Source organism: Wolffia australiana, chromosome 6 (genome assembly GCF_029677425.1).
Source record: "Wolffia australiana isolate 7733 chromosome 6, ASM2967742v1".
Classification (NCBI taxonomy): Eukaryota; Viridiplantae; Streptophyta; class Magnoliopsida; order Alismatales; family Araceae; genus Wolffia; species Wolffia australiana.
The window spans coordinates 12,532,501-12,647,500 of NC_135840.1; the positions used below are offsets into that span (position 1 = coordinate 12,532,501).

Below are 115,000 nucleotides of genomic sequence, written 5' to 3' on the forward strand. Positions count from 1 at the left end.
GACTGTCCAACGAGATGGAATTCTACATATGCCATGTTAGTGGCTGCTGTCGAGAAGAAGGATGTTGTAGATATCATAGCATTGAATGTGTTACAAAAACAAGTCTTATGCGACGAGGAATGGGCAATGGTCAAAGAGTTTGAGGCTATATTGCAACCCCTTCAGGTGGCTGTTACAGTAGCATGCCGTTCAAAAGCACCCATAACGAATGAAGCAATTGTCATTATCAAAGCAATGATGAGACACCTCAATGCTGTAATGTTAGGAATTAGAGAGGGAAATATTTTACGAGTGAACAGTGTTATGTCCACGGAGCAACGGACATTAGTGTACAAGGCTTGCGAGGTGATGAAAGGTAAGATGAGTAGGTATGCATCAGTCCTCACTCGCCACACAGCCTTCACTATTGCTGCCCTTGTTGATCCGTCCATGAAGTTACGTTTAATAGACCGCGACCAACGGGATGAAACAGTTATGTACGTGCAACACTTACTGGAGTCCCCCAATATCACCGACGATAGCAATGCCATTCGTTCAGATTCCTCAGCCTGCTTTTGACCAGAATGGACGTCTACAGCATTCCTTACTGAAGCATTGGACGAGTTGTTACCGAGTTGTCAGCAGACACCAGCCATTACCCCAGGACACGAGCTAGATGTGTACATGAGCTCGCCTCCTCTCAAGGGGACTGAACCAATGCATTGGTGGAAACTAATAGGTGAACATTCATACCCAAGGCTGGCAACGATTACAAAGGAATTCCTATCGGTCTGCGCAACGAGTGCTCCATCGGAAAGATTCTTCTGTACTAGTCTTGTAGTCATCAACTACAAACGTTCAAGGTTGACGGCCGAGAGTGTTGAATTATTGATGACACTAAAGTGCTGGTGGCGAGCGGAAGAGGGTGAAGACACCAACGTAAAGCAAGCAGATGAAGACAGCGACGAAGATCCCATGGTATGCTTCACTGCTTGTTATTTTATTATATCCTTTTAGTTGAGTTAACTCTTTTTAAGTGGCTAATCTCATGTAATATGAATCATTTTAGTTTTTTTATCATTGGACTGCCTTTTATGATGAATTATGGCTTCTCCTATAGTGTTGAACCATTCATGATCTGAAATGAGACAAAGACATTTTGAAGGGCAGGTGCATGATTCTCCAATCTATTTGGTAACTGCCTCTTCATTTTCATATTTATGTCATTAGTCTCCTTTCATTCGCGCAAAACGCAGAGGCCATGGCCGTGATAGAAATTACATTATGTCTTTATGATGCTGTATTACAGATCAGAACCGCAGCGGAGCGAGGAGGTGCCATTTCTGAAGGGATAGAATGCTTTGAATGTCGTCTTCTCTCAAGCCTCTGATGAAAAAGACAGTCCTGATTTTAGGCCTTCACTTAACTGTGGATGATTTTGGAATTTCAACAAAAGATGTTTGAAAGCCATTTTGCTAGAAGTTTGACAGCCGCTGTTGTGAATTAAACTGTTAATTTTACTTTTCCCTTTGCCTTAGAATTGAAGCAGGAGAAGAGAAAGAAGAAGGAGAAGGAGAAAAAGAAGGAGAGGAAGAAGAAAAGAAGAAGAAGCAGAAGGATAAACAGAAGGATAAGGAGAAGGAGAAGGAGAAGGAGAATAAGAAGAAGAAGAAGCAGAAGAAGAATAATAAAGAGAAGAAGAAGCAAGAGAAGAAGGAGAAGAAGGAGAAGAAGACGAAGCAGGAGAAGAAGAAGAAGGAGAAGAAGAAGCAGGAGAAGAAGAAGCAAGAGAAGAAGAAAAAGGAGAAGAAGAAGAAGAAGAAGAAGAAGAAGAAGAAGAAGAAGAAGAAAAAGAAGCAGCAGCAGAAGAAGAAGAAGAAGAAGAAGGAGGAGGAGGAGCAGGAGAAGGAGAAGGAGGAGAAGAAGAAGAAGAAGAAGAAGAAGAAGAAGAAGAAGAAGAAGAAGAAGAAGAAGAAGAAGAAGAAGAAGAAGAAGAAGAAGAAGAAGAAGAAGAAGAAGAAGAAGAAGAAGAAGAAGAAGAAGAAGAAGAAGAAGAAGAAGAAGAAGAAGAAGAAGAAGAAGAAGAAGAAGAAGAAGAAGAAGAAGAAGAAGAAGAAGGAGAAGAAGAAGGAGAAGGAGAAGGAGAAGGAGAAGGAGAAGGAGAAGGAGAAGGAGAAGGAGAAGGAGAAGGAGAAGAAGAAGAAGAAGAAGAAGAAGAAGAAGGAGAATAAGGAGAAGGAGGAGGAGGAGGAGGAGAAGAAGCAGAAGGAGAAGGAGAAGGAGAAGGAGAAGGTGAAGGAGAAAAACAAGAAGAAGAAGAAGAAGAAGAAGAAGAAGAAGAAGAAGAATGAGAAGGAGAAGAAGAATGAGAAGGAGAAGAAGAAAGAGAATGAGAAGGAGAAGGAGAAGGAGAAGGAGAAGAAGAAGAAGAAGAAGAAGGAGAAGAAGAAGAAGAAGAAGGAGAAAAAAAAGAAGAAGAAGAAACATAAGTAGAAAATGAAGGAGAAGGAGAAGAAGAAGGAGAAGGAGTTTAAGCTATTTTTCCCACAAAAATGATGATTTCAATTCTAGGGATTAACATAGTTGTTTCAGCAATTATATTATGAGTTAAACATAGTATGTTTACCACTTATATTAAGAATTAAATATATAATAATATTATTTTCCGCGTCGGCTTTAGAAAAAAATTAAAAAACCAATTAAGTGTGTGTTTTGGTGTATTGTGCGGTGCGTTTTCCCCACAAAAGCGCACCGCACACTGCACATGCCAATTTGTGCATTCAAAAATTCGCAAACACAGTGCGAATTTTCGCACCGCATTGCACGACCATGTCTACCTGATTGACAGTTTGGTATAATACCATTCAGGAATTCATACGGATCAATTCAGTGAACTCTTTCCACTGAAGAGCACCCACTATCTATCCTTAGTGTCTCCACCCTAAAGGCTACGGGAACAGCCATACTCATCATATGAGTGAGACTAGATAGTGTTATTCTATCCGGATACTTCGAAGTCCTTCTCGCGTATCCTTTGAATAGGAATGTTTAGAACACATGCTTAAAGGCTAGTGATCTCCGTATTACGATATCTTCATATTCACTAAGTCTGATCATGTATTCATGGGCTTCATTATAAGCATCACACGTGCACTATAATGAATATGTTCTATTAATGAATGTGGAACGAGATGTGAAATGTGTGATTGGCTTGCCGGCCACATATATTTCCATCATACAGTACTCTAAAGGGATTCCATATTTCTCCAATGATAGTATCATGTTACTTGTTAGCAACTAAGCATGTGTTAACTAGGCACAATAATGTATAAAGCTGGAGTGACAATTGATAACACGCATTTAACTCAGTTAATATGACCATATTTACTTGTTTATTTACATTGAATTTGATTATATGTGTGTTGTAAGCCTTAAAAGATTAAATTTTTGTTATAATGATATTTTTAATTACATAATTTCATATGTATTTTTAATTAATTTTATGATGTCAAATTCTGAAAGAACAAAATTTTTAACATTTTTTGAATTAATTTCTATTTTTTAGAATTATTTAATGGCCTTTGACTTTTTGAAATCAGAGGAGAGATAAAAGAGGGCTGAGCATGATCAAAATTCAAATCGCAATATTTGATGATCCAGGAGAAGTTTCAGGCTAAAATTTTTTTAGTTGAGCTTCCTTTTTTCCATCCATACAGTTGGATCTATAAATAGAGCCTTGGATTTTGGTAAAAACTATCCTTGAACTTGAAGAGGTTTATTGAAAGAGAGTGAGGGTTTTGAAGGTCCATTAAGGTGTTCTTGGTGTTCTGAGTGATTGGGGAAGATCAATAGAGAAGTGGAGAGCTGATATGCATCAGAAAATGCCTTGATCTTGGAAAAATATAGGGATCTAAGTTTAGTCCCTTTTCTTATATTGGTGTCTCTCCTTCACATCCCGTTACTTAAATCTACATCCTTATTTTCATCATCATCTCATTTTCACAACTATCTTCCATCATCTCACCCAACCACAGCCATATCCAATCTCAATCTCGAGCTCCTCACCTTCATCTCATATAAAGACCTTGAATCAGCTAGTCCATCATCCTCTTCTCCACCTAACAACCACCAATACATTCTTCTATCACCTCCATTAGTTAAATCATTATAATTTTTTCTTCCACCAATCAATTTCACTATCATCCATCAACATACATTCACCACTTCATCATCATATCTTCTCAATCATCTTCTAAATTTATTATCACTTCATATCTTCATCTATCTCCCACTCCCATTTATATTTTATTTATCAACATCCCCCTACCTCTTTATCATATTATTATTCATACCATCCTTACAATACAATTACTATCACCCTCTCGCTACCTTGGATTCATCACATCAGAATCCCCTATTTTATACATATCTCCAATCATCCCGCTTGGAATCATCATTTAAAGAGTACTTAAACCCTAATATGTGTTCCCTATGGAGATGACCCTTGCTCATCACTAACTAGTGACATTATTTTATGAGTAAAGGTTTATAATTATTATTGATTAAATAAAATATTAAAGACATATTAACACCCTAAAATTGAGTTTATCAGCTAGCCAACAGGGTAACCTCTTGCCAAATCGTGTACCAAATACTAATCATGCCATGGCTAATTTGCAAGTGGATCACCGTGAATTTTTTTAACTAGTGGTGTCACCATCTTTAGTCACCATTTAGAGCCTTTAATATCAAATTCATGTCAAGTTCACAAACCATATTTGGCCAATATAACGAGCCAATACAGTGACTCATGGTCTAAACATGTCACATTAGCTTCTTATGAAGCATTTCTTGGATGTATTCAAGACATTTGATCCCTAGATTCCCCTCATTTTTTGGTCTATATACTTTATGCCAAGCGATCCAATGGTGGCAATACGCCCCCCTCTAGTTGTCTAGACAACATGAAGTTCACACAAATGTGCTTTATAGATTGTAGAACTATGAGGGATAGAGTGCATTGCTAAAGTGTGTAGTGTGATGCTCATGAGGATGTGACATTTTTTAGTTTCCTGCACCCCTAAGGAACAGAAAAAATGAAGCTTCCACCCTTTGAAATTCTTTCTCAACTGGCCAGATAGGGCATCAAAATAATGTTGTATTGGCCAGATAGGGCATCAAGAAATATGGATATCCAAGTTATTCAAAGGCTAGGCAACCTTGTGAGTACCATGTGTATTATTGTACAAGATCCAAGCAGTTTAAAATAATAAATGGACCTACAAAGACCTTCTACTACCCTTTCCCTCCAATATCATTAAGAACACTCACAAGTACCTTAATGTATTGTTTAGATCTATTAAGGAAGAGGACTGAATCCTCTCCAAGTAGCAAGTGTGTGCTAATCGAACAACCTCTTTTCTGAAAATATTGTTGGGTGAGGTCCTAAGGGGGCAACCGTGAGAGTGATCTACTAAATACCTCTTCCACCAAATGAAAAAAGATTGATGAGGCATGATCTTAGTGTAGTAGATCTTACATGGTAGCAAAGAATTGATTACATTTCTATTCATCAATAGAAAATGATACCCTATTACAAGATTTGCCAAGGTTGATGAATATTATTGTGAAACCAAAGCATCTCAACACTTTGGGAAGGACATTCCAGCCAAGTCTTTAAAGACCTTCTCCATATCAAGTGGATGATGAAGTTTAATTGAGGTATATGGTAGAATATTGATTATGCTATATAATCAACTAGCATAACTTTTTCATGTATCTGGAACCCTTAAAAAAACTATATTGTTTAATAATAATAAAAAATTTACAAAAGCTTTAATCAAATTTTTTGTATTCTTCTTGAATACTGGATAACCCTGATTTTTGAGACCCTATTTCGTATCCCAAAAAGTAGATTTCCAGCTTATTTTAAAGGGTTTTCATATAAACATTGTTCGTTGATAATGTGCCATAGATGCATTCAGTTTTCATCATTATTAACTGATTTTAATGAATAATTGTTTCTAATATAATGCACGTTATGATAAATTTATTACGTTCACACATTCATCATGACATTTTCTGTGTTTACGCATCTTTCATCTGTTAGAGTAAAATTTGTACATAAATCACACACAACTATTTCCAAGGTCAAGAGATTTAAAATTATCTATATACTTAATTTTTTCATGATAAAAATAAATAAAGAGAAAATGAGAAGGAAATGAAGAAGTTGGTTTCACTTTCAAAGTTGAAAATAGTTTGATAGAATATGCATTATAACTATTTTTTTATTTTTTACAATACAACAAATATTATTTAATTATAAATTAAATGAATAAAATTTCATGTTAAAAGGATTTAGAAATGAGGAGATATAAATAAGTAAATGTTACAGATTTTTTAGAAATTTATGAAAATTTTCTGATTTTTTTCTCAATTTAATTTTGATTTGATAAGGTTTGAAAAAATCTCACCATATGCATGAAAATATTAACGCATGGTAGAGTGCCCGCGTGGCAGGCCCATGTAGTGTGAGATAATGGCAATCATGAGTGATGGGAAGCATTGTGGCCTTGGTGGTGGTTTGAGACCTGGGGATCAGTGATGACATGTCATCATGAAGATATTGTTTAAGGATATATTCAGTGAACATTATATCATGCAACTTCTTTGAAATTAATTCCAAGTGCAACTAACTGTTTTTCCCTTTCCCATGGGGACTCATGACACTACTCTGGGTGTTGAAAAGACGAAGTCTGGAGTTTTTAGATCAGGTGCAATTGATCCATGAGATTGGCTACAAGTGGGACATGTGGCAGCATGTCACAGCGAGCCACAGTTTGGTTTTTCAAGGCGAACGATGGATCAACACATTCCATGATCTGGCAACTTCTGCCCAGATCTGATGGCACATGTAAGCACCATGTTTTCTCTCCATATCTATCCTCTCCTCTATTTTAAGTTAATGCTTTGGCTAAACACTGGTCATTGCGCCCCACTAAAGGGGTCATCAAACTGCCAGAATTGCTGAAATTGTCATTTAAACCCTACTTGAGAAAAGGAAATTAATGCTTCTCCAGATGTTTTTTCATTAAATCTGAATGCATTGGACACATTCCAAAATTTACAAAATCTGAGAGATTAAGCATGGTAATAATGAAAGAATAATAACAAAAATAAGATCTTGAAATTATATAAAATTAAAATATATAGTTTTAGCTACTTTTTTAAATAATTAAAAAATGAAGAGTTACTGCATTAGGAAGACATTGGAATAGTTATACCGAGGATAATGAGATTCTAGGCTATCTTATGATGACTAAAGCTAATATGCCACCAATATAGCCAAAATATTCTTGTTACTTATAGGTAATCGTTCATTTTCCCTTTTAAAAATATTAGTAAAAATAATTTTTTCCCATAATGATGATAAAAATTATTATAATACAATTTCCATTTTTTCTAAATTCTAGGTATTACTATATTAAATTGTGTATGATTCATATGCAGTACAGATCATAATCATCATTTTATTTTTAACAAAAAGAGCCCCTTTAACCTCCATGGACATATAACTGATTCTCCTTGTATTGTATAAAATTTAAAATAATCCAACATTAAAATAGGCATCATATTTTTGAGAATGTGGTAATTTTATGAATTCCTAGAAAGGAAGAAAGAATCACGTGAAAATTCAATTAAAAACACTTTAAGGGGCATCCTAAAGTTCCAATCCATTATGTTAAAACATAACTACATTGTTAAAAATATCGTTAGCTTTCTGGCTTAGGTTGCTCATATAAATCAAGAAGATTAAACATACAATTTTTAAGTGTTTTCCCTAACTCTGTCTTCAAAATATTAAAATTAATATAAGAGCTAATTTCTAGAAAACAGTATCCTCCTTTTGCATCACATTAATTACCCCTGGTGATTTCATTTTATCATTATAATATAAAAATGTATCATTCCCCATATAAAAATTGATAACATGCTAAAACTTTGATCAAAATTACATGTTTTATCATATTACACCATTCTGACAAACAATTCCGCTCCCCCACATTAGATTTCATTTTAATTCATTTTCATTTAAGAAAGAAAATTATTGATAATGGACATTAAATAAACTCTGTAATATGGTGCATTTTTTTCATAAAAATTGGGATTTGTCTCCGGTAACTCTACACTAAATTGTAAAATAAAGCTAATTGTATAATGTTTATATAACTTTATATTTTACTACATGTGGGAAAAAATATAGATTAAAATAATATTTTTAGATTATTTTGAGTTTATATCAAGAAAAAGTTGGCAGGGATGCTTGCTCTTTATAGCAATATCATCTTATTATTTTCAGAATGGATGATGCTCTATCGATCATGAAAATATCCCATACAAAAAAATAGATATATCATACATATCAAAGGATCTTTATAATTGTAGACCAAAAAATATACATCAGTAAGCATAAAAGAAACCTAACAGCAGCCATGACTAAACAAAAACTTAAATCCGCCTCAAGTCTGAAATAAACTTATTACATTATCAAATATTTCCGAAATATATTAAAGCTACATAAAATGGAATATCTTCAAATTTTTTCTTTATACTATCAAATAAATTTTATGTTTTTTACCTTATAATATTGGTGTGAGAGGAGGTATTATCTTTTAACTTGTAAAGCAATTCTCTCAACCATTAAATCATTATCTGATATTTTAAAATATTTTGTCTTCCAAAATACACCAAAAAATAAAAAAATTATTCCTATCAGTACACTATATTGTAAAATATTTTTAAAAAATTATCGCTTATAGTATATAACCTGAATGTCAAGAATTAGTTATCATGATATACCTTGGATAGTAAAACTCGTAATTTTCCAGTTTTTTTTATTTTGATGGGTGGTAAAAATATACAGAAAGTTGAATGATTTTAAAACGGATTAAATTAAATTTTGCATAATTCAGTTTCTAGATACCGATGTCGTGAAATTTAAATTCATAATCTAGATCATATATTTGCGGCTAATATGAAAATGAAGCAAAAAAGGAAAATGATGAAATTGTGAAAATGATGAATACATAGATAGAATAAAATATGATGGATAATTTGGAAAGCATAAGTGTCGGAATTTTAGAACAAAAAAAAGGATAGGGAAACTCAACAGTCTCCCAGGGATGAAGCAATGCTAAAGATACAATTATCCACCCTGAAAACATATATATGGTATCCAGAGGGAGACAGATAAATAATAATGAAACATAAGATGAAGGGCTAAATAAAAATGATGAAATAAATGACATTTAACTAACATATACAGATAAAGAATATAAAAATAAACAAATATAAATTTAAAAAAGGAATATACACAGATAGAATGCAGAAACAAATCACAACAAATAAATAATATTTAATGAATCCGATAAAATTAACTAAAAGTAAAATAGTATTATGCAATTGAATGACTCCAAATCAGATGTTGAATTATTTAATATGGTTAGGTGATGAGAACAGAAAGATACAGAATAAAAAAAAAATCAAATCATAAAACAAATTTAATAAAAAATATATTAAGAACAATGCAAAGATGAGATGAACAGAAAAAAATGGAACAAAAAAACCAGTCACAACATGTATGTAGCCAGATTATTCCAGAGTTTCGAATAGTACGATATGAAGGAAAAATATGATAAGTATCAGGCCGCAGTTTTGACAAGAAAAAAATTAATATATTGTGTATTATTATAAAATCTCAAAACTAAGGTTCCAAATTATCTCAAAAAAAAACATACTAGTTAATTTTATTATCTAAATTAAGATGTCCATTTAAATTTTGAACCTGAATCTGAAATTAAATTAATCAACTTTACTTTCTTTTAAATTTTCGAAAAATAATAAATCTTCTATTTTTCATAAAATTAATTAATTATACAAAATATGTATTTATTTAATTACTTTTATTTTAAAGATGTAACTGTCATATATTTATTTAATTAATCGAAAATGTATTTAATTAATTATTTCTCATATAAATATTTATTTAATTAAATATATGTGTTTTAACATGGTTTTTGATCATTCGTGCTTATCTTTTATCATCATAGGAGGTCCCTCTTATCAAATATTTGTTAAATTTTGGATTACAGAAAAATATGTTTCCTTTATCAATATTTGATTCAGCATGATTCATTATTATTTATAGATATGTTGTCAACCTGATCACCTTTCATTAAGCTTATTAGTTTTCATCTCCAGTTTATGACTCTCAAGTTAATATCTCTCATGTATCTCTATGACCCTCTCTTTTGGAGGCGACTTCAAGATATTTTAATAGATCTTAAAACTAAAATTTTGATATTATTATCTGATTGTGGACATACTCAAATATTATCAGTTATATAACAATACAATTTTTATTTCAATAATCCCCGGAGTATTTATCCCTCACACTAAACTCAGGTAAATATCGAAAAATGTCTTTGACCTAGTATGACCATAGTTTGTGATCTAGCCTAAATAAAACAATGTATCGATCATGGTATAAAATTTAAGTAGCATGCTATCAGATATGATAAATTTTTACTCATCGCATTATATTATAAAATCATACAGACTTTAACAAGACAAATATTTGATTCTGATATCTTTTGCATCCCATTAATATGAAACTCCTTCTCATCTTACTTAATATTCACGTAAATGTATGAATTTTATCTCTTATAAACTAGGGGTATTTCTTAATTTTGTTAAACAATGTTTATGTTAATTGCATAAAAAAAATTTTACACAGACACGATGGCTGTTCATCTTGTACAAGGAAATTATAATCAGTATTTATCATCATATTATGTATTCGTGAATGTCTGACACTTCCCAAAACATATATAAAAAATTTCTAAAAAATAATTTTGATATAAGGATACAATACATTACATGGTTCATCTATTCACTCTTTTACACAACACAATATGTCTATGGCCATAATAAATATGTTTTTAATTATTCTAAGATGACATATGATCATGTTTATGGTTAGAAATTATTATCATAGGATAACATACATAACCAGATATTTCTGATAATGATTCAATTAAATTATTTAACAATAAGTTTTAAAAAATAAGATCGTTGGAGGATATAAGAGTAAATAAAAGGTTAATACTTGTAGTGTTTTATGTTAATGGTAGATTAGAGTGATAGATTAATATCAGAAGATATATTTAATTTAAGTATTTTAAAATATTTTTAATAAGTTAAAATCATAAAAAAATTGTGTAAAACACCTGATATTGAGAAGGTGTTTGTCAAAATGCCTCAAAAAGGCCGAACTACGAAACAAGATAGAAAACTTATTCATATTTAGACACGATAAACATATAGAAATCTACCTTATGGAGTTTAGAATCTCACCTGAATCTTCCTGATTGATGTGGGCAGAGAATAGGGGCACCGATTGCCACCCTTGAGTGTTAGTGAGCTCTTCTTCTCACCTTCCTTTGTGCTGACATGAATCAAGGCTCCTATAGAACTCCTAAGGTGCCTTCATGGGTGTTTGAAGCCATCGGGGAGGTGTTACACCTCTTCTCAAGATGTCAGATTGCCTTTGCATCCCCACCTGGCTGAAAACCACCATCCAGCCAAAGGAGGAGGATGACCAGGTGTGGAAATGAACAGAACTACACCTGAAAGTTAGATCTTGTATTACATATGGATAATGGCTGTGACTAAATCATTGTCGTGGAACCCTGTTATCTTCTGGTGTACCCTTGCCACATCATCATTTGCGCCAACGACTATGTCATCTATTTTTCCCATTCTAATTTGCATACATTGGGCCCCACCTTCTCCATCAGCTGTCGTGTCTGATCAGAGGCCTATAAAAATATAGAAAGTGAGTTTAATGAGGGAGATTTCATCTAACTTAAAACTGACCCAATATAACACTGGCTTCTGACTGGCGTCTGAAGCCGGGTCATATTTTCTTTCTAATCACAGCCCAGCGGACACAATCCTTTCTAATCTCCTTGGCATGGCTTGTGCAATCCTAGAACTTTAAAAACCACAGTTAATCTCATATTTAAAAACTCTAGAAACTGAAGTTCCATTTAAAACTTGAGAAGAAATAAGAATTGAACAAAATAAACCATTTCCCCACTCGAGTGCGGGGGTCTTTGACTCTAGCCTGCATGTGGGCCTACTATTGAACCCATGTGTGTTCAGCCTTGCGCTCGGCTCTGAGTGGCGCGTCCAACTTGTGCAATGGCGCTCACCATCTACGGGCATGCTTGAGCACTCTGAGCTCATCTTCCAACAACTTCCTTGAGTATTGTTGCGCTTCAACGGCTCTGCTGCTATCACTCTTTAGAAACCTTTATTTATTTTTCTTCTTCTTCTTCCACAGGTCTCTTTTTATTTCTTTCATTAAATTTGACTTCAGATCTGCAGAATATGCTAACATACTAGAGAGCGTAATTGAACTCATTAAATTTAATAATATTTTAAACATACTTTCAATAATAAATAATAGGCCAATAAATTATGTAAAAATTACATTAAAAACGTTTTTTCATCAAACGCTACATTGAATGGATTAAATCAGAATACGTATAAAATGAAAATACCATCAGTAAAATGATCCAAAAATGGACTTGAGATGTGTATGTTTTCATGAGCCATTTTGGGTTCATCATGGGTAAGTACGAGTAAATTGTGATAAAAATAGCATTTGAATAATTTTTAGGTGATTTTATAATTTTTATATTTTAAAATATTTTCTATGTAGAAAAATTATTAAACTGAAGGAAAATTAGTCAAAACTATTTAAAACATATACAGTAAATATTAATTTTATTTTTATCAGGTTATAATAATTTATTATGACTTTAAAGACTTTTTTGGGACTTTTAAGTATAATACGGCAAGATACCTTCGACCGCTCCTCCAACGCAAAATTTGCAGATTGTGATGGGTGGAAGAATGGGGCAGCGACATGTAATGGAATAAAAACATTTTTACTTTTGTTACATGAGGATTGTATAGTTAATTTTGATGAGTTAAAACATGTTTCATCTATGACATCCATTAGAATATTTATCTAGAGAAGAATAAGAAACAAATCAAATGATACAAACCTTGTCACTTCCCTCAAAAGCCAACTGGAGTTTTTTCTCCAAGAATCCTGATCAAACTTGAACTCTCTCTCCCACACTTTTCCAACAAGAATGGATCGAACAAATCTGATGAAATAAGCTGCCATCAACAACTTAGGAGCAGAAATCCAAGAAAGAGAGAGGAGAAGAGTTCGAATAGAAGTGCCCCAACGTTTGCAGCCACTAGATTTGATTCTAGAGGTTCAGAGCACTCAGATTAATTTATTTCAAGTCTGGATCCACGTCCCTTAATATATTTTAAAATAAAATATTAAATTAAAATTATGGGTTGGCTCCACAGTTATTATGTTTAGTTGACACAGTTCTTAAAAAGAGCTTAGATTGGCTTGAAGAATGTACTTCTTGTGTATCGGGCCTCTTTTATGATATAGGGCATGTCTTGGGTTTCTCTTTTCCTCCCGTTGGCATCCAAAATTCACCTAGTGCTGTATTTCATATACAACTCCCAGAAGATAAGAGAAATCCACTTAATTCTAAGTAGTGAAGTGAGGTTAGTCTCAAAAATCAATAAAATAATTAAAAACTGCAAGTGCAAGTGCAAGTGAAAAATCAATTTTTTTTTTCATTTTATCCAGAGATGGTGACAAATGCTAGTGTAAACCTAAAAATTAGTGTTTTTAAAGTGAAGTATAAAATCATATTTCTATTGATTTGATGTGGTGTCTTCAATAGTATATAACGTCATATTCCTACATTATATGTTTAATATTGTATCCAAAAATAACAAATGATTCATTCATTTATGGTAGCACAAAAATCTGATTAATGAAAATAAAAAAGGAATTCCATGTCAAAATGACAAAGAAATATGCACAAAATCACATATAATTATTTATTCTTCAATGTTGACTTGTGCTCTAGATTCATTAAATGAAATATGAATTATTAATTTATTTTGTATACTATTATGCTTATTTATTGGTTCACATGAGTCATGGTATGAAGTTATTTTTGGATTGTAGGGCTATGGTGTTGGATCATGAAACAAATTTCAGTGCAGCGGAACCTAATATCAATTCATAATTGATCTCTAAAAGATATGACCTGTGAAATTCCTTGTGAGGAACTTTTTTCCAACCTTGACTTGTTTCCTAGTATAGCTTCTTGTCCTTCAATCGCCCGCCTCTCGAAGTTTCCACATGACTAGTAGGTTATTCGATCTCCTCTCCTTCTTCACCACTACTTGAATATCTTGAAGCACGTAGATCTAGTTGGCATGGGAACCTAAAATGGGTGCCCCTTATTTACACTTAGTAAGAATTTGTCATAAAAATATGTAAAATAAAGTATATCTTCCAATGTCCTTCTGGTCTTATGCGTGCACCCTCTAGGTCCATATATCATTATAGTTAGAAACTTTAAATTTCCAATAATATTTATTGACCAACCTCATTGATTAATTATACCAACATACAGATTAATTAATCAAGTATTGATTTAACCAATTGATAGGTTAAGTTTCCAGCCCGTAGGGTGTGAAGCTACTACACCTTGTGCTCTAGAAGATATAGAGTAGTCTTTGAACTCTTTTATCGAACCTTGTCGGTCATTGGTTACTGTACATGAATCATTTGTCTGCATGAGACTCCTGTAAAACTTAGAGTAGGATTAATCTTCAAACAAAAATATGTCATTCGGTTAATATTGATGCATAAGGGGGATCACTGAAGAATGCCTTCTCCAATATCCTGGCCAGGGATTTATTTGTACCTTCTTCCTATAGACAATCTCCTCCTGTAACAAGGGCGTACAAAACCCATCTTAACAACTCAATCACCTTTGTGTACTTCTTATAACATCCAAGCTAAGACATATTTGGATCCCATGATAAGAGACTCACAAGCCGTAGACAAAACATAGTTGTCAATCCATGAGATGTCCTTGGTGTCTCAGGTCAATGGATCACTTATAATACCATGACATGAATCAACCTGAGTGATGTTTAGGTATAATATCATTCAAGGATTCATACGGATCAATTCAGTGAATTCTTTCTCCAAAGAGCACCTACCATCTGTCGTACCTAACATGCAAGTATGATGAGATAGTGAAATGTCCATCTCAATTGTCTATGGAATAGTAATATTTAGAACATGTGTATAAGGACTAGTGATCAATCTTTTATGATATAATCATAATTCACTAAGTCATCAATGTATTATGATTCCATTTTATTCATAATGCATGTTTAGACTTTAAATTCTTTTTTTGACAGGTCAAAAATTGTGGTACCAATGAAGCGTCATGACACTAATAACACATAATTTATGGGTTTAATAAGGGGAAAGTTACACTTGTTTATGCATCAAGATGAATATAAATTTGTGTTATCAACCTTTAAATGATTAAACCTATTTTAAAATTGATATTCAGATTTTTGTGTATTTAATCATATTTTAAATAATTTTCCCAAAATCTTATCCTCAAAGAAATTGATTTTCTTACTTTGAATATATTTTTTATGAATTTTTGGACTAATATTCAGAAAGATATGAATTTTATAAGTCAAAGTCTATTTATTATATTTTTATGACTTAGTATTTATTTTATAATTATTTATAATCTATTTTTTAACTTTAATACCCTCCTGCCACATGTTGCCATTAGATTCATCAAGTGTTGAGCAATCACGAGTTCTCACAATGATTACATGTGCTAGTCATTGCGCAAAATATAATTATGGCATCGTGAATCACAATGCCATAATCCGCCATCTGATGCACTTTTTTGGAAGAGGCGACGTGGACAAAACAAAGAGATAATTTAAATGGAAATAAATGAAAATTTTAAACTGAGAAAAGTAAATAATAAAAAAGACTAAATTCAAAAGTTGCGACAGTAGACGTGGGGCGCATGTGTACCACAACAAACGATTAATAAGGGAAGAGAATGCTGACGCAGCACGCGGAAACATGTGTCATGTCAAGCAATAAATAATGATATTACTTTTTTAATGCAAATGACATGCGTCAACGTGTCATTCAAGGAGAAAGGGAATATTGTGATGTGACGTGTGGCGACGCCACATGACAATATTCAAAATGAGATTTAAATTTGGTTTTTGTCTTTTTCTTTTGCAGATACACATGGCAATTTTGAAGCACACAATCGCAGAGACGTGGCGATCACACAATTATTAAAGTATCTGATGATGGGATTATTTAAATGAAAATGGAAAAAGAGGAAGTGTCACCGTCGATGATGAGGAGAGAGAAAAATGGACATCTAGGATTTCTCCAAATTCAAAGAGCGATATATGATGATCTAGAGGTCTGATTGAGCTGAAATTTTAAGAGATGATTCGTCTTCCCCTCCTCTTTCCATATAAACTACCTGATATATAAATAGAGGAGTGGATGACAATCAATATCATCCTTAAAATTGATTGCTTGTCATGTGGGCTGATTAAAAGATAGTGAGTTTTTGAGATCCATGATTATTGGTGTCCTGTGTGTTTTGGAAGAAGCAACAGAGAAGAGGGGGAGCTTACATGCGCTCATAAATCATTATGATCATGGTGGAATTTAATCATCTTTACCTTACATTTTGCTTTCTCGATATTGTAGGTAACTTAGTTATTTTCCACTATCACATCTCGCCATCACACCACCTCCATATGTTCTCCAAATCACGTCTTACCACCTCCACATCATCATCTTATCGTAAACTTACTCATCAAGTATCAGATTTAACTCGTCTCTACCCTATTCACACCATGTCTTGCATCATTGTTATTTCATTCTTGCATTTCCTCGACTCTTCTCAAACCCAAATTATCGTTATTTATTAACTAATCTTCTCAACTTAATATCGCAATCTCACGTCACATTCTCTCATCCGTGATTTCATATTTGGTATGTATCTCTTCTAATCTAAATAATCACCATATTAAGATTATCAAATCTTTAATCAGTGTTGTATGTGGAGACGACCCATACTCATCATTAGCGAAGATTACTAAGTGAATAACCTCAAGAATACTAAAGACAAATTAAAACCCTAAAAATTTGAGATGGTCAGAGACACATGGCACGTGTCCATGTGGCACTCACCTGTACAAATGGCATTGTCATATCCATCAATTTTGGTTTGTTTTTAAAAATTGCATTAATTTGACACGTGTGGATGTGCCAGAACATTACACGCACCTTTATTTATTGTTACGATTTTTAAAATTTTATTGTTATTTTTTTTGTCTTTTTCCTACAGTGACACGTGGTGTGATGAGATCCTTTGATCAAGGATGATGGAGGTGAATCTGAACCAATGGTTGCATCTAATGCCAAATTAAAGACAAAATCCTAAAACTGATGTTGGGCAATGACGAGGATGACGAGAGAGAAATAAATGATTTAAATCAAAACCCAGGAATCATCCATCTTCAAGGCTGGATATCCCTATGATCCAGAAGAGCGATCGAGCTAAAATTTTGAGGGCAGCTTCTTTTTTCTCTCCTCTCTCCATCCTTACTATTGAATCTATAAATATTTGTAAAAAAAATCTTTGAACTCACTTCCTCCTAGATATGTATATTTAAATAGAGTGAAGTTTTGAAATTCCATCAAGAATTTTCTTGGTGTCTTGAGTACTTGGAGAAGGTCAACAGAGAAGAGGAGAGGCTTATCTGTATCAAGAAATTGCCCTGATCTTCTGCCAAACGTAGGAAACTAAGGTTAGTCTCTTTCCTTATGTTAGTTTTTCTCCATCACAAATCCTAATGCCATATTAGATCAATACCATAATTCTCATCACCATCCACCATCATTCATCACCATCGATCATCTATGTCACACATCATCTACATTGTCACGATCCCATCATGTGTTCTCTCCTCCATTTAAAGCATCAAACCTAAAGCACTACCTTCGTCCATCTACCTTCTCACTCATCTCCTACACTCACCATATTCCCCTAACTCTTATTCCTATCTTACTCCCTCATTTCCACTCATCTTATTCTCGTCATCCCACCTATGTCTCTCCTTGCATATTGTAATATCCTAGTTAAATACTTGTTGTATTCCATTTCATCCCACTGTTTCCACTGCGTCACTACCTCTTAACATATACATATCATTTCTCATCCTACACGAAGCACAATCTAGAGATAGTTGAATCCCTAAGATTTATTACTTGTGGAGACGAAATGTACAATCTACTAGCTAGGATTGGTTTATAAATTTGTGAGTATTTTTTTATAAATTTTATTGATTAAATTCAAATCAACGACTACATAATTTTAACCCTGAATTTAATTGTATCATAGATCCACCATTCTTACGATTGCACGAATATATCTAGAGTCCAGAAAATGAAAGGTTTGAAAATAATCTTCCAACAAACAATGTGAGAGTGAAATCAGTTTCGCATTAGGTGGTTTGGTCATCTCTTAGTTTATAGTTTTATCCAATTCGATTTCTATGATATGTAGTCATATTTTTTTATTTTGAGATAGTCAATCAAGCCTACAGAACCCTACAGTAACAAATTGTTTGAATACAAATAAAAGGATAAGTATTGAGAACAGTAATATAACTCCACTTTGTGTAAAAGTGGGGCTATATATATGATCTTCTCATGACAAATAATGTTAATTGTGGGATGCCCAATGCATTAATATTTTTTGTTCGAATACCAAGTAGAAGAGGGAAGATATACTATTATGTTTACAATTTAATCTAAAAACCTGGAAATGTTTGTAAAATAGGAATATAAATTTAATAAGTTTCCCAAGAGTGACTGGTATGGTTGTGATTCACCCATCTCAAATATTATGAAACTTCCAATAATTATATCATTATTTCTTGAAGAAACTATATCAATTTATAGTTACAAAATTAATAATAATTTATATTTTGAATATAATTCAATTTGTTTAGTTATTATATGATAATTACAAATACAATTTCTGTAATGAGTATTTACAAGAGAATAATTTAATGAGATAATTGCATCAGAAGTGAAAATAATTGTGGGAGCATAAGAAATTCCAACACTCTTAACTGTAGCAGAATAATGATTTTTTTCAAGGGGCTTCAAACGTTTTACCAACAATAGGACATAGTGCATATCGCAAGACCCCTTAGTAAGAAATAAGAAATACTAAAGAATAAATAATTTACTGAATAATAATCCGCAAAAAATTATTTAATTCATCAAAATTATCATGTAATGATACTATCCATATCGAATAAAAGTATGTTCATTCAAACCAAAAATATATCTAAGCAATTCTCAAGTTCTAAAAATATAAAGGACAGTTTCCATAACCCCATTAAACTCCACAATGACATTAAAATCTTTGATCATATTTGAATAAATCACTTATTAATGGGAATGTGCTCCCTGATCTGCCAACTTTGGCCACTTTAAGACTAACTGTCAAATTAATGGTTTACAAATAGGGCTAGAGGTTAGAGGATAACTTGTTAAGAACAAACTTGGGCCTTAAGAATAACATGTAAGTATGTTTTGGAAGTACTCATATTTGGTTTTAATCCACACACTAACTTTGCACAATTTTAATTTTGTAAATTTGAGTTTTCTCAGACGGTAAGGAGCAATAGAAGTCTCAGGCAGCCAATATTTCATGTGGTGGGATTCTTTTACCTTCTACTTTTGGGTACATCAAAGCATTTAACCAAAATTACGTAACTTATTTCATTTCATTATATAATTTTAGTCTAACCCATTGAGAAAATCATTGATAATAAAATGTGAATTGGCTGACCTAAAAGCAAAGGTCAAGAAAGAACATCCCAAGACATGGATTAAATAATTAAGAGACACTCCCATTGAACTGTCAATTATTTTCATTTCATTTTTTCGGAAGGGAAATATGAAAATATCAATGAATTAACTGCAAGTTATTTTCTTTCATGTACAACTAGAGAGACTAGTAAAATATATAGTTGAATTGGTATTAAATTGTGTCCTATACAATTTGTAGCACTATGATTGGATGAAGGTCCAAAATGCTCAAATGGTATCTTATGAGTCAGTATAGCACTTATTTTAGACATTAATTCTAAGATATAAATTAATGGAATGCATGTACATCATGTACAAATGCTTTACTTCACTAATCTGAACACGATGACCTATCGCGTCTTCTTTTATTTATTGCTTTTAGAGAATCTCCTTTCAAATCAGATAGTTTAAGGAATGTATGAAACAATCTGGTATCAGTTTCACTGTTACAGATGATCTGATTGGTCATCATGTTCATGTTGAGAATGTAGAATACTTAAATCTAGCAGTCTCTTTAACAAAAATTCGAAAGCTACAATTACAGTCTCATATAATTAAAGAAACCTCTCAAGAGCTAAATATCTACCACTGTCTCAAAGCAAAATTCCAGAAAAAATTAATTGCAGGATCATAAGAAGAAATAAATGGTGAGGAAAAGAAAGAAGCACCTTAATCTTGCTGTCATCAAAGAAATCTCCTTTGGCTTGAAAAACTATAACTGCAAGCTCATAGTAAGAAATAAATGAAGAGGAAGATAAAGAATCACCTTAATCGCGACGTCTTCGAAGAAATAATATTTGCCCATATGTCTATGCTTTACACATGCAGGGCGTAAGAGGGTTCTCCCATAAGTCATAATTTGGGAAGGTTTCTTCGGGGAGTCCGGTCCGGGTCTGGTGGGTAATGACGACGTCCTCCATGAAGTTCGCCCAACCCATATAGGGATCCCCAAAGGACTTGGCCATGAGCCCCTTATCCGGCTTAATGGACTTCTGCCTGTGGCCCATATACCGACGGGCCCCGATAATCAGCTTGGCAAAATTGCCGCCGTGGGTCATCACGAAGACGTCAGATTTTAAACACACGAGGAAGTCCAGCGCAGCCAGGCTCGTCACGTGTTTCCTGAAATGGTCCAGTTCTTCCTTTGTTGCTAGCTCCTCCTTTGTAACCTAAAATTAGAAATTTGGACAGTATTAACCCAATCACTTGATGAGTTTAATTTTAGAGGCTATTATCAATGGAAAATATAAGGACGTTATAGAAATTTTATTAATTTATAAGCAACATGTGTATAACACAGGTGATGACCAGTTAAGAGAACTCGGAATGAAAAACAAAGTCATCATTTGAAGAACATGTTTGCCAAAAGATAAAATACTTTTTACCAGTAATTGAGGAAAAAATTGGTGGAAGAAGAATATTTAAGAAAATCCCCATTGCCTGATAATAGTTCGACTGTGCTAGAAAATAGTTGAACACTGAAGCTCATGTAGCGGAACTATATATCCCCCAAGCGACGTATAGTTTAACTAATTTATAAGATCACATGTTTCCAAGAGAAGATAACAGAGAGCAGCCCAATGAAAGAATTGAACCATCCGTAGAACATCTTTGCCAGAAATTGAGAAAAAAATCAGCGGGAAAATACTATTATTAAGAATCAGGAAAAAAAGTTGTTCCCATATAGTTTGAGAGTGACAGAAAAATGTTAGAAACTGAACCACATATAAACAAACTATTTAGTCTTGGAATGGCGTGTATAATTTTCACCAATTTATTAGACCCATATACATAATACACATCACATGCTGACTAAAAGATGAAAACAGAGAGTCAAGAGCAGCTCTTGGGAAGAAAAATTATGATTTGTGGAACATGTTTCCCAAAAGATAAATATGCGTCCCACTAATTCAGAATAACTTCAATGTCAAAATGAATATCACAAAAAAAGGTGACAAATAAGTGACTTTGTAACTTTCTGCTCCTAATGTTGCGCCTCAATCTCACTTTTTTTCAAAGACACCCAATGTTCTTATCAACACCATTATGAGAGAGCTTTAGGTTCTAAGTTATCAGAATCAAATTTATGGTCTACAATCTTTGAAAGCAGCGTCCTGGAGGCACAAGAATATGAGTGTTTAGGAGCAGCCTGTGATAGTTTTTGATTTATTTTTGAGTCGTGAAATGTAAACTAGTCAACAGAAATTCCTCTTGTTTCGTTTGTTATTTTGGGAATTTGATTTCCGTATGTAACCCAAAAGAAAAGGGGCCCATTTCGCAATGTAAATGGCCAATACAAAATAATATTAACAAATTTTACGGAGAGGAATCTACTTACTAGATTTGGGAACATGTTTCTGAGAGGGGCCATCCGGTTCTGTCCACCATATACTTGGCCCGAAGCTACGTATATTTGAGTCTCTTTTGTATACCCCATAGACCTCAAAACAACGGCAACTTCACTGGGTTCAAGCGGGCACCGACCAGCTTTCCTCTTTTCCAAAGCCTGACGCCAGAGATGAGACCCATCCTACAAATTTTACGGGCTGTTAAAAAAATCGAATTTCACCGGTTAATAAATTTTAAATTTGGTATTTATACCTTGTAGCGTCTAGGCCATTCGTTCTTCCGATAAGCAGCCATCATCGTCTTTTCTTCCCTTGTTCCAACAAAGTCACAGAATGATAACCCCACCATGCCTTTCTCAAATCGCAAGTGTAGTGCCCTGCGGATGAAATTAAATGTAAAGCAATAAAATTATAAGATTGAAATCAAATCAAAATTTTTAGTAGATTTACATGTATGGGTTGGGGATCCCAGTGCGGTTCCTCATCCGGGCTGCAAGGAGGTCGGCCATGGCTTCTATGTCGGGGAGAAATTTTAAGGCATGATAGTTGACTCTGCACCTGAGCCTGTTTATTTCTGGGGGTACGTTCTCGTACCTGAACATTTAAATCAGTAGAGGAGTTTTATATGCAATTCATTGGAAGCATTTGGTGAGCAAACAAATGCTGTTTTGAGAAAAAAAAAATAGACGGAAGTTTGAAAAAAAAATTGAGGAAATGTTAACAGAAATTCTTACCCTAGCCGGTCAACAAAAGGCTTCAAGGACATGATTTTCTTTTCCTTAAGCCGTGATAGCACGTTGTCAATGTAAAACTGCGCAGAAGCAAGCTTTGGAATGTTCTTGACAATGTCCCTGGTGATCCAGTAGTGGACTTCTTATGAGAATAAGAATCAAAGAAAAATATGCATATCAATTGGGTCATGCGGTTCTAAATGTGTTTGAAACGCAGAGGATTTGTATTTTTTATTTCTTTTGGGCTTCTGTGAAACTATGTTAGAGTTAATTTTCCTATTTAAAGGAATGGAAGACATTAGCTTTCAGTTTCTTCCGTGTAAACTGACTAACTCGATGACCAGAGAAGTCAGGAACAAGGGGAAATTTGATACCTTACAGGGGCATCATTTGGGATTTCCCGCACAATACGCACGTCATTCTTCAGATAATTGATAAAATGGTCGACATCGAATATATCTTCAAAATTCCTGCATAAGGAAGCCTGACATGTGAGAAAAAGAGAGCCACCAAGCAATGATTGATTTGGCGAGCACTTAGATGAATAAAATATCTTGATGACATGATGTCTTTAAAAGTATCATGGAACTTGAAGCACAGCCATATAACTTTAAATATGATTGAAACTAAATTAATAATACAACCAGACTAGATACTCTCAAGTATCATTGTGCATTATGCTGAAAATAGTTCTAAACAAAAGTAAATGCAAAGAGTCCAGCAGAGGAAAAAGTGCATTTATTTTCAAGCCGAAGCAATATGAGCGACAATAGACCTAAAACCTAGTTTTTCCTTCCGTCAGGGATACGATTAGAAGATTGGAGACTGCTTATACCTCCAAATTTTCCCATTGAACAATGAAGGCGATGTTTATTAGACATGGTCTCCCAATGAAACACCATAACATTTGTAAAGAATGCAGAGAATTCTGCCTTTGGGAACAGATAGGACAAATGAGGCCTTTTTGAGACAAATGAGAAATATGCAGAAGAAGTTTATTGAGATTTTTGATACAGAGAAAAGGGGAAAAAACTCACATATAAACAGGTTGGGAAAGACTTTCCTTTATAGGCTAAGTCCTTTCTCAAGATAGCCGTTGGGGGCAACGGTCATATAGCCGTTGCCCCAACGGCTATTTTAAGGGGCAAAAAGGTCATTCTTTGGGGAGCGATAGAAAAAGAAAGAAAAAGAAGGAAAAGAGAAAGGAAAAAGGAAGAGAAAGTAGGAGAGAGATAGGTGGGCCATTTATAACTCATGGCCCACCTTTTACATGTGTGTCAAAATAGAAAAGGATGAAATTACATGTTTAACACTCCCCCTCAAGTTGGGCATAGATGTTAATCATGCCCAACTTGGACGCCAAATCTTGAAACTGTCTTCCTGGTAGCCCTTTGGTCAGAATGTCAGCCACCTGTTGCGGTGATGGTATGTATTCTGGACTGATGAGTCCAGAATTAATCTTCTCTTTGATGTAGTGTCTGTCAATTCTTGCATGCTTGCATGCGATCATGATGCACGGGTTCTTGGCCATAGCAGTAGCTGATTGACTGTCAGAATATAAGATGATTGGCTTTGGAGGAATGAGTTTTAAATCAGTTAGAATATCGTTAAGCCACATTCCTTCGCAAACACCTTTCTTTAAAGCCCTGAGTTCTGCTTCAGCACTCGATATTGAGACTTCCCGCTGCTTCTTGCTACGCCAGGTGATTAAATTTCTTCCCAAAAAACTGCAGTAACCAGATGTAGATCGACTATCATCCAGAGAGCTTGCATAATCTGAATCGGTGAAGATTTTAACCGTAGGGTCTCCCCCTGCCTGAAATAGAAGACCCTTCCCAATTGTCCCTTTCAAATAGGAGAGAATACGGTCAGCTGCTGTCTGATGAGACTGTCGTGGATCTGACATATACTGACTTAAAGAGTTCACAGCAAAGGATATATCTGGTCTTGTGTGGTTTAGATAGAGTAATCTGCCAATCAATCTCTGAAATGATGTCTTATCGATGGGGTCGTCCTTGTCGCTCTGCTTGGCTTGAAGTTTGACATTTGTATCCACTGGAGTGCTTACTAGCTTACAATCCAATTTACCTGTATCCTTGAGTAGATCCAGGACGTACTTGTGTTGAGATAGGACAATGCCGATCCTGGAATAAGCTACTTCAATACCAAGAAAATAAGTGATTTGACCTAAAGATTTAATATCAAAGTTGCTGGTCAGATGACGTTTTAGATTTCCAATTTCCTTGATATCGTTGCCAGTAACGATAATATCATCAACATAGACGATTAAAATAGCCAGTTTGGAGTCTTGGCCATGTTTGAAGAATAGGGTATGATCACCCTCACTTTGTGAGTATCCAACTGATATGAGAGTAGATGAAAATTTCTCAAACCATGCTCTTGGGGATTGCTTTAATCCATACAGAGATTTCTTTAAGCGACACACATATGATGAGTTTTCATGCAATAGATAACCGGGGGGAGGAGCCATATATACCTCTTCTTGCAGTTCTCCATGTAGGAATGCATTTTTAACATCAAATTGCAAAAGATCCCACTGATGCATGGCTGCAAGTGCAATTACTAATCTTACTGTATTCAGCTTGGCGACTGGAGCGAATGTCTCATGATAGTCTATTCCATAAGACTGGGTATATCCTCTGGCCACCAGTCGAGCTTTATACCTTGCAATAGAGCCATCTGAATTATATTTAATCGTATATACCCATCTGCTACCAACCAATTTCTTTCCTTCTGGGAGTGGGCCCATATCCCATGTACCATTCTTCCTTAATGCCAACATTTCGTCATCCATAGCAGTTTTCCATTCGGCTTGAGACATAGCTTCTTGAACATTTCTTGGAATGACAGTGGTCAGTAGTACCTGAACAATCTTTCTGTAACCTGAGGACAGACGATCATAAGACACATAATTGCATATGGGATATAATTTCTTACTGCGGCATTCCGAGTACCCTTGCTGATGGCAATAGACCAACCTTGATTAGCTGGTGCGAAAGGTCTTCATGAGTATCTTCCTCGTTCTCCATCTGAGTAAACTCTTGTTCTCCATCTAACTCTGGATTGTCCTCAGCCGTTTCCGCTCGATCCATAGCTGGAGAGGAATTTTCAGATGGATTAAATCCCAGATTTTCCGTATCTAAATCTGTTCCTGTTTCATTTACTTCCAAATAACAGTCAGATCGATGTCCCTCATTGTAGAACATGCTGTATTCATCAAACTTCACGTCTGCGGTAACAAATGTTTTCTTAGTAAGAGGATGGTAACACACATAACCTTTCTGAGTAGATGAATACCCCACAAAAATGCACTTGAAAGCTCTGGAGTCCAATTTTCCTGCAAAGTGGGAATAAACATATGCTACACACCCAAATACTTTAGCAACCAAATTTGTATGAAGAGATAATTCTGGGTGACTTGAGGCTAATAGATCAATCGGTGACAGTAATGACAGGGTTCTAGATGGCGTTCGGTTGATAAGATGTACAGCAGTAGCCACAGCATCACTCCAATAAGTCTTGGGGCAGTTTCCTTGAAATAATAGAGATCTGGCTGAAGACATAATGTGCCCAATCTTTCTTTCAGCAAGTCCATTTTGCTGAGGAGTGTTCACACATGAGGATTCATTGATAATTCCATGATCATTCATGTATTGATTAACTTCAGAACTGAAATACTCCCTTGCATTATCAGATCAAGTATTCTAACCCTTTTCCCAAACTGGTTATTGATCAACTCGATGAATCGGATGATCACGGTTGGGACTTCTGATTTGTGTTTAAGCAGGTAGATCCAGGAATATCTTGAGTAATCATCCACAAAGATTATAAACCATCGGTGCTGCGATCTTCCTGTAGTAGAACAAGGACCCCAAACGCGTCACTATGAACCATATCGAATGGAAATTTCTTCCTATGATCAGTTCTTGAAAAATGAGATCTTCTATGCTTGGCAAATTGACAAGACTCACAAACCAATCTTTGGATATCAATGTTTTTAAACAAATCAGGGTACACTTGTTTCAGAAGATGAAAGGAAGGGTGTCCAAGTCTCCTGTGCAGTAAGAAAATACTGTTTCTTGACTGAGTGTTGAGAACCATCTTCAGAGTCCTCTGTCCTTCTAGTCCGTCCGCTAGCAGGAGTCCCCCTTGCCTTCTAGCAGATAAAGTCTTCTGGCCGGTTTCCTTTTCACACAAAAAACAGTTAGATGAGTCAAATATAAATCTCCAACCTGTGTCGTCCACTAGTCGTTGTAGTGACAACAAGTTGGCTTTAAGTCCTGGTACATGAAGAGCACTTTGTAGTAATACATCTTTAATCTTTATTTTCCCAATTCCTGCCACTTTTAGAATCCCACCATTGGCAGTAAAGACAACATGATTATCATCTATTACTTTATATTCCTCAAAGCATGATTTATCAGGTGACATGTGATCTGTGGCTCCAGAATCTACTATCCATCCATGAGATTGAAGATTTTCATATGTAGTAAATGCAATACTTTTATATTCACCTGATTGGGCGAGAGACGTGGAGCTGAATTTCTTGAATACTTTCTCGACTTCTTCAGCTATGAGCTTTTGAATATCTCCTTCTTCTTTCTTTGGTGCTTCTCCCACTTGACTGCTGGAGGATGCAACATAGGCTTTATTCTTTGCTCCTGGGTTCCATAACCCTTTCTTTTTGAGGTCTTCCTTCCATGCCAGCTTCCGGCACTCCTTAATATGATGTCCTGGCTTGGTGCAGTAGGCGCAGACTACGGGTTCTGTGCCGGTTGCTTCCTTAGACACGTGCTTAGACGATTTTTCTCTTGACTCTTCTTTTTTAGCGGCATGTGCTACTGAGACAGAGGGCTCAGTCGATAATTGTTGCTTTTGGCCTTCTGGCGGCTTGATCTTCTTTCTACAATCGGCACTTGTTGCCTTCGAGATCGCTTCTTCCAATGTAGGGAATTTCTCCCGATGGATTAGCTGGGATCGGAGACTTTCATATTCAGAATTTAAGCCCATGAGGAAGGTAAGTGTTCTTACTTTAATCTCCCTTTGCCAGTACTCGAGATTCTGAATTGAGACTGGCCATAGCTGATCAATTTCCCTCCATATTGCCTTGAGTTGGGACGCATGAAGCTACTGATAATTCCTTCTGCCGGATGAACTTTACTTGAAGAAGGAGGTCATACACCCTCCAATCGTTTTGCATTTCTGCACAGGATTTACGGATTTCCCTCCATATATCTGCAACAACATCCATTAGATAATACTGATTTCTTTGTTCTACCTCCATATTTCTCACCATCCAGTTGGTGATGTATGCTTCTTCTGCGCGCCAAAGCTTCAATCTGAGCCTATCGGTAGGTGGTGAATCATCAGTAAGATGGTCACCCATGAAGGCGGCGACCAGTGACCTTTCGGTCAATTTCATCCAACTATATCCGTTTGTACCATCATACTTAAGATCCAGATCTGGTATGACCAGTCTGTTCTTAGTATAATCATATATATGAAGCACTTCGTCTGCAGAGGATTCTTCTTCCGAGCTGTATGCAGAAGCTTTGGCCTGCTTGGAAACTTTCCTGGAAGCAGCCTTTTTTCCCATATGATGATAGAACTTGCTTGCAGACTTGCAGACTTGCAGACTATGGAGCTCCTTTCGTCAGGGAAGGTTGAATGAATCAACCTTGCTCTGATACCATGTGAAGAATGCAGAGAATTCTGCCTTTGGGAACAGATAGGACAAATGAGGCCTTTTTGAGACAAATGAGAAATATGCAGAAGAAGTTTATTGAGATTTTTGATACAGAGAAAAGGGGAAAAAACTCACATATAAACAGGTTGGGAAAGACTTTCCTTTATAGGCTAAGTCCTTTCTCAAGATAGCCGTTGGGGGCAACGGTCATATAGCCGTTGCCCCAACGGCTATTTTAAGGGGCAAAAAGGTCATTCTTTGGGGAGCGATAGAAAAAGAAAGAAAAAGAAGGAAAAGAGAAAGGAAAAAGGAAGAGAAAGTAGGAGAGAGATAGGTGGGCCATTTATAACTCATGGCCCACCTTTTTACATGTGTGTCAAAATAGAAAAGGATGAAATTAGATGTTTAACAACATTTCATTTGAAAATATTATTTCATGGGAAATCAAAAAAGAGTAATGTCAACATACAATCGGCATATGTATTTTTAGCACCATAATTAGAATAACTCTGTTTTTGACGGCATACATTTTTTTTAAAGAAGTTGGGGGCATAGATGAGTTGAAAGGTCTTTGTAGAAACTAACTTCCCCTTTCACATAAACAGGAAAGAGGGGGAGAGAGAGGGATAGCAAGAAAAGTTGAAACAAACAGAGAGAAAGAGAGAGGGGAGGGAGGGGGGTAGGGAGAGGAGGGGAGAGAGAGATAGTGGGGAGGGTGGTAGAGAGACGCGGGGTGTGGTGGTTGGAGGGAGGAGGGAGGAGGGAGTGGGTGGAGGGGAAGAGGTTAGTTGGGAGAGGAGGGAGAGAGAGAGACAGGGAGAGGGAGAGGGAGAGAAGGAGAAAGGGAGAAACGGAGAGAGGAAGAGAGGGAGAGACAGAAAGAGCGAAAGAAATAGACTGGGCCGTGGCCCATGGACAAGAGATATCTGAAACAGCCACCCTCAAGCAAGAGCATTGAAATTATATGCTCAAAGCTTGAAGCTACAATAATATGGCAAAGTTTCAATAAGAATAATTAAAGACATAGGTTGGAAGCTGACAACTTTTTTTTTTTTTGAACAATGGAAGCTGACAACTTCTATAGCCTCATAACCGGCAATTGGCATGTTCAGAATGAGTACGGACTAAATGCAGTGTAAGTTGGATAGTTCGAGAGTCATGTAGCCAGTGGCCCTGGAATCGAAACTAAACCTGACATAAGTTGAGTAAAATCAGATCAGTAAATGGGATTCCAGCTGGTATAAGAGATGAGAATCTAGAGACAAGGAATTGAATGGAGGAACTGGGTAGAAGACATCATGGCAGTGTTGAGTAGTTGGAGAACCCTCTCCATCACTTCATCTCGCAATGTGGGGGAAATCTGCTATGGTAAGCAGGGGCCTGGGAGAAGTGATTGTTGTAGCTGGAGCTTGGAACAAGTGTCATGTTGCTGTGGGCCGTAAGAGGTTTGGCCTATATAACGCATGTATGCTGGTACAGGGGGCTTTCTCTGAGGATTCTGTGGATGACTATGGAGATTCTTCTGATATCACGCGTCGAATTTTGGGTATCAATTTAAAGTAAAATTTGATCAACAAGCAAAGTTTCCATCTCCAATCCCTGATTATCAATCTACTTTCTACCTTTTGATTGATCTCCTGCTTTTCCAGAAGGCCTAGAATACTGATGGGCAAGCACCTCCCTAGCTCCTACTGACTGCAGAAACCCCACGCTCCTGATTCTCAGTCCACCAGAAGAGTAACTGAGTTTCCCATTCCACCCTTGTATGTACTGCCTTTTCAAACGATTTATTCATGAAGGCCTGTCATTGGCCTTTTTATTAAGCCATCACATGTTGCCCCCCATCTGACGACACTTCATAAATTCTCAACCCTGTCAATCCCCGAGCAAAATGATACGATCCTCAATCTAAACTCGTATCAGAGGGGAGTAGAGGATGAGGCAAGGTATAAGGTCCTTGGGTAGAGAGGAGAAACGGGAAAAGATCCAAGGGGAGGTCGAACTGATGAGGCAGGGATTGACCGGAGATGAGCCACCTGATGAGGCAGGAATTGACCGGAGAAGATCACGAGAGACGGGGATCATAGTGGGAGAGAGGGACCATAGACATGGAGAGGAGAGACAGGGCACCGTACTTCATTCTTCTTGACTGTCCTCGTAAAGAGGGCATCTCTATTTTAAGGAAATACACAATGACCAAATAACTGAAATGCCTTATGCACTAACACGAGAAGACTACCCCTATATAGTTGGATCCTATCACGCAACAAATGGTGGGGGAGTTAGCCGAGAAAGTGGATCTGCAGCTGGAGCCGCAACAAGGGGGGAAGCCATCAGAGCAATTATGAAGTGTGTCTCTTGGAACGTGTGCGGTCTTCGAGATGAAAGGAAATGTGGAGTGGTGGGAAGATATTTGCGCCAATGGGGGGCCACAGTAGTTTGCTTACAAGACACGATGTTGGAGAAGTGTGGCGCAAAAGAGTGGAATTTGGTGGGGCGCGGTTTCTTGGAGGGATGTGTGGCAGTCAATGCAGTCGGGAGGTCAGGAGGTTTATTTGTTGCTGGGAACACAACGGTTTTTGCTAAGGGTCTTGGACAGGACAGTAAATGGTGGCAGTAAAACTGAAAAGGAGGAGTGATAATCTCCAGTGTGTTGTGGCATTGGTCTACGGCCCAGTTATTGCAGTTCGGCGAATTTCTGGTCATTGATTTCGGGAGCTTACGCACACATGGCGAAGCACTAGGGGACCTTCCACCCTCTCCCGCTTGGACAGATTTTTGTGTTCAGTGGAAATGCTAGATGAATACCCATTGGCTGATGTGCGAGCACTTCCTAGACCGCTGTCAGATCACATCCCAATTATTTGGCAAGATAATGTCCTCCGAAACAGATCTAAATATTTCAAATTGGATAGATCCTGGCTAAGAGAGAAGGGCTTCAAGGAAGAAGTGATATCGTGGTGGACGTCACAAGCCAATCGCGGTGCGGCCACGGTGAGGTTGGCTACTAAACTGACAGGACTAAGACAACATCTTATGGGGCTCAAGAAGAAAATTCGAGAAGGGAGACACCACAGAAGGGATGGAGTACTATTAAGAGTCCGACAGCTAGATGACATAGAGGACGCACGGTGCCTAGTGGAAGCTGAAGTCAATGAAAGAAAGGCCTGTAGAGAGGTGGTGGAAGAGGAAGACAAGAAGATAGAGCTTGATTGGAGGCAGCGTTCATGGCAGCTTTGGCTGAAGGAGGGGGACGCCAACACTCGCTTCTTTCATTTGATGACGAATGGAAGACGTCGGTCGAACCAAATACTGAGGGTGCAGGTGGGGGACCATGAATACGCTGGAACACGAGTCGTGGGAGGAGCATTAGCATATCACTTCAGAGTGGTAACTAGACGGGGGCCTCAAAACCTGAGGTGGAGTGGAACAAATACATCCCAGGTGACACAAGAGCGAAAGATTGAGATAGTGAAACCATTCATTGAAGAAGAAGTGCGGGAAGCGATCCAAGGGCTAAATGGCGAGGGTGCACCGGGCCAATCCGACTAGGAAATTTTGGCTTGGAAAGACTCAATCCACCGGGCCAATCCGACGAGGAAATTTTGGCTTGGTAAGACTCCATTTTGGCGGGGTCTACCTCAAGCCATATCGTGTATCTGTGGGTTTTTTGACGCCAAAATGGGAGATGGTGCTGATTTTCGATTTTGGACTGATAACTGGTCCAATAAAGGCATCTTGAAACTAGAATTCCCAAGACTTTTTGCACTAACGCAGAGCCCTCACGCTACCACTAGTGAGTGTTGGGACAGAGCTTGGAACCCAATCATGACAGGGGCATTATCGGAGCCACGCTTGCGGTGCTATGGGCGATATGGCTGCACCGTAATAAAATGGTATTCAAGGGAAAGAAGGCTTCCATGTGGAATGTCCTTCAGGACGTTAAGGCGCTAATATTTTTTTGGTTTGGAGAGAGGTGAATGGCAGACCATTGTGGTCAGTTTGTATATGGTTTGTACACAACTTCATTTCTTAATAGCATCAGGTTGACCACTGCTCCGGGTTGTCCTCCTTATTTTCTTCCAAAAAAAAAAGGTGGATCTTGTCAAGGATCCTATCACAAAACAGCATGAACAAATAAATGTTTTTGGTCGGAGATTGAAATGAAAAGGAAGAAAGAGAAGAATGCCGCCAAAAAATGAAGGGTAAATTTGACTATTAAAACATTACTTCAAATTTGTTCGAGTTATTTGTTTCAGTAAACAGGAGAAGAGCAGAAATATGATGGATAACAAAATTATTTATATACACAAGATTTAATTAGCACAGTGCTCACGTTTCATCTTTCCATATTTGGTCCTGCTTCAATTGTGGCACGATAAGCGTTGCATTCAATATTTTAGCCACGGCCACAGCATTACATATCTGCATGAAAATAAATATAGAAAATAAAATTAAAACACAAAGGCCCAGAAAGAAATAATAGAAGGTATAACATCTAAAATACTACTAATATCAAAAGAGATAGGACAATGTGTTACTTAATAAGATCTGCAGCTACTTCGTATGTTTTACTGAAAATCTAAATTGATATGTAGTGATTAGACAAAATAATAGATAACCGGAAGCAAAGGGAAGATAAGAAAGGGAAGTTAAATGCCTACAAAGCTGGCCCAGCCCAACTCCATTACCCTATTTCAACCAGCATGTAAAACTGATACAGGTATCTATACCCGATCTGAAAAGACTGAAGCGACAGTTGTGAGCTTGCTCAAAGAAATTTCAAGAACTTCAAAACGTGAATTTGTTTTAGGAATCCTCGTAACCGGATCAAGTCTCTACGAAGACAAAAAGGACATATGAGAGAGAACGAGGAGGGAGGATGAAGAACAGAGAATTGAGAACGGAGGGAGCTAATGAAGCTTCCCTCCCCTTCCCGTCATGGTGCACAGTCGCATTTAGCCAGCAGAGCACAGCTTTTCCTCTCGATCAGGAACTGACCAAATTCAAAAGTTATGTTTGATCCCTGACCTCATTATTTGTAAAAATTTTGGCACATGCCAGCTTCCACATGCGTCTTTCTTTCTTTAGATTTCTTTCTAGCTTTTTCCTTATTTGATATGTTCTATTAAAGAAATTATAAGACACCTGACCTCCCAACCATGAGCAATAGTAGTGAATTAGGTGACAATTTGAGAGGCTAATGCAGGGAGGAAGACAATAGACAGTCGAAAGCCAATGGATTGAGTTGGATTGACTCTTTCCGCCCTCGATTCAAGAGTATCTCTCTGACTCTAGCCAGAAGCCGCAGCTCAAATTCTTGCAAACAACTTCTTGATCCTTGACGAGCCAACCCTAGTCTTATTTATTATGTCCCGCTACTGCCAAACCAAGTTTGAATTCTCATGTGCCTTACTTGTAATTCTTGAGAGAGATGAGGAAATGATGAGAAGAAGAGGAGAGGAACACCAGAAAATAGGGCACAAAAGGTTGGAATCTCCCATTACTAATCCTTTGCCCTTTTATACAAATATGCAATGAGGAGAGAGAGAAAAGCAGTCCCTCCGATGGTCATATTTTTTGAAAAATATGACCGTTGGGACCTATTACATCCAGCTGCCCCTTTTTGCAACTGGATGTCCAACGACTAGTTTTCCAGCCGTTGGAGTCTGGGCCTGATGTAAATCAGGCCCAGTATATATTAGGTCCTTAGTGGACCTAATATATGGCCCTAATGGGCCCCTCACTATTGGGCCCTTAATGGGCCCTTAGTGGGCTCTTAATGGGCCCTTAACGGGCCCTTATTTAGATTGATTTTAGTTAGGTTTTTTATTCATTTTCCTAGGGTTATTCTATTACATGTACATGGCCTTTGGCCCATAAGTCAGTCCAATCTGCCCTAAATGGGCCGTGATGATCTAACATTACTTATGCTGCACTTGTGGAATGGCGCGTCTCTTGTTCCCATGATAAGTCCGTGAAGGGAACTAATCAGTTGATCATGCAACCAGATATAATTTAATGCATTATTAGTTTTTTTTTATTAAGGCATTGAAGTACAACTCGGTATCATCTCATTTTGTTTGCAGGTGTTTCTCAGAACCTCCTCACTCCGCCATCCACCTAGTTTTAATAAGTCAAGGTCAAAATGGTGAGCATACAAATGTCACTATGACTGACTCATTTCGGAGTCTTCATGATTAGTAGTTCCTAAGTCTTCGTCAGAGCACCAACCTAAAAATTTAATCATCTAACTGGTCACAATAAATAAAATCATGTCTAATGAGCTTCAAGCTAGACAACTACCGGTTACCTCATAGAAGTTATTACATCAATCAGTACTACTAAAAAAGTGAAGGCATTATCATCTGAGGTAATGCAGCATTAACATTGAACATGTGCCCTCTATCAGATACATGAACATTATCCCTGGAAAGCTATTAAACATTAAAAACTGATACATGTCACCCAATATTTCTAGTCCATCACAAAATAAACCAGAGAAGAAATACTGATGGTTTTTTAGTTAATTTTCAAATATCGGGATTGGAAATCCCCAAATAGTATTTTTTTAAGTTCGATAAAGATATTTACAATTGTTAATAGCATTGATTATGTCTCTATTTCTTTCATAGTGTGTTACAGATGCCTTTCAGACTCGAAAGTACTTAGTATGCCATTCGTTTTCCCATTTATTGACTGGATCCTCTTTGCAACAATCGATCAAATTCAAAATTTCACAAACATATCGAGGATTTTGAACATAATTCACGGCATTTTTTACCATATTTCTCAAATACAGTAAACAGTCGATTTCATGAAAAGACTGAGAACAAATAAAAGTCAATGTAAAATTGATGTTGAATGCCAAGGAAAGCTCAAAATTATTTCGAGAAAAACTTACAGAAATCCGTTGCTGATTAAGACCACCTTCTGCCTGAATGAACAAATAGCCAGTTGTTTCATTCTCACTAGGAACTCCTGTCACAAAAGAATGAAACACATTTTGGAGGCGAACTAAAATATTGATAAGATGGAAAGCACCAACCGGAATATGAAAGGTATCCAACCAAGAATAAAGATGAATGCAGAAACTACCACGAACTTTGAACATATAAATTATAGTTGTATTGCTGGTTATGAACTCCCGACACATTGTATGATAAACTACAAACTCTAGCCAAACCCTGGGTATGTAAGAACATTCATTGTTCCCAGAAACCCATAGAGATCAGTAAGATTTCTCTTTTTCAGAAGCTTTCCCATATGGAATACAATCTTACGAGTACTTGTTTTTCATTCGGGTGTCACCATTGACAATTTTATTGAGTCAAAGCTCAAGACATCACCAAGCTAATGATGAAATCGACCCATGGGCACTCTTTTCAGATGATCAGTGAGAATGGATGATGAGGAACTGGAGCATATATTGTGCTACCACTTCTCATGGGTATGCATAGAGAGGACGGATGAACTCATGGTTAATCATTATGCCAAAATTTGAGAGGTCGAGAAAGTAGGGCAAATGAACTGCAACTGATATCCCAGAATCTCTAAGACTTTACCATCCTCCTTGCTGAATATTGTTTGAAATTCTTCTATGTTTGAGCAAAGAATATAAGAACACACCTGAAACCTCATCTTGACGTATCTCTGCACATGCCTTCCACGAAGTTGTCGCAGAATAGGGATTCTCCCATAAAGATGGAGCCTCTTTTACCTACAAGAAAATTAAACAACGACAACTATATTCCTTATAAAAAAAAAGGAAGAAAAAATATCGCACCCAACGACCAATTCTAGAGGTCCTATGTACAAAAGAAAGCGAAAGGAAAGAACTTACTCTGGGGCACTGGAGAGAGATTCCAACCTTGGTGCAGAGATAGGGTACATTCTATAGAAAAAAAAAGACACATGAGAAGTCTAGGCAGAGATTCCAGCCTTGATATTTTTAGTAATCTTCGAAACAATATAAGTTTTAGTCTAGGCATCATCGCCGATACTTTTCTTCTAAAACAAAACCGGAAGATTCTGCAAACAAATGTTCTAAATGAGCAAATAATAAAAATCAACGTCTTCTTTTCACATGTAAAATGCCAGGACCCGTGTCAAATAGAAAATGGAGGGAAGATCCTGAGCGTCAACAGCCTACAGATCTGAAGTTCCGAAGTGATCGAGTACTCGCTGTAATAAATTGTAGGAAAAGATGAGATAGTGGACTGCAGAGAGAATTGAGATTGTGGAGAAGAGACAGAGAAATTGGGGAAAAATGAACTGATCTTTATTACTGAACAGATGCCCCTTTTATACAAATTTTCACAGAGAGAGAGAGAGGTTAATGCTTTTGTCCAACGGTCAAAAACTGACCGTTGGAAAAAGCTGCAGAAGAGATCCCTTTTTCAAAAAGGACTTCCAACAGCTATACTTATAGCTGTTGAAGGCTGGGCCTGATATAAATCAGGCCCAGCATATATTAGGTCCTTAATGGACCTAATATATTCCCTAAATGGGCCCCTCACTATTGGGCCCTTAATGGGTCCTTAGTGGGCCGTTAATGGGCCCTTATTGGGCCTTTATTTAAATCCATTTTAGGTTAGTTTTTCCATTAGACCCCTAGGATTAGTCTATTACACGTACATGGCCTCAGGCCCATAAGTTAGTAAAATTAGCCCTAACTGGGCCGTGATGATCTAACACTCGCAGATCTCTCCTCTTCAGCAGCATATCATTTGTTATCACCTTTCGCCATCATTATTTAGATTTTTCGTTTTTCAACGCTGAATCACCTAATTTCAGATATGAGAAACCAGATACAACTTCAGGAATTGAAACTAAAATGCGTTAATTCAGATAATCGAAGGAAGAATATGAAGAAAGACAGAGAAATAGAAATTAATAAGAGCTTTGGGAACTGATTCACAGAAGGCCAGTCGCTCATAACGTGTTTATATACAAATGACAACCGTTCATCCGCCCAAAACTATCACGTAATTTGGAATCGGAACCAAGGACGAGCTAAGGAATCGTCAAGGGGAAAAATTCGGATCCCGAAATCGCTCAATTATCGGGGAACGGATAACACCCACAGTTTCGCACAATTTCCAGAGTTCATGTTCAAGGGCAGAGATCTAACCATGCGGCTCCACAGTCGAGGAAGGAATAAGACGCCGACAACAACAGCGAGGCAGAGGAAGGCGGAGAACAACCTACAGGCGCCGGTAAATCCAAGCCAAAAACCCTCAAATCCCGCAATTAAACGGGAAAAAAACCAAAATTTGACATGCTTACCACTCTCTAAACCTAACATTCGGCAATCCTCCGCCCATTTTGGCAAAAGGGGAATGATGATCGCGCCTGTCGCCGTCGTCGTCGTCTGTTCTTCCTGCCGCCATTGCCGATCCCTCCTCGTCGTCGCCGCCGTTCCCCCGCCGCGTCGGCGGAGAGGAGACCCTCGCGCCGCCCCCGCCCGTGTGCCGGAGCTCCACCATGCCACCACCGCCAGCGATCAGCTCAAGTTCTTCAGCATTTCCTCTCTGCTCAGCGTATTTATAGAGGAAGAAGAAGAAGAATTACTCACTGAATTTGTGGCTTCTTCTCTTCAGGCCCTTGAATGTTATTAATTTGTGATTCTACTCTTATATAGGAAGAACTCAGTATAGTTCCGGATCATCCCGGACGTGGACGATCGATGGAACTGGACGAATTTCGTCCCATCCAACATCCGGATTCAGTGTAGGGACGACGGACGGTACAAATTTTGGTCCAACGGTACAAAAAACCGTCCCGTCCCTCGTCCCGGACGAAAAAAAACCATTTGATATTTTGATATATTTAATCTATTAACTTAGTTTTTTCTAGGTTTTTAGGGAAATATGGAGGAGAGTGAATCCAAATGTACATATGTACAATTATTTCTGAGTGGCGTCAGTTTGCAGGCGCAAAAAAATACAGGGACATTGATGCAAATTGTCATAGCGAGGCCACGTGGCTACATCTCAACCGTCGAATGTAATTCCGGCAGTTTTTCGTCCACATTCGTCCGTCCATCGTCCAAGACCTCCAGACAGACGGTTTTTTCGTCCCACGGGATGAAAACCTTCCCATCCGGTGTTCCACGGGATGAATTTTCATCCCGAATTTCGTCCATACACTTGGATGGGACGATTTTTTCGTCCCAAAACGAAATAACCATCCCGTCAGCCTCCCTGAACTATAATGATACTTGCTGGTTTCTTCTCTTCATGCCCTTGAATGTTAGTAATTTGTGGTTCTACTCTTATACAGTAAGAACATACTTGCTGGTTTCTTCTCTTCAGGCCCTTGAATGTTATTAATTTGTGGTTCTACTCTTATACAGTAAGAACATACTTGCTGGTTTCTTCTCTTCAGGCCCTTGAATGTTATTAATTTGTGATTCTACTCTCATAGAGCAAGAACATCTCAGGCCCTTGAATGTTATTAATTTGTGATTCATACTTGCTGGTTTCTCCTCTTCATGCCCTTGAATGTTAGTAATTTGTGATTCTACTCTTATACAGTAAGAACATACTTGCTGGTTTCTTCTCTTCAGGCCCTTGAATGTTATTAATTTGTGATTCTACTCTCATAGAGCAAGAACATACTTGCTGGTTTCTTCTCTTCAGGCCCTTGAATGTTATTAATTTGTGATTCTACTCTTATACAGTAAGAACATACTTGCTGGTTTCTTCTCTTCAGGCCCTTGAATGTTATTAATTTGTGATTCTACTCTCATAGAGCAAGAACATACTTGCTGGTTTCTTCTCTTCAGGCCCTTGAATAATATTAATTTGTGGCTCTACTCTTATATAGGAAGAACATACTTGTCGGTTTCTTCTCTTCAGGCCCTTGAATGTAATTAACTTGTGGTTTTACTCTTATACATGAAGAAATAATCATTTGTCTCTTCTCTTGAGACCCTTGAATGTTATTAGTTAGTGGTTCTACTCTTACACAGGAAGAACAAGAGAAGCACTCTCCGGTTTCTTTTCTTCAGGCCCTTGAATGTTATTAATTTGTGATTCTACTCTTATACAGGAAGAACAAGAAGAAATACTCACTGGTTTCTTCCATTCGGCACATTTGATGTTATTTATTTGTGTTATTTTGTCTGGTTCTGTTATTTTAGACAAAGAACACATAGAAATACTCACTGGTTTCTTCTCTTAATAACCTTAAATGTTATTAATTTTGTGTTCCACTTTTTCAGAGGAAGAGCAAGAAGAATTACTCATTGGTTTCTTCCCTTAAGACCATTCAATGTTATTAATTTGTGGTACTACTCTTATATAATAAGAATGAGAAGAAATACTCACTGATTTCTTCTCTTGAGACCCTTTATTGTTATTAATTTATGGTCCTACTCTAATATAGGAAGAACATGAAAAAACATGTACTGGATTCTTCTCTTAAGAACCTTGAACGTTATTGATTTGTGGTTCTACTATTATAGAGGAAGAACAATAAGAAATACTCACTGGTTTTGTCTCTTGAATGTTATTCATTCATGCTTCAACTCTTATACATGAAGAGCAAGAACAAGTACTCACTGGTTTCTTCTCTAAACATCGTTAAATGTTGTAAATGTGTGCTTCTTTTTTTTAAAGAAATTATTAACTTGTGCGTCTATTCTTATTAGGGAAGAACAAGAAGAAATACTGACTGGTTTCTTTTCTTGAGACCCTTAAACATTGTTAATTTTTGCTTCTACTCTTGCAAAGGAAGAAAACAAATAAATAATTTATGGTTTCTTCTCTTAAGACCTGTAAGTGTTATCAATTTGTGGGTCAACTCTTATAGATGAATAGCACGAAGAAATATTCACTTTTTTATCATATTAAGACTGTTCAATGTAATTGACTTGTGCTTCTACTTTCATTGAGGAAGAAAAAGACAAAACCTAACTGGTTTCTTCTCTCAAGACCCTTGAATATTATCAGTTTATGCTTATTTTTTTAGGAAAATATAATTTGTGCTTCTACTCATATATAGAGAGGAAGAACAAGAACATCAGTTTGTCTTCTTAAGTCCTTTAAATGCTATTGATTTCCGCTTACTCTTTTTAAAGAAATTATGAATTTGTGATCCTATCATAATGGAGAAAGAATGATAAGAAATACTCGCCAGATTCTTCTACTAAAACCCTTAAATGGTATTAATTTTTTCTTCTAGTCATACTTTCGTTGGATACAATATCTGTTGAGAAGATAGAATTAATCGTACTATTATCTTTAAAGTCTAAGATTATCTTCCTAGAATGATTTTATCTTAATTCTGAATTATTTATGCAAAAAAAAATCACTCATATCATTATGAATGATTTAATTGAGTATATTATTTCTCTTGGGAAACAATATACTCAATTAAATATATTTATGGGGTGAAATCACAAAAAGAGTCAAAGAGAGAGGGAAATGGTGGGTAAATAATAATACCTAAATTGTCATCGTTTCACATACTCTTCTTCAAGTAGTCTTGTTTTCTTTTTTAGTAAAAGATTCTGTTTTTTTTAGAGAAACCAAATTTTCAACTCCACTTCTTCCTTGGCAATTAACATCCGCAAATATTTTCCCCAACTTAGAGCTTGATAATCTCAATTTTAAGGCGTTAACTCGTCGTTGGTGATTGTGATTATTAAATAAAAATATTTCTAACCATAATTGAAAATACTTAGTTAGTGACGAGTACAGACCATCTCCACAGGGAACAATGATTAAGGAATTACTTTCTTATACTAGTGATGATCAACGAGAGGATTGATGAAAATAAGATTCGAGTACGTGAGCTAGTGATATCAATTGAAAATACGTAAATTCTAGGTTAATTTCAATTAAAGAGAAGAGTAAGTGATTGTGATGGAGATGATGATGATGAACGACGGCATAAATGAAGATACTGAATGAATTTGTAGTGGTACAATGGCGAGGACGAAAAGAGTAGATAATGGGAACGTACGTAAGTGAAATGATAAATGAAAAGTTCACAAAAAAACTATAATTATGATAACGATGATGTCGGGAGAGTAACGCGAAGACGCTTACCTTAGATCCTTACGTTCCGCCAGGAGCACAGCGATTTACGAGTGTCAGTAAGCTCTCCCTCTTATCCAATGCTTCTTCCCACACACTCAGGACACCAAGAACACTCTTGATGGATCCCAAAACTCAATATCTTTCAATCAACCCACACAAGTAGGAAGCAAGTTCAAGATGAATTTCACATTGATCCAGGCCTCTATTTATAGATCAGAGTATGGATAGAAATAGGACAGGAAGAAGAAGCAACACTGAAAATTTCAGCTCAATTGGACTTGTAGATCAAAAATTATGGCCATTTGAAGTTGGAGCAATCCTAGCCCTTGATTTTTTCTCTCATCGTCAACATCCTCGTTTTCCACGCCTAGTAAGAAGTCAAAATGCCTCATCTTCTGCGCTTTTTGGTCTTCAACGCACGTTTGTCTTTTCCGTGCACATGCTCCTAGGAGGAAGAAAAGGACAAAGAAAGAGGGAAAAGTTTTTTTTTAAGTTACTTTTTGAGGCTGATGTGGCAACGCATCAGTGTGCGCGCCATGTCATCCTCTCTCTCTCCTTTCTTCTTCTTATTTTTTATTTATTTTTTTTAATCATGTGGACGCAATCGCGCCACGTCACCCCTAATCTAAGAAAATCTTTTAATAATGCAGCAATCATCGCTTCGCGAATCGCAAAGCGATGATTGCCTCGTTAATGATTGGCTGCCGCCAATCATTAACTCAACTAATGATTGGCTGATGCCAATCATCATAAAACAACCTGATTCTTTGCGGTTCGACAAATCGAACAACGACACGTGGCAACGCAAAATAAAAGAAAAAAACTAAAAGAAAATGTTTAAAAATTCATATAAAATAAAATAAGAGTCCAAAAAGTACATATAAATATATATATCGACTCAGAAAAATCATACATTTCCAATTTTAATATCCAAAGAATTCATTTTCTGGCAAAAAATCATATTCTTTTAGAATCTATTGTTAGAAAATTCCCGAAAAATGTAGAAAATTCAGAAATTCATTCTAAAAATATATTTAATCATTTTAAGCTTGATAACATGCAAATATGAGTAAATTAGTGCCCATAAACATGTAAATATGATCATATAAGGTACTAAAAATTCATGTTATCAGAGCTCAAATTGAATAAGCCTCAAAGAGAGAGATTTTGGGTGAGAGTCACAACCTCATATATTGAAAATTGTAAGTCATCATAACCACTTGAGAAATCATTTAAAAGGCATTTGGATGCTTCACCTTTTCATCCATGCTACAATGTAATAGATGAAAGTTTGAACCCCACTATAGAAAGGGGCAGAGAATGAGAAATATTTAGAGAGAGGGAGATGGAAAGAGATTGATGAAAGATTTTGAGAAAGAGATAGGGAGAGGGAGAGACAAAGGGGCAAGGGATTTTGAGAGAGATATGAAGAGAATGAGCGATTTAGAGAAGATAATGGAAACTGCCAAAGAAACAACACAGGTAGAATACAAGTTCCAGTAGCCTCTTCCTTGTTAGACCCCCTATACAGTTTTTTTGTGTTCCTCTGCCTTCACATTAGTGTTCCACCTGCATTGGCACTGGAATGTAGAGAATGCCCAAGAACTAATGGAACTTGTCCATCTTGACCACCATTGTCGACATGTATGCAAATTTCATCTCCATGTGCACCTTTTGAAGGCAGTCTCACCAAAATTCAAAAATTAACCAATCATGTGATCCATCACATCAGTGTCTTTGAATTTTACCACTCCAACATCCGTTGTGTCAACTTCCCTACCTAGTAATGTCTTGAACCTCAAAATATAATATTATCTATTTGAATTAATGAGTATGTCATCAACTTATTACATGAAAATAATTTCAAGCTTCCTTAGAAGAGTAACTGCAAGCTGTTCATGCATCTAACCTCTAGATATACCCACACTATATCTTGAATGATGGATCTCTTCTTGAATCTATTCAACTCTTCATGAAGATCTTGCTGTTATTATTATCATTTATTCACTTTAGAGGGATATATTTTGTGATAGGGAGAGAAGAAAGGAGGTGCCCAATCTTAGCTTGCATGGCACATGAAACTAGGCGCCCCTACTATTCATACTCTTTTGGTCATTTTCATTAAAGTCCTTATGACTTTGAGTATATCTACCAATGTCTATAAATACTATGCAAGTATAATACAATATATCGACTCCATCAGAGAGCCTTAACTATTATCAGTTATTGTATATGTATAATACTTAATTCACACAAGTCAAGGACACTCCCAAATGCATTCATTATGGCTAAATATAAAACCCTGATCAATCATTCTATTTAATATTAATGCGTCATAGAAAGCACTAGAAAACCCTTCTTCAATGTATCTTTTTTTAAAGACAATTTTCTCTTCTATTGAGGGAGGATGATCCCATCTTGATCACCTGGTAATCTTTCTAGACATCTTGGTATATCCAAAATAAGACTAATTCAAATGTCGTGATTAAGAATTCACAACTCGTACTAAAAAATATAGCCATTGATGCACGAAATGTCTTTGGCATCTCAAGTCTTTGGACAATATCATTTTGTGAATAAAAATGATTTCAAGTTAGATAAAATATTAATCAGCGATTATACAAAAAAAAATCAGCTTCTTTTTATAAAGAGCACCCACTGTCTGACCTTAGTGTCTCTACACCAATGGCCACATTATTAACCCTACTTATCATATAAGTAGGATTAGATAGTGATATTTTGGTGTCCATCTCAAGTATTATTTCATTAGAATATTTAAAGACTGATGATCATTGTATTATGATTTTATAACTATTTGTTTAGTCATAGCATATGTTCAAGTACTTAATTATAAACATCGCATGAGAATAATATTCAACAAATATTTATTTCAATGAACTTAAATATGGCATATAACTGTAATTGGTTTGAAGGCTACATAATACATATATCTTACATTTGATGTCGGTGGCGTTTTCTTAAAGACCTACATAAAAATCTAATAGCACACTTCTTAAAAAGCTCTACCATGCCCCATGTGTTGCTGTTGTCCAAGGATGTTTACTCCTCGAACATCTCCTTAGCTACTTTGCATTATCAAGGCTAAAATGTGCCTCTTTGAATGAATGTAGCATGTCATCTCTTGAAAATAAAGCAAAGGTATCAAATACACTCATAAGAGCAGGGCTCCGTCAACCTCTGTCCTTGTCTTGCCTCAATGCTCTTGGAGTCCTCCACCTATAGAATATCACTACCTTCAACTAATAATTGATGTGGATTCTATTGTTCATCCTCCTCCAACCAAGTCGCCTTCCAATTAGAGTGTCCCTTCAAATTCTTTTACCCCAACTCCATAAGGACACCTTACCTTTGACATATGGCCTTCATCAAATACCTCATCTTGGCTAACCATGACTTTCTTTGGTCCAATATCTTAGGCCCTATAATCCATCACCCCACATCCATATCTTAAGATAATACACCTTTTAGACATCACATAAAGCTTTAACCTCCCATCAGTAGGTATACATGGCTAACTTGGGACACCTAAAAAAATACTTAAAGTGGAATAGTCAAAAGGCTTTTCGATCTATACCTCTTCTGCCATCTTCCTACCAATAGCAGAATTCAATGATCTCCTTATCAAATAAACTATCATATTCACTACCATTTTATGGGGATGTAATGCATTTAAAAGAGACTAATTCTTGTGTTCATCACAAAATTGATCTAATTCCAACTTGTCGGCCCAGCCATATGTGCAATAATAGGGTGTCAATAGTCATATTCTCAAGGTGTGTTGTGGCAGCTCCACATACAGTAATGTTCCCCTCAAGATTTAAAATATTAGCTCGTTGTCGAATCCCACTCATAATGACAAGCAAGCATTTAAAAACCTTGAGTACCTCTTTCTCGGCTCAATAAGGACATCCATTCGCATCTAGCACACTGAGCAGAATCAAGTTCTCATGCAATGCATATACATGTTGCACATTTCCAATCCAAAAACCTTCCACAATACATTATTTCCAATAGAAACTATTCCATTGAACTCATATAAGAGTCAACATGAGTACATCTATGATAAGAGTAGCGAGAATCAAGAATCTACAACCTAAAAATTTGAAAACAAAACCAGTCAAAACATGCTTCACTATCATCATTAACATCCACCATTGCGATGTCTTTTTTTACTGCTAAAAGGCGGTCACCCAAAAAGATCGGTAACCTGATAAGTCTCTCCCGAGGATATATCAAACAAAGAAGAGGTTGGGAAATTCCACACGTGCGGACTGATCCGACACGTGAGAGCATTTGAATAAAAGCGCGGGAAACATTGCGGAAGGCAGAGGCTGTAAATAGAGGATAAGGATCTGAGAAAGGGGGTATCAAGAAAGTCTAGAGTTATCTGGAGCGTCGGAGATTCTTCCCGCCTGCTGCATCGCCGATTCGGGCCAGCTTATTCGCCATATTCAGGGCAGTTACTCGTCAGATCTGCCCTTACCTCCATCTATTCTTGTTTTGGTTGTGTAAGCTTGAATTGAGTCATCGAACTGTCCACTTCTTGACCATCGAATTGAAACGTGAATTCTTGTTACATCAAGAGATGAAGCAATGTATCTGTCATACTACTTTTTGGTGGGTTAAGATTCGGAATCTTAACATAAGCACCCAGCGAATACATGACTCGAGCCTCCGACAATCATTTACATGGGTATTTATCTTGCATTCCTCCGACAATGCCCGCACACCAGGCCCCTCGTCCCCGCCCACACCTCGCAGCACGCAGTGAGCAGGGGCCTCACACCGGCAATCATATCATTCCTCCGACCACGCCCGCACAGAAACCCTTGCAATGTTAGATGAACTTAATTCTCCAACAACCTCACTGCCCTTGAGCTTCAAACAATACATCCCAAAGGACCATTTCTAAGACACTAAAGATATTTTTGGTTTTCTAAGCAGTCGCCCCTCGACCTGGACCAATCATTCTTCTCCTCCCAAGACTTGTCCCTTGCGTTCAACCATCCTCTCTTTTGACCCCCATTCACAAACAAACCTTGACTCTGACTACCATCAAATGCATATCATCTCTGGACAAACTCTATCATATTAGAAATTACTTCGACAAGACTTAATATATCTGTCCAAAAAAGCATATTAATCACAAGGTACTCATACTTCTCCAGAAAACAAATCAACAGGATGATCATCTTCCACTTTTTAGACAAGCCATACTCAATAAAACCATTTTCAATCAATATATCTTTCATCTTTTGCTGCTCAATCTCTAAATATAATACCAAGAAATAATGCAAGTTCATAGCGTATTGGAGATGACCAAATTTAGAAGTTAATGAGGATTAGCAAAAAATCAACTACGGAGAATATCCAAGGCATCGTCGTCAGCCTTATCACGCCCTCGCATCATAATCACTAACAGAACACCAACGAACCAACGCAAGGAGAATACTCAATGCACCATTGTCAGCATCAAGAGAACATCTTCACTCCAACAGAGAGAGATAAAGAAGAGAGAGAAACTCTAAATTGAAAGAAAAACTCCAAAGAACCCCAAGACATATTATCTATAAAAATTGAAGCAAAGAAGCTTTTAAATAGACACAAAGACTGGCTCAAGTGAACCCACAATCATATATAATCAAAAGACATAAGGATCCTAAAACAAATGAAATCAAAATTGCGCCTGCCGTGTAGGTACACGGTCAACCCCCTTAACCCGAAATATCGGGTTTGGGGAGTGACACATTCAGATGAGGAAAGATTTAGAGAGAGGGAGAGAGATAGGGAGAGAAAGTGAAAAAAGATTTAGACAGAGAACTAGGAAGAGAGAGAGATAGAGAGGGAGGGAGAGAGAAAGAGTAGAAAGACTTTATGACTTGGCAAAATTTACAGAGAGAAAGGAAAGAGCTGGATTGTGGAGAGGAAGAGGGAGAGAGAGAGATGGGAAATATTTAGATTTCAAATAGAGATAGGGAGAGAAAATGAAGAAAGATTTAGACAGAGAACTAGGGAGAGAGAGAGAGATAGAGAGGGAGGGAGAGAGAAAGAGTAGAAAGACTTTATGACTGGCAAAATTTACAGAGAGAAAGGAAAGAGCTAGATTGTAGAGGAAGAGGGAGAGAGAGAGATGGGAAAGATTTAGATTTCAAATAGAGAGTGAAAGAGAGGAAAGATTTTAATTTAAGACTGATAAGAGAGAAAGAGACAGAAGGGAAGAGGGTAAAAGATTTAAAACCTCAGGTCAGATTCTTCTTCACGCCAGAATCTTTTTCTCGCAATGAGGACCTTCTCTTCTCTGTCGGAGAGAGCGTCGGTCTGGGGCACTGTCGAAGACCAACCGTCCCAGCGCAGCGCCGTAAGAAAACTCTCGGCCAAGGTTATCACTGTTGGATCATCCCTGATGATGATGAACCCCAATGGCCGGATGATCCGATCCATCTCGATCAGCAGATCTTCCATCCCGCAGCTTTCTGATCTGATCCCGGAGAACACCCACCAAGCATGGAGGAGATCATAAGTTCTCGGATACGTCGAGAACGATTCACACCTGTCACATATCCGTTGAGAAATCCAGACAAGAATTGGTTCGCAACAATGCAAAAATATGGAATCCTTCGACTTATCAGAGATTATTTACATTTTTCAGATTGATGACGAGGCAGCAGACAATAATTCTGACAGAACAGGCAAAATGCATGGGAATTAGGACATTTAAATAATAACCATAGTCGAAATAGATCTCATAACAACACAAGAATGAGGATTGAATTATCTCTTTTTGGCATTTATTTATACTTTAGTAATTAATGAGAACTCGCCAGAATTGGTGAAATAGCTGGGAACTACATTGAGATCTCTATATTTGCTAACACGTCGAATTTGAATTACCCAACAGACAATAATATGTATTATCGTAGATTATAAGATCTCATTAAAGTGGATCAATTACGATATCTATGGGATTTAGATCTTTCAATTAAGTTCAGGGATTAATTATGTGTAGACGCCAAGTCTACCACAAATAAAATGATGAGATAATTTAGGATGGGACTGAATAGGATAAGTTTTCCTTTGAGGGGGCCCATTACTTTCAAGAACAAAGTTACAAGATGTTGACTTAAAGTACTAATTCTCATGATCAAACTACTTCAATGGACTAATTTGTATGATTCATGCCAAAGAATTCAATGCAAGATGATATAACTAAAGAAATTAAACAGTAAGAAGATGTTCAAGGCTCGGGTAAATCATGCTTTGCGGAAGATCGCGAGATTGAGGAAGCATACCAGTCATGAAGAGATCCGATTAAGCCTCCGTCATAAATAAACTACTTCAACGAACTAATTTGTATGATTCATGCCAAAGAATTTAATGCAAGATGATATAACTAAAGAAATTAAACAGTAAGAAGATGTTCAAGGCTCAGGTAAATCATGCTTTGCGGAAGATCGCAAGATTGAGGAAGCATACCAGTCATGAAGAGATCCGATTAAGCCTCTGTCATAAATTATCTTAAGTTTGCTGGATTCTTCGACAGGGACGACATTCATAACCCATACGTCCTTGGATGCAAGTGCAGCCGCAAAACCCCCAATGTTTGATCTCATGTCCATGACATTTCTGATAGTGTGTTTATCGATTGCAGATCTCATCTGTTTCCAATACTGTGCCACCCGCACGCGCCAAATCTCCTGTAGATGAGGATGAACAAGATGTGTGTAACGGAAGAACATTGTAAGACTAGAGAAGAACCAATCATACGTACGGTATCCTCTTTGAATGCCTCGGCACTAATTCCAATTTCTTCCAACCGAGGAGGAGGAGAGGAAAGCCTTCTTGGCCAAGGAGCCAGTCCGCTGTCATTCTTGCCGTCCAGAACTGCGTCCGAGCAAACAACGAGAAGGAGAGGGTGATTACTATGGCTATTAAGTTGAAGATGATGATGAAGAGGGTGACGAAGAAGATGATGATGATGGTGATGAGGAGAGTGACGAAGAAGACGATGATGATGGCGGTGATGAAGAGGGTGGCGAAGAAGATAATGATGATGGTAATGAAGAGTGTGGCGAACAAATTTGATCATCATGGTGATAAAGAGAGTGGCGAAGATGATGATGATGAATTTGAAGATGAAGACGATGATGTAAACGATGTAGGAAATAAAGATAATGATGGCGATGATGATGACAATGGTGATGACCTGGGCCCCAAACGACGGCATCAGGTCAAAGGAAAAGAAAGGATAATCAAGGAAATTCAAACGAAAAAATAGCTAGTTGAAATTAAGGGGATTAAAATGAATTTGATTGGATGATCAAGGCAGAAAGAAATCTAGCATACTCTGAGGATACGGCGAGATGCAGCCTCGAAGTGGCACATTCCAAGCAGCATCAGGATCCTCCACATCGTCACCGCAGATCAGAGGCCGCGTGTCCGGCGCCCTCTCCCTGTAGCAACGATTACTCCTTGGTTTGATCCAGATGACAGATTGGTCCTTCTTCGCCGCAATCCGCCAGCACATTCTCTTTAGAAGATCAGTGAGATGGGACCAGATCCTGCGGTTGTCTGGGTCCTGTGCATAGGCCTCAGGGGAGGAGAGGACGAAGAATCCGCCGGGCCGGAGAAGGCGGTCGAGCTCGAGGAGGAGGATGCCGTCTCGCTGAAGCCAGTCGATGCGGCAGCGGGAGCAGTGGGCAAGGTCGAAGGAGTGGCTAGGAAATGGGAGACGCTTCGTGCCGAGGACGCCGAGGGCGGCGGGTACGCCCCTCTCGAGAGCGAATTGGATCTGGTTCTGGTGGACATCGTTGGGGGCGAGGGACATGGTGATGGCGCCGAGAGCAAGGAGGTAGGCGCCGAAGCTGGCCACCCCGCATCCGACGTCCAGCACCGTCCTAATACGCCCCTCGTTGCTCAGGTCCCCACCAGGGAATCCTAGCATCTGCCCAGCCAGAGGTAGAGGAAACAAGCATGAAGAAGATGATGTGATATGGATAAAGATGTATAGGGAAGATGATGAGAGATGAAAAAACATGAATGGGAATAGGAGGAAAAGATGATGATGATGACATATCAAGATGAAGGAGAAAAATGAAAGGCAATCAAAGGTAAAGATGATGATGATGACATATCAAGATGAAGGAAAATAATGAAAGGAAATGGAAGGAAAAGATGATGATGATGTCATATTGAAGGAGGAACATGAAAGGAAGACGAAGGAAAATATGAAGATGATAACATACCAAGATAAAGAAGAAAAAATGAAGAAGATTAAGTAGATGCCGACAATGATGATGAACTGATGATGATGATGAACGGATGATTATCATAATGATCACGAAGAAGACAACCCAACAAGAAGAAAATGCTGATGATGAAGATCATAAATAAAGATGAAGGAAATGGAAGGAAAAGATGACGATGTTGATGATGTCATATTGAAGCAGAAACATGAAAGGAAGACGATGATGGTAACATATCAAGATGAAAGGAAGGATAATATGATGATGGTAACATATCAAGACGAAGAAGAAAAAATGAAGAAGATCAAGTAGATGCCGACAATGATGATGAACAGATGATTATCATAGTGATCACGAAGAAGACAAACCTTCATGAAAAAAATGCTAATGATGAAGATCATAAATAAAGATGAACGAGAAACATTAACAAAAAAAAAAGATAACGATAATAATGACAGATCGAAGAAAAACAAAACAAAGAGAACAAGAAAAAGCCGATAACAACGAATCCGACAGCAACGAATCAACGAACAAGAATCAAGAGAGTGCCTTGGCGAGCGCGGCGATGTACTTATCCGCCCCGCGATGAAAATGCGTGCCGCCACCGGGAAAACTAATCTTCTCCCCGCGAACGACCATCCAGTTCTGATCCGACTTCTCATCCGCCAAGTGCGTGTGCGGTATATTCGCCTTCCAAACCTCATCCCGACTGCCCGGCCACCTCACCGGAATCCGATACCCGCGCGGCGGCGCCACCAAACAGTTCATCCGCCGCTCCTGAGCAGGGCAACGCCGCTCGTAGTGCTCCATCACCTCCAACCTCAGCTTCAGCTTCAGCTGGTAGATCAGCTCCCTGTCCAAGCAAGGAATCACCTCCGTCAACCTCGCGTCGCACACCGGCAGCGATCTCAAGCCAGCCACCGGCGGCGCCGCCGAGCTCCGCCGGAGAACGCCGCCGTCGTCGCCGTCATCCTCCGCCGTCGGCCCGCCCTGGTAGAGGCAGAGCAGCCCCACGCAGACCACCAGCGCCACCAGCACCGTCGGGAACCCCATCTCTCTCTCTCTCTCTCTACGTCGTAACTAACTTTCAAAATCGAGGGGGCTTTTATAGCTTTCATACTACTGATCGGATTTAAACGGACGGTCGGGATTGAATCGGTGATTTGATTTGATTGATGAATTGATCGGGGTTTTGTACACGGGTTTGTTTGGCGTTTAGCGACTGCGGCGGCGGTGGGGGTCGTGGCGGGAGAAGAGGGGGTGGCGGAGGGCGGCACGTGCGGTTAGTCTTCGGGATGGGTCGTGGCAGAGGAGGCCCAATAGCAGGTCGATCAGGTCCCCCGCCGAGTGGTCCACTAGGTCCATTACCAGGTTCTGGGCCCAATAAGAAGTAAACAGTCAGGGGAGATCAGCTTTTTTAAAGCCGCCACGTGGAGGGATCTGGAGATTACCTGCAGACGTGGCAGTCTCTGGACGGCTCGGATGCTCTCCCGGGAGCTCGCGCCCTCGGGCCAGTCCACGCGACCTCTTCTCAGGTATTTGTCCGCGTGCCGGCTGCCAGCGTGGAAAAATTAATTAATTATTTTTCGGACAGAGGGAAAGTGAAAATAATTGATTTTTTTAATAAAAAGTAAAATTACTCTGCGGTCCGCAACATGTGAGAGGGAATGGGGCCGAGCACGCGCTCCATCATGGCCAGGTGCTCGAGATTCTCGTGAGTCTGGAACAGAGCCTTCCCCTGCCACGTCGGAGCCACGTCAGCAGATATACAGATATGGCTAGTTTTTGGTCCGTTATTTATAAAAAAATTCTGACGTTAAATGTTAGACTCATGTGGGTGAATAATTCAAAACATGTTGAAACACATTTTTTTGGGTTAACTTTTTGGGTTATTTTCTGACTTTATTGGGCACGTCTGGGACGTAACAGAACCGATGACGTGCGGTGACGACAGGGGCATGAAGTTAGTCACGTCTCCCGTCTGGTCACACATCCTAGGGTTTAAGAAAAATCAGTCACATTTGCATCACAGACTACATCGTCCCGTCTTCATCCTGTTTGACACCGGTGACAGAAATATATGATCTGCAATTAAATAATACACTATAATGTACCTCTAATTGTTTTAATAATTTTTAAACTTTTTTAAATGTCCACTTTCCTCATGCTTTAAAATTTTCATCACCAGCGTCATCCGTGACATCCGTCCCATCACGTCACACGTCCGACACCCTCCGTCACCGTCACTTTACCCGTCTCGGGTCTCTGTCACCGTGACGAATGACGTGATGAATGACGTGACTGGTGATGGATGACGTTTGTCGTCACCACAAGACCATCCCTAATGACCGAGCAGAGTTGAACGACACTCACCGAGCAGAGCTCGACCAGGATGCACCCCACGCTCCATATATCACACGGATAGCTCCACCCGAGGCCTGCCAAAAATGAAAAAGCATGTGTTCGTCCTTCAAGAGAGCCTTTGTACGGGCTACGAGGCAGAACGGGCGTGGCGGAACGTACCAAGGATGACCTCCGGGGCACGGTAATGGCGGGTGGAGACAACATAGCTGCGGTCGTGGTGTTCATATGTCGTGCTGCCGAAGTCGATCACCTTGATCACGCTCGACTTGGGCACCCGCTTAAACCCATCTCTCTTCTGCCCCAATTTTCAAATTAACAAATTAAACCCCTGGCGACGACGAGACAGGTAATTTAATTGACAAATTACCTTCGAATCGGGCATCTTAACGTAGTCGGACGAGACGAGGAGAATATTCTCCGGCTTCAGATCCGTATGAATCATCCGCAAATCATGCATGACTGAATAATTGAAGATTAAAGTCAGATGCTGAGGCTAAATATTAGCTGTTAGAGAGGGAAAAAAAGGGGATTAACAAAATTGACAGACATGCTACAGATTCCAAGAGCTGCCGTCCGAGATCACGGACTAGATCGACGGGAAAGGGGCGGTAATTGTTTTTGCGGAGAAAATCATACAAGCTGGGTCCGAGCTTCTCAAACACCTGTCCACGTATTCGGATTTATCTTCCGAATTCGCGAATTTTTGAAAAAAGAATAAAATGACCACAGCTCCTCTCATACTTACAATACAAATATGGTTACGATAGTCAAACCAGTTCCTCATTTCCACACAACTGCAAAAAAAATTATTTAAAAACGGTGGAATGTGTAATTAGAGAGGATTAAAAGGCTAATTAACTTACTGGTTGCTCCCATCGTTCTTGGTCAGCTGCTGGAGAACGTCGATCTCGATCATGGCCGCATCTCTGTATTTTTCTACCCCGCGAATCACTTTAATGGCGACCATCTCCTTCTTTTCTCTGTCCCAGCATTCAAGAACTTGGCCAAATGTACCTAAAAAAAGAAGTTTCGATCGCCGAATGAGAACAATTAATGTAGATTATAATTTATTATCAACTATGCCGTTGAGCCACTGACCTTCGCCCATTTTGCTGTAGATTTTATCTGCGAAATTTGTAGACAAGGCCAATACACGCTAATCAGTGATTAAAAAACAAATGGGTAAAGCGCCAAAGAAATCCGCTCGTCTGATAAAACTGAGATTACGGTATGAATTTAGTTGACTGTTCATCAAAGAACTTAATTGATAGGAAAAAAACCGAGAAAGGGGTGATAAAAAAGAGGAAAAATAAGAGCTGGGTGGCAATTAGCAAGTGTAATTACAGCGAGAGGTTAAATTCTCTCCAACCGCAAACATGTAATGCCCATCTTTGTCATCCTCTCGCCAGGGGGGAGAACCGTTTTGGGCCAAGTCCTTGGTATTCACACTTGAAGATAAAAGGCTTGACTCATCTCCCACTTCTTGTCCACAGGATAACCCTAGTTGAGCCTACACACAACCATTCATTTAATTTTCCCACTCAACAAAGAGAATCAATCACCCCCCATCGCTTCTTCTGGCAACATCCATGGCAGCATCGGTTATGTCAAAAAATTGACGGTCAAATCAAGAAAACTGGACAAAAAACATGCTAAAATTATAAAAAAAACACCTTCAAAAGTCAGATCAAAGATGAACAAACCGTGTACTGCATAGAAAAACTGAACAAAGGCCACAGATCTAGTTTCAGACTATTAAACTTCGCAAATCAACAGATCGACGGAATCGTCGTCCGATCCGAATATTATCAAAATAAACCGGAACGAACATAAAAAGTACGTACCTCATCTAACCTGTTGAACTAAGAAAACAAAGATAGATCTAAAGAATTAGTACGATAAGAAAAGAAGAAAAAAAAAGACCACACCCCAAATATCGAAGATCACGTGAAGAACAATACCTTAAACGGAGGCTGGACGTCCCAGGCCATCCTCGCGCGCTTCCTCGGAAGGCGATCCACTTGCACATGCGGAAATTCAGTGAAAAACTCCATCTCCATGCACCGATCACCTCGCAGATTATCAGATCTTGACTATAAGCACCGAAAATAAGAAGTCAGAATCCTCGATCGGCCGATTTCTTGAGGCCGGAAATCAAACCCTAACCCTAATCCACGAAAGAGGATCGCAGCCACGAATATTCCTCAATTGGTAGTTGGGCCGAATTATCTATTGACCTGTCCCGAACCTCGCACTAACTCGGGTTACCATTTAACCCGACCTTGGGTTACGTTAACCCGGGTTCATTAATTATTTATTTAACCAATATTAATGCTGTTGGACGGATGACGACCCAACATCCGTTCCGTCTCTTGACGTCATCCGTTATCCGTCTCTTCCGTCTCTCACTATTGTGTAGTGACAGATGATCTAAATGCTGTCTTGTTCCCGCCTCATTAACTATTAATGAGACCATGATTAATGCTGCTGGACGGATGACTATCCATCATCTATTCCGTCTCTTGCCGTCATCCGTTATTTTGTACTGGTGACTTTCAATAGGTTTACCAATGATATATGTTCTGTCCCTGCCTCATTAATTATTTATGTGACCATGATTAATGTTGCTGGACGGATGACGATGTATAAGCCGTTCTGTCATTTTTTTCTGTCCCCAGTGATTGATGACTGACTTATATGATGTCCTGTCTTGTAACATCCTTGGGTTAGGACCTAATCCGATTTCATTAATTATTTTAATAACCAATATTCACGATTTGGGACAGATGATGATCCATCATCCCTATGTCCGGTTCATTCACTTGTGTCATCTACCATCTGTTTCGTAATCTGTTCTGCATGTCCACTGTGATTGATGACTGGCATATATGATGTCCCATCCCGTCCCATCATTGGGTTAGAACCTAATCCAGCATCATTAATTATTTATGTAACCAAGATTAATGCTCCTAGACAGATGATAATTCATCATCAATATCGACCCTTGTCATCATCCGTCAATTGTTGTCATCTTTTCTTCCCAGCCCAATGACAAGTGAGTAACATAAATGCTGTCTCATCCCATCCTTCCATTGTTTGGCATATGTCTCCAAGCCTTGATCAAGGAGGTATTGAATGAAATAAGGGGTCGGGGATTGAATTGGATTAGGTCGGTCCCTGATCGGAAATTAGTCTGATTTGCTCACATAATTTGATCAGTCACGCATCAGTCATATGATGTCATGCAGTAGGCCCAATTAAAATATCTGACGATAATATGACCCATAAATAGAGCTAAAAAAGACTGATGGGTGAAGAAGAAGACGAAAGGGAGAAAGAGAGAGGAAGAGACATGCAAGCGAGGTGTTGTGTGCTTGAGGTGGATTAAATCTACTATGAGTAGTGCTTTTTTATTTTATTTTTATTATGTTTTAAAATTAATTTTGTTAGCATGTCAGTGTCTACTAGATTGCTCGATGGGGGGGCATGCCCGTGCAATCCATATATTGCTCGACGCTTTGACCAGCTAGTGGCATGGAAGTGAAGAATTATCGACGTTGCAGCGTCACTCGCTCGACGGTTGGGGTCAACACGCGATGACACTCTGCCGCGCAAGCACTCCCTACGTCATCTTTGGCACCCAGTTGGGTCTCTGCAGAGGTTGAATAACTCTGCTCCCCTTAGAACACCCGCCGGCGCTCCTGACCAGTGCATCCCCTGCTCTCTATAGTGGACAGAGCACTAACTCGCGGACACTCCTCTACGCCAACGCTAGTGCTCTAGACCTGCTCGATTGCCAGCCTCGCGTGTGGAGGAGAGATGCCTATGGATGCCACTAGAGCCGTCGTTGGGGTCTCATGCGCCTTCACTCTATCTGCTCAATCGATTGCTTTCCCACACCCAACACCTACTGCCCTTGAGTCGGTGTGTCGCTGTGCTACCCGTCAACTGTTGCACATACTCGCAACCGTCGTTGTGCAATTTGCTGCCGCTCGTGTCTGCTGTTTGACTCTGCCCATGCCGACCCATTGTAGGTCGCTTCGCTGAGTCCAGCCGATTGCTTGAGCCAATTTGCCACTGAATGTCTCCTCCAACTCATCCTCGCCTCCTACCTTTGGCCTCTCGCTTCTGCACCACATCATCGCCGCCAGTCAATCCAAAGCCGTGCTTGACAACAGCAGGCCTTTGCCTTCCTGTTTGCACAAGCCTATGCCCCAACGAAAACACCAACAATGAATGCCGCCTTCGACGAGGCACATCGTTCTCCTTGTTCGTCAGTTATATTACGTCTTTCAGTATATTTTTGGCTGCACTCCACCGCGCTCGCGTTAGAACTAGGTGAAAGATTTTATCTATCGAAAACTACGAAGTTGAGTGAATTCCCTAGGTACGGGCCGAGCCCGTCCATTATGTGCGAGCCCTAAAAAATTATTTTTTTTGACGTCTTCGTCATCGTTGCTTCAATGAGAGTTAGAAGGTCACCGTCATCATCATTAGTCGCCGCCCGAGAGCTTAGAATCGGCAAATTTTGATAAGTCAAACTTGCACCGACACTCCATCTAGGTCATTTTGCACTCACATCGTTACATTTATGTTAGTGAATTACACGTCAGACGACGCTTGTTGATGACGTTCAACATCAAGGCGCTCTCTAATGATCCCCGCTATACATCAGTACTAATCAAATGAAGGATTAAGGTTTGACAATAAACCATTCCCTAATTCATTCGAGAGTCTCGCACGGATGATGGATTATACATATATGGTAATTGATGACGGTAAAGGTTCCATGAAAGAGTTTAACACAAATCGTATCTCTAGAGCACGAGGTGTAGCTTTGCACCCCACGGGATAGAAACTTAACCAATCAATTGGGTTAAAATGATCCTTAGTTAATTAATTTTTATGTTGATATAGTTAATTAATAAGGTTGGTCAATAGTTGTTATTGGGCCACTAAAGTTAGTAAATAGAATGATACATAAGCCTAGACAGTCACACGCATAAGGTCATAAGCGCATTGGTGGATTTATTTTGCTTAACAGGGTTTTTGAGAAAAAATTTAAGTAAAATATAAATAGGGAAGGGGCACTCACTTCAAGCATCCAGGCCACCCAGCTTTGAGAGCCCAATCTCTTTCTCCGATCAACCAAGGAGAGTGCCTTTATGGTGAGAAGTTCTTCAAGATTTTCTTTTTTTAATAGAAAAATACACTATGTCGGGTATGTCCAACCTTGTACTTGTGCCCTTAGACCAATCCAGTTGTACCCTAAATGCCACCCATGGGAGATTTTATATATGAAATGGATTGTTTATCAGCGTTTATAGGCGTAGAACAAGCATAAATATCCCAATTATACTCGCATTCTACTCTTCCACACCCTTAGTGTAGTAAAAGAAAACATACATGAGTATACCTAGGAGGTGCTCGGAGAAGGTCACTTGTGCTGACGTGACCTCGTCTAGCTGTGATGGTGCAATGATTGTCCATAGCTTTTTACGCCTTTAATAGGTGTTTGTGTTGATGTGCGTGGTGTTTACATCGGTCAAGCGAGAGGGCAAGCGCTCTCGCCTCTAGTGCTCCACACAATACACCAGTTGCAGGGGTTATCCTTTGACAAGGTGCGACGCGTGCGAAGAGCCAGCAAGCCAAGGCATTCAATGCGGTGGCTACCACGAGCTACCCAAGGAAGTTTCTGCCAGGAGGAGTAAAGATTAGAAGGGTCTCGAGTGCATACTGCATGGTTGGCAAGGGCATCCGCAGTCTTGTTGCCTCGTGCAACTGGTGACATATGATGATCAAACAGGGGTGGCATTGTATGATGTCCTGCCTAATGAAAATATATGTGGCCGGCAAGCCAATCACACATTCTATATCTCGTTGTATGTTCATTAATAGAACATATTATTTATATTACACGTGTGATACTTATAATCAAGTCCATACATGTATGATCAGACTTTGTGAATTATGATGAGATCGTAATACAAAGATCACTAGTCTTTAAGCATATGTTCTAAACATTCCAATTCGAAAGATGCGTGAGAAGGACATCAAAGTATCCTGACAGAATAGCAACATCTAGCCTCACTTACATGATGAGTATGGCCGGTCACGTACCCATTAGTGTGGAGACACTAATGATAGATAGTGGGTGCTTTTTAGTGGAAAGACTTCACAGAGTTTATCCATATGAATCCCTGAATGGCATTATACCAAAATGTCAATTAGGTTGATTTACGTTGCGATTATGAAAGTGGTCTTTAGACTTTAAACACCAAAGATCTCTTTTGGATGGACGATTGTACTTAAACTATGGCCAACGAGTCTCTAACCATGGGATTCCAAATGGTCTTAAGGTGGGTAGATCAAGAAGTTTATAAAGATGATTGAGTGGTGAAGATAGGATCGTCCACCCTTGGTATAAGAGGTGATATCTCAAGGAAGACGATGCGAGGATGTCCTTGGCTAAGGCATTGAAATATCAAAGAAGAATTCTCTGATGATTTCTAAAAGCATCAGTACCAACTCTGATGATCGATTAGGGTTTGATTGTTGACCATACATTAAGTCGTAAAAGGAGCGTCAAGTGGATGAGGGATTATGCGTGCACAATAATCGATGAAGAACAGGTTCCATGAGTGAGTCGATACACACTTCTTTATATCTTCTAGAACATGAGGTGTAGCTTGGCACCCCACTTGTTGGAGACTCGACCTATCAATTGGGATAGATCGATCCAACATTAATTAATTTATATGTTGATATAGTTGAGTAATTTGGAAGGCCAATAAAGATCATTGGGTTGCTGGATTCGTGTACTAGATTGATACATGGGCCTAGAGGGTCATAAGCAAATGGTCTTTTGGACGTCAGAAGATATACTTAATTTTGAGAGTTTTTACGAAAGATACCCACTCAGTATAAACTGGGAAGGCCATGAACAAAATTCACCAGTCTAGAATTTTTAGAGGCCTTCTTCTTCTTCTCTAGGCTTCCCACACCCTCTCTCCATGCCCGATGCGATCACAACAGCGTAACGACGACGATGGAGAAACAACAGGCTCATCAATGAGACGGAGGAGATTCACCATATTGATGATCGTGTGGATACATCTAAAGACTACACACCTAAAATATTTGACTCGTCTCACTCAATCCAAGAAATCACGGATGCGATCCGTGCTAAGGTACTTCGTTGCATGATTTTATCGATGTCGTTTGATTCCGTTTAAGTCTTCCGCTGTGAATCTTTTTTATTTCTTCATCCAGATATAGGCCTTTATAACAAAATTTTCATACTTGCTGAAGTCGCCATTGGGAGTATGTACCTGCACAAAAGCATGTTTACTAACGCTTGTGAGTGCGATTCTACAACGACATTGCAAGGTTTTTGCGCCTCGTAGAGGAGCAAACCATCACAAATCGACGTAGCCTCGACTGTTTTATTAGTTTGGATACAATAAAAAGACGAAAAGGCAAAGAGAATTATTCCCTTGGCGGGCCTTGGGCTCCCTTTCTCCGCACGATCCACATTCAACTTGAGGATGACAATTGGTGGTGGGTGCCAATGGACAAGCTATAGCTGAATGGTGATGGAGGCAAGGGGTCATCGAAATGCCCCAAGTGTGAAGGAGATCACACGTGAGGGCTGAGCTGCGGGGTGAGGGGCGATATGAGATGGTGAGTGTGTCTTATCTACAGTTGGACTCATCTCATGATAGCCACAGCTTGTTAATGCTTCGAATCAAGGATAATGTGTCTAAGGGTACGCCATGTTGCTCCCAAAGGTGGCACATGTTGCCAGTGAGCAGTTGTGCTACTGTCAATCCCAATCGATGAGGTGCAAAGTGGGGTTGGTGGGTTGAAGGCTCATCGCCAAGCCATGATTCATACTAGGTGCTTATCTCGCCATGGCAGAAATGCCAACATGTGACCTTTGCCATGACAAGCTAATGTTGTTGCCAAGTTTCTAATCTGTGATGACCCCTTATATCCATATCTCTATGTGACCATTTTCCATATCTGGCTGAGATGAAACTAACCAATAGGGAGTGCATGGTATGCATACACCAAATGAGTTTCTTCAAAAGCATGTCTTGGATGCCATGAAGACGTCTGATCCCTAGACCTCCCTTATTTGTCGGCCAACAAGCTTTCTCCCAAGAAACCCAGTGGTGGTGACTCTCTCCCTCAAGGTGATCGGACCATAAAAAATGTGTGTATAGCTGCTCCACCGAGTGGAGGAATGTGAGTAATAGTGAGTGGACTGCAATGATATGTAGTGAGATGCTTATGAGAACATGTCGAATAAGCTGAATGCGTCCCCCAAGGGATAGAAAATAAAGTTTCCATCCATCTAGTTTCTTTCTTTACTTGGCCAGCAAAGCAACAAAATAATGATGCCTAACAGGTCCAGGAAAGATAGGGCATATGAGATAATCAAAAGGGAGGTGTTCTCTTGAGTACCCGATATAGTATTGGATAATCTAGGAGCGCTTACAGTGGTGGATGGACCGACCATAAAACTGCTCTTCGAGGCAATAACAAGCTGGCTAGACGCCCGCTCATACGCAGTGAGGTCACTCATAAGTTATTCAATGGATTTTTTAGATCCATTGAGGAAAAAGATGACATCATCTACAAAAAGAGAGTGCGAGAGGATTGGGCATCCTCTTTTCCTAAAATATGGTTATATGAAAGCGTGGGGGATCACTCATGTGTCCTCCATCAATATAAAAAAGGTCGGTGAAATGGAATCACCTTGTCGTAGACCTCTCGTGGCCGTGAAAAAGCCATTGGAGTTTACATCCACAAAAATAGAAAAGTAATTCTCTCTAATTCAAGCATCCAAAAGAGCAATGAATGCATCAATGAACCCAAAGAGATATAACACTTTACTAAGGAAACTCCATTCGACTCGATCAAAAGCCTTCTCCATATCCAGTTTGATGATGGCATTCAAGCCCCAAATATGAGTGTCTAGTGACTGGGCTAACTCATGATCAAGCATGATACTATCTTGGATCTGTCAACCCTTGATGAAACTGCACTGTTTAGGTGATAAAAGTCTATCAAGGAAGATCTCAAGTTGATCTATAATGATCTTTGATACAACTTAATAACATACATTACAAAAACTAATAGGGTGAAAGTATTTAAAAGAAAATGGAGTGTTCACTTTTGGAATAAGCACAAAAAAGTGGATTTCCAATTTCAGGTAGAATTTTACGCATAAATATCTCCTTGATAGCAAGCACCAAGTTCGTGCCTACTATGTCACAACATGCTATGTAGAACTCTGTAGAAAACACATCTGGTCCTAGGGTCTTGTTCTAACTAAATGAGAAGACCACCTCCGTGATCTTCGGTCACGTAGGAAGGGTCGTAGTAGGGCGTTTTTCTGATCGATCACCAAGTGGGGGTTAGAATCTAGAAAATCCTCATTCACGGTAGTCAGTTGTGAAGCAAGGAGTGTATTATAGTATGCGACACTAACTACCGCTAGTTGGGCAGGGTCATGATTATGTATGCCTAATAAGGTCTCATAATTGGAACGAGCTTTGTGACAAATTGAGTCATGAAAGAAACATGTATTTTTGTCACCTTGTCTTACCCATTGGATACACAATTTGTAGCGATAGAAAATCTGCTATCATCACATGGCATCCTCAAGCTGTTCACTAAGCCTAAGCGTCTTCTACCCCGCTTGGTCTGTCCCAGCATCTTGTAGTTCTTTGCCTTGAGCTCTTCGATCGGTGCGTGCACGTCCCAAATACATGTTTGTTGCACCATTTCTGGTGGAACTTAAGGCCCCTCAATCTGTAAGCGAGGTTCTCCATAAGTGATGTATAGATCACGCCATGCTAGTGGCGACGCACAACGCTTTGAAAAGCTTCATGTTCTAGTCACATAGCTTGAAATAAGAAAGATGGCCTGTGATGGCGCGACACCGTCTGACACCGCAGGGCCGTCACTCGAGGAGCCAGCACCGTCATCGAGCCTGCCACCGACACGTGTCCAGCCGACACGACGAGCCGCATCCATGACGCGCAACCCTGGGTTCAAATATTCGGCGTGACGACGTGCCATCTTCGACTCGTACCTGCTCACATTTCCCGCTTTTGATTCCTGCTTTCTTAGTTTTCTTCGTACCTGTGTGTAGCGAGGGGAAGTTCCCGTATGAGGATACCTTCCCCTCTCGCTAATGGGCCTTAGCCCTTAGCCTTCTTCCTTTTTCTTTATTTTGTTGTTTTGTTTTCAAGGGGCCCATCCACCTATCCCCTATAAGAAGAAGGGGTGGGCACCCTCTTTTGACACTCTTGATTTTCCTTTGAAAAGAAGCATAACGTTTGGAAGTCAAGGAGTCACGTTCATGAGGAGAGGAAGAAGAAGAAAGAAGAAGAAGAAGGAAGAAGAGAAAGAAGAAGAAGAAGAAAGAAGAAGAGGAAGAAGGGAGAGAGGAGAAGGAAGAGAAGAGAGGACCCGACGCCAGCTCCTCCGCCGCTGCCCTGTCCGTCGCCACTCGACCTGTCGTCGCCCCTCTGTCGGATTTGCAGCCACCGCCATCCGGGTCGCCGTCGCCGACCAGCCTTGCCGCCGTCCGCCAACCTTTCTGCCGCCCCGCCGGACGTCCCCGCACGATCCGCTTCGCCGCCGTCCGCCCGGTCTTTCTGCCGCCCCGCCGAACAACCCCGCACGACGTGCTTCACCACCGTCCGCCGGGTCCCCCAGCTGCCTTCCTATCGACATCGCACGCCACCCCACTCTGTGCACGTTGCCTAGCTTTCCCCCGCGCGCGCGACGCGCCACCTCTGCCCGTCACCTGCGGGCCGCAGTTGACGCCGCTGAGGGAGGAGCCCGCTCGCCACAGCCGCGGACAGCCGCCGCTGCCCGCCCTGCGCCCGGACTGTGATCACGCCTCACCGCACCAAGCAGCACCCAAGTTGCAACGACCGCCACGCCCGCCGACGCCCCACGACGCAGGGCGCCTGCCGTGTGCTCGGGCCACTTCTACGCCGCGTACTCGCCGCACCCGATGCCACTACACACCGTGCGCCCTCGCCACGCCCCACGCCGTGCCCAACACTCTCCGCGCCCATGCCGTACCTGACCACCGCTCCGTCCGGTACTGCCCTTGCTGCCCTGTCGAGCCGTGCGCCAGGCGTCCACTCTTGCCAGCACCTTGCATCACCCCTCCACCAACGGATACACCCTCACCACCCATCCGCGCCGCCCCGACGCTTCTATTCTCCGGATCTTAGTGATACATGATATCCGTCGCCAGCGCGACGAAGGTACCCCCATCTCTCTGTTCGTTACGTCTCTTACTTTCTTCAGTATACTTTCGTATTGCCTCCTCCACGCTCGGGTTAGACGTAGGTGAGAGTGAGACAGGTTGTGAAAATGATGACGATTTCTGTGAGAGTCTTACCTGGCTGGTAAGAGTCGGGCGAGCCCGACGAGTGTGAGCATCTAAGCGGGATATCCCCGTTCGGAACGTAGTCACCCTCGACCCTCTCGGGCGAGGTTCGGAAGGTCTGGTTGACCCTACCCTAGGCGACCCCGTCGGATCTCTGTAACGACACCCCCGCATATCGGCTCTCGCGTGTACTACACATAGGACTCTTCACTCATTTCCGTCATCATTTATACCTGTCCATCAGCATTATCGGATGACGCTGAACGTCGTTGTCTGATAGAGTTCCTTATCCGACACCGAGCCGTCACCCTCGGTGTCGACCGAACGACGTCTTGACGACGTCCGGCATCAACCTGCAAATATGAAAACCCGCGTCCGGGAGAAGGAGAATTAGTGAATGATCAGAGTGATATACCACGTCCATGTCTCGCCTATAGTGGAGACTCCACTAGTAAATCATGATGAAGAAAATCGTTGAACGTTTGCATAGATCTCAACCTAGGCAGCTGGCTTCCTTGACATTCAATGACTGCTCGTACGCAGTTGAAATCCCACACAATAAACCAAGGGAGATCAACATGATGTGTATGGGTGTGTATATCCTGGACAAGTTCCTCCCACAGGGCCTCTCGCTCGTGTTATCTATGCGATGCATAAACTATCGTGAGCATGTAAGGCATCAGGGAGGACTGAACGAAAAATGTGACATATTGGGTCCCTTCTTCAAGGAGCTCCCAACGAATAATCTAGTGTCCAAAATAACCAGATGTTATTCAAGGAGTGGCAATAGACGAGATCCATTCTGACTTTTCTCATAATGGAGTGTGTGACATCCGGGGTAGTCATTGGTTTAATAAGCCCAACTATTCCTAGTTTGTGCTTATTGATGGGTGACAGGAGATGAGACTAGGTAAGAGGGTTGCCTATTCCTCGACAATACCAAATGAGACTTGGAATCATAGAACTATCGACTCGCGTGATGCACCTTCGATCGGGTGTTATTTATGCGATGAGTGTGAGGTGTATATGAGTGATAATCAGGAGGTGGTAGGGTATCCGTATATGAGTTCGCATATATGGAGGCATCGTCCCCTCCCTCGATCGTGGGAGCAAGTCCAATAGTGTCCCCACATGTGTCCACTAATGTCTCTGCCCTACCTCCGTGTAGTCTCTGATAACATGTCTTTTTAGTACCTTATATGATCATATTTACATATTTATTTGCATTAAATCACTTATATTTGCATGTTATCAAGCTTTAAATAATTAAATATATTTTTAGAATGATTTTTAAAAATTTTCTATATTGTTGTGATTTTTCTAACCATAAATTCTAAAAGAATACAATTGTTGAGACAGAATTTGATTTTATGGAACTTTTTGGCATTAAATTAGGAAAGATATGAATTTTCTAAGTCAAAATATATATTTGTATGTCTATTGTGGGCTTTAATTTTAATTACTATGCATTTTCAAATATTTTATATTTATTTAAAAGCCCGTTTATTTGTGTGCCATGCGTTGCTGTTCGATTCGTCGAACGACGACGAATAAGAAGTCATTTTAATGATTGGCAACAACCAATCATTAACGGAGTTAATGATTGGCGTCAGCCAATCATTTTAACACGTAATCATCCCTTCCTGATTCGTGAAGCGATGATTGCAGTCAAAAGTAACAGCTATGTTTTTTATGTGTTTCTACGTAGGGTGATATGGGCGAGCGAAACATAAGAAATTCTTATTTTCGCAATAAATTCTGCGAAGCTTGAGGCGAAAAAGGACAAACTACACTTTACCATTCTCTCTTCTGATTCTAATGGCAGCGATGCAAAGTGCGCGCGTCCACTAACCAATAAAAAAAGAATACAATGCAACACAGAATCTGAAGCAATTGGAATCTTTAACGAAAATGAAAAACGATGATGATGATGAGGAGAGAGAAAATATCAATGGCTAGGATTTCTTCAACTTCAAACGGCCATAACTTTTGATCTATTACCCTGATTTAGCTGAATTTTTAAGCATTGCTTCGTCTCCCCCTCCTTTTTCTATCCATATCCTCTGATCTATAAATAGAGGCCTGGATCATTATAAAATTCGTCTTGATTTTGCTCCCTACTTGTATAGGCTGACTGAAAGATAGTAAGTTTTGCGATCCATCAAGATTGTTCTTGGTGTTTTGAGTGTGTGGAAGAAGCATTGGAGAAGCAAGAGAGCTTACCGGCACTCGTAAATTGCCGTGATCCTAGCAGAACATAAGGATCTACGGTAAGCGTCTTGGCCTTACATTGTCTCTTTCTCGTCACTATCTTTCAATCACTATTAGGATTTATCATCAAACTTGCACTCGCATTTCACTCTCGTTTATCGTCTCTCCATCCTTGCCAACGTTCCACTCCATATCCAACCACTATCCTCTTTCATACCGTCGTTCATCGTCATATCCATCACAATCACTCACTAGTCTCTTTAAGTTAATTTAACTTATAAATTATGTATTTTTTATTGATATCACAAGCCGATGTCCTCAAATCTTATTTCCGTCGATCTTTTCCTCAATCATCACTAGTATAAGAAAGTAATTCCTTAATCATCGTTCCCTATGGAGACGATCCGTACTCACCACTAACTACATATTTTTAAGTATGGTTAAAAATATTTTTATTGAATAATATCAATTCCCAACGATGAATTAAAATCCCAAAATTGAGATTATCAGTCTCGTGTTTCGGGTCAATCTGGTAAGTCTAAAAGGGCAAATGAGTTCGAGGTCCGTGGGGGTGGCATAACCTTTTTACCTTTGCTCGACCCAAGGAGATCTGCATTGTCTTTTAGCGACACGTGTGGATGGTACGTCCCAAAAGAGTGTAATGTGTACAGAATTGTGGTAGATTCTCCTACACAATACGCTGGTGGATCATCTCGTCCCCATTTCTAATAAGGATAATACGATGAATCAGAGGTAGTAGGTTGATCTCTACACAAACTCGTGTGTACCCAGGGTGATTGAACAGATGCACGTCTTTGTCAAGACATATAAATGTTCCTACATCGTTGGCCAATGACACCAACACGGTGTACGTAAAAAGATGAGGATGTAATCTCCAGAAGCCTATCCACACTAGGACTGAGTGTGGGGAATGATCTCGTGAGGTGCTTGTCTGCTCGGCCATCCATTGATATGTAATTGATCCACTAATATTCCAAGTAGTGCGACTCCATGCTTTCCTAAAGTTAACTTCCAATTGGAAGGTAATATAGACACTACGGTGATTGCATGCACCGATGATGACCTATCCATGAAAGTATCCAGGGGATAAATATACCCGTGTGATGTCATCAATAGGGGGGTGTCTATCCGACTGTTTGTGCGTATCCAAGCTGAACAGCTCATTCACTTTTAGTTTGATTTATTTTCCTTTTCTTAATGGGAATTGGGATCCTTTTCCAGTTCTCCTTTACGTCTTTTTTCCTATTTCTTTAGCTGTCACACCAAGTAGGTGGAGCCCACATGGAGGAACAAGGGATGCAACCTTACCATAAGGAGGAGCGGGTTTGAAGATTTATCCACAACTTGACATTTTAGGACCAAAGTCCTCAACCTGATTGCTCTAACTTCAAATATTTTGTTCATGAGGAACCTCTGTCAGTCTTGTTGTGGTGTTTTTGTTTTTTTTACCAGGATGTTGACTAAGCTGGAGCAATTATAACGCATGATGCAGCCACGACTAATTCAGGATCTTTATATATATCATCTCAACGACGAGCCACAACGTCCATCCCCACTGTTTGCCATTCTTTCCCTCAATTTTCCTTTTCATTATTTTCTTAGTTATGCATTGAGGACCATGCATGTTCTAGTAGGGGGAGGGGAGCTAATTCATTTTATATGGCAAACGATGACTTATGCATTTAATTTTGATGAATATTACATGAATTGAACTTGCTTACAACCATAATTAACATCCATATACATGATTCATACTTTTCATCCATGGGTTTGGGAACATGTGTAGAGAAGTTAAGCTCCTGGAGCCGATCATGAGCATGTTAGAGGTGGAACACATGTGATTTTGAGCAATGTGGGTTCAATTTGAAATTGGGGAGAGTGTCTAGTTGGTGATTAGATGATGTAAAGTCAAAGGGTTGAAGCTCTATGCTCCAAAGGTTGAGGGATGAGTGAATTGAGGTCCCCCAGTCCATTAGCTCGAAGTAACCGATCCCACGCATGTATTGTGTCTCACCAGTAGCCTACTCTTATTTCATAATAGGAGTGAGTCATTCTCCAAGTCCTATGCACAGAATACATCGTCTTCACTACCTCATTATTCCGCACACTTCACGTCCTATCCATCACAACTTGATTCCACCACCTCATTTTTCCCGCATATTTCTCATTCTACCGATCATCACCTCGATTCCACTATTGAGGATATACCTATCTCCCAAGTACTTCTATCTTCCTTTCCACGGTATCAATCTGATATCACCTCTTTGCCTCTTTTTCTGTCCATAATTCACTCTGCATTATCTAAATCTTATTCTTCTGTCCCTTCTCTCTGGACCAATGTGATTATTATGACACTCATGCTAGTTGTGATAAGATGTTTGGAAACCATTTAGATGATGGAAAGTGTTTAATTTTTTTCATGCCCCTCTTCGATAAAAAAAAAAAGAGAAAAAAAAATAAGAAGAAGAAGCAGAAAGAAAAAAAAAATTGAGGAAAAAAAAGAAAAAGAAGAAGAAGAAGAAGAGAAGAGGGGGGTTTGACTTGTGCAAATTTCTCGTGTTAATATCTCATTCACGGTCATATTGTTCTTTATCTTTGTATCATCATATTGGTCTCATCTTTTCTCTCTCCCCCATTTCTTCTGAAAATCTTGGGAGTAGGTTATCTTAGGTAGCAGCACACCCATTGGACCATAAATCCATCTCATTGTTAACGCTTACCCTAACCCCTTCACAAGGTTTTCATCTTCCCTATCACAATCTTTACAAGACCGCCATATATTCTTCTTGTTATCTTCCATATTCTGTGCTCAACAGGAGGAAATGGCTTCTTCTATCTTGGGTAGGAGAAAAGCTAATCGAGAGACAAGTACTAGGTGGCCGCCACCCCGGGAGAGAGTGATCTTGCTTGCGAGAGATGTAAGGCCAGTATCAAATGAGTGAAGGGAGATTACCTTAGGAGTATAGTGTCATACATAGCGAAAAATACACTCCCCTTTCATTGACGTAGTCATACAAACCAATGAGAGAGGAACCCCACATTCCTGAAAAGGTCGAAGCTCAAAATGTCATTTAGTGTTTTATCTCAGTTTGTGATTGGTGCATTTACCTCTTCCAACACTTGTTTCTTTGACCAATAGGATGAAAAATAAAATATAATTCGGCAAAATACCTAGATGTTGCTAAGGGACTAGCAACGTCTAAGTAGGGGGGGTATATGATAACACCCTAAATTCGGTCTTTATTTCACGCTATTAGCACAATTCTATGCATTTAAAGAGCTTAAAATGGGGTTGTTATCATATATTTACATAAATTTAATGTTTCCAAGTGATTTCTGATTTTTTTCTAATTTTCTATTAATTTTATGAATTTTTGAGATTTATTTTATAATTATTTTTAAATGAAAATGGCAGGTTTAAAATTTAATTTTGAGCTTAATTATTATGGGAATGAAATACTGAATTTTATAGAATTTTATGGAATTGTATATAATTTATTTAGGATTTAATTAGATTTTTTGAGATTTATTTAAGTGAGAAATGAATTTTTTAAGAGGAAAAGGATATATTTATAATGAGAAAATGAGTTTTAAAGCATTTTCTACTCTTCTAAGGGCTTTTCGTAAATTTTAGTTGCAATGATGCCATCAAAAATAGCTCTCAGTCGTGGTTGCAGGCATAAAGATGTTATTTAAACTGTTCCTGGGTTTAATTGCAATTATTTAATATTTATTTTAATATTTTTAGGAGAAACCAGAGGAGAGAGAGAGTGTGCAAGGGGCGCACAATTACTTTTGGGCGGCGTCCAGTAGCAATTCCGACCTTTTTAAAGGGACTTTTCTGCAAAAAGGAGAATTCAAAATGCGCCAGCCAATGAGAGAGCGACACATCATGGCGTGTTAAAAAAAGAAATGAATAAATAAATCAATTTAAATCCAATGGATTAAATTAGTTTAAAATTCATTTATTAATAACTTTTGATCCTGAAGTCCGATTGAGATGATTTTTTTATGTATTTGCTCGTCTTGATTCCCTCTTTATATCAGTACGGTCGGATCATTCAGATCTAGGCTACATTGATAGATAAAAATCAATTGCTAAACGGGGGTAAAATGGTAATTTTTACCATGTAACCAAAGTATAAAAGCTAAATTTTGAGAGGGGAGCTCATTCTTGATGGTGCTCTATCACAGCTACAAGACAGAGAGGAGCTCCAGCTTGGATCAGCCTATTTGGTGCTTTTTCCTTATTTGTATTTGAACTTTTGGTGTACTTTGGATGTTGTTAGTTGAATTTCTTAATCTTTCTCCTTGATCCCTGTCTGAACTTCTAAATAGCTTGGCTTGAGTGGAATGTACAAGCCCTGACTAGGATTTAGAGGAGAAATTGAGAGATTACCTATTTATTCCAAGTGCATATAAAAGAAAACTATAAAAAAACTTGTAAAAGGGTTAACATTCTAGGATATTAAATTTTTCATTTCATTATCCAATAGACTAGTTATTGCTGAATTGTCAAACCTAAAGAACCAACCAAAACACATCTAAATTTTCTTCCTAATCTCTCTAATTGAATTCTTTGATCCTTTCAATTGGATCAATTAATTCAACTTAGAGCCCCTTATTTCATCTACTCTCATCTCTTCTACCCCCTTCCAAATTTCTCATCTAATTAGGGTGATTTAATCTCTGTTGAAGATTAAATTAACCCCAATTAGGTTCAAATTATTCAAGAAGAACATCAGTTGGATTCCTTACTAGCTTCCCTTGGACGACACTCGTACTTATCACTATACATCTTAAGTAGAGTTTTTATAAACTTTATTTTATAAGCTTAAATTGACAACGACAAGGGTTTGAAATTTTATTAAATTTACCCCTATTTTTGGCTTATCATGTAGCTTATACCCCATGAGCGGTAAACTCAACCTGTCAATTGAGTTAAATTGATATTTGTCCAGTTGATCTGTATTTTAATATATATATCTAATTAAGTCGATAAAAATTATTAGGCCACTAGAGTCGTTGAGTAAACTTTTACATTAGCCTAGACGGTCACACAGAAATAGTCTTCTAGATATTAAAATATATATTTCAGTTTAGGGATTTCTCAAAAAAATTGTTTTAGTACCCAACTGTCTTCTCCTTTCTTCTCATGGGCTTACCTCCACACCCAATTCAACCAACTCAACAAAATGATATGGTGGATTGATATTGTGAATCATCATGTTGGATGAGGAGATTTGACATGCCAATAATCACGTGGATACATGAACAATTCAACAGATCTTGTTCAATGAACTGAGAAGTTGTGGATCCAATCCAAAGTAATGATCATTAATTTCAAATGGCTGTAATGATGTTCTGCTTTATGTTCTCCACCATGCAAAATCATTAATGGCTGTAAGATTGTGCGTCTGCCACGATCATGAAGCCCAGAATAGAGAACATGGTGAAAGAAAAGGATATCAATGACGTCAAGGTACATAGTTTTCTCTCTCATTGCGTTTCTCAGTCTTGATCACTCACATTTATGATGATCTCCTCCAGCATCCCAGTCTTCACATATAGCTAGTGTCTCCTTATTGTTTCTCACAAGGCCCGCCACTATCTGAACCACCTTGCCTTATAAGTAGTGCCACATAAGGGTTTCGTAGATGCTTCAAAAAGGCGGTGGCATTGGCGTGCTAGTTACCTTTGAGGACAACTTTGCTATTGGTCTTTAACCAAAGACATACATTGCAGGTGTATTTGGTCATCCATACCTTCTAAACCTATGCCTCACTTGGGATTTTGGACTAAATTAATGTAAACTATGCTCTCATTGATCCCAAGCTCCTCAAACACAGGCTGATTTTGTTTTCTTTGGTGGACTCCTCATTTGTCTACGGGAATACAGACGTATTTTTTCAAGAATCCCTGATTAAATCAACATGAATCCTTGATCAAAGAAAATTTGGGCAGGTCATGAATCCACAATCAAGTATTCTAAATAAATCTCCACCATAGAAGATAGTTTATAATCATAAATCAGGGAGAGAGGGAAGTACCTCGATGTCAGTGATGCAAACCCTAATCCCTCCAAGTAGGGTCTGACAGAATCATATCTGATTGAAAGATTCGGTTAATCAGACCACTTTTGAGCCAAAGTGGAGCTATATAGTACTTTTATTGAGATACAATATCACTGTCACTTTTTGTTAGACCTATCATTGACCTGCGGCAGCACTTCCACATTGCGCACCACCACCACCACTCTTCTGTGCCATTGTGATAGACGCTATCATAAGCAGTACCGGAGAAAAGGGGCCAGATCTGGTCAATGGGCTGTTGACCAAGCTGACTAGAGAAGAGAAGAGGCCGCTCCTCGGGGGCCTATAAATAAGAATTGAACCCCAGGTAAAACGGCATCTGACTTTTCAATGCCAAGTCCTTGGCAGTTACGCCAAGGCCAGATAGCTGCGGAGGAGCTCACCTGCCACGGAGGAAGGAGTCTGACCTAGAGGGAAGACCGCCCCGGAAGATCGTGAAGGAGCTTCAACTGAGGAGGGAGGAGCTTTCCGATCCAAGCATTATCCTACTTGTTTTCACTCTGTTCGCATTTGAAGTACTCTTGATCTTCAAGTCAATCATATTCCGTCATTGTTACAAACGAGTGTAGCACATAGCCACATGGCCATGAAACTCTACATTGCTGCCGCGAGGCAGCAGCAGAGGTCTTCAGCACTATGATACGAACCTTGTGCTAGGTTCGGATCGGAAGGAGAAGAGGACGAGGCAAGGTAGGAAATTCCCGGGGTGGAGAGGTGAAACGGGAAGGATAGGAAAGGAGGCCTATCAGGGGAGGTAGGGCTCGGTCGGGGACGAGCCGCCTAAAGACGCGATGTAGCAGAGCCAAACACAAACACACTGATGATGGAGGGAGACGGAGCGCGGATATAGGAGAGACGAGAAGGAGAAGGAAAACCAACTATCACTTAAGAACCAAACATTCAGTATGCCCTCCCCAGAAGGAGGGCTGTGCTATTTAAAAGAACGTAAAAGGGAAACATGACGAGAATGCCCTCGATACGGCCCGGGAAACCTATCATACTGCCGTGTAGTTGTCACGGAAACAAAGCCACATTGTTACTAAGCTGTCACTGATGACCCGTGGCCATCTCAGAGACATACCCATGCTTCGTATTCTAACATATATTTATACTTTCAATTAGATGGGGCCATATCGCCCACTGGAGTGTTGAACAACAAGATAGAGAGAGAAATATATGATATTTGCAGCAATCCTCCACAAACAAGGGTGAGACAGTCTAGATCTTCATGAAGAGAACTTCTGGAGAGAAGCAGAGGAGCAAAATAGAAGAGAGAACGAAACGAAGGCTCTATTCTATCGGGCAAAAAACCCTAACTTTATACATAGTTTGGCTATTACAAGGAGCAAGGACGAAAAAAAGCAGTACGTACGGAATGACATGAACAATTAGCTTCATTAAAAAATAAAATTTAGGGTAATAATGTAAAAAATAGATGAAAAATGCCGTCTTTGATAAGTTTTCTCTGCTAACACCCACTGATCTATTATCTCAGTTGATCCATTGGGCCCGACTGAGATAATAAATTCCATACGTAGATCCAATCTGTTCTAGGGTCAAATTGGTTTCTATCAAGCAATAGTTCGATGTGACTATTTTTTTTTAAAATATAGCTTGATCCGATTAATATTTTGATCAATCAATAATTTGATCAATCAGATCTTTCCTTGACACTAATCCCTATTGCCCTAATCGATTCCTCTATCTTCTTTTTTTGAAAGAAACCAAAAGGCTTCCACCAAAAGATAATAATGAGAGATAGAAATTGAAAATGGGATTCTTACACAATGATATTTTTTCTTAAAATTTATAAGAATACACACCTGCACTGAACCGACTGGCAGTTAGAGTTGTGCAGGTCAATCCCTGCATATAATGATAGGCTATTTCCAAAAATGACAGCCTTCACTAGGAAATGAGAAAATAGTAACACATTACAAAGACGAAAGAAATAGAATGGACAACAGAAATGAAAAAAAAACAAGAAATCACCCACCCAAAACAAACTAACGAAAAACCTGTCAGTTTAGGTGTACACTCTTAAGCAAGGGCCCAATCTGCTGGGCACCAAAGAACAAAACATCTGCCAGGACGATCACGCCAAGCTGCAGTTATAAATTACAAGAGAAGTTTCAATTTTCTGCAACTCGTATTGTTTAAAAATTATTTATTGTTTAATGAGATATTATACCAAGCGGGCTGTGTAAATGAATCTGTAGCCCCATCCTTCTTTGGCCGCGACCGTACGCTGTTGATCTGTCCACCTGCAATGACGATAAATAAATTTATAAATTTAAATTTTATACATAAATAAACAAATCCCATGAATAGGATATTTACCCGAAAAACTCAGACACTCCACCGATTCCAGCCAGCTTGAAAGGTTGAGGACCTTCCCGCTGAAAATCCTGGATCCCAAAATTAAAAGACAAAATCATACTTGTGCTCAGTTTCACTAAAATTTTCACTTCCCACAAAATTAAAAAAAAACCAGAGAAGAGAGAGCACGTTGACGTTGCAAATATTAATCAGTTATGCCGATCTTTTATATAAAATAAAAGGATTTAGGGTTTAGGTTCATAGCTTTGACCACTTTTTGATAAACTTAGAAGGGGAAAATAAAAAAAACCCAAAAAAAGATAATACAGCATAGTTATCCACGAGGCAGAATTTTGTTCACCTCTTCCTCTGCTGCTTCCAAACCTCCCTGAACCCAGAAGAGATTCCTGTATCCTGCATTGTATAATTGCTCGCAAGCAGCAATGGACCTGTGATTTCATCCTTTGATTAGTCAAGAATATTGCAATTTATGGGGAAATATGAAAAATATTAGTATTTGAGAAGAATTACACGCAAGGAAAATTTCATCCTTCAAACTGGCAAAATGTTGGGTGCCGAAGGACAAATTGAGAAACAAAAAACCCAACTTCACGCACAGCTACTGATACTCTAACAATAGTATGATATGATCCTCTACCCCAAAGGGTATCTTAGGAAGTTTAGCCCACTAGGGACATTTTAGTCATTTCATGTTTAGGGTAGATTGCTTCCTTTTCTTATAAATATGTGTAGCCCTCCCTTGAGGAGGGCAGTCAAGACTTATGGTAAGATCGGCCTCTTGGCTCACTATCTCGATCCTCCCTTGTCTCGGTCCCGTCCCCTTGACCGTCCAGAGATCCCCTATGCCCGCGATCGTCTCACAGGATCTTCAGCCGGCTCTCCTCCAATCCGATCCCTACCTCTGCCGTTCGGTTCCCTTCTAGTCTCCAACGATCCCTGTCCCCGCAATTGTCAACCCTTCACTGCGTCATCAGGCGGATCGTCATTGGCCGATCCCTACCCCTCTGCTCGGCCTCCTCCAGATCCTTCCCGTTTCGACTCTCCTACCCTGGGAACGTCTACCTCGCCTCGCCTTCTACCCTCTTTCTGACACGAACCTAGATCAAGGTCCTTATCATAGTATCAGTAAACTGTCTCAACTATATTGATATCGAAATCGGAATGTAGCAGAAACTTGACAATGTAGCTTGCAAGAGAACAAGGATAGGATCTCGACGGCTCCTCCTCCCTCTGTGAAGCTCCTTCTTGATCACGGGCGGCTCCTCCCTCCAGATTTGAAGCGGGTGACTCCCGCTCACCGCTCAGGCCTTCCCGACGAGTAACCGTTGAGTACGACTCCAAGAAAACGATAAAAAGATACCATACCTGGTCCGCCAGTCGTTATTTATAGGAGAGAGGCACCTCCCCTCCTTTTCTTGGTCAACTCAACTGGTCAACAGTCCGTTGACCAGATTTTTGTTTCTTCTTTCTTTGGTACTTCCTTGAGTAGAGGAAAAAGGTTGGGTGCTGAAGGACAAATTGAGAAACAAAAAACCTGACTTGATTGCTAGTCTGGTGTCTTTTGGATTCTAGAGTGTCTTTTCTCTTGGAGATTGATTTTCCACCCATAAAAAAACCAATAGGCCCTCAAAGAATATGATGTTAAAAATGAGCTTCTTAGCAGGGAAACTTAAGGAAGAAGAGTATATGATGCTTCCTCTCTGGTATAATCTCTGGAAGTTCAACTTTGGTCTGCTAATTGAATAAGATATTACAGAGACTAACAAAATTGCCTAAAACTGGTCTGGCATCTTCACAAGAGTAATGGAGGGCATGCAGACAGCATAATGGAGACCACACAATGTGTTTTTTAAGCTTTCTGCTTCAGGGGGAGTTTCGATACTAGTAGTTTATATTGATGACAATATAATCACCCAAAAATGATAAGAAGAAAATTTGGCCTTTGTTTGTCATTTAGCCAGTCAATTAAAAGTAAAAGGGCTTAATCATCTGAAGAGCTTTTTGGGCATGGAAATTATCCACTCCTCTTCTAAGCTTTGTGCCCTATCAGAAATATGTCTTTGATATCCAATATGGTATTGGAGACATAGAATTTCAGCCTCTTCATGTACCCATCGACATGAATCACTTTCTCAAATGCCATAATTGAACAGCCCATTGAAGTCAATCTCTTCATGAATCAGAATTTGAGATAGAAACCACACAGGTCGTATCTTCTTCAATGTAACTCCACAAATACAGATAATTAAATGTCTCAATTCAGTCACTGTTCCGTGTGCAACGATAGAGATGCCAAGGGGGATCAAGAGGGAAATGAGAGAGAGAAGTTCCCAGGGGAGAAGGGGAATGATCAGAGGAGAGGTCAAACTGAAGAGGCAGGGATCGAACAGGGATGAGCTGTCTGAAGACGTGTTTAGAGAGAGACGATCACAAATACAGGAAGTTTAGTGGGAGATACGAAACTTAGATGTTGAGGGGAGAAGAGACAAGGAACTTCAACTTCATAATACTTCCTACTGGCTGCCCTAGTTAAACGGAACACAAAGAAGGGAAAACATGGGTCTGCCCCAAAGAGGGTTGTATCACTTAGATATAGAACCACCTTCTTATCAGCAGTTGTTGAATGAACTGGTTTATTACATACTAGACTTGACACTGCCTCTGCAGTAAATTTTCTCAGTAAATTTATGTGTTACCTTAAATTTTCTCACAAGCAGGCAGCCTATTGAGTGCGAAGATATATGAAAGGCACCAAGGGACTTAGATCTTATTTGTAAACTCTAAGGTAGACTCCAACTTGAAGTGTTCCAGAAATCTTATGATATGGTGCAGCAAAAAACAGTCAGTGGTCTCAAGATCTGACACTGAATCTTAATTCCAGGCCATATGTCCAGGACTTTGCGAGATACTACTGATTAAAGGACTCCTAGAAAACCTTCAAAGCTAGTGTAAGCAGCCAATCCAGGTCACACTGCCACTTCATAAAGCAGAAGCTGAAACAATGGCTTGCATGTGCCCCATACCATACATTGGGTCTAAGTTGGTCTTCCCGCTGGGAGTGAGACACATTCATTTTGCAGCTTGAGGGGAAGTGTCGGCTTATCTTCACTGCTTGTTAATACCTGAGTTATTGGGCTAGTCTGTCACTCTAGCCAAACAGTTGATTAAGCCATGAGATTATATGAATAGAATATTCGACCAGTTATATGTCATGTATTATAAGAACAATACAGATTATATAAATAGAACACTTATATGCAATACAACCTACAAATTATTCTATGTTTTCTTTGTGGACCCTTGTCTCTGAGCCCAACGGTCTTCTTCGCTGATGTCGTGGAGCTCAAAGCATAAAGTTCTCAAACAATAAAAATAAAATCAACAAAAGCTTGCTATACCGAGTGCCAACAAGGAGTCTCCATGTGTCTACGAAAGATTCAAAGTCTAATAGCAGCAAGAAGAACCAGATGAAAGCGTCTTTAAAAATGTAAAATAGAAAATGAATCAGCAAAGCCTAATTCATACAGAGACAATGGGAAGAATCCATCATAAAAATGAAAATCTATGCCTAATAACCCCATGAGACATGAAATAAATTATAAAAAAAATTTCTGCCTTTTCATCTATCGTTCCTTCTTTAAATTAAAATTTTCATCAAAATACTGTTCCTCCTTCACAGTACCAAATTTCATCAAAATACTGTTCTTAAGGAAAAAATACCCATCATTAAAGGCACCACTAAACGGTTAATTCATCATATTCTTAAGGAAAAACGTAAATGAAGAATATTTATACAAATCTTAGACACAACTAGAGCAACCCACGAAAGTTAAGAATTGGAAACAGAGGCAAATAGAGAAGGATCACCTAAGACCCTTTTGACAAACAATAATAAGGTCTTTCTCCTTGGGAAATTTGCTTTCAACCTTTGAGACAAAACACCTGAAGTCAAGAAAAAAATAGTCTAAGAAACTCATCATCTGACCAATGATAATCGAATAAGCTTTAGGTAAACGGAAGCATACCTGTCATAAGTTAAAGTTGGAGCACCACTCCACCAGCCCCCTAGAAAAAGTAAAAGTAACAGGATTTAAGGACCTCAGATCAACTCAACATAGAATAAATCAAGTATTTATAAATATGTGAATCCGGCACAATCCGAGGTGGATCGAAACAGGTAAGCAATTCCAAATGCAAAATCTTCCACAAATTTCCCAAGATAGAAGTATAGATCAACAGTAAAATCCAAATGTACATATAAAAGAATCAGTGGATCCTAATGTTATAGATGAGAAGAAAAGATGTCGAACGCCAGGATGAGTCGGATTGACTCCTCCCTCCACTAGAATCTAGAGGATCTTCCCCTTCTAGCCTAAGCCGCTGCCCCCCTTTACTTGAAATTGAATTTTCCTCCCTTTTAATCCAGCTCCTGCCTTTTTATTTACAGGCTTCCTGCTCCTGCCTTCTAAGAGTTTGAATCAACACGGACCTGGACTGGCACATATGCTGAGTGATGCTTCATTCTCTTTTTCTCATGATAGTTTTTGCGGAGAACCTTATCAGAATCATGGTCGATGGAAGTTTTTGATATGCATGAGGAACAAGTGTACCAAGTTCACATAAAGATAGCAGGGTGGGAATAGACTTCTATAAATAAGAGAGGGGAGTTCGACACCGGATGGCATTCTCGACTTCGGAGATTCAGTTGCTGCGGCAACCGAAGGCTGGCAATCAGGAGATCCCCCCAATCCAGAGGAGACTAGGCCAATCCGTCTAGACTGAGTATGTCTATTATTGGTCTCCATGTACCTCTTCTCCATCTGTTCTCTCCTTTTCTAGTATTGTCAATCGTAAAGACAACTGCTAGTTTTGGGAATTCTTGAAGACATTGACTCAGATACCCTTTCATCAAGTTCTCTCTCTAGAGAAGAGTATCAGTTTCTTGTAAATACATGGCTAAATTTTTTAGGTTTTTCAAAGAAAATACCGTTTAGATAGAATGACCATCTTTATGTTGACTGAACTCATTGTTTGATGAATAATAAACATAACGATGAGATGAAAGCAAACCCAGCTTTAGATAAAAATCTAAATAGTAATAAAATAAAAATATAATGCAATTTTGAACTAAAATTAACATAAGCAGGGTACAGGAATACGGGAACACCGTTCAGGAAAGCATATAGTACTTTTCGTATCAGAAACATCAATTGTAGAAGAAAATCAAGAAAGGTCATAAATGTAGACATTCCTGGACCAAACGCAGACACAACAAAACCAAAAAATAAAAAGACATAGGCTTAGTCATTAAAACTAACATAATCAATGAACAAGAGAGTAATAGTTAAAGACGATAACATTTCTGATTGTAAACGGAATCAGACTATTAGACACGCACAAAATTATTCAAGGGTGAGAGGGTTAACTTTCTTAGCCAATCCAAAAAGATATTTCTCGAATTCATTTTCAGAGGCTTGGTAAAAAACAACAACATCAATGATATATTAGCAGTCAAGTAAAAGTGTACCTCAGTTAATTTTCATGAAAGCTTAGAAAACGTCTATACCAAGCTTCACTAAAATTCCTCGTTCAAACAACTTATCATCGAGGGACAGATTTTTGCACTATGTAGTTTATTTTTGGAAATTAAAACCAGTAAAATTCAACAACAGAAGTTGATGTAAGCTAACCAGTACTATTAGTGAAATTTATTCCTATAAGTTTCGTTATTTGATAAATTATCATTTACCCATTGCGAAGGAGGAGACCTTCCGTGAAAGAGTTCCAAATTCAAGAGAGTTATCGACATCAAAAATTGGGATCCATGTAGAGCCTTTAACCCATGCCTGGAAAAAAAGGTAATTATGACTCTTCAGGTTGGGCCACTCCTGAAAGAAAACAGAGGAAGAGAAAAATCTCGTCTACAAAGACAAACCTTTTGTCTTTCTGTTGACGGACGAACATCAAGGAGAGACGTATCAGAGAGCTGAAGTGCATAACCAGCTTCCTTTGGCGTCATGATCATAACCTTCTGTTCTCTGATCTATCAACCGAAAATAGAAGAAAAATAAATCGTCTGGAAATGAGATGATGGAATGGCAGCAGTCTCTGCAATTTTTACTGGAATTGTTCAATGGACCTTTGAATCTAATGATCCAAGAGAGGTTCCCTCGGAACAAAATGAAGTCAATATTTTTTATTTTTAATATCATATTCTAGATCTGCAGTGCTAAAATTACAGTTCAATCATGATACATCCTCGAGAGACGTATCATCGTCTTCGATGTAATTTGGATAGAGATGGACGGAGTCAAGAGGGAGCAAGCGAGGGAGTTCCCCGGATTGAGAGGATAACGGGAATGATCAGGGATGAGGCCAAACAGAGGAGGTAGGGCTCGACAAGTGAAGATCCGCCTGAAGATGCGAAGAAGAGACAATCAAGAGGAGGAGGAACATAGGGGAAGAGACAGGACTTGGACATTGAGGGGAGAAGGGACAAGAACATCCACTAGCGTAATACTTTCTGTCTGTCATCCTAAACTGAGGGCTGTGCTATTTAAAGGAAACATGGGAAGGGAGAGACATAAATTCTCCTAATGACCAGAAGACATGACTGCCCCCAGGAGGGTTGGGGATCATATCAAATTACTAATGGAAAGCGGACTTTGAGATTCCCCTCCGAAACTATTCAATGGAATTTTGAATCTGATGCTCCAAGCAAGGTTCCCCGGGATCAAAATGAGCTCAAATTTTTTCTTTGTAATATCACATCCTAGATCTACCATGCTGAAATCACAGTTCAGTTACACATGAAAGTAAAACTTTGAGATTCACCACAGAAATTATTCAATGGAGTTTTCAATTTGATGACCCGAGAGTGGTTTTCCTTGAAGAGTGAACTCAATATTTTTCCTTTTAATAGTATATTCAAGAGATATAATGCTGAAATCCCAGTTAAGTTAACTAAGAACGGAGGGCTTTGAATTCTCCACATAAATTATTTCAAGGAATTAATGAATATGATAAGCCAAGATATGTTTCCCCACGAACGAAATGAATGCTGGGGGGGCCACTGACTGTGTGATCTTCCTTATCGTTTTTTCAAAAAAAAAGAACGAAATGAACTCAATATTTTTCCTTTTTAATCTCGTACTCTAGAGCTATGTTGCTGAAACCACAGTTCAATTAAACATAAAAGGAACACTGACGTAGGCAAAATTCAGGCTCATCCATGTATGTCACGATCATACCTCAATGCAAATTCACGGACGCTCCATAGAGAAACCTCTTCTTCCAACCAAAATACAAGGAACTCAGGGATTAAATCAAAAGAACCCTACGAAAGCATCATGTTCAAATATGCTTTCTTCTCTCTCTCTCTCTCCTCTCAGATCTCTCTTAAATCTCTTTGTCATGGCCCATTAACATGGACCCATTTCGGATTCTCTCTCCTAATATCATGAAACGAACTCTAAAACTGTTTATGAGGGATGAGCCTCTCTCCGATTCATTTAGAACCACTGCCTCCCTCTCAAATCATAACTTCTTCACATCCCATCTCTTCCTGGCCACATCGCTGAAATCACACTTCATTTAAATATGAAAACAAGACACCCGCAAGCTAAATTCATGATCATCCATACATCCCACGATCGCGCGCATCGGAAAGAACCTTACCAAAACATCCCATCTCTTCCTGGCAGCAGCCATGTCTCTGGCCAGCTTCGCCGGGTCTTGCTCATCCTCCACTGCGACACGCATCCGAATAGAACACTTCTGGAGATTTGAACCAAAATCAACCAAATTAAATTTAGTAAAATCATGCTCCGGCAAGAATCAAAGAAAGGAATCAGTCAACGACATAGAATTACTCGAAATGTTCTATCCAAAATCAACCAAATTAAATTCAGTAAAATCGTGTTCCGACGCGAATCAAAGAAAGGAATCAGTCAACGACGTAGAAATAGTCGAAATGTTCTATCCCAAATCAACCAAATTAAATTCAGTAAAATCGTCCTCCGGCGCGAATCAAAGAAAGGAATCAGTCAAACGACGTAGAAATACTCGAAATGTTCTATCCAAAATCAACCAAATTAAATTCAGCAAAATCGTGTTCCGGCGAGAATCAAAGAAAGGAATCAGTCAAACGACGTAGAAATACTCGAAATGTTCTATCCAAAATCAACCAAAATAAATTCAGCAAAATCGTGCTCCGGCGCGAATCAAGGTAAGGAATCAGTAAAGGACGTAGAATTACTCGAAATGAAGCCTTGCGATTCAAGCTAGGGATACTTCGGGAAGTGGAGAACTGCGTAAAAATGTAGATTTCACGATTGGATCTTCCAGCGGAGATCGCTCCATGAGTAGCACTGGCGAGGAGACGCCCCGCAGCAGCCATTGAAGTGACAGAGCGGCCGAGGTTTATCTATTTATCTTGCAACAGACTTTGTTTTTGTAATGGTTTGACTGTTATCTATGAACCCCCAGGAGAACGAAAACTTGCAGAAAACCGTCGAAAGTAAATGAATAGAATATATTATCTTTTTAACTTTTTCCTGCTAATTTTAATTCTCCATTACTTGTATGTTCCTATTTTTTCCTGTCAGATTATTGGGTATCATTTATTTCTGGACGTTCTATTTTCATGTATAAATATCGTAGATTTATTTTGAGAAAAAATGGATTGCTCAGTGCAGAAAATTCATCTTTAAAATGAAATAAATAACTTGCAACAGACTTCGTTTTGTAATGATATGTGTTATTTTTGAACCCCCAGAAGAAGGAAAATTTGCAGAAAAACCTTGAAAGTATAAATATCGTATATTTATGTTCTTTCTAACTTGTGTTTCTAATATTATTACCACTGATTTTAATTATCCATAACTCGTATGTTCTTATTTTTCCTGAGAAAGTATTGGGTATTATTTACTTCTGGATGATATAACGCACGGATCTATTTTCACGTATAAATATAGTATCTTTTTTGAGAAAAAAATGAATGACTCGGTGTAGAAACTCCATCTTTAAAATGAAATAAATAACTTGCAACAGACTTTGTTTTGTAATGATATGAGTGTTATTTCCGAACCCCCGGAAGAAGGAAAATTTGCAGAAAAGCCTTGAAACTAGATGAATAGAGCATATGTTTTTTTTAACTTGTGTTCCTTACATAACCGCTGATTTTAATTCTCCATTATTTGTATGTTCTTATTTTTCCTGATAAAATATTGGGTATTATTTACTTCTTTATGATATAACGCAGGGATCAATTTTCTTGTTTAAATATCGTATTTTTTTAGAAAAAACTGAATTGCTCGGTGTAGAAAATTCATCTTTAAAATGAAATAAATAACTTGCAGCAGACATTGTTTTGTAATGATATAAATGTGATTTCTGAACCCACAGAAAATCCTTGAAAATGAATGAACAGAAAATATGTTCTGATTTAACTTGTGTTTCTTATCTGATTACCACTGATTTAGTTCTACATAATAGATATGTGTTCTTTAATTTTTCTGGGAAATTTTTGGGTATTATTTACTTTTGGATAATCAAATGCAGGGATCCATTTTCATGAATAAAGATCACTTAATGGCTCAGCATAGACAATATGAATGTTGATAAGCCAACAATAGGGGTGAATTTTGCAATTTTATAATCCCCTGTCGTTGTTGATTTTAGCTTATACAATAAACTTTATAAAACCCTAACTTAAGACATAAAGTGATAAGTATAGGTATCGTCTAAGGGAAGTTAATAGTTATTTAATTAGTGATATGTTTTAATAACTTTGACCCTAATTAGATATAATTTAATCTTCAATGAAAATCAAATCACTCTAATTAGATGAAGATTTTAGAAAATGGGGGTAGAAGAGATGGGAAGAATAGAAGAAGTGAGGAGCTCTAGATTGACTTCTTTGATCCAATAAAAGGGATCATCCAAATTACACAAAAATTTCAAATACAAGGAAATAGAAAGCACCAACAGGGTTCATTCAGGATGAAGCTCCTCTCTGTATCGCAGTTGTGATAGAGCCACCTCCATATTGACATCCTCCTCTCGAAATTTAGCTTTTTTACTTAGGTTAAAAGGTGAAAATTACCATTTTACCCCAATTAGTAATTAATTTTTATCCCTCAATATAGGCTTGATCCGAGTAATCCAACTCTACATATATAAATAGGAAGTCAAGACGATCAAATCCATAAAAAAATCACCTCAATCGGACTTATGGATCAAAAGTTGTTAATAAATGAATCTCAACAAACCATAGCCGTTGGATCAATATTCATTTACTTAATTACTTTTTTCCTAACATGCAATGACGTGTTGATAGCTGACTGGCTGGTGCATTTTGAACTTCAAATGCGAGTTCATTCTCCGCGCACCACATACCCCTGTCCTGAAATCAAAGTAAAGAAAAAATAGAAAAAATACACATTGTACAAGGCACTTTGTACATATTCAATGTGCTCGGACTGCCACAGCCCAATTACAATGCGCCACGTCATTAATCGTGCGGGCACTGTCTATGCGCCGCACATGAGGTGAACTTACCACTCGGAGAGATAATTCCCGCGAAATTTGTAGAAAAGTCCTTGATTAAATGTGTGCGTGCAAACGGACGCCGCCCGGGAAATATTTGTGTTTATTACCCTCTCACTTTCTCTCTCCTCCATTTTTTCCTTGAAAACCATTAAAAATCCTGATTAATCGCACTAAAACCCTACAACTATTTTAATAGTATCTGTACGCCTACACACACAACCAAGAGCTGTTTTGAGGGCATAATTGCAACAACAATGTATGAAAACCCCCTTTGACTTTAGAAATTGCTTTAAAAAATTCTTATTTTTCTTATAAATATACATTTTTCCCATTTTAGAATTCATTTCTTCCTTGAATAATTTCCAAAAAATCAAATAAAATTCCAGAAAACCTAGGAAATTTGGTAATTTGTCCCCACATTAATTAACATTAAAATTAATTTTTAAACCTGGTATGTTCATTTAAAAAGAATTATTCCAAGCTTAAATAAATTCCATGAAAATCATAAAATTAACATAAAATTAGGGGAAAATCAGAAATTAGTTGGAAACATTAATTACATGTAAATACATGATAACAATCCTATTTTAAACTCTTTATATGCATAAAATTGGGCTAATTACTTGAATTAAATACCGAATTTAGGGTGTTATCAAATGACTCAGCATAGAAAATTTATAGTTAAAATGAAAGAAATAAATTATGAATTCATTAGAGTATATATAAATAAAAACTGTTTATTCCTATTTAGCAAGTGTATATCAGTGCAAGGACATGAAGAAAATGACCAGTCATTTTCACCATTTTCCGCAAAACTTTTATAAGTTGCAGAGGTGGTGTTCTTATTTGGATTATGTTTAATGGGATATTCCAACAAGTCACATAAAAATTATCATCTTCCAGCACTTTGTTTTTAGATGACGTGAGTGTGATTTCTGAATCCCGAGTGAAGGGAAATTTGAAGAAAATAAACCTCAAAAGTAACTGAAAAGAATATGTATCATTATTTAACTGGTGCTCCATGACTGATTATCACTTCTTTAATTCTCCTTTTCACACGAATTTTGATTTCTTTGTGTCAAAATGTTGGGTATTTATTTTTGTTCCAATGATATAATTCAGGGATGCATCTTCACTAATAAAGATAATAAATTTTTTTGGAGAAAATATGAATGGCTCAGAGTAAAAATTGATCTTCAAAATGGAATAAACAAGGTATAAAGTCATTAGAGTATGCACGAAGGGAATCTGTTCATTCAGATTTAGTGTGTAAAAATAATAAAAATCTCCTATGTGATGTTCTTATTTAAATTATGTTTAATACACCACAAAATCTAGTATAATCCACCACTTTCATAATTTTTTGATTACGACGAAGAAAATGTCAAGTATTATTTAGGAGTTAATGATAAAACGGGGGAGATGTCTTTCATGAATATAGTTGTCGATTTAGGAAAATATATGTCTGACTAATAAAACAGAAATTCATCTTCAAAGTGGAATAAATAATTCAATTAATTAATCAAATTATGCATAAAGGACAATGAATCCAAATATTTGATCATAGCTTAAACTTGTATAACTCTGCCATTACAGTCGATTCTAATATTTTCATCAACGACATTCCTCTTTATCTGATGTTTCATCACTAATTACAGCTAATCCAGCTTACCATTTTCTACAAAATTTTGATTAATTTTGGGAATACAACGTGGTGTTATTTTCATCACTATTAGGTAGTACTAAGTTTTTGACAATACAATGTGTTGATATATCTCCAACATTTTCTAAAAAAATAATTTATTGGATAACATATTTAATGGTGGGAAGGTCAAGATTTATATCCAAAACTGAAACTATAGGTTTGCTAAACATTTAAAGTGTGTATATATATAGATAGATAGATAGATAGGTAGATAGATAGATAGATAGATAGAGAGAGAGAGAGAGAGAGAGAGAGAGAGAGAGAGAGAGAGAGAGAGAGAGAGAGAGAGAGAGAGAGAGAGAGAGAGAGAGAGAGGGAGAGAGAGAGAGAGAGAGAGAGATGGAGAGAGTGAGAGAGAGAGAGAGAGAGAGAGAGAGAGAGAGAGAGAGAGAGAGAGAGAGAGAGAGAGAGAGAGAGAGAGAGAGAGAGAGAGAGAGAGAGAGAGAGAGAGAGAGAGAGAGAGAGAGAGAATAAAATGGCAATGTAAAAAAGAATAAAATAGAAGATACATTGGAGCAATTCTTATTGATATGTATTTACTCATATTTTTCAGACTGTGTGAGAAAAATAACTATTACACTCATAGTTCCTCAAATTTTTGTTTAGTTTTACGATACAAATGCAAGAATCTGCCTCTATGAATACAAAAAATCAAATTAGTTATTAGTGGTTCAGAAAGTAAAAATTTATCTTCCAAAACTGAATAAATAACTTAAATAGGATTATAAGAATCCAAATATTTAGTCATATTCTATTACTGCAGAACTAAATAAGAAAAAATGCTGGCAATTTGGTTATCGGGTCCGGATCCGCCTACCGAGACCCGCAAACTTCACCACGTCACCTTCTTCTTCCTCGCTGAGCACGCTATAGAAGAAGAGAAAAACAACAAGAACAGAGCGAAGACCAGTCGTTACTCTTTCTATCTCTCTCTTCTTCTTCCTCTTTCTCTCTCTAGAAGAGGAGTAGCAATGGCGGAGGAGGAGTCCGATGCAGTGCTCAGCGACGTAGACGAAGATCCAGCGCTCGTCGTGCTTCCATCGTCCGGCGAAAACGCGGTTTTCAATCAACGATTGCGCGATCTCCAATCGGAACTCGATCGGGAGCGACAAGATCGCAAGTCAGCGGAAGATGCGCACTTGGATCTTCAGAACAAGTTCGCTCGCCTCAAAGTCCTCGCCCAAGAGGCGATTCGCAAGCGGGACGAGGCCGTTAGATCCTCGGAGACGGCCAAATCGGAACTCGCGGAGGCGTTCAGAATCAAAGATGAAGCAATCAAGCAAAAGGACGCGTTAAAGTCCGAAATTGAGTCTTCCGCGCAGATGCTGGCCTCGGGTATTGACAAGGTACTGTTTTGGATTGGTAATTGCGTTTGATCAATCTACTGGTTAAATATCTCAGTTGAAGTTATTCAATTTTGTTCGTCTTGGGATTTTGAGTATGGGGGTTTATATGATCTAACAGGTATCTGGGAAGGTTGGGAGATTGATGAATTTTTCAATGGCTGGGCTGCCGAGATCTCAGAAGTTTGCAACTGGCTTGCCCTCTGTTGCTTATGGTGTGATCAAGAGGAGCGACGAGATCGTTGAAGAACTTGTTCATCAGTTGGATTCCGCTGTAAAGGAAAGGAATGAAGCAAGAGAGCAGGTAGAACAGAGGAATTATGAGATTGCCATTGAGATTTCACAACTTGAAGCCACAATGTCGAATTTGAGGGAGGAGGTTAAGCAGAAATCCTCTGAGATTGATGATTTGGAGAAGATGGTGAGTGAGAAGGATGCAAGAATCAAAGATTTAGAGGAGTTTGAGGCTAAGTGGAGGGATCTTCAAGAAAGGGTAAATTCTCAGAGGTCCGTGGTGATGGAACTTCTCAAGAACATCTCCTTAGCTCAAGAACAGATAAGCGAGATCATTGAGAATGCAGGATTAAACGAGTGGATTAGCTCGGATTTCTCAGAATCCCAGTTTATTTTCAAGGAATTGGAGATTGAGGAGAATCTCCAGACTTTGCTGGAGGGGACTGGCTCTGTTTGTGAGTTAGTGAAAGTGGCTGCTGAGAAGTTGAGGGCACGTTTGGCAGAGAGAAGAGAAGAAGTTGATAAGCTGAGACAAGAAGTTACTCTGTTGCTGGGGGAGAAAAGTCACATTGGGAGTCTTCTTAGGAGTGCATTATCTTCAAAGATGGGGGAAATGAGAAAAGGGGCTGAGAATGGGCATGTAGAAGGCGATGGGGACAAAGAAGATGAAGTTTATAAATTGGTGAGGATGGTTTCGTTGAGAACAATCTTCTTCTGATTTCTTTTTCGGAAAGGGTATAAATCACTGTGGAAATTTTCTTTTGTGGAAGGCTGGGGTCTTGGAGGACACGGTCAAGGCGTCACAGATGGAGATTATTGAATTGCAGCATCAGGTGGAGGCTCTCGGGTAACTTACTTATCTCTTGAGATCATAATTTTCTCCATGAACCTGTTTTTAGGGATAGGTGATTTGATCTGATCAATCATCTGATCGTTCGGAGCAGCCTGATCCACAATAAACCTGGTCTATGACCGGGCCCAGTGGATTGATTGGCCAATTGGTGATCAGGCACTGTGAATCTATCGTCATTGTTAAAATATCTGTTTATCATGACGTCAAATTTCTCTGAGGCACTGCTGACTTTTTTGTTATTTCATCATTCTTGGAATCATTTTCTGGATTAAGGGCAGAGTGTAGTTTACTTAAAGCACAATTGAGCGCCCATGCAAAGGAGATTGGACAGCAAAAACTAAGGATCAAAGAACTTGAAGAAAAAGAACGTCAGGCAAATGAAAATGTGGGTGATCTGAAATTTCTTACAATAAAACTGGCTGTCGCCATGAATCATTAAAAAGAGTTGAGTCTGGCATTGGCAGGTTGAAGGACTGATGATGGATATTTCTGCCGCTGAAGAAGATATTGCGAGATGGAAAGTTGCAGCAGAACAAGAAGCTGCTGCAGGACGAGCCATTGAACAAGAATTTGAGGCAAAGGTATGAAAAATTATCAACTTGTTAGAATATTCAGCACGTGACATCGATTTGAGTTGGTGCATATATATTTTTATCTCTACTTTTCTGCACAATTAAACTTCAGTTTTTTTTTTGAAAGATGATTAAGCCTCAGCATTAATTGGACGGGGACTCAAAATCTGGACTGTCACAACAAGAATAATATATTTCTTTATTCTATTTAGTTCGAAATATACATATATCACTTTTTCATGATTTAAAATGTTAGCTCCATGACTGGGGAATGCCAACTATCTGCTTATAAGGCCCAAGAGATGAATCCCCTGTGGGAGAACTGTGCTATTGCTTTAGCTTGACACATCCTCCTGTACCTTTTTTTTCTGTTAAGCTAGAGCAATAAATGTCTACCTGTTGGGAGTAATAATCTTTAACTTTATACAATAGTACCTATGCATATCTGTTATATGTAGGTGTATTATTGTAAATTTCTGTTCTAAGGATTCCTATGCCCAAATGTTGGGAAACCACTAGCTGAATTAGGTTTGGTTTTTTATCATCTTCTATGGACTGACTCCCTGGTCAGCAGAGTTCCTCCTGCCCTGCTCTTTTCTCTCCTTTCCTCCCACTCTTCTAGAATCTCTTTCCTATGGAGTTGAACAATATTTGGTGATAATTCTTAATTATACTTGCCCAATCGTAAGTTTTCCTTCAAGTTCCTTACTGGCTTACCTGACCCTTCAGACACCTTAGATGATTGGCGTTCCAGGCCTTTTATTAGTCCATATATTTGGGAAGGCAAGGAGCACCTTGTTATTCATTTTACCATATTTTCAGATGATCTTAGACTATTTTTATCATGGACTTTGGTTGTTCCTCAATGGTTCTTTCAACTTTCACCATTTGTGGCTGATTTTACTTTGCTTCTTCATTGGCTTCGTAACATGCATCTGAATACACATTTACTTCCAAACATGAGTATGAATACAAAGTGACTTCATAACTTGCATCAAAAGATTCATTGAAAATTTAATATAAAGTTGTCACCTCAGAACCTTGTTTGGAGTGATAATTAGCACTGAATCTGGTTTTCTTAGCCATCTGAATCTCCTCTTCTCATGTTTGGAAGTAAATGTGTATACAGATCTGAGGATTTTATAAATTTTTGAAACCAAAAATGATTGAGGAGTTCTCAATCGGCGAAGCCTTTAAGACTGAGGAATTCTCAATTGGCGAAGTTAAGTTAAGAATAATATAAGCCTTTACGCCTTTAACTTAACTTAAGTTAAGTTAAGTTAACTTCTCCCAGTACTGAGAAGTTAAGAATAATCGTCGATGCCTGACAACCTATGACATCAGTGTTCATAATTCTGCTATATCACACCCTCTTAGAACAGCTTATTTTTCTTAATGGTTTAAGGCCCCTTCCAAAAAACATAGGGGTGTACATCTTGAAATAGCTCTATTTTCCCTTCTCATAACTTTTTCTTTGGCCTTACCAAAATCTATAGGTGTCTTTAGAGGCTTCGTCGATTGAGAACCAGAACCCATTAGAGAGGCTTCGCCGATTGAGAACACCTCGAGCTCGTTTACTCGTGGTTAAGCAAAACCTTTATTTTTACAAAAAAACCATAGTTGACTCAGACCCCAATTCTTTCATTTTTTGTAGGTATCATCTATCCGAGTAGAACTGGAAGATGCCAAGCAGGCAGTTTCAGAATTGGAGAGTAAGCTCAAAGTTAAAGAGGAGACATCCACGGCGGCCATCGCTGCGAGAGATGCCGCTGAAAAGTCCCTAAGACTTGCTGATATGAGATCGGCCAGACTGAGGGAAAGACTGGAAGAGTTGACCCGGCAGCTCAGCGAGTCCGATATCTCAGAGGAGACGAGGAATCACCAAAGACAGAGGTATATCTGTTGGCCGTGGCAGTGGTTGGGATTGACCATTGTCCGTGATCCGGCTCAATCTCAGGAGACCTCCAATGAGATGGAACTTTCAGAACCTCTCATTTAGATTTCCTGCAGTCCTTTTTTTTGAAAATATTCCGTTCTTTATTTGTAAAATCATGTTATAAGCCAGTGTAAATTTTAGTCCTCCCCGGCAGTATTATCTGATGATCAGATCTTGCAACCATTTGGCTCTGTTTGGTAAGGAGTTTTAATCATTTGTAACCATTGTGTGACAATTTGATCATGCGTAGAACTTTAGAACCCTGCGTTTGGATTGGTTGATGTTATTTTTTCTTACAATATCTCACTCAGTATTTCTAAAAAAAATTTACATGCTAGTGTGTATCTTAACCCATCCTGACAGATTTGACTTGATAAAATTAGTCTGATCATTTATTCATAAACAATTAAGTGACATAAAACTCCTATTAAATCTAGTAAACCAATGCCACTCAAGCTTAGGTTGTTGTGACAGTCCAGAAAGTTTCACGTCCCGTGGTGACTGTGTTGCCTTCCTGCTAAGAGGACATGATGGTTCAAAATTTTTCATCTCTAGATTCTCCTTAGCGAATTGCGGATCAACTTCACTACAGTTTGCACATACTTTATTAAATTGGATGTTGTGCAAAACTAATGGTAGATATATCACCATACAAATGTACTGGTAGATCACAAAAGCAGTTTGGATGTCATCTTCCTAATCTATAAAGCTCTACATTGACCTTGTTCTAAAGCCCCAAATTCTGCCTTTGAACTTGGATTAAAGAACCATACCTCTTTCTTGGTGTGCCAAGTAATTAAGTTACTTCCAACTCGTAGTAGATAAAAAGTCAACTTGAGAGCTGGCACAATATACACCTGTTTAATGTTGATCACAGAGAGGGCCATTGCCGTATCATAAGATATGGCCATATTCCATTTTTCCCTTTAAGGCAACCAAAAATTATGATTTGGATCAAAGAGATTTGGCACTTTTGAAGCACACAAGAACTTGCTCAAGACATTCATACCAAAGGTGATACCATTAGTGTGCGCGTGAGGTAGATGAGAATTTTAGTCTACTACTAATTGGATCCTTAATCCACTGATTGTATCCTAGGCATTGAAAAAAATGTGATTAGTTCAGATAAGAATGCATATTATTGAGAAGTTAGCTTCTCGTGGTCTTGAGGAAGATACCCGAAATGTAGTATGCTACCTCGAGATAAAAAATATCATAGTTGCCCATAATATTTGATGTCATACTCCATGGCTATGTGTCGATAAAGAGGTTGAGCCTCATGGGCATCACTCCTTGTAGTGATGATGTCACCCACACAATCTCTCCCATAAAAGGGATTCTTTTGGGAGCAATATTTAAACCGTCTTCTACCTAAAGTAAAAGATCTTCACAGAGATGGTAAACTAACCAAACCAAGAGTGAGGAGATAGATGGAGATCATATTATGCCTTTCAAGCTTTTAGAAAAGTGGGGACAAGGACCAAGATTTCCCAAAATGAGAGATGATAACATGCAAATAAGAGCTAAAAAAATGTTAATTTTATCATATTTGTGGGCTTTAACGTTTAAAAACATTAAATTTTAGTGCATGTTATCATGATTTAATGTTAAAACAAGACTTTCTTAATTTTCAAGAGAAACAACACTTTTGATAAATAATTAGGTTAATTAACACATTTTAAACGTTTTAAAATTGAAATTTATAAGAAATTAAATGTTTTTAATCATCCTATTTCTATAAACAAAAAAGAAATTAACAATAAACTTATGTTAGAAATTAATAAAGCATTTTTTATGCATTGATAAATGGTTTTTATAATTTATTTCAGTTGTTTTTTTTTTAAAGTTTTTTTTATGAAACTGGTCCTTATCAGGGCAGTTTAAGCGCTAATCAGGTGTTAAATGCGCAGGAAATGCACCAAGCCATGCGCTAGCCAATCAGAAGCCACGATAGTGTCTTCGGTGAGCGAAACACACGTACACAACATCGTGCGTGTTGCGCACCACACGTAGTTAGCGTGGGCCAATAAGGTGTGACTTAACTCACTGCGTGCGACGTAGCGAGTTAAGTCGTGTGAAGCTTGCATGGACCAATGGGATTTCAGATCCACATAGTCCACGGAAGCCTCGTCTGTGCAAATCACATGTACACAGCGCAATGCAAACAAAGTCCGAAGCGTACGTGGCACCATGTGGCCCAATCGGGGCGCTTCGTTCAACCTGCGTAGAAAGCAAAAAAATGCGTTAGTAACAGAACCGAAAGAACTCATTCTTCTTATTCTGCGTTGATAAATTGGGGAAAACAGGAAATTAGGAGGCGTTCTTGATTTTAAGCATAAGGAGAGATGCCTGGTTTCCTTGACAACTCAGGAACAACCTGGAGTGCATTTGGAGCTCGAAGTGAACAACAATTCCGACGATCTGGCGCCGTGTTCTTCCCCAAAATTCAAGCATCAATTCATGGAAAATCTGGTTGTTCGTTGCACAGAATTTTTTCAAGTCGATTAACAGATCATTCCTGGTATTTCTAGGCTCAATTAGAATTCAATTTACACTTGATTTCGTGCTCAATTTTAGCAATTTCATAATTTCGTTTAGTTCATGATTTTGTTTAAATTCTGTTTCAATTATTTTAATCTGCAAATTCCATTTTCCAGTCATTTAATATTCATTAGCTAATGATAAATCAGGTCGAATCGAATTGAATTTTAACTCCAAGCAATTTAATTCCTAAATTCCTTAATTAGTAAAGCTGAATCGAGTTCTGCTAATTGAAGATACTTACGATTTATGGGTTTAAGTGGATAAAAAATTTAGTCCTAATTCGTTTATCCAAATCATGGATTCAATTTGAATAAACGAAGTCTGAATAGTAGTTTCTGATCCATTAGGAATAGGTGAACCATTCTGAATCCATGCTGAACAGTAGTTATTGATAAAAAATCGTGAATCATTTAGAATGTAATCAATTTGCTAAATACATTTTAAATTCACTAAACAACCTAAAAACACAATGCAAAAAAATTTAAGTTTTTTTTAAAATCAAATGAAAAATTAATATCAATTATCGACTTCTAATCTAGATTTCATTACCAAAACACGTAGTAAAAAAGGAGTATTAAAATTACATAAATTAAACTCCATTTGGCACATAATTGATCCAAGTGAGAGGATTACTTAGCAAATCTTATCAATAATTTCTAAGTAATCATAATTTTATTATCACTTATTAAAAAATAAATAAAATAAAATAAAATAAAAATCAAGTCATTTTAAGTCTTTGTTAATTATGATAACTTGAATTTTAAAAGTTAGATGGATAGGTACAAGTTACAAGCATTTCCTTTTATTTGGGAAAAAAAATCCAGATCAATTAAATTTAGAGTTCTAAACCCTAATTCGATAAAAATTGAATTTCACCATCGCCTCCCTATGATTCTACCCCTTACTTGAGCACTAAGTGATAAATAAATTTTATTGGTTAAGTTCGAAAACCTTTAAATAACGACATTAAACACACAATTTTAGAGCTTATCAAAATACATAAACATTTTTATTAATGAAATCAAGTAAGGTGTTGGTTTCTAGGTACTAGTGACAGCCCAAAAAGGAAGGGTGAATTAATGGAATTTTATATGACCTAAAATATAATCGCACATCCACATTTAATATGATTTCAATAATAAAATCATATTCATTATTATTGATGTGTGAAATGATATGAGGTGATGGACATGTGCAAGGATATCATACTACATTCATTATTTATGTTTGAACAAATATCCTAAATATTCATGTTCATAGGATATTTCAGAACTTTGAAATATCTGGATAGAATGACATTATGTAATATGATGATGATGGTTGATCTTATAACTATTTATATAAATACACCAAAAAGAATAACATGTGCTATTTAGGGAAGAAGTGTTCACTAAATTGACCCGAATGAATCCTTAAATGATTTTCTACTTAGCTTTAAATCAGGTTGATGCAAGTCATAATGGTAGAAGTGGTCTATTGGCTTAGACACCTGGGGCATATTGTGTATGGATGGTTATGTTGAAACTATGAACTATGTGTCCCAAACATGAGTTTAAAAATATTCTTAGCTTGTGGATGCAGAAATTAGTAGGACAAGCTAAATATTCAAATACATCTATGATTAATTATTATATATGTTAGATATAGTTAATTTAATTATGTTAGCTAATAAAGAGTTGTTAGGTTATAAATTCATTAACTAGATTGGTACATGGGGATAGATTGTCACACAATAGAGGTTTAGTTTGACGCCGGGCGATATCATTTGAGTGTAAGAATTTTTTATGAAAAACAAAATTCCTAACTCGGACATACCCATGAAAGTTTTACCTTAGATGCTCCTTCACTTTCCTTTAGCACAATCACCTCTTTGTGTGGCTACAATTGCGAGAAGATCCTCTCAGATCCCTAATGACATTGAATGAGAAGAAGACAATGAGATCTGATGTGCCATAGACCACATAAATACAACTATGCACCATATGCTTTCACATGTTGAGATGACTCATTAAGAATAAAATGGTAGAGGATTTGACTCTGCAGAAGGTGGTTTAATAATGAAAGTGTTTTTGGTTTAGTTTTGAATCTCTTACATAGTTTTAATTTATTCCTTTATATAGATCCCATATTGAATTAGTTTTCATGACTAAACCAAATAATGGACCAAGATCTGGCTTATACTCCAGGATTGACATGAATAAATACCTATTGGTTGGCATAGGACACATGCTCAATGGCGATAGGTGCAATGGGAGGCCCACTGCAAACAGACATGCTTCACATGATCAACGGTGGCTTGCAATGTGTGTGTCCTATTGTCACACGGTCAAATCTTGATCTAGGAACAATGCTGGAATTGAACGCATGCCGGACACAACGCTTGGATAGGAACACTAGGCAGCCTTCGATTGTGCAGTGAAAGTCTTGAGCAATAGCTTTAGAATACTTAGGTTTTAAGGAGAGAGGGTGGGCATGCATCCCCGTACATGAATTAGACCATTGCATTATATATCAGAATATATTACATTATAGTCATAACCATTATATGGGGGAAGACCGGGGATGATACCGAGGTAATGAGATGAGGCGCTATACAACTGGGCAGTGTCGCTTCTGCGCCTTGAGGCCCGTAGCTCCACGTGTGCTCTTGTTTGCGCTGCCACTATATGCCTGCCCTCTGGCATGCGCCCGTGGGCCTTGGCACATGACACACCTGCCAGTCCAACCCCAGCCTTGGCACTTCCCGTGCCACCACCACCTGCGCTGACACCATCGCGTGCGGTCCTCGCAAGCGCCATCGTGCTCGGCACCTCAAGCTGGTCATCACTCACCCAACACTACCCGCAGGGCGCTACTCGCTCTGCGCCCACAGTCTTCTCAACGTTCTTTGTGGATAAATGCCTTAGTCTCATGGCTAGATGTCTCCCGCCCACGCCCTGTGCATGGTGTGCGAGCGACGTGCATGCGACGTCCCCACAACGCTTATGTGCACGATGCGCCCGCGTGCACGCGCCTGTGCGTTGCCCGAGAATGATGCTCGTGCCTCTGCCACCCAGCCTACATGTCCCCCTCGCGCGTGTGCAGCGCTTAGCGCATGGGCATGCGCTCTAGGTGGTCGGTGCGCCCAACACATGCACGGCCTACCCTGATCCACTGTACTTGTGCGCAATGAGCATGAGCCCCAAAAGGGCCTTGGCTTTAAAGATCAGGGTTGGGTAACACCACCCATGATGTGTGTGGTGTTCACATTTAAGGACTTGATCCCCTATTATGAGTCCAGTACACAGACATATCCTCACAATAAGTACACATGCCTCACAATAAATACTTCAAGGCCTTACACCTATGCATTGAAGACACACCCAATGCCACAATGTGATCTTCTTGCACTTATGCATGAGGAAAATTTTCATGAAAGTCAGTAGGAAAATTTCAGAAATTCCTTGCCCTTAGAAGATTCATAAAGCCCCCAAACATACAATCTATCTACCAACGTCTAAGAATCTTATATGTGTGACCTCTAGGCCCATTATGAGTCTAGTTAATAACTCTAACTGCCCAATGACATGTTTTGGCCAACATTATTAAATAAATAATTCAATAAATAAATTAATTGATCAAGGATCTGTTTAACCTAGTGGGTGTTGGATTCGGTGCTTTGGCTCGTCTATGGAAAACACGATTGCATGGATGCGGAAGTGTGGTACTTGATTGTAATCGATTTTAAAAATAAACTTTAAAAGTTCCTTGTGGGGAACTTGTTCCCCCCTTGACTTTACCGCTCTGAGATCGTTCTGAATCCATTCACATGCCTGGCCTCTAGAAGTATCCACGCGATCACATGGCGCTTGGATCTCCACCTCTTTTTCTTTAACTCTTCTTGAAAATCTTGTAGATCTCTCACCATGAAGATACTCTCCTTGGTTGAGTGGAGAAAGGGGGGGAGGGGGGGCGCTCTCAATTCTAGCTGGCCTGGGTGCATGAAATGAGCGCCCCTTCCCTATTTATATTTTACTTCAGTTTTTCTAAAAAACCTTACAAAGTAAAATATATCCACCAATGCCCTTATGACCTTAAGCGTGTGACCTTCTAGGCCCATGTATCATTCTAGTTAATAACTTTAGTAGCCCAATAACAATTATTGGTCAAACTTATTAATTAACTATATCAACATATAGATTAATTAATAATCATCGATTTAACCCAATCGATAGGTTAAGTTTCCAGCCCCTGTGGTGCCAAGCTATGCCTCGTACTCTAGAGGATACCGAGTAGTGTTTGAATTCTCTCATAGAACCTTTATCGTTATTGTTTACCATATATGTATAATCCATCATCTACATGAGTCTCTCGAATGACTTATGGTATGGTTGATCGTCAAACCCTAATCCATCACTCTATTAGCACTGATGGGTAACGAGGATCATTGGAGAATGCCTTTTCCAATATCCTCACTACCTTGGCTAGGGATTTTTTGCATCGTCTTCCTTGAGTCAATCTCCTCTTATATGGAGGGTGGATGATCTCATCTTGACCACTCAATCATCTCAGTGAGCTTCTTACTACATCTGAACTATGGCTTGTCTGAATCTCATGATTAGATGCTCATAAGTCACACTTAAAATAAAGTCGTTCATTCACGTGATGTCCTTGGTGTCTCAGGTTAGTAGATCACTTATACAATTGTGACATGAATCAACATGATTGATGTTTAGGTAAAATATCATTTAGGGATTCATACGGATCAATTCAGTGAACTCTTTCTCTAAAGAGCCACCACTATCTGTCCTTAGTGTCGCCACACTAATAGCCACATGATCAGATATACTTATCATATAAGTACAATCAATTTTTGCTATTCTATTTGGATGATTCGATGTCTATCTCGACTATCCATTAAATATGAATATTTAGAATAGATGTTTAAATATCGGTGATCACTGTATTATGATCTCATCATAATTCATTATGTCATTGCACGTAATCATGGACTTTATATAAACATCACTGTAATAATAATATACATAAATATTTTATTTAATGAACTTGAATAAAGATGGTGGTGTGATTGGCTTGACGACCACATAATATCTCTCAATGGATAGGTTGAGTTTTCAAACTGTGGGATGACAACGTACAACTTGTGCTCTTGAAGAGACAAAGCATCATGTAAAATTTATCATCATTGCTTATTGTGTGTGCATAATTACTCATCAACGTGAAAATCCTGAATGACTTTGGGTGCAATCAGCTATCAAATCCAAATTAGTAATTCTGGTCAATGCAAGTGCATGGAAGAATCACACAGAACACCTTTTTCTATGTTCCACACATAAATCAATTAAGTAAAATATTTTGCAAAGAGTGCCCACTATCTACCCTCACTGCCTCCACACTAATGGCTACGAGATCAACTATACTCATCACATGAGCAGGACTAGAAACTTAAATTATTTTTAGATTTTTTGATGTCCTCCTGAAATATCCTTCTAATATGAATATTTAAAAGACATATTTACAAGTTAATGATCACATATTATGATATCATCATAATTCATTTAGTCATTTCATGTATTTATGGACTCCATTTATAAGTATCTCACATGCATAATAATGAATATATTGCATGAGGAATATACGACTGGATTGCAGAGAGTACAAATATCTCACAAAAAATACTTAAGTATAAATAGCAAATGCCACCCATGCAAGTAAGAATCTGATACCAACTTGATGTAACACGACAGTCAGAATTGACACTTCGTGTTACGTTTGGAGGGTAAACTCTAAATACGATGTTAATGACGTGGAATAATGTATATGATTTGAGAGAATAATAATGAGAGGTACATCAATCGTCAGATGGCCCGAGACGTAACTCAATTAGACAACATGTGACGGGTTTTATCACGATCAAGCTCCCAATGACCCGTGTGAGCAGATTGAAAGACTACGAGTGGGGAATGGTTTTGTCCAAGAGCATCCGCACCGTCAACATAATCGTTCAGATCCAAAAACCGTCAAAGATAATTTCCTAACACGATGGTGGTGGCTAAGTCCTATATCAATAATTAAAATCACTCGAGACAACGGAGCACACGAGGACGTCATTGAGGGAGATAATAATACTGATAATGAGGGGGAGAAAATGGACCTGTAGATTGTGCTCCAACAGCTTATGGCGGCAACCGGTCATTGATGAATTCAGAATTTATGTTAAATAATGATGAAATTATGTGTGGTTGAAATGGTGGAAGAATCTGAATTCACACAACAAATTTATACTTCCTTCCACACATGGTGAGAAAGGGTCGATCCACAAAGAGCTAGGTAAAATTAGTGAAGGATTGTCTCAATATCTTATTTTCTTTACTATAAAGTACTTCTGGATGGATAATTCAGGCCTGGATAAAACCACAGAAGTTGGATTTAAGATTGATTTAAAAGAAAGCTGAGATCTTTCTTTGAAAGATCAAAGAAATAACAAAAATCAGAATTTTCTTGTCAATTTGAGGTGTGGGAAAAACTTCGAACAACAAATCCTAAAACGAATTTTAAAAATCAGTTTGAACTGACCTTTAGAAGGGTCAGTCTACCAGGGTTTTGTGCAGAGAAGGTGCACGAAACTTTCGCACAAAAGAAACGCCCCAAAACGTCCAAAAAATCGTGCATGTCACCGCACAAATTTGGGCATTTTTGGGCCCTTAGTGGGCTGCGATTTGTGATGAAATGGGTATATTGCGGTTACCCTAGATCAAAACCTAGAACGAATTTGACTACGAAATTTTGGGTGAATGTTCCTCTGGTTATAGGCTTCCTCCAGAAGAAAACCTGCAGAAAAACAGTGAGGAAAAGGGGTTGAAAGATGAGAAGGAAACTGGCCTCTTTGTCACACCCGCAAGGGCCCAAGGCTAGCGAAACTTCTCTTCTTTCTCCAGCAAATTCTGCTTTGGACGCCCTCAACTCTCTCAGGCACTCACAAGGTGAATGGATTCAAGAACAACTGCTCTCAGGCCACTAAATCTATGATTTAGGTTGAACAAGAATGACGGTTACATTGGTAATGAAGGGTTTATATAGGAAAAGAGATTGGAGGAAGGAGAACCCTTGGATTTCTCAAGGCTTCGGATGGCCAGATCTTCTTTCCACTTGAATCCTGGTGTAGATGGCTCCTCTAATCATATTAAAGCTTCCATTCTCTTCAATAAACAATTGAGTTTTGGGTTACTCTCTTGTTGGGCTTCTATGGGATGAAAGGCCCATTCCATAAACTCAATTTTCTCTTTGATGGTTCTTGATATGTGACTAAGCTCATCCAAACTTCTCCATATAGCCCATAAATCTTTTGAAACCTGGATCCTGAAATGCTCAAAGAAGGATTAAACTCATTCCCCTTGACTCATTGAGTCAAGTAAGGTCATAAAAAAATGGAGAAGACTAAGGATCCGTGTGCGTTTAGTGCATATGATGAAATACATGCTAAATGATCTTTCATATAAGATTATTATTAGAAAATTCATGTAAAATAGAAATAAATCATATCATTCAGCACTAAAATATTGTATGTATCAAACTACCCCCACCTTAGCTTATTGCTAGTCCCTTAGCAATTTCTTAATCATCAACTTGACTTTCTAGACCATCCTTATAATCATAAAAGTAAAGAGTGAAATGCTGAATTTATTTTGAACACCTTAGAGCTTACCATCATCGACAAGTTTAGCATTAACCTGCAAGTTAGGGCTCATAAGAAGACTTCCTCTACCCAGCTCAGAAAGCAATCATGGAGGAAAATGGAAAGGAAGATAGAATATGAATATGGGATTACTTTCATTTCGGGGTTTAGTGCTATGATCAAGGTGAGCTCACCTCTCTCAAGAAGGAGGGCCTCACATCTCTCTTTACAATGGACACTCTCTTAAAGGGTCGCTGACAATGCTTAATACTTCCACCATGAGACAAAGTTATGACACACCTCTCCTCCAAATTAGCACAAAATGTATGAATGAAATCGAGGTGAATGATGGTGAAGATGATGGATATGACAAAAGATGCAGTGTGGATAAATAGAAGTGGAAGTGAGTAAGATATAGATGAATAAAGGTAAATGAAGTGGAAGTTTAATAAGACAAGGCATTACTACTAATGATAGACTACTCCCAAGATTTAGAGTGAAATTGGGGGAGGTAGAATCAGAGAAAAAATTTGAAAAAGACGTTTCAACAACATTCTCATGAGCAAAGTCCAAATGAGTCTCAAAGTAACACAACATTTCTTTCATTTCTCCTTGTCGTTCTTGTCATGGGGTCCTTGTCATGGAGTCCTTGTCACGAGTTAAAGAAGAAGAAGAAGAAGAAGAGAAAGAAGAATGGAAGAAATTAAATCCCCCTTTTTTTCCGCCATATTTTTTGTTTTTTTTTTTTTTTTTCAAATAGGGGTAAACTCAACATTCAGTAGATAGATGTAGAAGAGAAGAAGTGAAAAGGATGATAATAAGGCACAATTTTCACAAAAATGTGAGTGATCTCATGATATGAATTGAGGCCTGCAGTTTAGATGTTATGCTTATAATTCCTTTGAAACTGTTATCAATCTTTGAACCAAAGAGATTCTCTTTTCTTTGGCTCATATAGAAGCCATGCTTGGTAGGTACGAAATCAACTTTGATCCAATCCTAGCGTCGATGAATGACGTGGTGCTCGTGAAATTGGTGAGTTAGGAATTAATGTGATCCTAACCTTCATTCAAATGAGAATGTGCTGAACAAAAAATAGAAGAGACTGACGAATAAGATTAGAAAGTGTAGAGTGAATTTCAGAGAGAAGAGATGGGGGGCAATATCATGATGATACTTTGGAAAGAGAGATAGAAGAACTCGGGAGGTAACCATATCATTCGGAGTAATAAATCAAGTGGACTAGGTCAAGAGAATTTGATCCAAGATTGTGAAAGAAATGGATAAATGGGATATACTGGTGAAATAGATCAATGAATGCAGAACAAAGGCAAAGCATCAACTGCTTAATGGTGCGAAATCAAGGTGAAGATATTAGATGGTAAAGCGAGGCTTATCAAGTGGATCATGGAGGAAGCCATTATGTGCTCGGACTTGAGAATATGCCTTGGTGGGAGTATTAAGTAATGACAGGATCGGCTATCCACCATGATCTGGAAGGTTCCTGTCTAATCTCTCCTCTCCTCTACCTCAATAATAGCGATTCAATCCTTCCATTCTTTCGTCCCATATTCAGCATACTAGGTTTCATCGAAAATCGTCTAATGAGCTGCTAAAATTCGAGGCTGGCATTTTCTTGAGTTGTTCAAAATCCACTCAATTAAGAGTCTAACTTCTAAACTTTATTTTGATGAGTCAAGGATGGTTGGGACTTATCAAGTTGGAGATGAAAATAATTCCATTTTTTGAAAAATTTATTTTGATGATGATGTAATTCTTTCAAAATCTAAAATCTAAAAGTAACTCCCCCCACTTGGTCTATGCATTGTCCTCAATGATAAAATGAGAATGCAGACGGGTTAGAATGACAAACAGAGGGGTCCGCTTCACATTTCATGTGGTTCATCCTTGCTTTATCTCTTGATGTGACCTTGAGTAACCTGGGAGAAGAAAAGAAAACAGAGAAAGCAAAAGAAAGTAAAGTTGAAAACAAACTGATTTTTTTTTTTTTTTTTTTTTGGCGCTAATGATGGTCCATAGTGACACCTGGTGGTTTCTCTAAAGGAATAGTTATTTTGTCATGAACGGGGTCATTTTGGATATATGGCTTGAGTCTTTGTCCATTAACTTTGAAGCTTTTTTGAGTTTTAGGATCATGAATGAGAATCGCCCCGTTTTGAGAAATTTCTTGGATAATATAAGGACCATCCCATCTACTCTTTAGCTTTCCAGGAAATAACTTTAACCTTGAATTGAAAAGCCATACCTTTTGGTTTACCTCAAAATTTCTTCTCCTTATACCTTTGTCATGGAAGGCTTTCATTTTGTCCTTGTATATCTTCGCGTTCTCGTAGGCGTCATTTCGAATTTCCTCAAGTTCATGGAGTTGGATCAACCTTGCTTTTCCTGCTTTTTCGAGAGACATATTTAAACGCTTAATTGCCCAAATTGCTTTATGCTCTAGCTCTAAGGGTAGATGACAAGGTTTACCAAAAATTAGCCTAAAGGGAGACATTCCTAAGGGTGTCTTATATGCAGTTCGATATGCCCACAAAGCTTCATTTAATTTAGATGGCCAATCCTTCCCATTTGGTTTTACAATCTTTTGAAGAATTTTTTTAACTTCTCTATTACATAATTCAACTTGTCCATTAGCTTGGGGGTGATATGGGGTAGTTACTCTATGATGAACACCATATTTCTTTAAAAGATGACGAAAATTGTAATTATTGAAATGAGAGCCCCCATCACTAATGATTCCCCTAGGACATCCAAATCTGCAGAAGATATTTGTCTCTACAAAACCAATTACATCTTTACTACTTGCTGTCTTTGTAGCAATGGCTTCCACCCACTTAGAAACATAATCAACGTCCATTAAGATGTACTCATATCCGTTTGAATTAGGGAAGGGTCCCATGAAATCAATTCCCCACAAATCAAAAATTTCCACTTCCAAGATGGGTTTTAAGGGCATATGATCTTTTTTGGAAATGTTAATGGATGATTGACACGGAATACATTTTAAATAAAATTCACGAGCATCATAAAATAAGGATGGCCAAAAGAACCCACATTCGAGTACCTTGTGGGCTGTTACCTTAGAAGAATAGTGCCCGCCTCCGGGTTGAGAATGGCAAAAGTTTAAGATACTTGATTGCTCTTCTTCTGGAACACACCGCCTCAGAATTTGGTCTGGCCCTTGGTAAAAGAGTTGTGGCTCATCCCAATAGTAGTGTCGGATGTCTTTGAAGAATTTTTTTCTCTCATTGTATTTCCAATCACCAGGTAGCTTTCCTGTCACCAAAAAATTAACAATATTTGCAAACCAAGGTACATTCCTTGTTTGGATGGCCAAGATATGCTCATCGGGGAATGACTCTTGGATGGGTGAAGGGTTAGCATGAATAATCCTAGAGAGGTTATCTGCCACAACATTTTCACATCCCTTTTTATCTTGAATTTCTATGTCAAATTCTTGTAATAAAAGTATCCATCTTATGAGCCTAGGTTTAGCTTCTTTTTTTGTCATTAAATACTTTAGAGCAGCATGATCAGTGTAAACAGTAATCTTGCTGCATAATATGTAAGGTCTAAATTTTTCTAAAGCAAAAACTACTGCTAGCAGTTCTTTTTCAGTGGTTGAATAGTTAATTTGAGCATCTACTAAGGTTCTGCTAGCGTAATAAATGGCCACAGGTTTCTTTTCTCTTCTTTGACCTAGCACAGCTCCTACAGCAAAATCAGAAGCATCACACATGATCTCAAATGGCAAGTTCCAATCTGGAGCTTGCAAAATGGGGGCATGGGTAAGTGCCTCTTTTAATTCATTAAAAGCCATTATCGCTGTCTCATCTAAATTTATATCATTTGTTTTACTAGATAGAAGATTAGTAAGAGGTTTTGAAATTTTTGCAAAATTGAGAATAAACCTCCTACAGAAACCTGCATGGCCGAGAAAACCCCTAAGGGTTTTGAGTGTTGTTGGAACTGGAAGCTCCGTGATGACCTCGATCTTGGCCTTGTCCACTTCCAGTCCACGTTGGCTGACCATGTGCCCGAGAACCACTCCCTCCTGCACCATAAAATGAGATTTTTCCCAGCTTAATACAAGGTTACATTCAATACATCTTTGTAGCACTTTAGTGAGACTTGATAGGCAATCCTCAAAAGAATTTCCAAAAACAGAGAAGTCATCCATGAAAATTTCTAAACAATCATCCACTAAATCTGGAAACAAAGCATTCATGCATCGTTGGAATGTGGCAGGGGCATTACATAGGCCAAAGGGCATGCGTCTAAAGGCGTATGTTCCTATAGGGCTAGTGAATGTAGTTTTTTCTTGATCCTCGGGATGAATATTAATCTGATTATACCCAGAGTACCCATCTAGGAAACAAAAGAAATTCTGCCCTGATAATTTTTCTAAAATTTGATCAATGAATGGAAGAGGGTAATGGTCTTTCTTTGTTGTTTTATTTAATTTCCTATAGTCAATGCAAACTCTCCATCCCGTGGTTACTCTTTTTTGTACTTCTTCTCCTTTTTCATTGATTTCAACAGTTATCCCTGACTTTTTAGGAACCATATGGACTGGACTGACCCACTCACTGTCTGAAATGGCATAGATTATCCCCGCATCAAGCCATTTCAATATCTCTTTCTCTAATACCTCTCTCATGTGTGGATTGAGTCGACGTTGAGGCTCCCTAGATGGCTTAGCATCTTTTTCTACAAATATTCTATGCTCACATATACATGATAGGATTCCTTTAATATCCTCAAAAATCCACCCAATTGCCTCTTTATATTTTTTCAATTCATCCAATAATCGTTTTTCTTGAGAGGAGCTAAGGCGAGAAGAAATAATCACAGGGAGTGTTTTTTCTGAATCTAAATATGAATATTTTAGGAAAGATGGAAGTGGTTTCAATTCCATAGGATTTCCTAGAGGTTTCTCAGGTGGATCAGGTTCTAAAGTCTCATAGTGTATGTCCTCTATTCCTAAGAGGTAAGCTTTGATCAATTCTTTATTTTCTTCTTCCTCAAGCATCTTAAACTCTTTCTCAATTTCTCTAGGATATTTATTCACTCTAAATATGTTGAGTTTTACTCTCTCACTTCCTATTTTGAATTCCACAGTTCCATTTTCCCAATCCATGATAGCTCTAGCAGTGACTAGAAAGGGCCTTCCTAAAATTATGGGCGCTTGGCTAAGTTCTCCTTTGACTTTGACATTAGTGACAATAAAATCCACAGGAATATCACAATTTTTAACTGTGATCATGATATCTTCTATTCTTCCTTCTGGTTGTCTGATAGTCCCATCAGCTAAAAGTAAATCCATACATACTTCTTCTAATTCCCCAAAATTATAATGATCAAACAGTATTTTTGGTAAAATACTAATACTAGCCCCGGTGTCTAGGAGAACTCTAGAGTAAGTTTGTCCACCTATTTCACAAGTAATGAAGGGAGCTCCAGGGTCAGATTTCTTTAGAGGTATGTCACTGATAATGCTAGAAGCAATCTCAGAAAGTTTCACTACCTCTTTACTTCTTTTATTAGTACATGAGTCCTTAAGATATTTTTTAAGTGATGGTGTGCACTTAATCATATCTTCCACGGGGACAGACATGGTGGCTTTCTTAAAATTTTCTAAAAGTCTTTCCTCATGATCTGATGTTGTCCTAGGAGTTTTAAGTGCTGCAGGATATGGGGTAGGAGGCTTATAAGTTGAAGGTTGAGGATCCTTGCGCGGCTCACAATCATCCTCCTCCACATGTACATCCTTCCCTTTATGAGGGTTTGGAAGTTCTTTGCCATTTCTTAACCTAAGATTGGCAAGTGACTCTTCTGAACATTCATTCTCTTTCACACCTAGATGACATATATTTCTAGGATTAATGGAGGGCTGAGTTGGAAATCGACCTGAAAGGGAGTTTTGTACAATCCCTTTACCTCCATTTTCGACTTGCTCTTGGTGGGAGGATATCCGAGCTTGTCTTCTATCAAACTCTTCCATCATCATTTTTCTTTGTTGCTCCATCATTTGGGCCATCATCTGCATTTGCATCTGCATCATAGACTCATGAGGGTTAGCACTCAAATTCTGACCTCCCATTATCCCGTAATTTGGATAAGCATTAGAGAGGTTCGGTTGGTATTGTGTTTGTGCTTGAGAGGGCTGGAATTGTCGCTGCAGGTGAAAAGGATGAGCCTGCGGCATGTTAGAACCCTGATATTGGCTTCTCTGAAAGGGCTGATTGGTTCCCCTGTTAGTGAAATTTTTCTGTCCACTCCATTGGGGCTTAGCATCAATCACATTTAGGTCTTGCTCATCCTCTTCTTGGCATTCTCCCTGAAAATGATCATCACTAAAGCAAATAGGACAAGAACTGTTAGAAGGGTTAGGAGAATTCGCTTTCAGAAGTCCATTCTTGATTAAGTCAGTTAATTTCTCTATTCTCTTATCCATTCTCCCTATGTCCTTCTTGACACCAGCTATCTCAGCATTGCTATCTAAATTAGTCACATTCAAGACACCTCCTTGTCTAGTTCCACCTTGTTTAGGTCTCCTAGATAATACATTAGTCTGCAAATCATTCTCAGAAACTTTTTCAATGATAGGAATCAGATCCTTTTCATATGTGTCTAGAAAACTGCCATTGCATCTATTATCAAGCTTAGTCCTTGAGATTTCATTGATGTTCTCATAGAAAATTTGAGCAAGTTGAGTATTACTTAAACCATGATGAGGACATTTTCTAATTAAATCTTTAAATCTTTCCCATGCTTCGTTGAAGGTTTCATCTCCTTGTGAAAAAAAATAGATCTTTTTTCTTAGATCATTAGTTTTCGCAAGAGAGTAAAACTTGTTCAATAAGCAAGTTTCAATCTCCTCCCACGAGTTAAACGTTGTTCCCAGATTTCTGAACCATTCCTTCGCCCGATCTTTAAGTGTTAAAGAAAAGTATTTCATCATTAAAACTTCAGAAGAAATGCCGGGAAGCTGATAAATAGAACATTTTTCAGTAAATTCATCTAAATATCCCAAAACATCTTCGGATGGTAAACCTCCGAAATTAGGTAAAGAATTTTGAAAGGTCATGTCAATTTTAAAGGAAACGTTAGGACCTAATGGTGCATGAATCTTAGTTGTTTCTTTACTTCTTGAAGGTTTATAGGACTCCCTAAAAGATCTATTTTCGGCATCAAAATTCATTTCATTATCATCTGACATTTCTCCTAAAAATGAAGAAGATGAAGAATTCACCTTATGTATTTCTTCTTCTCGTGACAGTGTTCTGATGGTCTTTTGACTGGCTTGAGATGTGGCCTGTGCTCTAGTACTCACCATAAACTAGTCAAGGGATTAGTAGAATAGATAAAATAAAACAATCTTTTAAGTTTTCAAAAAGAAAGAAAATGAAGATAAAAAACAATCAATTCACAGTTATGACACCTTGCTCCCCGGCAGCGGCGCCAGTTGATGAATTCAGAATTTATGTTAAATAATGATAAAATTATGTGTGGTTGAAATGGTGGAAGAATCTGAATTCACACAACAAATTTATACTTCCTTCCACACATGGTGAGAAAGGGTCGATCCACAAAGAGCTAGGTAAAATTAGTGAAGGATTGTCTCAATATCTTATTTTATTTACTATAAAGTACTTCTGGATGGATAATTCAGGCCTGGATAAAACCACAGAAGTTGGATTTAAGATTGATTTAAAAGAAAGCTGAGATCTTTCTTTGAAAGATCAAAGAAATAACAAAAATCAGAATTTTCTTGTCAATTTGAGGTGTGGGAAAAACTTCGAACAACAAATCCTAAAACGAATTTTAAAAATCAGTTTGAACTGACCTTTAGAAGGGTCAGTCTACCAGGGTTTTGTGCAGAGAAGGTGCACGAAACTTTCGCACAAAAGAAACGCCCCAAAACGTCCAAAAAATCGTGCATGACACCGCACAAATTTGGGCATTTTTGGGCCCTTAGTGGGCTGCGATTTGTGATGAAATGGGTATATTGCGGTTACCCTAGATCAAAACCTAGAACGAATTTGACTACGAAATTTTGGGTGAATGTTCCTCTGGTTATAGGCTTCCTCCAGAAGAAAACCTGCAGAAAAACAGTGAGGAAAAGGGGTTGAAAGATGAGAAGGAAACTGGCCTCTTTGTCACACCCGCAAGGGCCCAAGGCTAGCGAAACTTCTCTTCTTTCTCCAGCAAATTCTGCTTTGGACGCCCTCAACTCTCTCAGGCACTCACAAGGTGAATGGATTCAAGAACAACTGCTCTCAGGCCACTAAATCTATGATTTAGGTTGAACAAGAATAGCGGTTACATTGGTAATGAAGGGTTTATATAGGAAAAGAGATTGGAGGAAGGAGAACCCTTGGATTTCTCAAGGCTTCGGATGGCCAGATCTTCTTTCCACTTGAATCCTGGTGTAGATGGCTCCTCTAATCATATTAAAGCTTCCATTCTCTTCAATAAACAATTGAGTTTTGGGTTACTCTCTTGTTGGGCTTCTATGGGATGAAAGGCCCATTCCATAAACTCAATTTTCTCTTTGATGGTTCTTGATATGTGACTAAGCTCATCCAAACTTCTCCATATAGCCCATAAATCTTTTGAAACCTGGATCCTGAAATTCTCAAAGAAGGATTAAACTCATTCCCCTTGACTCATTGAGTCAAGTAAGGTCATAAAAAAAATGGAGAAGACTAAGGATCCGTGTGCGTTTAGTGCATATGATGAAATACATGCTAAATGATCTTTCATATAAGATTATTATTAGAAAATTCATGTAAAATAGAAATAAATTATATCATTCAGCACTAAAATATTGTATGTATCAGTCATCATAGATGAGAACAGGTAAACGTTGGAGAAGATTGTTCAATTGATCACGAGCAACCTGGCTCTGCAGTCGGTTGTCGGTTGAGCCGGTACACAATTTTGGAAGCCGTCGGTGTTGTTCAGGAAGAGACGTCAACACAACAGAGAGACAACCTCGAGTAGTGGCCGGAGTGTATTGGCGTTCTGATCAGGTCTTGTGTGGGCGTCATGGATAGTGATATCCAAGAGCAGCAAGCAGAATGATGGAAGAAACAAAAGGGCTTGGAAAATATCCACGTGGAGAGGAATCATACAAATGGATTGCTCAATCTTGTAGTGGTGCAGCGGCGTCCATCAGTGTCAACATGACCCTTCAGAACTAGAGCAGTGTTCGACGTAGGAATAGGAAACCAGATTTTTGGGAATGATGAGGGCAAATAGGTGGATAGGGAGAGCAAGAAGAAAGATTTCCGCAGTCGACAAGAGAGAGGTAGTGATTTTGTCACAATCGTTCAGCAGGACTACAGTTTCCACTGGAGATCGGCGATCAAATCATCGTACAATGGGCGTTCAAATCTCACTGATGGGAATGGAAGTTCTTCCTTAGAGTCACAAATCAACACTCTTTTTGAGATCTTCAGCAACACATTCCTTTCCAGAAATTATCCACCGTTTCTTTTCTAGAAGGGGAACGAACGACGGTCCGATTGAATATTCAACCGGCAGGAATGACCGTGGGGTATCCCTTACTAGTCAATTTTCGAAGGCTATAGAACAGTTACAACAATGATAATAGCTGATATGCGGCAGATCTCGGCGGTAGGAGTCGAAGAAGGAATCCATAGTAATTTTCAGATGCTAATAAGATTCACGAGGAACTTGATGTACGCCATATGATGCCATGATCTGGATTGGATTCGACTGGTATGACAACAACTTATTCCAAGAATATCGTCGATCTGGGCAGGAGAATAATCGTAGGTGCCTGAGGTTGGAGAGTCAAACCGCACGAGATACTTCTTTCCACGATTGATTTTCCTTCCACAAAGGACGGGAGAATCCCAGGATGACCCTGAGAACTTTGTAGGGAAGAAAATGCTTCAATCTCTGAACACGGTGATGCACGATCTAATCTAAGAGACGCAAAATTGGGGCCTAGGGCTCAACGACAAAAATTTCTTGCTTTCTCTCCTTCAATGCCCCAGTAGAGCGATGAACCGACAGGCCGATGGAATGGAATAATTTGGGCGCACTATTCCCCGTGTGATGATTTCCAAATCAAACTTCAGAGATAAAAATAGAAGAACGAGGGGTCTTCTTCTTCAACAGAACACAAAATAACCGCTAATAACACAAATGAGATATGGATTTTTCAACGGAGACAAGCCTACCATCCCACGTCCATTTCTCCCCCCTCTTATAGAAGGGAGGTGGCAGTTGTGGGTGGCCCAATTGAGCCCCCTTTTAAGGGGAAGCCCAATACCCAGAGACGATGAAGGGCGTAGTAAGCGACGAAATGCTTCGGGGAGTTGAAAATAAGCATAGATCCGGAGATTCCCGAATAGGTTAACCTTTCGAAGGGCTGTTTAGGGGGAGAAGAAAGTCTAACCTGGATTTTCTCCCCCTAAAGATGGCACTAATATAAAATAAATATATATATATATAATGCATAGGAGGCCGGTACTCACGCAGGAGGGGCCTCCTGACAACCCAACATCGATAAAAATGAAACTTAAATAAAGACAAACGACACGAAGCGAGACGACGATGCCACTTCTCAAACCTGATAGTGGAACTGTAGATTCTTCATGTCGGCTCAGGCTCTGCGATGTGGCTGACGACGGGTCAGGGTGCGATCGACCGGATGGTCGTCCATCATCGTCTCCCCTCTTCTCTTTTCCTCTTAGAATTTATTCACTACAATTTTACAAAAAAACAATAAAAGAATATGGAATATTGTTTTGTCCATTTTCATTCACAATTTCTATCTATAAGTACCCAAAATTTAGAGAATCATAATTTGGGTGCAAGATCAGATCTAATACAATAAATGTATAATCCTATTCTCAGGTGTCACACGGTCAAATCCCGAGCTAGGTCTCTTGCTCAAATTTGGCGTGTGCCGGCCTCAATGTTCATGGCAAAACACTAAGCAGCCTTGATCTCTTGCAGCGGAAGCTTTGTAAATGCTTAAGATCGCATAAAAGGGGTTATAGGAGATGGTGGGGACACAGCCCCGTCAGGGAATAGGGTCATTGCATTAATATCATAAAAGAGTACATCATCATTGGTATCATTACATGGGGGAAGATGAGGGATGATACAAAGAACGAGACGAGGCGCTTTGCGCCGAGGTAGTGTCGCAGCACCGCCTCAAGGCCGCCGCTCTGTGCATGCGCGCCCGCTCTGCTGCTACTCAAGTGCGCCAGGCTGGGCGCCACGTGCCCGGGGGCGTGGCGATCACACACACCACCCCTGCCTTGGCGATCACACATGCCATCGGCACCCGTGTCGACACCCTCGCGCGCAGTCTACGCGATGTTGCAGCATTCGACGCCCCCGAGCTGAGCGCTGCGCGCCCAGCACTACCCGCGGGAGCGCTACGTGCCTCTGTGCGGTCTCAGCGCTCTCGGTGCACCACATGCCTTAGTCTCCTGGCGGGATGTCTCCTGGCCCCGCGCCCCCCCCGCACACTCAATGTGCGCGCTGCCCGCGCGGCACGCCGCCCGGCCTACGCATCCTATGCCCACGCTGGCACATAGCGTTGGCACCCGCGCGTGGCGCTTGGCATTGGCGCGAGGCGCTTAGTGCGCGCGCGCACACACCGATCAGCCCGCGCGCCCAGCACGCGCAGACCATACATGATCCGTCCCGCCTTGGGCATGGACGGGCACGTGCACCATCTGCAGTGTATCACCACGTACAGGGGCAATGGCCTGAAAGATCAGGTATTTGGGCATTGCTTCCCATAATGACTTAGTCCTTTAATGTCGTGAGCCAAAAACACGGACACGCCGTCCCAATAAGCACGCAGTCCTCTGGGCAGGGAATGCCGCCTAGTGAGGGGCCTAATATCAGGGAATACAATATCTTTGCCAAAATAATAGCTTAGTCTGCTTATTGTGACATCTTGATAACAAGTATACATGCCGTGCATTTTCGCGCCATTTATCATCATTTTATGTATATCACTGACATAATGCAGGATATCATTTACTTAAACATATAAATATTATTCAGTGATATTTATACATATTTACATATGAATAATTATGTTATTTTATTA

At 38.8% G+C, this 115,000-nt stretch overlaps 5 protein-coding genes and 1 non-coding gene across 8 annotated transcripts; 2 read left to right on the forward strand and 4 right to left on the reverse strand.

Moving 5' to 3' along the window:
• Positions 1-20,649: 20,649 nt before the first annotated feature.
• On the reverse strand, positions 20,650-38,226 carry LOC144704617 (O-fucosyltransferase family protein). The gene is made up of 12 exons (XM_078577095.1): positions 37,981-38,226; positions 37,826-37,898; positions 36,536-36,586; positions 36,322-36,412; positions 35,597-35,673; positions 33,029-33,117; positions 23,360-23,455; positions 22,989-23,105; positions 22,705-22,848; positions 22,508-22,631; positions 22,245-22,436; positions 20,650-21,075 (listed from the first exon to the last, which is right to left on the reverse strand). Exons 1-12 carry the CDS (start codon positions 38,178-38,180, stop codon positions 20,716-20,718), a joined length of 1,614 nt encoding a protein of 537 aa, XP_078433221.1. The 5' UTR covers positions 38,181-38,226; the 3' UTR covers positions 20,650-20,715.
• A 9,112-nt stretch (positions 38,227-47,338) lies between these two features.
• On the reverse strand, positions 47,339-52,097 carry LOC144704923 (putative methyltransferase PMT9). Its single transcript, XM_078577508.1, has 5 exons — positions 51,554-52,097; positions 50,106-50,703; positions 49,531-49,643; positions 49,236-49,456; positions 47,339-48,312 (listed from the first exon to the last, which is right to left on the reverse strand). The coding sequence occupies exons 1-5, from the start codon at positions 52,055-52,057 to the stop codon at positions 47,994-47,996; spliced, it is 1,755 nt and encodes a 584-aa protein (XP_078433634.1). The 5' UTR covers positions 52,058-52,097; the 3' UTR covers positions 47,339-47,993.
• Positions 52,098-52,151: 54 nt separating this feature from the next.
• LOC144704924 (LAMMER-type protein kinase AFC2) lies at positions 52,152-55,577 on the reverse strand. Of its 3 annotated transcripts, none has more exons than XM_078577510.1 (12): positions 55,330-55,577; positions 54,713-54,878; positions 54,467-54,493; positions 54,232-54,382; positions 54,114-54,162; positions 53,916-54,030; positions 53,736-53,827; positions 53,528-53,660; positions 53,378-53,442; positions 52,645-52,742; positions 52,456-52,558; positions 52,152-52,378 (listed from the first exon to the last, which is right to left on the reverse strand). In XM_078577510.1, the coding sequence occupies exons 1-12, from the start codon at positions 55,426-55,428 to the stop codon at positions 52,220-52,222; spliced, it is 1,257 nt and encodes a 418-aa protein (XP_078433636.1). In that variant the 5' UTR covers positions 55,429-55,577; the 3' UTR covers positions 52,152-52,219. The 3 variants fall into 3 exon arrangements, with proteins under 3 accessions (XP_078433636.1, XP_078433635.1, XP_078433638.1); XM_078577509.1 differs by having other exon boundaries at positions 53,528-53,663; XM_078577512.1 differs by lacking the exon at positions 54,713-54,878 and having other exon boundaries at positions 53,528-53,663; positions 55,330-55,540.
• Positions 55,578-75,000: 19,423 nt separating this feature from the next.
• Positions 75,001-83,898, reverse strand: LOC144704561 (Rhodanese/Cell cycle control phosphatase superfamily protein). Its single transcript, XM_078577022.1, has 10 exons — positions 83,712-83,898; positions 83,132-83,230; positions 81,390-81,497; positions 81,204-81,300; positions 79,480-79,519; positions 79,322-79,396; positions 75,795-75,882; positions 75,455-75,522; positions 75,306-75,378; positions 75,001-75,219 (listed from the first exon to the last, which is right to left on the reverse strand). Exons 1-10 carry the CDS (start codon positions 83,850-83,852, stop codon positions 75,136-75,138), a joined length of 873 nt encoding a protein of 290 aa, XP_078433148.1. The 5' UTR covers positions 83,853-83,898; the 3' UTR covers positions 75,001-75,135.
• A 4,707-nt stretch (positions 83,899-88,605) lies between these two features.
• Positions 88,606-92,922, forward strand: LOC144704478 (paramyosin). The gene is made up of 6 exons (XM_078576920.1): positions 88,606-89,056; positions 89,175-89,969; positions 90,058-90,134; positions 90,414-90,525; positions 90,605-90,721; positions 92,367-92,922. Exons 1-6 carry the CDS (start codon positions 88,682-88,684, stop codon positions 92,709-92,711), a joined length of 1,821 nt encoding a protein of 606 aa, XP_078433046.1. The 5' UTR covers positions 88,606-88,681; the 3' UTR covers positions 92,712-92,922.
• A 16,691-nt stretch (positions 92,923-109,613) lies between these two features.
• Positions 109,614-109,717, forward strand: LOC144705055 (small nucleolar RNA R71). The gene has a single exon (XR_013581958.1). It is a non-coding gene; the product is annotated as a small nucleolar RNA R71 (small nucleolar RNA).
• Positions 109,718-115,000: the final 5,283 nt, after the last annotated feature.

Bases quoted from the DNA above. Each gene is read 5' to 3' on its own strand.
- LOC144704561 (XM_078577022.1), bottom strand. From the start codon at position 83,852: ATGGCTGCTGCGGGGCGTCTCCTCGCCAGTGCTACTCATGGAGCGATC. The intron at 79,520-81,203 runs GTAAATGATAAT...TACTTTTTCTAG, and splicing joins GGTCTCCTCCTTCGCAATGG to GGGGCTGGTGGAGTGGTGCT. The intron at 75,523-75,794 runs GTGAACAAAATT...TTTGGGATCCAG, and splicing joins TGGAAGCAGCAGAGGAAGAG to GATTTTCAGCGGGAAGGTCC.
- LOC144704924 (XM_078577509.1), bottom strand. From the start codon at position 55,428: ATGGAGATGGAGTTTTTCACTGAATTTCCGCATGTGCAAGTGGATCGC. The intron at 54,879-55,329 runs GTATTGTTCTTC...GGTTGTGTGTAG, and splicing joins ACGTCCAGCCTCCGTTTAAG to GCTCAACTAGGGTTATCCTG. The intron at 53,664-53,735 runs GTAATTTGTCAA...AAATTGGGGCAG, and splicing joins TTAAGATGCCCGATTCGAAG to AAGAGAGATGGGTTTAAGCG.
- LOC144704478 (XM_078576920.1), top strand. From the start codon at position 88,682: ATGGCGGAGGAGGAGTCCGATGCAGTGCTCAGCGACGTAGACGAAGAT. The intron at 89,057-89,174 runs GTACTGTTTTGG...ATGATCTAACAG, and splicing joins TGGCCTCGGGTATTGACAAG to GTATCTGGGAAGGTTGGGAG. The intron at 90,526-90,604 runs GTGGGTGATCTG...TGGCATTGGCAG, and splicing joins AACGTCAGGCAAATGAAAAT to GTTGAAGGACTGATGATGGA.
- LOC144704617 (XM_078577095.1), bottom strand. From the start codon at position 38,180: ATGGTGGAGCTCCGGCACACGGGCGGGGGCGGCGCGAGGGTCTCCTCT. The intron at 37,899-37,980 runs GTAAGCATGTCA...CGGCGCCTGTAG, and splicing joins AATGTTAGGTTTAGAGAGTG to GTTGTTCTCCGCCTTCCTCT. The intron at 35,674-36,321 runs GTGTGTTCTTAT...CTTTTGTGACAG, and splicing joins ACGTCAAGATGAGGTTTCAG to GAGTTCCTAGTGAGAATGAA.
- LOC144704923 (XM_078577508.1), bottom strand. From the start codon at position 52,057: ATGGGGTTCCCGACGGTGCTGGTGGCGCTGGTGGTCTGCGTGGGGCTG. The intron at 50,704-51,553 runs GCACTCTCTTGA...CTGGCTGGGCAG, and splicing joins ACATCGCCGCGCTCGCCAAG to ATGCTAGGATTCCCTGGTGG. The intron at 48,313-49,235 runs GTATGCTTCCTC...GATATGTGACAG, and splicing joins ATCGGATCTCTTCATGACTG to GTGTGAATCGTTCTCGACGT.